Below are 144,179 nucleotides of genomic sequence, written 5' to 3' on the forward strand. Positions count from 1 at the left end.
TTAGGGAGTTTAGATGGTTCCAAAATTTTGCAGCTGCCTTTCTATCTTTTTTATGTACTTCTGCCAGCCACTGAGCTCCCTTCCTTCTAATCTTTTCATTGATCAGAACGGATGCATCCCTTCTACAGCTTAGAAAGGTTGCCCATTTTCTTTCCACATCATCTGTCGGTTCACCCCGCTGCTTAGCCTGTCTGTGTTCCCTGGAGGCTGCCTGACGTTTTGCTATGGCTCTCTTAACTTCCTCATCCCACCAACTTTTGAATTTGTGTCTTCTTTTCCGGGGTGACTTGTCACGCGTCCTAGCAAGCTCTAGCTGAAAGAGTCTAATTAGATTCGTGTATGTCCACACTGTCTTATTATCCTCCGTGATTACTTTCTCAATTTGTTTGGTGGCTATTTCAATTTGCCTTTCTGGATAAAAATTTTCCTGTAGTTGCTCATCTTGTCTCCTTCCCACTTTCACTGCTCTTCCAAAACTTAGCTTGATACATTTGTGATCGCTACCCAGACTTCTGGAGCCACCTTCATCTATGTGCATTTCCCTGAGCTTATCATACATCCTATGTGACATCAGTGCATAATCTATCATCCACTGAAGCCTTCCTACCTCCCATGTTATTTGCCCTTCACACTTCTCGGTACTGTTGCAAAGGATCAAATCAAGCCTTTTACACATATCCATGATCATTTTGCCTGTCGGGTCGGTATACCCATCTATATCTTCTATGTGCGCATTCATGTCTCCTAGTATAATTATCTCGCACTCTCTTCCTAACTCCTGAATGTCCTTTGATATACACTCTACCTTTGCCTGGTTTTCCTCTCTGGCCTTTGCTCCCGTCCACAAGTACACGAAACCAAGGAGTGTCATTTGACCTGCCACTTTCCCTTTTAGCCATAAATGTTCCTTGCACTCCTGCTTGACCCTTTGCCAGTCTGTACTTTTATGAATGAATGCCCCAATACCACCCCCCTTTCTGCTGCCTTCTGTTCTATTACAATACTCCCACGCATAGTCCGGATTGTTCGGAGGTTGTTCCATGTCCCTGAGATGTGTTTCTACAAAACCGTATACCATCGGCCTCTCTTCCCTTAGCTGTTCTTCTATCTCTTCCCACTTCAGCCTGTTCCTACCACCCTGCATGTTAATATACCCTATGTCTGAATTGGCTCGGCACTCGTGGCTACGTCTATTTATGCCCCGGACTCTACCTATCTTAGATATTGGTGCTACTTTGGAATCGTATCTGTCCATACCACCTGTCGAAGAGTCTCCCTGGTTGTTTTCCTCGCTAGCTATCCTGCACCCCGAAGGGCTCGCTTGCCCCCCAAAAAAGCTACTGCGCGTCCTGCAAGCCGCCAACCCACCTCATGACCTAGTCGCCCATCGAAGTGAATTCTGTCTCGTTGAAAACCCCCCCACCTAAGCACCTCTCTGTTTATTTCCACCACCTCAAAGCCTTTCTCTCGACTCATTCGCCATATCTCTTGGTTTGCGTTGACCACCGCTCTTTGCAGGTTGCTATTACGCACCAGTACCTCCGGTATCGTGCATATCACTACCTGCACCTTAGGAGAAGTGCCGCGCATGTCATCGACGCCTCTCGCCAGTGTGGCTGCTAGTCCTGCTGCATCTTCATTTAGGACATCGTTTAAACCGCCTGAAATTATCACGAGGTTTCGTCTATCAGCTGTCGTTTTGAGCTTTGCGCTCGCTTGCTTCATGACTGCTTCCAGCTTGCGTCCTGGGAACGCCCCTACTGCAACCCTCTTGTCACCTCTTACCCTCTCTTTGATGGCTTCTGTGCATCGATTTAAATTTGAGTCCCCGGCGATTATCACATGCTGTGACTTTTCCGCTGGAGCGTTCTGCACCTGGGGGCTACTTGCACCTGTGACGCCGGCTGCTTTGTTCCCTCCCTGCCCCACCACTACCTCGCTGAAGCTGGGCCTTGTGACAGTTGAACCGGCTAAACCTGTTTTTTCCAAGCTTGCTTTCTTTTCCTTCTCCACCGTTCTGGTTGCCGGTTCCCTACTGTTCTCTTGGTAGGTCGCTTCTTTGTTCAGCTTCGCTAGCACTTCCTCGGCGGACTTCAGTCTTTCCCCCATTGCCCTCGTTTTTTCTTGCTCTGTCGCCAACGCAGTCTCGAGTTTGGCGATTCTCATCAGCAGTTCACTCTGGGCAACCATCATTTTCTCCATTTTTTTCCCCTCACCCCGCCGCGGTGGTCTAGTGGCTAAGGTACTCGGCTGCTGACCCGCAGGGCGCGGGTTCGAATCCCGGCTGCGGCGGCTGCATTTCCGATGGAGGCGGAAATGTTGTAGGCCCGTGTGCTCAGATTTGGGTGCACGTTAAAGAACCCCAGGTGGTCTAAATTTCCGGAGCCCTCCACTACGGCGTCTCTCATAATCATATAGTGGTTTTGGGACGGTAAACCTCACATATCAATCAATCAATCAATCCATTTTTTCCTCGACCTCACATTGCCTACACTTGGCGTCAGCCTCTTCTCCATCCGCTTCTACGCTTGGGTCCACTTTCAAACCCACTCCACATCCTGAACACTTTACAGTCTTTTTAACCATGCCTTTCTGACACCAATTATTCCTATACTCGATAATTACTAAACTCGAGCCCTGCACTACAGAAAAAAGAAAGTCCAAGCTCTACTACAAAAATTTGCGTGTTCAATGTACGCGCACCTCCCCAACGGGGTGGCAAAAGAAAAAAAACAAAAAAAATTCAAACACACACACCCGCACTAACTAATAAATACCTGGTGACTGGCCCCCTGGTGACTGGCCAAGGCGGATGAGTTGCAGCGCCGCGTAGGCGCCCGCGTTGCGGGACGCTGGCGTAGAGACCACAACGATGTTCTGAGTTATGTTCGGGCAGACGATATTTTCCAGTGTTTTTTCCGGGGACAGTTTTTCTGCCGTCTTCAGGGCTTGAGCTAGACGAATCAGGCTAACCTTCTTGAGATTCAGGCCTCCTTTCGGTCGGCCTATGACTCGAACATGGCTCCTCGGCAATCAGGGAAGCCTCGATGCGGCAGCAAAACGCCGAACGACGCCATGCGTGGTGGCCATGCGAGGGCCAGCCATTCTTCCACTTTGAGAAGAAGCAGATGCTTGTTGTCGGGGAGAACGCTTATTCTTGCCTAAAGTGGTCTGCCACCCAGGCGTGTTAGAATATTCTTGGGAAATGGCTTCCCCGTTCCCCACCATTACCTCCGGCATGATGCCGTTCCGTCGGCACGTGATTGAAGCAATACTCCGGAGGATTGAAGAAATACTCTGACAGCAATCATTCGAAGACGACAGAGACGCGGCAGCGTTTCTCGCTGACGCAAGTGCTCAGAAAAACACGTCAGTTCACACTGGACGCTCGAAAGAGACCCCCTCTTTGAAAGCACCCAGTGTCCTTGACGGATGCGCAGTAATTACTCTGCAAGGGACGACAACACAGTCATCACTACAGATCTAGTGTGACGTCACGATAACTGCCGTTGCTTCTTCTATTCTGAAACGTCAGTTTTGCCCCACAAGCAATGAGTCTAGATCGTAAGTGTGTGCATACAGCTACACTTTTAAACGTGGAATAAAATATAATATATGCGTTTGTTTTGTCCGACCCTTCGTGTGGAGAGTCCTTGCATACAGAGGAAGCCCGCAACAGGCTTGAGATAGTCTCGAAATTTGGTGACACCACCCCTTTAATACCTGCGGCACAGATTTGAGCCTTATATCCGATAGCAAAAAGCGTATCTTGGGGCCTAAAAAATAGCATGCAAGATCGGTCGCGCGACTCTGATCACCGTGTAAAAGGCGAAGCAAGAGTCACATTGCAAGCAGCGGGCAGCGAACAAACATGGTTCGAAATGCGAATCCACCACAGTTACGCGGTTGCCCAAGTACTTCGTCGCAACCAGCTATGTAGCACCTGACCAGAAAAATGAGCCACAGAGGGATTACAACGACCTAGTTATTCGTAATGTGGGTTGCATGCCATACGATAAGTACCACGCGTGGCCGCAGAGCAAAGTCTGTGCTACGTAGCTTCTTTTTAACAGCGGTAAGTCGTACTCTTGAGCTTCTCCGAAGTGTCGTTTTACATCTCCGAGTACTGAAACTCATACGGAGGCTGATACGCCGTAGTATGTATAATCAAGCCCTTGAAGGCCAACGAAATCGCTTTTTTGAAGACTGAAAAACGAATTTGGCAGCTGCCTGGGGAACCAATGAATAAATATCAACATGGTGAGAACTTTAATAAGAACCTGAAATAGTTCCTAACGAAGCAAAAACCTGTAGGCTACGTGGTTAGCTCTCCTTGTTCTTCAAATACAACGTGCTGTCATCAATGAATGCTGCCACTTTTACAGTACCACTACCTGGTAGCAGGTCAGGTACTAGAGTAATGCGAGGAATACAACCAACCCCTATAGCTTTCATAGAAAACAAGAAGGCGTCTGACTCAGTCGAGACATCAGCAGTAATACCGCCCCTACGGATTCAGGGCAACGATGAACCCTACATAAACATACTGGGACAAATTCACAGTGGATCCACAACCACCATAGTTCTCCATAAAAAAACGATAGAATTTCCAATAAATACGACTGTAAGTCAGAGATACGTGATCTCTCCCATGCTACTGTCCGCGTGTTTACAGAAGGTTTTAAGAGCCTATATTGGGGAGAGTTACGGATAATATTTAATGAAGAGTATCTTAGTAACCTGTGATGTGCTGCTTACAATGCATTGATGAGTAACTCACGGGGCGAGTTGCAGCTCATTATTACTGAGCTGGACACGGAAAGCAGAAGAGTATGTCTGAAACTCAGCATGAACGAAGTTAAAGTAATGTGCAATAGTCTCTGTAGAAAACAACACTTTGTGATAGGTGGAGAGACGCTGGAAGATGTAAACGAATGTGCCTACTTACAACACGTAGTAACCATTGAGCCGAACCATGAGAGTGAAATAACTAGAAAAATAATGATTGATATGTGTGGTTTACCGTCCCAAAACCACCATATGATTATGAGACACGCCGTAGTGGAAGGCACCGGAAATTTAGACCACATGTGGTTCTTTAACGTGCACCCAAATCTGAGCACACGGGCCTACAACATTTCCGCCTCCATCGAAAATGCAGCCACCGCAGCCGGGATTTGATCCCGCGACCTGCGCGTCAGCAGCCGAGTACCTTAGCCACTAGACCACCGTGGCGGGGCTAACTAGAAAAAGAAGAATTGGGTGCATAAGAATAGGTTTGAAGATGACATTCGGCAAGCATTCTCAAATAATGAATGATAATCTCCCACAAACCCTCAAGAGTAAGGTATATAAGATCTGCATCCTGCTGGTACTTACCTACGGAACGGAAGCCCGGAGGCCTATAAAGATGGTTTAGCTTAAATTGAGGTCAACGCGAGCAAGCTATGGAAAGGAAAATGATAGGCGTAAGCATAAAAGACAAAAAGAGAGCTGAGTGGGTCAGGGAACAAACCGGGTTTAAGCATATCATAGCTGAAATTAAAAAAAAATGGCAGTTCCCACGTGCAGTTGGAATCGATGATATGCGAAGCACGAATGAGAAATGTTGGCCCCGCCGCGGTGGTCTAGTGGCTAAGGTACTCGGCTACTGACCCGCAGGTCGCGGGCTCGAATCCCGGTTGCGGCGGCTGCATTTCCGATGGAGCCGGAAATGTTGTAGGCCCGTGTGCTCAGATGTGGGTGGACTTTAAAGAACCCCAGGTGGTCAAAATTTCCGGAGCCCTACACTACGGCGTCTCTCATAATCATATGGTGGTTTTGGGACGTTAAACCTCACGTATCAATCAATGAAAAATGTTGATATGTCAATTTAAAATCAGCACAGCGTTACGAGGTGGAGATAAATGAAGCCGTACATAACTTCCGTGTCTTGATTATCATTTTTGGATGTGTCGTTCACCTTCGTCATCTATTCACATCACGTGATACCAAATTTAGTATATTTGGAGCTAGCGAAACGGCCGCGAGCACGCTATGAGCCTGGTATGTTGCCGTGTTCTTACATGACACGAGTGTCAGGATTATCATGTTTGCACCAGTCATATATTTTGTCTTCCATTGACGTCACGTAACACCAAAATTGGTATATGTGGAGCTAGCAAAATGGCCGCGAGCGCATCGTGAAGAGCCCAATATTATACTACAATGTAGCGTTGACGCGCGCGTGCACTGGGCATAGCGACGCAACGTTAGCAAAACGCGAGCACTCTATTGCTTAACGCCAGGCGCGACCAGCGTCGTTTGGCGCAGCCCGACGGCAACCGGCGCAAAATAAAACATGCTGCATTTCGCGTCGATGCGTTACCCAGACAACACTTCGTCTCCCTCTTTTCGCGACGAAGGGACGCCGTACATGCTGTTACGCGCATGCGTCAAGGCAACGCAGCGCGGCACGCACTTGCGGGTATTTGGCAGGACCGGTGCTTGGCGTGACAACGCCGCCGTGACGTGACAGAATGATCGCCGGCGAGCACGCGCACCGCGTCACGTCGAAATGTATTGGCGTCTTGACTTTGGCATGTAGGGCAGTTCTCACATGACACGCATCTCATGATTATCATTCTTGCACCATTCACATACCTTCGTCATCAATTGGCGTCGCGTAATACCGAGTTTCGTACATGTGAAGCTAGCGAAATGGCCGCGAGCGCAACGTGAGCGTAGCATGTGGTCATGTTGTGACATCACACGCATCCCATCTTTATCATTTTTGTTCCAGTATCGTACCTTGGTCATCTATTTACGGCCCGTAATACCAAATTTGGCATAAGTGAAGCTAGCGAAACGGCCGCCAACGCATCATGAGCGTGGAACGTAGTGATGTTGTTACATGACACACATGTCATGGTTTTTATTTTAGGGTCTCGCTTGTGTTCTCTATGAAATCATGTCATACCATACCAGTTTTGCAACATGCCATGTGAACGATGATGATGATAAAAACATTTTATTACAAAAATTCAAAGAAAACGGGGAGGGTCCCTATTCCAGGACTCCTAAGGTAGCCATGTGAAGAAACCACCGCAAGAGCTGCAGTACCATTAAATGTAGATCATGACATTCATAACACACATGTCATGATTTCCATGTTATGACTAGTCAGATATGCTCTTCATACAGTCATGTTGTGCCATACCAAGTTTGGTAACGATACCATTATCGAAACGGCCAGGAGAGCTAAAAGTCGCAGGCAGTTAGATAGATAGATTGATAGATAGATAGATAGATAGATAGATAGATAGATAGATAGATAGATAGATAGATAGATAGATAGATAGATAGATAGATAGATAGATAGATAGATAGATAGATAGATACATAGATAGATAGATAGATAGATAGATAGATAGATAGATAGATAGATAGATAGATAGATAGATAGATAGATAGATAGATAAATAGATAGATAGATAGATAGATAGATAGATAGATAGATAGATAGATAGATAGATAGATAGATAGATAGATAGATAGATAGATAGATAGATAGATAGATAGATAGATAGATAGATAGATAGATAGATAGATAGATAGATAGATAGATAGATAGATAGATAGATAGATAGATAGATAGATAGATAGATAGATAGATAGATAGATAGATAGATAGATAGATAGATAGATAGATAGATAGATAGATACGCTCAGTCGTTGAAGTTCGCTCAGAAATGCGTCGCCTTTAAAATTCACACTGGCCGGGCACGTAGCGCGTGGTCGGAGCAACCACTGGCCATTAAGGGTAACTCACTGGATTCCCAGAGAAGACAAACGAACTAAAAGGAGACAGGAAGTCAAATTGGCTGATGCGATCAAAAAGTTCGCAGGCAACAGAGAGCACAAGACCGTGTTGATTGGTGAATAATGGGAGAAGCCTTTGCCCTGCAGTGGGCGTAGTCGTGATGATGATGATGATGAAGATGATGATGTTGATGATGACCTGGTAGCGGAAGGCCTCGAAAGTATGCATCGGCCAGTAGAGAGGGCAAGAATGGTTTGAGGCAGAGAACAAAGTGCACAAGGGATAGAGGACAACCGTGGCGAACACCGCCGGCAACTCTGAAGATCATGAAGAAACAACGTGCTGTGTATATTTCTTTATGCGTTTTTGAGAAGCTCAATGGAGTTTCGTGAAAAGCCAAACGCTGCCTGTGCGCTAAATATGTAGCTATGTTCGAGACTATCGATTGCCTTTTCTAGATCAACTCAATCCGAGAATCCCCGAGCTGGTCTCGTCAACGTACACGCAATTTTATCCAGCCTAACAAAGGAGAAGCCATGAATTTCTCTTCCAGGAATTAACCACGCCTGATTCTGTCTTATTAAGGAAGACGCCGGGCTTCTCAAACTCCGAGTAAAGATTGCTGCAAAAGTCTTGTCATCAACGTTGAGGAGCGTCAACTGGGCGAACCGACAATAGAGTGTTTGGAAACAATGTTTAACGATATTGAGTACTTGGCACTCAACTATAAAAGAGCAGTAAGCCGTTGCTAGCAATAGTGTTTAGAAGAAAAATGGTTAACGATTTAGAGTACTTAGGTACTCTACTATGGGAGAACATGAAGCCATAGTGTTTAGAAAAAAATTTTTAACGATTTTGAGGACTTTGTATTCAACTATGGGAGAGCACTGAACCGTCCCGCTAAAAGCCTTCCATAACAACCTGCTTTTAACGTGTGTTTAGGAAAGTTGTTAACCATTCAGATTACGAGGTACTCTACTATGGGAGAGCTGAACGCCGTCCCGAGGGCTGATTGCAGTAACGTCTGACATCCACTGCGGAGCTACTGATGGAGCCAAGTAGGTACGATTACGCCTACCTTAAGTCATCCTAAAAAACCTCATTGTTATATATGGTTACACTTTACAGTTTGACTGCCTATCTAAGATATGTTTACTAGTAACCTGCACAACAAAATATACTGCGGGTAAATATCTTACGTTTTCAATTTATCATTTATACGACTACGGAATAAGGAACAGGCTTTGAATGGCGCTTTTTAAATGTCTGCTATAAAATTTCCTGAAACAAAGTGGAGGATCTACCAAAACTATTACTGACAGCCATAGCGAAGAATGATGAGCTCATCTGTAAATTGTTCAAGGAGGTTTGTTTGACCTTCTTGGGGTTTTGAAGTGAAGCATAAGCATAGAGCTTTATTGAATATTGAGTTACCTTAAAACTGTGTTTTTTTTTAATGAAGGTCCGCGGAGCTACTTCTGGGTGTACGCGATGCCCAACTAAGCAATAGAATGGAGGGAGGGAGAAAATGTTTTTTGAAGCTACGCTCATTCTTTGAACCCCGTAAAAGCCCCTTTCGATTTTTATATGCTTCACTGCATAATTATTTGCAATGCGACAACGCTGACTTATGCTCGCCCTTCTGCATGAGATGACCGCCGCTTTAGTTGCAGTTTTCTACGGCATGTGCATAGCATGCTTTTAAAGATGATAATCCTCAATAAAATACTTGAAAGCGAAATTTCGGTCCGTCTGTCTGTCCATCTATCCGTCCGTCCGTGCTTGCGTCTGTCTGTCTGTCTGTCTGTCTGTCTGTCTGTCTGTCTGTCTGTCTGTCTGTCCGCACTGCACTACAACGTTCTGCACTACAACGTTCTTTTTAGGCAGCATCTGCATGACGTCTTTCACCTTTTTTACCAGCGTTCATCAGCGTCTGAAAAGAGTCCACGGAAGATGCATTCCGCGACTGCCACCATTTTAGCATCAAATTTTGGCAAAATCTTTCATATGTGTACGGCTTTACATCCTATACTTTGGAGGGCTACTAATCCCCGACAAAGAAACTCAACGAAGCCTTCCTAAAAAGCGTTCTCCTGTTACATTTGCGTCGCACATTGTTTGTTCAGAAAAAGTGTTCGACAATTTAGAGTACAATGCACATTACTGTGGAAGCATGAAATATGCATTCTCACATCAGAGTACGCAACGCATCGATTGACGTCAGATATGTTCCCGTTCTGCAATGGTGGGCGTTCAGTCCAGTGAAGAATAAATCCAGACGATTGTGATCCAGTCAAGTGGGAATTTCCTATCATTCATCTGGCAAATACCTGCTCAAGAAGGACGAGCTACCATTGCGAACCGAATGCCGGAGCGGCGCGTATCAATGTATCATTCACACCGTCATTCAACTTCTGCCTAGAATTGGTCAACACCTATCATGGTTCTATCCCCCCCGGAGTTACGGCGCTTAACCGCAAACCCGCATGTTCTGAGATCGAATACCCGCCCTGGCGGCCGCCTTTTTGTCGGAGGCGTAGTTGCTTTATACCCGTGTACGCAGATTTGGGTGCATGGTAAAGAACCCTCGCTGTTCAAAACTTTCACTATGTGGCGTCTCTCATAATCATATTTTGCCTTTGGAAAGTTAAACTCCGAGAATTATTATTATAGTCATAAAGGCCACACCTCGCGATCACGTGAACGCGAGTGGGGCAGCGAATTTTCACCGAATAAATTTTATTTGCTAACACAATCTTCCATATGGTGGCTTTAGGCAACATCTTTTCCCGCGGAGAGCCTTCAAGTGCGCAAGCGTTTCCATGCCAACTCAACAATAAAACTATCCATGCGCACATGCACCCTTTTATCGCGTAGGAATATCATCGCTCTATATGCAAGAGTGATAGAGAAAGCAGAACAGTTCACACTGATGATGTTCTGCCTGGACTCAGCCTTTTAAAATCAATATATTCGCTCAATGACTGCCGTTTCGTTGCGGCATTCATTTCCACTACACTTAAGCAACACTCCTTGCTCGTCATTTTTTCGCCACTTCGAATATCCTTATTTACCCGAATTCTTGTTTTGTTAACCTTTATATGATGTTTTGTTCATAGCTATCAGCACCCATAATGTTGAGTATTTGACAGAGTAAATATTATTGACTAAAGCGTGCCGCAGTCATCTTTTTCATCCAGGTTTGTTTCACTTGCCAGAGGCTAAGTAAAGCTCACTCTGAAATTGTTCGGATGGTGGAAATGTATATGAGTACGAGCTGTTTAACCCTTTTTGAAGTATCGGCTGCTGCATTGGTGCAGTGGTTATGGGACTATATATGTTACTGACCGGAACGGTGTTCCTCGATCCTGTCCGCGGTGGCCGCATTTTCGATGGAGGCAAGAATCCTATAAAGTCCTGTGTATAGTTAGCATTTAGGTGCCCGTCAAGCAACCCCAGGTGGCCGAACTTTCCAGAGCCCTCTACCATGGCGTCCTTCAAAACGATAGCGTTGTTTGGAGACGTTAACCCGCGTTATGATCCTAATATTGTTGGGCCAATCATCTGAACATGGTAATGCGTGATAAAGAAAGTTACTCGCTACCAACAGTGAACACGGGTAAGGAAATTGTACCATTATAGATATACAGCAACAAGTGCATACGCTAGCACGTGCACTCCAAATTTAGTGTAAAAAAACACAACCAAATTGCGTGTTTTAAACGAGCTAGCATAACGCATAGTCCAATATAATTTTATACCCTTATTTTTCACCTCAAACTATTCGTATGTGGCACCACCTAACCAAAGAAAAAAATGGCAGCATATCCACGGAGTGAATGATGAAGAGTGGGGCGAAGCATTCGTCCGTCCATTCGTTCTTGCTTCCGTCCGTCCATGCATCCGTCTGTGTGACCGTCCGTGCGTCCATCCGCCCGTCCGTGCGTGCGCCTGTTCATGCATCCGTCCCTGCGTTCGTCCATGCATCCGCCCCTGCGTCCGTTCATGCGTCCATCCATGTATCTGTCTGTGTGTCCGTTCGTCCATCTATTCAACACTCCAAGTACCACCATCTCGCATCTTTTCATCTTATATTCTCCATATATTCTCCTTATATTCTCCACCACCATCCAGCGGACATTCCAAGGACCAAACGAGAGGTGGCACACGCACACTTTCTTACGGCTGCGCTTCGGGTCTACTTCCCACCTTTAACCACCTCGAGTTTGTAGTATATACTAGTTCACTCTATTCATGGCACTGCGGCTGAACGCTCGCTAAACCTTTCGAAAACCAAGGAGGTTACGCCCAGCGAGTATAACGTAGCAACCTTTTCCTGTCAGATAGTGCTAAATGTACATGCCAATGGCTGCTAATGGGAATTGAGAGACAGGAACATTCGGCTTTTAGTTAACACGCACGCCACCAACTTTTTGTTGTTCAACAAAGCACAGGAGAAATCTCCCCCCGGCACCAACTTTCAGGTCAAAATGTAACACTGGTTACACACTACGACTACGACTACGAGGGACGAACGGGTGCCGCTTTAAGGAGCTTCGCCTCTAAAAGAAAGCAAGTATTCAGCTGCAGGTGGGCTTGGTTCATTCGAGTTCATCAATAATACTTTGAGCAACCATGGTCCCGATCACGTGTGTTTTAATTAGTTGGTGGTGTTATTTATCGAACAACAAAGTGGCACGTTAATTAAGCCACAAAGTGGTGTCACGAAAGCATCGTCCTTGTGACTTCCGCAAACAGAAGCGGCCGCCGTTAAATGAGTTGGAACGAAGAATAATATATTCAGCCAATCGATCCACGTTAACTGAGTAAGGAAGTATTTAAAAAAAAACGTGGAAGACCCATTTACCTTAATGTATAAGATCAATAATAAAACTAAAGCGTAAGTTGGAGACGCCGGTGAGCATTTTACTTCGAGACACCATCCATCACCGTAATGAAGTTCCATAGCGCCGATCAATAATAATTACAAAACTAAGTCATTTCTCAAGTATTTGCTTAAATTTCACTACTTTTTTCGATACCGCAGGTGTGAAGGCAACAACATTGCTTATTATTTTGCAACCGACGCAAGCATCGTGCATAACGCCGAACAGAGACGTGTGTATAATGTGTATATGTACTTTCATGTTCCAATTCACTTAACGTAACAGTTAGTGACACTATAAAATACGTCCAAGAAAAAATAAGTGGACGTAAAGTAAGCGAGATGATGTTTAGAGATCACGAAACACAATAAAAAACAAAAAACAAAAAATGACCGCAGTTTCCCGAGTGGGAACATTTGTTAGCGTGCGGAGCATATATGTTGAACTGCGATAAATGTGGTTTATAATTTGCGACATGCGTGTGTGTTATGAGTGAACACGCACGCACGTATGCTGCGAAAGACGATGTTTATTGATGAGACGTTTTGGGTATTTTGAGCAAGATGGCTTTATGGCCCGTAAAGTAAAGGGTGAGTGGGTCTGGTTGCAGCGGTCGAAGGTCGAAATTCGCAAAGACGTGGTCGATGCACGTCCCGCGAACCGTGGTCGATCTCTTCTCAGCGCGGCCTTGTCCACGGACGAAGTATCTTCGGAATTGCTTGCGGTTCCGCCAATACATTGGCTGACGCTATTGGAAGAAACGTCAGTAAGTGTGTTTGCGGATTCGTTAGTATATATTTTCACCAGCGACATCGGACGTGGAGCGACCGCACAAACCAACCGACGAAGGGCAGCGCTCCCCGACACTCGGTTATTTATAGCGAGCGCCGGAGCAAGTCTGCGCATGCGCGCGTTAGCATACAGCTGGCGCACGTAAAACTAAAGGTCGCGCGGCGCGCGGAGGGGAGAAGCGAGCGCAGCGCGCGCTGTGTTGAGAGGAGGAAGGAATGCACAGATGGCTGGCGGAGGAGGAAGGGAGGCTACGGACGGCGACGGCGCGTGACTAGCCCCTAGTATAACATGCACCGCATGTAAAACTCAAGCGTGTGCAGTTCGCGTTGCACAGTATAATAGCGAGAGCTGGAAGAGCGGCTTTCCTATGGCTCGTTGTAACTCTCTTAGGGCAACTACTGCAAGACAGTTTCAAGTACCCATGAGCTATATAAATAATCATAGCCCCGCCACAGTTGTCTAGAGGCTAAGGCACTTGGCTGCTGACCCGCAGGTCGTGGGATCGAATCTCGGCTGCGGCGGCTGCATTTTCAATGGAGGCGAAAAGGCCATAGGCCCATGTGCTCGTATTTGGGTGCACGTTAAAAAACCACAGGCGGTACAAATTTCCGAAGCCTTCCACTGCGGCGTCTCTCATAATTATATGGTGGCTTTGGGACATCAAACCCAACATATCAGTCATCATTACAAATTATCACAGTTTCGCGAAATATGGAAGCATCCAGGGAAGCCATTACTTGCACTGTCAAACTCTACCATCTTGTAAAATTTTGCAATACCGGCATTTTAAGCCAATCGGAGAGGCTATAGCAGCCCTCAACGCCAATCAAACTTGACCAATGGCGGAATTCGATAACGTGGCAGCATTCGCCAATGTCCAGAATAGGAGGGACACTATGTCATTATTTATCACTCTTTAGAGGAGCGAAGTACCCGCCACAAATCTGTAAAGCATCGTGTACACACTGCTGATGCTGTGATTTATTGCGATGAAGAATTGTGCCAGAGCATCTTATATTGTGTGGGAAGCGCGAAACTACCCGCTCGATACGCAATTTGCGTTTCGTTACGGCGGATAATTCTCTCACACTGTTATATTTCACAGCATGTGCTTCATCTGTATCTATAGTACTGTGGTATACTAACATAGTTTGGTACGTAGACTATACAAAACTATATCGCATACACGCATTACATGCTTGACAAGACGACTGTATAAGGTCTTCTTGCGATGTCTATCACGCACCAGCATGGCTCAATCGTAGAATGCCCGACTGCGGCGCAGAAGGCCCGGGTTAAAATGCCGCTTGATTTTGAATCTTTTTTTTCTAATTGTGCTCGATAGCAGTTGCGGTGGCAGTGGGCGACAACAGCAGCGCTCAAATCGGTGGTTGTGGCGATCTCATAACAGATGATGTCGCCGAAGAAGTTGGTGCGATGACTAGCTGGGCAACTAAGCAAGCACCTGGTTCGACATCTGCAGAGTTTGTCGTGCCGACCGGGCGCACATCTACTGCAAAGATCAAATGAAAGCTTGTTTTGTCATAGCCATATATTTTTTTTTGCAACCCATCCGTACGGAGATCTTCAGGTCACGGTTGCAACATGTGTCCTATAAATCGTGGGGGGAATATTTAGGTCATCTTAAAATGCACGGTCCGCATCATACACTTATTCTATGTACTATCACTTATATTCAAAGCATATTTCTGCAGCTCGAATTGCTTTTGTGAACTTTATAACGCCTCGCTAAAACACGAAACTTTCATGCTGCGAAAATGGTTTTCCAACTTGACCGGAAAACTTTCTATAGTTGGGAATATTACTTCTCAACTGCGCATGAAACAATTTGCACTGGAAATGGCTTTTCATTGGGGAATAATTTTATATGCATGCCAAAAGTACCATTTTTAGCCTGGCATGGGTTTCATTCCAGTTGGAAATGGTATATTTTAGCTGGAAATTAAAAAATTCTCAGCTTGAAGAGTTGTTCCAGCTGAAAACCAACCTCGAAAGCCGATTTACGGTTCGAAATTCGCGTGCCATTTTTATGTGAGAACATATTGCTGAGAACATCACCAATATAAACTTTCACTACACAATTTATGGAAATAACAACCTGTACGCAACGGCGCTACTTTAGTTATTACAGACAATAGTCTTTTAAAGACGATAGTCTTTCATCGAGACCTTCGACGCAAAAAAAAAAAAGTTGTCTGTCTGTCCATTTGTCTGTTTGTCTACTCTTAAAGATACCGGGTACTCTAAACGGCACTAACTGATACCCCCAAATGGCCGACCCCATCCGCAGCGCCCACCAATAATGCTCAACATTTCATACTTGTCAACTAAAAAGCAATTATTGCATATGTCATATAACATAACAACACGTGTATATTCTGTACCTATGAGCTAGGGCTCATGGGTACAGAATGCGTCTTTTACTAGAAAAGGCATACATAATTAATTCTAAGGATCGTAGCGTTTATCACGCTGCGCTGACCATGCAGCTCTTGCATGAAAAGGCAAATGTTTCCAACGCTTTGCTAAGACGACACGATGGCAGCACCTACCCGTCGCCTTGCATTCTACACCTTATCACCTCTGAGACGAGCACGCACGCCCGACGCACGCCCGTCTCAAAGCCGCAAGTTTCGCTTTCCTAGATAACTGCCAGATAGCGCTCATGTCACACGTGTGACGGGACTTGATGCACTCGTTCGCCTCCGCTGCACGCTCGAGGCACTTGAACTGCAGTGCCAGTATATTTGTAGACACTGTACTCTAATGCAGCGCCTCCGAAATACCATTCACAGATTTTCTTGCGCAGAACAGCAAATAAACGTTTTGTTCACTCCCTACAGACGCAAGGCTATCGTCTTTCGACGACATTGGCAGATTAAGATGCAGATACTGGGACAATTTTTTTCTAGAAATTTTAAGTTTTACAGGCTTGCGTCCCTATCTATCGGATGATATCGCCACTGCTCGGCGGGAAAATTCAAGAGCCGCTGTGAGAGGTACCTATTCAGTATAAAAGGGCAAAGGCGCTCTTCCACCTTAGCATCCAACCAGTTCAAATGATTTATTTTCTTATGAAAGTATAAAGAATTATTAGTCACAAATAGATTTACGGAGGTACAATACAAGTGTTTACATATGAAAGTGAACTTAGTGAAGTAGTGTAGGTTAAGCTACGCACAACTAATGTCTATGCGAACAATTCAGATTGCATTTATCTTACCTATAGCATACGCCCCTTCCTAGCTTCACTAACGCGAAACATCGGGAGGGGGGAAGCACGCAATGTTTTGGGAGAGATGTCTGTGATGAGGCACTGTATAGGTGCCAAGCCCGGGACCGAGCATGGAGAGAAGGCTGTTTCCGCTTCACTAACATCATCAGAGAACTTGGTCGGAATGCAGCTTACCCTAAGGCGCTTGTTTGTTTGTTAGTTAGTTTGTTTGTTTGTTTGTTTGTTTGTTTGTTTGTGTGTTTCCTCTCAACTCTGGCACATATACTAACTCTGGGGTATCTCCCTTAAAAAGACCGGTTTCAGTTCCCGAGGGCACGCCGGGAAGATTGTTTCAGTTGAACTAACATAACCTGTTATTAGTTAGGCTAACTGTTATCTTCATTTTTTGGTGGACCGGTGGCAAGAATTTGGATTTCCCCAATTTCCGCGGTGATGTACCGTGACTACATTTCACACTGTGACGACATAAGACACCAACGTGGCAAAGTCTCGTCGTATGAGTATCCGGTGAACTGGTGGGACGCGCGACGCGAAATGAGTCATATACCGGGACTCAAGACACGCCGACAAGCTAAGACATTCAAGTGCTTCGGCACTAAAACACTACATTATGCATATTTTATTGAAGTGCGCGAGCTTGCATAAATTTATTATCTTAAAAATATTGGCATAACTGTCACCCCTCTTAAATAGGCAATCCGGAAATAGATAGCCCAGAAATTGGAGTTGTCTTTAGGAGAAGCTCGCGAGATAGGAATAAAGAGTCTAAATTAGCGAAATATAGGTCACTACTAACGTCTTTGCATTTTTATTCATCGATTGTGTGGTCCCCATATGATTTAAAGATGTACATGCTGAGGTCTATTCAGAGAAAATGAAAACTTGATATTCTTAGATAGCCACTATTTCCCCACGTTTAACCTGCACTTCATGTGAGCAGGCCATTTCTGAAACCTTCGGACAGTAGACATCCTACTTGCCAGAACGTTGTTCTGCTGCGTATGCTTGCCCATAAAAAAACTATCATCGATGCACATATTGTATTCAAAATTTCTTCTTCTCGACCTATAAGGAGAATTCATTGTGCAAGTATTGATTTTTTTTTTCATTGGTGAATTTTCTTGGGTTTCCTTTTTTCTACGTAGCATTGAGATTTCGAATACCCTTTGGGGATCGATGGGAGAGTTAGAGTTATCAAATGACGAACTTTCGGAGCAGTTTCCTGGCCACGTTCACTTATAAACTGTCCCGCCTTATGTTGTTACGTTGCTTTTGCAAAGTCGTTTCTTTCTCTTGTATTCATTGTGGTGCAATACGCGTTCAATTGATCGACAATATGAACGCCCTCACTCCTGCAATATCATGCTATGGAAGATGGCTATACGCAAGTTTGTAAAAAAAGTTACGTGATAAGTGAGTGAGGGAGAACAACTTTATTTGATCCAGTGTAGACGCTGAGGTTGCCACGCGTCACCCGGCTACTCCACGTGGACACGTGATCACTCACGCATTCGCGTAAGATGACTCGAAAGCAATTGCCGTTTATTTTCTCTTAGTCTTATTTTGAGTCGATTATATTGATGCTAACTTTCCCCAACCCCTCAAACATGAAGCTTTCTGTTCGGAACGCGGCTTAGCAGCGACTCCGAAAACGGCCCTCGTAATGAAGCAGCGGTGTAACGTTACTACAACAACATGTGACGTCGCAAAACTTGGTGATTTGTGACGCCTTGGTCACTTCCCGTGTTCGACGTGGCATGGAGGAGTTTCGCTTTAATAAAATACACCTTAGTTTTAATGCCAATAGCGTGTACACTTTACTAGATATGCGAGATATGGGAATGACGTAAACAAACAACACTAACTATCTCATTCACTATTCAAACTTGACCTTAGAAAACACGCAAAAGCTTGGAATGGACGCTGTTCGAAAATGGAAGCAGCTATAAAAAGTGCACACCCACATGCCTTGTGTGTTTGTGCATCTTTAGCAGGTAAGTTGACGACGACAGAGGGGAACATTGAAAGCTGAAAGAAGTTTCTGACGCTGACATTCAAGCACAAAGCTACCAAACGGAGGCTGAGAAAGGATAAAAAACTATTGAAAAAAAATACATCCGAGAGACGTTCGACAGAGCTGCGTGGTTGAAGCGGACGTCATACACCATGCCCTAAGATAAGTGCTATCATGAGCCCACAGGCGTCCGCTTCCATCGTTTACATTCACGTCGAGCGCGAAACTCAAAAGAAACCTCGGACTGCCTTCTTGCTTTTTTTGAATCACGAAAAAAGAGAGACAGAAATAAGCTCCACCTTCCGAAAACATCAGCTTTTTCCTCATTTCCTGCTACTGCATTTTCGCTCTTCACTCCCAGTTTTCAGGGTTTAAGTTTTCAAGTTCCCAAACAATCTCGGCAGTCTCGATGTTCGAGAAAACTTCACTCTTTTCTTTCTGGTTCTGTACCGAAGTTTCTTGTTCACTTTTCAGGTGAGATTGAAGGCTCCTCCGTGTGTGAGAGGTGCAATAGGGCGTGCGCAAGCAGAAGCTCGACGAGCGCGTGTGCCAACCGGGAAATGCATGCTCCTCTTGATGCCAGCATCCCGCTTCAGCGAATTCGTCTCGTTGCATTCCTATTATTTTTTTTTGTTTGAGCCCATTTCTTGATTTGTTCCACAAGCTCACTTCTGGCTTTCAACAAAACTCGAGAGCTCGTGCGAAAGCCATACGCCTATAAAAGCAACGAGCTAATAAACTATACCAGCCGGCAGCGAGGCCCTTTGATCTCACCTTTTTTTTTTTCGTTCCATACTTGAATATTCTCGAGCAACGAGATCGAAAAATTGTTGAACTTACCCACGCTAAACCAACAGGCCGAAAGCACGGGTTTCTTTGTGGTTGCTGGCGTGATTTTCCAGATCGCTGGACGACGGCCTTCCCGAAGCCCCTACAACACAAGCGCTCTTCTCATGTTTCGGCTTGTCCCCCAGGGATTGTGGTTGATACTTTCTTCTGTTGTTGCGGTCGCATCGTCGTCCTGATCACCGCTTTTGCAATCATTTCTGCTACTACTTTTGTTTATTTATTTATTTATTTATTTAATCATTTATTCATTTATTTATTTATTTATTTATTTATTTATTTATTTATTTATTTATTTATTTATTTATTTATTTATTTATTTATTTATTTATTATACCCTCAGGATTCTCACATTACAGATGGGAGGGACATGTTACATGTCAAAAATGGGAAACAACACTTGATAAATATATACAAGAACGAAATTTCAATGATTGGCAGAACAATGCAGAACTACGTTATATATAAACTACACCAACAAAGACTACTACTATTGCTACAACTACTACTGCTACTATTGCTGCTGCTACTACTACTATTACTAGTAGCACTACTACTTCTAGTTTTACTACGACGACTACTACTACTACTACTACTACTGCACCAGCTGCTGCTGATGCTACTACTACAATACTGCTACTGCTGTGGCCCCTCTAATACTACTGTTGTATGACAATTTACTGTTAATGCAGAGACGATTGCCAGTCAGGGTAGCGCCGACCTGACGAAGACGCAAATCTCGTGAGGATGATGATGGGGATTCCCGGAAGAATGGCACACTCCCTAACGGGTGATCGGCTACGAGGTACATGTGTGGCAGTAAAATTTCTCAAACAAAATATAGGATTAATAGAAAGTAGAAAGCGAGAGGATCTCGTGCACAACAACAACCACAACAAATTCGTCATCAACCTCTTCCTCACTACCACGGCCCCCGTGATGGAGGAGGAGCTATCCTGGCCACTGAGGCACGGGTAGGTTAAAGGGGGCTTGAGTCGTCTAACATGCATTGAAGAAGAACGGCTATTTGGGCTAGTTGGTTAGAATCCTTGCCTCGCCCTTCATTTCACGTTTCTTCTAGCACCTACGTGCTCGCGCTGCAGCTCTTATCACCACTGCACCGTGTCATGCACCAGGCTAACATGCTAACATGCACCGTGTCACGACGGCGATGTCTCAGATCGTGGGAGGGGGTCACGGGTTCAACGACGTAGTTGACAGAGGACGCGCGGTTAAATATGTGATAGGGGCCATCATAACGGGAAAGTAACTTCGTTGAAAGCCCAGCGCTGTGTGATAAGACGGACAACCAGACAAGTGAACCAGTCGCAAAATGTTCTGTAGCAATGTCGCTGTCGTGCCGGAACTTTTCGCGACCTTGTGCGGCCCTCGTAAGTGCACGTGCAAGCTGCCTACAGTCCTCTGTGCATTTGTCTACTTCAGACACCGTCGTGCTCTCGGAAGTGTCGGGTTGGTACGGAAGCAATGCATCCACGGGGCCATAGGGTCCTCGTTCGTATATCAGAAAGAACGGCGAAAAGCCAGTGGTAGCTTGTCTGGCGCTATTGTAAGCGTATGTTACGAACGGCAAAACAGTGTCCCAGCTGCTATGATCGGAGGTGACGTACATTATCAACATGTCACCGATAGTACGGTTGAAACTCTCCGTCAAGCCGTTCGTTTGCGGATGTTAAGGCAGCTGACTTGCGGTGAACAAGGTTGTATGCAGTAACGAAAGGGCTTGCATTACTTTGCAAAAGAACACGCACCCTCTGTCACAGTTCCCGTGGTGCTCCGTGCTGGAGAACGAAATTCCGCAAAATGTATACAATGTGACTTCGCATGCTGTATCGGACGAAAGTGCAATGGTCTCGGCGTAGCGCGTCAGATGATTGACTCCTACAACGATACATTGGTTATCCGGGGAGCTGCAGGAAAGTGTGTCATATAGGTCTATACCGTCGCGATCAAAAGGACGAGCCAGGCTCGGCAATGGTTGCCATTCGGCAGAAGGCCGCTGGTGAACTTTTTGTCTCTGACATGCCGTGCAGGCTCGAACGTACTGGCGGATGCAAGCTTACATTCCAGCTCCGTAGAAGCGTTGTCTTAGCAGTGTATGCACACTCAGCACATGGGCATGACCATCAGGAAAAAGCAGCATGACAATGCTCACTTATTTCAGAGCGTATACGTGCCGGGTAATGACGATTAGCCACTTGCGACCGTGAGGTGCACAGTTTCGCCGGTAAAGAACACTGTCGTGCACAGCACTACTACTACTACTACTACTACTACTACTACTACTACTACTACTACTACTACTACTACTACTATTACTACTACTACTACTACTACTATTACTACTACTACTACGCTAGCTTCCGAATGAATCACTGCAACACATCATACTTTTACGTATGAAATCATCGTAAATACACTTTCTGAAGTACAACTTTCCGCAGAGAAGAGAAAAATAGATGTGTGCCCCGCCGTGGTGGTCGAGTGGCTAAGGCGCTCGGCTGCTGATCCGCAGGTCCCGGGATCGAATCCCGGCTGCGGCCGCTGCATTTTCGATAGAGGCAGAAATGTTTTAGGCCCGTGTGCACAGATTTGGGTGCACGTTAAAGAACCCCAGGGGGTTGAACTTTCCGGAGCTTTCCACTACGGCATCTCTCATAATCATATATGGTGGTTTTGTGACGTTAAACTCTAAATACCAAATAGAAAAATAGGTGTATCGCTGATAGATAACTTCCCGACTTATATCTTATAAAATGGCTCCCAGGCTTTTTGCGTGGCCGTATATTTTCTTCTGCCGAGGACTCTTATCTTTTCAAGCCGCGGTTCATACTAATGTGCACTGCCCATCAGATTACGTGACACTTCAGTGCAGCAGATAATTCAAAAAATGTTGCCCACTTCTTGCACAGGTTATCTGTTGGTGTAGAACACTTATTCAATTGCTACCCTCATGATAACCGTATTTGCTTGTAGTGAAAACTGCGGCGAAAAGAGCGCCACCTTTCCAAATTTTGGCAGGTGTGACCGTTGGCGCTCGCTTTTATTCTTACGTCACTATCATCTTAAAGTCTCCTTCATGAATTTTAACAAGTTTCATTTCAAAGATGAAGCATTTGTGTTGGCTACCTAATAATGGCCGTGCCTTCCGGCATTTTAACGAGTGTGAGAATAGGGGGAGAAGGTGGCATTGCACTGGATGTGTTGACGAATTTTTAATTGTTTTATATCAGAATTATATAGGTTCATGTCAATTCGTTTTCGATGGCGTTTTGTCATCGTTTATGCACAACGGGAGGGAACTATATGGTTTATGCTCATGAGCCTCCTTCCGCAAATGACGTGCAGTTTTAGACGTCAACATCAGTGTGCAGACAAATCACGTTTGCTGAGATGACTGGTCATGAGCAAAGAAGCGATTTTTACTTTTCGGGTTAGAAAATTCTAAGATAGTCGGGAGAACTCTAGCCACTCATGACATTGAGTCTGCTTTCGTAAGGTACCGCATCATCGCAGTACAATCATTTTCTAGAGACTAGCGGCTCTATTCGAACCAGCAGCGTGGAAGCTGTGGAAGAATCGGCTATCCCACCGGCCATAGAGCTTCCACGCATGCTAAAAGTGTAATCAGCGAATCTAAGGCCACACTAAGAAATTTTACCGGAGGACGAATGTCGCTGGAAGCACAAAGAATATTGCGCAACTTTCGAGACCACAGACAAGTCCAAACAGTTTGGGCGCCTGCACACTCCCCTCTTCTTTGCCGCGATTGGCAGCTCACACCGTAGCTCGGGGACTCACATTCCGAGTCACTCAGACACCTCCATAAGCTAAAGAGGATATCGCATGGTTGCCTACAAGCAAATCACAAATTATTGCCGATTCGAAAGGGCCCGGTATCTTCCCGCATACCACACACTTAGCAAGCCGCAAGCAGTGGCCTGGCACCTCTTTCGAACAAACACGTGCCTCAACCCGGTGGCCTATCATCCACTATAACCCAGGTCAATACACCGACATGTGCAAATTGATTGATCTATATGCGGGGTTTAACGGCCCAAAACTTCCATATGATTATGAGAGACGCCATAGTGGGGGACTGCGGTAATTTCGTTCGCCTGGGGTTTTCTTTAACGGGCATGTACCCTAATCTGAGTATACGGGGCTACAGCATTTTCGTCATGGAAAATGCAGCCACCACTGCCGGGATTTGATGCCGTGGCTTGCGGGTCAGCGGCCGAGTACTTTAGCCAATAACCACCGTGGCGGGATGACAGGTGCAAATTATGTTAAGAAAGGGCGGACCTACTTCACATCGTGTGGGCCTCTCAAAAGGCGGTCTTACATGGTCACGCAATGGAGCTTTCCAAAAAGTGGTGCGCGCCCCCTGGCTGGCCGCAAAGCATTATGGGAAGCCGCAGCGCCGACGAAGTGTTGGCTCACCTCGTTTCTCGCGGTGCACGGGCGTGCGAATGCATCTTTGCGGGAATATCGCGCTTGATAACACTGCTTCAATCTGCACTCACAGAAGCCTGACAACGCAGAGCAACATTAAGTCAGGAAAATTATTATAGACCCGGGAAAATGCTAACGTACCCGTGAAAGAGCCCACTGAATTGGAAACATTACTCGGCTTTCGCGGCGAGCCCGTTCGCTTCGTTGGTCGTATTTCCATGTAGCGGAAGCTTTTCTCTTTCGTTCTATTTTGAGCATAACCGTACAGCTTTACTATTAGTACTTTATATTAAGCGCTATCACTCGAGATATGCTTCCTCGTGGTAATCTAACTTTGCGCATGATAGTCAATGTCAAAATCCGACCCCTATAGAGAGAGAGAGAGAGAGAGTAAGGAAAGGCCGGGAGGTTAACCAGATATTGGCATCCGGTTCGCTACCCAGCGCTGGGGGCGGGGAAGTAGGGGCAAAAAAGAGGGGTTAGATAGAGAAAAAAAAAACGCACGCGCACTCATAGGAAAACGAAAACACACACAGGAAGGGCGTCCTAGCTACAACCGTTCAGTAAGGCCGGTCGATCGCAAAAAGTGTAGTAGCGCTTTCAGGGCCTTCTTCTGTGAAGTTGCATCCTGTCTATACTGCAGAATTCCCTGCTCCAACAGAGGTTGATCATCTAATTTGTTGAGTTCCTTGTGAAGGCATAGTCCCGACCCCTATAAATGGGTTCGAGCCTCACTATGCTGGCGGATCATAATTCTAATTGCCTGTTTCGAACGTTGTGCGTGAGAAACTTCGCACTTAGGACGCCGAGACTATAGTAAAACCAGCTACCAACACGCCCATAAAGCGGGCATCAAGTGAGTACTGTCCTGTGCGGAGATCACATATATACAGCGCAGTGTCGCACTTCATAAAGCGAGAATATTCTGCACATTTGACTTCGCAGTATTTTTTGTGAAACAGCGTAAGACATGCTGTCTCTGTGCCGTTCCTCTTAAGAACTTAAGAATATACGACCTGATTGCGCAAAAGGTAACAATGGGAAGAAATATATAACAGAATGGGCGTTACTGTGCACAATTTGCTCAATATTCTATTTTACTGCTTGAGATCCCGTGATTCCTTGTTTCATTACAGTTTATGATTGTGCTAATTTAGTAATTTGTCGTTTCGATGCAGATGGCTCTTCAAGCCGCAGAAAACATACAGCCATTCCTGTCACCATTGCCAAAATGGCCATGAGCAGAAAATGGACTCGCCTCAGGGGTATTCAGAAGTGAAAATTCCGCGTAATGGAGCATTGTCATTGTGTCGATAAGCACTCAGTGCCTGGGCACAGTATGTTTAAGCCAGAAAATGCTGATTAGTAAAGCTGTTTAAGGCTGCTAAGTGGTGAGACTGTGACTTCAAAAGCAATGATGGAAGCCTCATTCAGAGTGGGAAATGTATAGAATACCGCAGCAGCGCTGACATCCGTTGGCAACGTTACCTGGCTGCGAGTGTCGCTTCTTGTATCAGTAATGATCAAACTACAACTTGCACTTTCTGCCTTGACACAAAAAACTCCCTTCCCCCCTAAAAAAAAAACGAGGTGCGCTAGGCTACAATAGGGGAAGCCTCAAGTTTTATGGTGAATAACATGAAGCTCTAGCACGAGGGCATGATATTATATATCAATGGCTGCCTGGACATATCGGTATTACCGGAAATCAATTAGCCGATGATGCAGCCCGCTCAGCCCATGAATAAACTAGTGTAGTTTCGATTCCTCTATCAAGGAATGATGCAGCAAGACAACTTTACCTGCTGGCTCGAGATCTCACACGCACGTTCTGGTCGTCTACAAGCTTCCAAAGGTGTCAATTTTATGAACTGGATCCTTCGCTCAAGCTAAAGCTACCATCGCAACTTTCCCGCTCCGATGCGACACTGTTATACCACCTTTGGTTGGGTGTTGCATTTACAAAGGTGTACTCCTTTCGCATTGGTATGGCAGACACTCCTACATGCGACTACTGCGGAGCTGAAGAGACCATCAAACACGTCCTGTACAGCTGCACTTGCTACGACACACAGCGATGCCAGCTCCGGATGGTTTTGAATCGACTTGACCCCGGACCATTTTGTGTGCAGAAGATACTAGGACCTTGGGCATCTGTCTCAGTTGTGCAGAAAGCAACTAAAGCACTGCTACTTTACCTTAAGTCCACAAACCTGAGCGACCGCCTGTAGACTGTGTGTGCTCCCCGAGTGTGCTCGTGATTGTGTGTACCTTTTCATCTTTCTGCAACCTCTTTTCTTCCCTTTATCCCTTCCCCAGTGCAGGGTAGCAAACTGGATGTGCGTCTGGTTAACCTCCCTGCCTTTCCTTGCATATTTATCTCTCTCTCTCTCTCCCACAAGCAGATACGATTGAAGATAAGCAGTGAACAGCAAAATAAACACTAAGTAAGAGTGCAATAAAAAAAAACCTGCAGTGTTTTTTATGGATTCACCCAAGACGACTTCGAGCCGAAAGCCGTCTTTTTTTAGTCAGTAGGTTTATTGATTATTTTTCTACCCATCCGAACTTTTTCTGCACCTAAAGTGACTTTGCGCTGGCTCTATGAGGGTAGACATTCCAAACATTTAGTACCTCACCTGGTTTTTCTCGGTCTCCGTGATTGGTGGGCCAATCACACAGGCAGTGCAAAGCGACGATGTCGTGTGATAACGTGATCATTAAATTATCATGATTACTTTGCACATTATTTGTAAGGTCCAGAACGTTACAGAATGTGTAAGGTGTGTGACCATACACATTCAGTGATCCGTGATGTCACGATGACGTCCTATGGTGACGCGATCACGCGATAATTTTCGCGTCACTCTTGTTGACGCCACCACCACAGGATGCCATAGGCCCCGACGTAGTTTTTTTTTTTAGGCGAGAACTGTAGGTGCCTCATCAAACGTTAAACTTGACCATTTGCATACCGACCGCATCGACGATGACGTAGAGAGATCCGAAAAATCATCACGTGGTGACGACAACATATATGGCGTCAGACATCACCAAAAATTCTGACATTAAAACGTCATGCGACTTCATGTGATCACGTCATCGCGTAATATCCGAGATTGGTCAAGGTGGTCTGATCATGGAGGCAATGAAAACCTCATCATGTGCCACAGTTTTTTGAAGGGTGGTGTGGATGGTGGTAAGCGTGGGCCTCGGCAGGGGGTGCAAAAGGGCACTTACTCTATTTAAGGCACGCCAGCACTTGCCCACGCCCAAGCTACACCAGTGCTCTCCCCCAGCCGCGATGCAAGACGGGTTCGCACTCATGGTATCAACCTGCTGACACCCATGGACTGGCGGGTCAGACTATGCACATCGATTGACAATAAAAACGAGATGGTGTTCACCTTCATGTCCTCTTAGGTGAATGCGCAAGGGACCCTGCGATTCCTTAATGAGGCATCTAACGGTGAGCCTCTATAACTTCGCGTATTACGTGGTATGCTTCAGCGGTAAAACCCCATCCCCTTGATCACAGTGAATGAGAACTCAAATATCTTGACAAAGGTCTAACTTAGGTGCAGCATCACAACACTTCCAAGTCCTGAAGTAGCTTTGAGCAATGAAACGAAACGACCGATATGTCTTTCGCGTCTTATAACACCCATGAACAGAGCAGGCTTGTCCGCCACTTTTCTTCTTCTTCGGTATGTTCTGTAATGATTATGGCTATTTGTGGCGAGCACTACAACCTAGTTGGTGAGCATGAAAGTCGGAGCACTCTGGAGTAGCCGTTTCTTCACAAGAGCAGCTTGCGCCAGCCCAAACCACGCACGACACGCGATGAAAGCAGGCGAAAGCGGGAAAGCGTCGTCTGCTATGCCGACCCGGTGCTCAGCTTTCCCATAATGCTCCAGCCCTCATCTGCTAGGGGAAGGCACGGCAGTGCGATTTCTGGAAAGGTCCATTGGTAATGATGAGCAGTGGGAGACCGTGCACCTCAGCTCAAACACAGAGAAACAGCTTTGGGCAATTCGATGGTCTGATACGCCACTACGGCCCAAGGGCTCCTGGATGACACCTAAGCGTGGGACCCGCACCGCTGAGGCAGCCGGATTCTCAAAATGAAGTTTTTTTAGGGGCGAAGCTCCTTATAGCGGCACCCGTTCGTCCCCCGTAGCCGTTGTAGTAGTGTGTAACAAGCATAACTTTTTTACCTCCATGAAGGTGCCAGTGAGAGATTTCTTCTGTGCGTTGTTGAACAATAAAAAATTCGCAGCGTGCGCGTTAACTAAAAGCCGAATCCTCCTGCATCTCACTTCCCCTTAGCAGCCATTGGCATGTACATTGAGCAATGTATCTGACAAGAAAGGGTTGCTATGTTATACTCGCTGGGTGTAACCTCCTTGGTTTTAAAAAGGTTTAGCGAGCGTTGGGCCGCAGTGCCATGAATACAGTGAACTAATATATACCATGAACTCGAGGTGGTTAAAGGTGGAAAGAAGACACGAAGCGCAAGCCGTAAGAAAGTGTGCGTGTGCCTCCTCTCGTTCAGTCTTTGGAATGTCCGCTGGATGGTGGTGCTTCTATATGAGGAATATATGATGAAAAGATGCGAAATGGTGGTACTTGGAGTGTACTTGGAGTGTTGAATAGGTGGACGAACGGACACATAGACAGATGCATGGACGGATGGACGCATGGACGGATGCAGGAGCGGATGCATTAACGAACGCAGGGACGGACGCACAGATGGACGTGTGGACGGACGAACAGACGCACGCACGGACGTGCGGATAGACGCATGGGCGGCCAAACAGATGCACGCATGGATGGACGGATGCAAGAACGAATGGACGGACGGATGCTTCGCTTCACTATCCATAATTCACTCCGTGGATATGCTGCCATTTTTTTTCTCCTCCTCCTCCTCCTGCATTGAGCAGTGTCACCGTTGGCGTTGTCGATGTAACCTATTTGCAACTTCCAGGTACCGCGGCGCCGCTGAGCGGTGGCGGCTGGAAGCTCTGTTGGGAGGATTAAAGTTTTGAACCTCGTTCAATCGGTAGACGCTGATGCTTGTTTTCACGCGTTTGTGGTCGTTTTTCAACGTTGTGAATAGCTTCGGTATCACCCTAACCCTTTGATTTTCTCAAGTTAAAAGGAGAGTAGAAAGAAAAAGAAAAAAGCCGACTGATTTCACTGCGAGCCTCGATGCTCACAGCCTATACACCTTTTCACAGGAAGGAAAAAAACACCGCTATGATGGGCTGTGCGCGGAAGTACAAAGGCTAAGGGCGCAGCGTTGTCAGTGCATTTTCGAGGGGACGCGCCAATATGCACAGCCCAAGAAGGGCTATGGCGGCGCCCAGGGAGGCGTAATGAAAAGGTGAATATACCGCGAAAGAAAAATTAAGCGTCCCGTTCTAATTAGCGCCCCAAAAGGCCATCAGAGGTTGCGATGGATAAATTTAGCAGGCGAATACCCGAGGGCCGTGAATGTATGCAGCACCCGTTTTCTGCACGAGTACAACAACTTCCAGATTTCCATTTCTCGCGCATAGTTCGTCTGCTCGATACGATACAATTTGCGCATATTGATCTTCCCAATATGCTACCCGGCACCTATTTACTCAATATAGTATGTTAGCACTTCCCTACTTTCTCAAAAACATAAATCCAAGGGCCACCGAAGCGCCAAGAATTGCAGTCCTCGCCAAACGTGTACGTCTCTTTCGGGGCGATCATCTCACCGACTGCCATTGTTGAATGTATAGTTGCCCCACCAATAGGTCGTGAAAGTTGCGAATAGAGCGGGCGAGAACGAAGGAGTGAGAGTGGAGTGTGTCGGTATCACGAGCCAGCGGCACGAGCCACCGGCCCTTTCTACCTCCGCCATGCACGCTAGCCTCTCGGTTGGTGCGTGTGCACATGCATGTAGGGCTGGCACGTGCACTGCGACCTGCTTCGCTTGTTTTAACGGAAATATCGATGTGTCAGTCTATTCGCGACCACTGCATTACACAGAGTGTAGGGCGTAGCGTATGTGAGTGAATGATATGAGTTGTGTCTCGCATGAAAAATGTTTGCGGAAGCCATGTTGACAAGGTGTAAAGAAAGAGTTGGATTCAAGAAAGGTAATGAGGTTGGTAAAAATTATATGGTCTAATAGCTTACACGAAGTGCTTGTTAGAAAAAGAGGGCGATAACTTTTCGGAGAGAGTTTATTACCCGACTTAAATATTGGCACTACCTTCCCAATTTTTCATTGTGTAGGAATCTTAGTAAGTCGTCGACGAGGATTTGTTTCATATTCTGCAGCGTGAAAGTTTTATAAGTGGCTGTGATCTATGATCGATTTCTCCGTACTTTCATGTTGCATGCCCTGCTACCCAACCTCACAGTTATACTTCGCACGTCATAAAAAAAGACGTCTTATCTATATTCGCGTGAAACCTGTCAAAGGAGGTGTGGGTTAAAGGAGAAAGGCGTCTGACCCGAAGGGCTCAGCGACATCATTTCGATGAGATTGCACAACCTCTTCTTCGAAGACGAAGTCCTCTTAGAAGGTCAATGCATAGAAGCTTTTGGTCATCCATCAAAAGGAAGTCGGGGCAAAGCTCTCAGTAGTTCATCGCTCCATATCGTCTCGCCCACAACTTCTTGGGAGGCTTTGTCGTCCGATCCGCGTTTCAACATCAGTCCCGAAAAGATTAGCGCTCGCATTAAGGGTAATTTAAATTATTCGACCATAAAATCAGCCAGGAACTTGCGTGTGCATGTATATGCGAGGGTCGCCCGGACTAGCAAACCCGCCTAGCAAAGCAGGGTTTTGTTTCACGAGTATGGGCTGTTTTATTCCAAAGTGCTAAGCATGCGATACCATTATTGGGTAACGCAGGCCTGTCACCAGAGGGAGTGCCCAGCGCCTACCCTTCCGCCTCCGCAGATTCTGGAGGATGGGGACGTTTCCCCGAAAACAAGTGAAAACAGGCGTTTTTTTTTAATAGTCGAGGTCTTCAGAGAAGGATCGGCGCTTCACTTTTTTTCTCCTCTACTTCCTTTTTTTCTTCACGAAATGTACTTTGCGTCATAATAAAATGTCTTTAAGTGTGCCCCCCCCCCCCTTCGGCCTGGAAAATATTTCTTGCGGTGGGTCAGGGTATCGATATTTGTGACGTGATATTTGCAGAGAACTCTATAGCTGCCCTCCAACTTGCACGGGCGACCAATGCGCCTTATGTGGCTGACTGTCAGACTTTTACTAGGTAACTTTTTCGTTAATCTCTTAGAGGAACATGTTGAAACTTATCGAACTACAGCTTGTGAAGGTACAAGGCCTATCTACCTGGAGTGGAAGCCCAAAATTAGTGTTCAAGGGAAAGCGGGTTTGATGAATATGTCTAGCCGGTCATAGTATAGAAAGTTCGGCAGATCCCACGTACAATGAGAATCGATGTTATGGAAGGTGAATTTGTTGTATTTTTATTGAGTAAAATGCTACAAAATTATGCTAATGATACGTGCAAGTGCTGTGAACGCCAACATTTGTCGAACAGTGGCATATGCTTTAGGTAACCAGTAGGTCGCACTTGCGCAACGATGGCTACAACAACATTACCAATACCACAAGCGGTAAGCTTATATACATGTAGCACTTGAGCTCGCGAGGATGGTAGCCCTGGCTAGTGCTGTGTGAACAACGTCGGTGGATGGTGATTAAGTTACAAGTAGCGTTAATTCAAAGTGAATCCAGTATCATAGGAGTACGTATGTAGTGTATATAAAATTGAATACCCAGCCCTGCAATCACTAGTATTTCACCAACATTACATCCGCATAGGCTCTTTTTCCAAAAAAGTGCCGAGACGTGGCTTGGCTCTTTGCTAGAATGGTTGGTTGCCACGCAGAATGCTTGGGTTCGACTCCTATTGAGACCCCAGAATTCGACCCCAAGATATTATTTGCATTCGTCAGGTCAACACAGCCGATGTCAATTTTTCTTAACGATCTCTCATTTAAACTACCTAAATTTGTTCTCGCGTTTCCTCGATAGACATTAACTGTCAAACGCCTGGGCTGCATTCCCGCATGCCACGGACCATAGTATACGTGTATGTGCCACAAGTGTCTGTAAGGAAAGGTTTGACGTCGTACGCGTCGGGACTTTCTGATCATTCATGTCATGACTGGACAGCCGTCATAGTCGTTCAAATCTCTTGCCCTCCGACACTAATTTTGGTCTATCCCATGTTAAAGAGGTGATCAAGAGAGCATGGGGGCGCGATCAGCGCGTCAGCAGCCGAGTACCCTATAGCCACAGTACACCTCGGCGGTATTATCCAGGAGGAGGAGGTAAAACTTTATTAGGCCAAGGGATTTGGGCACTTACGTCCCAGGGTCCCCGCACGACCCCACTGCGCTATGCGTTCATGAGTTCATGCAGTTCCATGACGTGGGCGGCCCGGTCAGTGGCGATTTTCTGCTTGGCCGGGTCCGTCGAGCACAGCAAGGTCTCCCATTCCTCCCATGTGGTCAGTGGCTCCGGGCCCCGCGGGGGAGGGTCCGCCGGGCATTCCATGAGAATGTGGGTAAGGGTAGCGTGGGGGTGAGTGCATTGAGCACAGGACGGGACGTACGCTCCCGGGTAAATGCGGGAAAGAAAATAGGGGGAGGGAAGGGTGCGGGTCTGAAGGCGACGCCATAATATTTGGTGAAAAGTTTTGAGGGATCGGTGGGGTGGTGGGTATAGCTGGCGTTCGGCGCGATATGACTGGGTCATCTCGTTGAACGAATGCATGCGCTCCCTGGAAGAGCCCGACTCCGATTCCGCCGCCGCCCGGTTGATGAGACCTCGGGCGTGGTCGTTGGCGGCTTCGTTGCCGGGATTTCCAGAGTGCGCAGGCACCCAGATCAGCTCCACATGGCGGGCCGGGTTTTCGGGGGGCGAGCTGAGAATTCTGAAAGCGCTCTCGTGGACTCGTCCTCGCGCGAAATTTAGGATCGCGGTTTTCGACTCGGAAAGGACGTACCGGGCATCAGTGTGTGCGAGGGCAAGCGCGATCGCCGCTTCTTCCGAGGATTCCGGGGTGGATGCAGGAAGAAGGTGGAGAGTTGCAATGGGTTGGAGTGTGCGATCAACGACTGCAACTGCCGCGTCGTCGCCCGTGCAAGCTGCATCCACCGAATTTATTTCGGCGAAAGGGGAGGTAGTGAGGGTCCATGTGTGTGAACCGAAAAATTTCCAGGTGGTAAACTACCGAGACCCCGTATGGGGTAGTCCACGTCAGCCACGTGAACAGGTTCATGTTGAAAGGAATTTTCTTCAACACTCGGAATCTCACCCGATTCCAGCAACGAAAGACGAACAACTGCGGAGGGACGAAATATGCCGCGGTATTTTCGCACGTCTAGTTTACAGCTCGTCGGGTACTGGATGTGGCGTAAGATCGGGTTACAGAAAATGAGACCAAGTTGCAGCTAGCTACGGCATTTAATTGTCATCCAGCTATCTTAACGCCTTCAGCGCACAATTATTGTCTGATTTCCGCAAAAAAAGTATGAAAATGAAGCAATCGTATATTAATCAAAACCTTACTCTATATATGACGCGAGTAGGCGGGGCAGAGTTCAGGAGCATGGCGAAACCACCTTCGTCAAATTGTCTGTCCTAGCCCATCAGTTTCTGCGGTTACGACAGCTATGCACCAAAGCCATGGCCACTACGTGGTAATTGAATGCATACGTCTGTCAAAAATTGTGCGTGTCGCTGTGTCCCGAAGACGTACGCAGCGAGCCATCGGCCAAGCTCCTCTGGCTCCTGAAACTCATCGGACTTATCTTGTCCACAGGACAACTATCGAGCGACTTCTTCATGTGGTCAATGGAGGCCTTGCTGGAGAATGAGGCGTGCCTCTTAGCAGCGACGTCGCTGACAGCGCACTCGATTCCTGCAGGAGGAGGCAGGTCGGAAATCACGAACAGCGACACCACGAGCAAGAGCGCAGTCGTACCGAATGCCACGTCCTCGCGACCCAGCTGCTGCAGCACAAACGTCGAACACGCGCAGCCGGCGCCGACGCTTCCACAGGCCAATGCCCAGCACAAGGCCACACCGCGCACGGCAGTAGGGACTATCTCCATGATGTACGCGATGCTCACTCCGACGGCTACGGCTAGGATGCCGTGCGAGAGCGCGAGTAGCACGGTGGCCACGGAGTAAAAGCTGGCGGTAAAGCTCAGCAGGCAGTGGGTACAGCTGGCGACTGCAGAGGAGACGCTGAGCACTTTGACCAGGGCAAACCGGGTAACCATGATGTACATTGCCATGTAACTGAGCAGCGTACCAACGAGCACGACCACCATAAACCAAACGCTCCTGTCTTCGTTGTCATCGCTTCGCATCATTATCGAGATTACGTCCGTGAAGGCACTAAACATGAGCGAGAATAGAAGGGTGAACATAGTCAACGCTCGCCGCCGGACCGATCTAGCGTCGAGCAGCGGGCGCTCATGGTCGGACGCAGGGGCGCTGTTCCGGTACTTCCAGCGATCCCGCCTTAGTTTGTCCATGAGACAGGCTGTGCCGGACAGGGGAAAGTGGTTAAGCTCAGCTGCGCTCATCATCACTGCTTCGGCTTCTTCCAGATGCCCTTTCGCAATCAGCCAGCGGGGTGATTCTTGCACTATCACGAACGCAGCGAGAAGAAGAAGTGTAGGTGAAAGAAACACAGCTTGTTTCAGTTGCCAGCTGAGTTTCAAAACTCTGATAATCGCAAACCACACGTCCCCTAGCAAGAAGCTTGATGTCGCAGAGAAGATGATGTACAATGGTCTGTGTTCGTGGACGGTGACTTCAAACGAGACGATCACGATACAGGTGGCGCAGGCAAGCACGCTCCCGAACACAAAAAACACTGCCAAGGTGTACATTACGTAGTCGGTGGCCAGGCAGCCGGCTACTGTCGACACAATCGCAGCTGTCGTCATCACTAGAAGAATGGCCATCCTGCCGAGAAGGTCGGCCGCGGGGCCGGACAACAGCAGGAACACGACGGAACCCACTTGTTGCGCCACCATTATAACGGCGAGCAAGGCACGTCGGTCGCAAACTAAGCTCCAGGCAGTAATTAGCGATGTCGAGGCTTGAGCTTTGTCATAGTCCCACTCGTTGCACTTGACTACAGCCAATGTGTCGTTTTCCGAGTACCCTGGGTTCTCGAATACGTAGCAGCGGCTGTGGCGTGCATCAGTTCCAACGGGTATGGCAACATTCTTCCACGCATCCGCCGAGATGTTGGATCCGGCCGGTCTCTTGCACCAGTGGTCCACGTCACTCGAGATGGCGGGAATCAGTACTATTTGCCCGTTGACCAAGAAAATGGCGACGGTGCATAGGATCAACAGCCGCCATTGGAAGACGCCGTCACCGAAGCCTTCTTGACAGTCGAAGCACTCGCTCGTCAAAAGGTCGGAAGCCGCGAGTCGCCTCGGGAAAAAGAGAGCCATGTGCTTCGATGCTGCCAAAGACGAGGCGCATAAGCGCGAGGCGCCTCGAGATAGCTTAATCTTCTTTACAAATTGCGGCGCATGCCACACTGTAACGCGAGACAGTCTAATGAAATGATGATGATGATGATTATGATGATGATGAAACTCTTTGGAATATTGGCACATGCCTACTCAGGGGATCCGCCAAGAGTCGGGAGGATGATACATTTTAAATTTATTATTAAAATTTTGTTGAGCTACAGTAAATTAGAGATGAACTTTTTAATGTAACGCTAATTATGAATGATTGTAATTTAGACAGCACTATTTTGTGTAACCTCCCAGTGAACAATGTTAACTGGACTAGGAAGACAGAATAAAAAATTATTAGTGGTTGATACAACTACCAAATCTGTTCGAGTCACATATAAACTTTTCAACAGCTTTGAAAATATTCCTGTCTGAGTGTCCCAGCGCAGAAGCTCCAAATGGTAATAGAGCGGCCGACGTAATCGGTAGACCACATTGCCGCAATAAAATTTGAATACTTTGTTTTCTGTGTAAGGAAAGACTTCGGCAGCTCAACAAGGAGTGTTCAATAGTTTTGTGTTCGTTGCAGTAGGAGCAAAAAGAGGAGATCGCCAAGCACGCTCTGTGCTAGTAAAAATTTAAATTTGGAATTCTAAAACGCATTTCGGTAATTACAAATTCAGCCCGTCTTACTACGCACCTTTTTCTACTCCAAGGGAAATGTAGGTGCAGAAAGTACGGTGATGAATCGAGACTTGGACAAAGCACAGATAATGCGTAGTTTCTGAACCTTTCCGCAGCGACAAACGTCGTAACTAGAAGGAGAGAGAGAGAACAAAGTGAGATACATGTATAGTCGACGAAAAAGAAGAAAAAAGAAACATTAGTTGGCCATTATTATTGCTCGCTTTTTGATTTACGTACGTTGTTCTGTTGGTTGTCAAAATTCAGTGATCAAAAGTTCTAACAAAGTCATGTCATGTTAGCCGATCCCCTGATTGGGCATGATCCATGCTAGAGGCAAGAAAAACAATGACCAGAATCATCTAAAAGAAAGAAATATCAATTACTAGAAGGTATAAGACTTTGCGCGAAAAATAAGAGGAAAGAAAGTACACTTATAATTTAGACGACTTCAAACTATGAACTGCTTATTTTAGGAATTACGAATGCTTGGAAAACATAACATGTAGAATCAAACAACATCATCATCACGTGATCAAGCTCTATCGCGATATTAAGGTAATTTATTTTGTTGAAGATGAAGTACTGACGCGCAACTAATGTACATGTCTACTGCGCGCTATGTTAAAAACTCGAGGATCTCCCTAAAAGCTATCATCGGATCGCGCCAAAAGTTCTGTCTGAGTATTGAACAGCAGATGCAGCGCTTACCGCACTTTGCCGAAATACTCCAAGAGTCATTAATTTCCATCGTGAAACTTGTGACCGACTATATATAAATGCTTAAAGCAAACGTATCAGATGTCCACAATGAATTCACCACCTGACTAATGACCAGGCTAGCACGGTCTTTCACGGCTACGATGAGAGTGAACAAACACTCTGCCATGATACCTGCTCGATTCGAGCTTACAATGGTTCTGCCATGGTCTTCTGTGGGCATTGTGTTTATAAACAAGAGTTCGTCTACAGTGTCGAATCGGTCATCCTCGGCAAGATACTTTTCGGGTCACGAAGAACACCTGAGGGTATTTCGACGAATACGTGAATGTTACAGCACCATACTCGCAGTGGGCGGCGTGGAGCGGGCTCCATTCCAACAGCGTACGCTGTGACTGTGCTGTGCATTCCTCGCTGGCCTGATGGTGGCTCTCTGAAGAATACTAAAGTTTAACTGCACATTTACTTAACGAACAATTATCGGTACAACCAGAGGCACAGGTACAACTTTTTTCCGGGGGAGGGGGGCGGCACCTTTTACAAATGGTAATTTTTCGCTCTGTACGACATGACGGGAAAAATTTCGGGGATTGGGGCATCGGCCCCATGTGCCACCCCCTGGTTACGCCTCTGGTTACAACCATTTCCACTTCAACTTGGCTCACTGTAATTTGTTGGATGGGGGGCTAGAGCACCGAAAGGCCCCACTGATGGAACCGGATCAGCTCGTTCGCTGGGTATCGCTTGTACACTTATTTGTATCAGAATGAAAACAATGCTTATTTACAAGGCGAACGATAAGTCTGCGTCCTGCATGCAACATAAATCACAAAAATCACTGTCGAGGTCACTAACGACAAGTCATTCACTCTAAAAAATATCGAGTAAACAGGGTGCCTTTTTGTCCCACAATAATAATCGCCATCCGGCATGCTGGCACTTCCTTTCTTAAAAAAAAATGGCAGCGTATCCACGGGGTGAATGATGGAGAGTGGGGTGAAGCATTCGTCCGTTCATTCGTTCTTGCTTTCGTCCCGTCCATGCATCCGTCTGTGTGACCATCCATGCGTCCATCCACCCGTCCGTGCGTGCGTCTGTTCGTGCGTCCGCACGTCCATCCATGCGTCCGTGACTAACGTTCATCCATGCATGCGCCCCTGCGTCCATCTGTCCGTGCAGCCATCCATGCGTACGCCCATGCACCTGTCTGTGTGTCCATTCGTCCATCTAGTCGGCACTACAAGTACCACCATATCGCATCTTTTCATCGTATATTCCGCATATAGAAGCACCGCCATCCAGCGGACATTCCAAGAACTAAACGAGAGGTGGCACACGCACACTTTCATACGGCTTGCGCTTCGTGCCTACTTCCCAGCTTTAACTACCTCGAGTTCATGGTATATACTAGTTCACTGTATTCATGACACTGCGGCCCACGTTCGATAAACCTTTCTAAAGCGAAGGAGGTTACGCCCAGCGAGTATAACGTAGCAGCCCTTTCTTGTCAGATAGTGCTCAATGTACATGCCAATGGCTGCTAATGGGGAATGGGAGACAGGAGAATTCGGCTTTTAGCTAACTCGCACGCTGCGAATTTTTCATTGTTCAACAGCGCACAGGATAAATCTCCCACCAGCACCACCTTGCAGGACAAAGCGTAACACATGTTACGTACTACGACGAGGATTGAACGGGTGCCGCTTTAAGGAGCATCGCCCCTAAAACTCGCCGCTGGCCACTTTCTTATCAACAACCAGTGTAACGCTGATAAGGAGTATGTCGTTCGTGACCTGAAAGTACCGGCCGTGTGGCGACAATGCACGCGTTCCTGGCCTTGCAAGTACCATGGACAGGAACGCAGAATACATGATGATTGTTGCTGTGGGACAAAAAGATACCCATTTTACTTTATCTGTTATTATAGTTGCTTACGTGCGGCACGTGCGGATTTTGCACTATGGTCGTTTACTAGTACGTCGCGAGCAGTACTCGCGCGAGTTGCTGTCTCTCCATGGTGTCACACTGCAATGACACGTCACTAAGTGCCGCTCCCTAGATGTCGAAATCGAAAGCGCTTAAAATATAATCGATGCATTCTTAGGCCCTACGATTGCGCGTTTTTGGGTTCTCGACCCCAGTGTTTTCATTTAGAGCAACAATCTAAAAATATTTCATATTTGTATCAGTACTTTCTGAAATATTCTACCGCTTTTGAGAAAACATGTTTCACATGCGTGTTATGAGTGGATGGAGAAAAAAATGAAGTCTAACTACAGCACAGTCTCTGAATGTTCATAAAATATCAATTTCATAAGGTGAATAAGTAAAGACCTTCTCGGAGGTGATGGTCTAAGCTGTATGATATCTAGAAGACGCACTTTGACTACTATCACTAAAGGTGTCCGGTGGAGGTACTCCGCTGTTAGCAACACTGTAATCATTCAAGAAGATGGCGCCGACGCCGCCAAAAAAGCAACCGGCGTCAATATTTCCGGAGCCTGCTGTAGAGGTAACGATTACTTGACTGCTCACTGATTTGTAGCCTCTTCACGAACATCGCTTCTATATTCTGTATGTCTATTACAATAGTAATATATTTGCAATATTGCAAACAACAGCATGTCGAGTGGCACGTTCCCTGCTCGAAACCGCGAGCTTGTCGATTGTTTACACAGAAAACCTCTATATGCCGGCGATATGTCGCGCATGCTTCGTTCCGCGTTGTGACGATCTTACAGCCACTTCTCGGCAGCGTACTGCATTGTGATTTGTTCAACTGTCGTGCGATATCAGCGTGGCGTTCGGACCTCTTGAAGTGCAGATCGATCGACACGTGAACTGTGTCGTCTGCTTGTGGCATTGGCGAACGTGCGAAGTCGCGCGTTATTTTTTGTCTTTGTCGCTCTTCACGACGGCACTAGGCCTGCTTCTTAGTGTAAACGTTGACCGAGATAGGCGTCCTGTCAAAAGCAGTTTAGTTTATTCCAAGCCTCTGCAAACGTATCTCGCTGACCGCTCTGCTTTCGGAGATCGCTGCATTCCCTCTCCTAAACCATTGTGACAAAACAAAAAGCGAAAAAGAGACAAACACGCTTTCATTCACTCCCATTTGTTTCTGATGTAGTTATAGCCGGCTCTTCAGGATCGTGCTTGTTGAACGCTGTGCTTGTGTAGTTAACTTATATTCAAGTACACCATACCCGCGTCACTAGTAAACTAGCGCGACGTGATCTGGCCTTCACCGCCTGTAGTTACAAAGCAAACAGTGCTGTAGAACCCGCCACGATGGTCTAGTATATTTATGGTGCTCGAGTGCTGACGTGCAGGTCGCGGGATCGAATCCCGGCCGTGGCGGCCGCATTTTTGGTGGAGGCGAAAATGTTCGAGGCCAGTGTACTTAGATTTTGGTTCACGTTGAGCAACCCCGGGTAGTCGAAATCACCAGTGTCCACCACTACAGCGTCTCTCATCATGTGGTGGTGTTGGGACCTTAAACACCAAAATCAATTATTAACAGTGCTCTAGAGCACTGTTAATAATGCCTGCCTACTAATGACAAATGCTGTTACTTCTGGATTAATTTTGGCATATTTTTCAAGTCGTTAAAAAAAAGGGGGCACTTCATGAGTGGTCTAGAGTTAAGAAGTAGTTTGTTTTCCCCTTATTCGAAAAAGCATCGCGCCTGCAGTGCACATTTTGTAAACTTCACCAAACTCGCCGAAGAATCGACTGATGCGATGTGGTTCTCCTGCTATTTGTTGTGGTTCTCCTGCTATTTGTTGTTGTTCTCCTGCTATTTGTTTGTGGTTGTGAAAATCCAGGAAATGTGGTAAACCTAGATTTTCAATGAATATATCTAACTGGCCTTGACAGTTTGTCATGTCCAAGTGCATCATAAAACAAGAACCCCATCACATGCCCTGAAAGTTAATCGAAGTCCATCTATTACTTCATCTCTCATGGAGAAAGCGTTAATCAAAACCAATAGTCACTCCTTGACATTGTTATAGATGTCATACCTTCATTGCATTCTTGATCACTTGTTACAAGTTACTTCGTCTCTCTTTGGTTGCCGTAGTTCAGTAATCGGTGTACATGTTCAAGAGATCTGGGAAAGTATTCATCTTTTACGACCAATTGGTTTTCTACAGCCCATTCAAGCCACAGCCATCGTAGTTATTCACCCGGGGTCTATGTTCTTGAGGATAGGACGAGCGTCTGACTCCTACCCTCATACAATACCACATGTCATTGCCAGGCCGTGCCTATCAGAAACATCAGCACCTCATGTTGACCCCATTCTCATTCCCGAGGTTGACATGGTAAGTGCTTTGTGTCCATTCCGCATGTTTGTCTTATATGGGTTTCAAAGAACTGACCAGAACTCATCAGGTAAATCAAGGATTTACAATATTTGGGGCATTGGCTATGCTCTTACTATCCATATTTACCAAAGGCTTCTCAAAAGCTCATAGTAACTGCTCATGGGAAAGCATACAAGTTGCTTTTGTGAATGCGTAGGCTGCTTTATTTAGAGATACGTTGTAAGCTGTGTGCTGCCACAGGAGCTATAAGTTTCACCCCAGAGTTATTGATCACGTTAGGTGTCTCAGAACTGCCTCCTAAATTTATAATGGAAAATTGAGTTAGTTGGTGCGGGTTCATCATTCGGACTGTGTAGCATTAAAAAAAAGAACAAGGACTGAAGAAGTGCACACGACATGAAATTCAGTTGAGATTGGGTGCACATCGTGAGCAGTTATTCTGTCCTTCTTGTGAGTGCTATACTGTCTTGACCATGGCTCCTATATTATTCGCTTGTAATAATTATAGCACGTAATAAGTGTCGTGATGCTGCTTGTTGTTTGCATCTATGATGTAAATTGCTGAGTAAAAGATCACTGAAAAGACCACTGTGCATTTTGAGGATCACTGCTGCACACGTAGGAAGCCGAAATATAAATTATTCTCGATAAATCATGCATAAACACGGCTTAAAAGCTATGCACAGTGTTCAAGGCAAGTGTAAACTAGCCTGCCAAACTTGTTTGTAAATTGAAGTATAAAAGTAATAAGTTGTTGGGAATCGAGAGTGTGCAAACATGCGCGAAGTAGCTAAATCTGTATGTTCTGCAGGATGGATGTGGCATTGACTGCGATGGTATACCACTTGTCAACTTCCTGTCTTCCCTTCAATGCTTCCATTTTCTTTGTAATTTCTTTGTTTAAATTTAAGCATAGTTAAGTTTAACTTGTATTCTATCAGGCCTGGTTTGCTGTAAACAGCAACAGTATTGAATAAATTTGTGTTACTTTTTTTATTATTCAACTGTGTATGACATTTTTGTGCATTGTGCTTGTCAAATCAAGCCTTCAAATAAAATGGCTCTGGCTATCACATCTGCAGTTCTGAAAATGAAACAGTTCTTGCATTTTGCTTGCATATTCTTTTCAATCAGATAATTTTATTGCACTGTGTGTACTCATTGTTTTACAAATTAGACTATTGGTATTCACAAGTATCACTGGCAGAGACGCACAAATGTATATATATATTCACTATTCGGTCTTCAAATGGATTCATTGTCTTATAACAGAGCATTCTTATTGTGTGCACGACGCTTGGCTGTCTCCTCTTGTGTTGCTTTGCTTTTTAAAAGATTGCAGGTGATCTTAGATTGCTCAGAAGCTACTTGGTAGAAATTCTGTTGAATGTGCACTTTAACCTAGGAGCCAGAGGTCATGGCCACTATTGAAGAAGGTTGCGAAGTTGTCGGAAACCTCTTGGCATCTTGCTTGACCTCAGAAGGGAGGATACGATATACTTTCCCTACTGACAAGGTGAGTGCTTTTGTATGGTGTGAGAATAGTACACCCACGCAACTTTAAGGCATGCATTTCACTTTTAAGTTGAAAAAAAAATAATGGGATACCTAAAATCCACCTTATTAAAGGGCCCTGCAACACTTTTCGACCATGGTCGGAAAACGCTGCCGATCGGTAGTAAAAGCTATCGAGAACACGCGAGCCATGTATAATGCAGCATGCGGCCCCGAGTTCACAATAAATTCTCAAAGTCCGCTAAAAATTGCTTTCCCTTATATCAACAAATGGTAGAACAAGCTCGAAAATCACTCGTCATAGCCGATGTATCAGCCATTGGCTGATTTGAACATGGTGCGCTAGGTCATTATAGGAAGTGCCACCGCACTAGACGAGGACTTGCATAGGGGTACGCGCGTGATTGCACTAAAAAGCCGCGAATTCGAAGAAAAAAAAGCAAAAGTGCTCAAGGTCATGAGGCACGCATGACGTGACGTATTTCCTGCCCCCGTGCTATCCCTTCTTGCTTAGCTTCCAGGGCTTTCGTTCGGGTGAGAGGAGAGAGAATGCAATCACAGCTTGCAACAAATCTTTCTAACTCCGCTCCTGCTAGACCGATCTTAAAAACGTATGCAGCGATGAATTCGTGAGTCACTAAGCTTCTTTAGTGAATCCATTTCATTGCTACTGAAAACGTGTTGCAGGGCCCTTTTATGAGGCATTATATTTACCTATATATGTATGTTATTTAGAAGTCTTTTGGTATAATATTTTTAAAAATGGCAGAACAAAAGTAGCTTGCGGTGTCATCAGTGTGAGATGGTTAAGCCCAGCTTGCCTCATTGCTTCGTTGCTTTTTATCTGCTGTTCGCTATCATTGTGGGAGGTTTGTTTCAAGCTCAGAATGCAACCATCTATTCCTTTCTAGGTCAATTCCCGCCTTCCTTCCTAGAATACCTTCTATTTAGTGATAAGCACTAGGCATAACTTAAATATTGGTAACTCTCGCGCTGGTGCATGGAGGAGACTAGCCAATGCTGTGTCCTACTCAGGCTGCAAGGTATGCGAGCAGTATGGCTTACAAAGTTTATATGGTATTTCCTGCTCATGTTTAGACGAAAGAATGATCACATTTCTCATCGCCAATGACAAGAGCGAACAGAAATGTAACATAGTTTAGTTGTGTAAGCATGCCTCACTGCAGGAGTGAGTTTATGGCCCCTGTAACAGTTTCACTTCGATTACTGCTAGCAAGGAACCAGTGTGTTCGTTCCACAAGAGTGGAACAGACCTACGCCACACTTTCTGATCGCACTTCTGATTCCACAAGGGCTTGTAGCACACTTTTCATTGTTGAAACGGTGCCACTGTGGCTTAGTAAATTGCTCCACTGGCAATAATCATTACTGACATTATCACTAGCATCATGCGACTGAACATTGCCTTTTGCTGCTCATCAAGCGCAGTTGTGTTCATTATTCAATTCTATGTTTTGCTTTCTTGCACCAGTAATATCCATGTCTTTGTGTAACGCAGCTCCAGGACAGATAATATGCTAAGTGCCATAGACAATGTTTTAAAATTTCTGTGAGCTACTTAATAAGCACACATCTAAAAAATGAAATGAGCAATATTTACAACAGGGGAGATCAGGTATTTAATGTTGTATAGTTGTTGCAGAATAAAATGTATTGCACTATATCTGTAGTAAATGTGCTTGCATTAACTATTTTAGGCATTTAATGTGCCGCCTTTAGTTTTAGAAACAATGCTTCATGGTTGTTGCTTTCTTGCTTGTTTTTTTTCCAGTCTGCTAAGCTTTCAGGCTGTAGCTCGTTTCTGCTAAAAGAGTAGTTCGCATTTGTGCTTGTGTGGCCTCTTTTAGGTGATGAGATCAATTATCATGATGAAGAGAAGCTTATAACTCAAACTGCATGAATAGCGAAATTTTCGGTGTGAAGTGAATTCCAATATTGAAGTGTGAGTGCAAATTGAACAGAACATTTTTTTTTTTCAAGTATTCTTGAAAATTTCTCGAGTACAATACTTTTCGAATACTTTGAACCAAATTGCAAAAAGAAGAGTTGGAGAAGATTCTTGAGCACGTTCTTTTGAGCTACCAACATGAAAGGGTTTCCTCTGGCTAGGTCGATGAAGCGATAGTGGGGTGCTGTTTCATAGTCGTCCTATCAAGAATGAGGCAATGCAGAGGCTGTATAGTACTTATGTACACGATTTTGTGCAACCAATGTGTTGCCCAAGTTTCAGGTCCAAAACAGCATTAATTGAGCACCCACCTCGTCACATCTGTCATCTTCGTGTTGGAACCAGCGTTTTCTCGGGTGAACACACTTGCAACTGGAGCAGAGCTCTGAAAGGCAGCTTTGCCGCAATGTAAGAATATGATGGGGTGAAGCATATTGAAACTCTGAAGGGGCCCCAGTTCGTTGAATTACGGCTGCATTTGTCTTCTGCAAGTTGGAATAATAATATTTTGGTGCGAATCAAATCTAACAACAGACTATTTGAAAAACATTTCAAATTTCGAATATTACCACACCCCACTTTTAACATAACAGTGCAAGGGGTGGTAGCGCCGGAGTAACTGGCTTTCAACCGTTCTGTTGTGAGGAAGATTGGCATGCAAATTTAGAAGAATGTCTTTTCTCAATAGATTCATCACTTCAATCAGCATGTCAAGCCAACAGTCGTCGAAGAAAAGTGTGACCTCAGTTGGACCAACACCGATCGGGCTCAGGAGTTTTTCATTGGAGAAGAGGCAAGTCGTGCTGTTTCATGTTGCAATATATCACCTTGCTTGCGTGTGTATGGTAGAGGGACACTTCTCTTGAGTAGATGAGTTCAACATCAGATTTTGCTTTTTATGCTTGTGCAGCGTTCAAGTAAAGTGTTGTAGACAAGACTTTTTTTTTTTTTTTTCATTTCAAGTGCTACCTAATGGTTCAGTGTCCGCTGCAGTGGTTATGGCACTCGGCTGCTGACCCAAAGGTCCCGGGTTAGAATCCAGCTGCAGCGGATGCATTTTGATGAAAGCGAAATGAGAGAGGCCCTTCCACCGTGTGATGTCGGGGCACGTGCTACAAGTGGTGAAAATTTCTAGAGCCCTCCATCTTTACAGCATATTTTATAATCATATAATGTTTAATTTATGTAAAACCCAAATAATATTTGTTATATCTAATTGGTCGGCATAGTAGCACGCATAGCAGCTCTTCAGGCTGTACCCTCTGTTCAATTCCGTGTCACAAGATACAAAAGTTCGTTGTTGACTAACATAATATATAACAATAAGAATGTGTTTATAAAAACACACTTTTTCACTGTTATAAACCCTTATATAACAATGCTCTAAGAAGCACATTGTTATCTATATAAAGTCAAAGGATAGTTCTTTTTAATTTAATGTCTGGAGTTTTTATTTCAAATGAAGCCACCATTATTTTGATCATGCAGATGTAGTTTTCTATACAGGATTTGTCACTATGACGTCATTTATTCCTTTTATGTTTCATTGTATCGTTGGCTTCATGTAGCAAAGGTTTTCGGTTCATGACTGCAGAATTTAAAGGGCTAGAAAATATAGTGGATCTCTTCTGCAAGTTTTTCTACAAGTTTCTCACTTCTATGAGCAGTGAGCATACCAAGATGTGGAGGCTGTGGCAGTTATAATTAATTATATGTAGGATCTTCAGTACGAGTTTTTATGCTTTCAACTCAGGGTGATTACAGCAGAGCCTCTACACCGCAGTTATTAGCATGTTTGAGCAATGTTGACCTAATGTAAGGAAACTAGGGTTAGAACCATATTGTCTGCAGTATGCACATGTGCGAACTTTATTGTACAGAAAAAATATTGCTTGGTACTTGTCATAGCACTATATGAAAGACTGCCTAACTGCAGATGGCAGTGCATAGGTGATTACTGTCTTGTTTCTTTACACATTATGTAAAGGTAAGAATTTTTATTTATTATTTTTATAAGTGGAGCGACTGCGTGGTGATCTTTCTCCTGGTGTATTACGCTTTAGGTGCTGTACTTAAATCCTGAGCAGAGGTTTCATGTACACTGGCCCATCAGGAGGGGCCGATTAAATGTGCACTCGGGCGTTGGAGGTTCCCTGGTGTCGGTGCTGCATCACCTCGAGGCCATCTGGGGCTTGGCCATCCAACAGTACCTAGAGATTCCACTGAAAGACCTGAAGGTGAGATCACTCTGTAGCATAACACATGCTTATTACTCTACTTCTACTGCAAAATATTTTGGTAGTACAATAAAACCTCATTATATCAAGGTAAACAGGATTGTGAAAACTCTAAACTGAAGGGCTCTTCAAACTGATAGAGCATACAAATCAACGGAATCTAGGGAACCGAAAATTACCGATACTAGTCACTAATGCTCGCCTGCTGTGCCTGGTGGATTTTAGTTTCAAAAGTCACATTTTCCGGCAGCACCCAATCTCGATTTTGCCTTATACCGAGGAAAATGACAGCTCTCAGGAGTCACAAAGCAATGCCACATTAAAACAACAATCCAAGCTAGTTAATAATGATACAGTCGTAATTGTAGTTAGTGCATTGTGTCCGTGTGTTTTTGTGCTATTCAACAATGCCTCATAGCACTGTTTTTGATTGGTAGAAGAAGCACACTAGCCTTATGCCAGTGCAAGAACTAACACGTTCCATAGTACACCCTGCAGTCAGCTGAAATATGGGCCTCCAGAGGAAAAGATGGATCACAACAACACAGCAGACACTTGTGAGCACGTCTTGTGCTTCTCACTGTCTTAGTGTGTTGTGATGTGACCATTTACCCATTCTTTCTCGGAGAAGGGGAAAAATTATAAAGGCCGGTCTGACGAAATTTGTGATGTATGCTGGCTGGAAAACGTAACTCGTTAGCTTTTTCAGGCTAGTGCGCAACACAAGCACTCTGCCAGCCGTGCTAGTACACAAGTTACTGGAGCCGCACCTTGTTAGAGGTGTGTGGAAATTGTTAAATTGACTGCCGAACATTGATATGCATTGCACATAGGTAACATTACTATTAAATATGTATTAGATAAAAAAGAATTAGGCAAGTACAAAATTTTATTGGTCATGCTTTAATACATACAAGACTGTCAAGAATTATCATCTCTACTACTCTTTCTCCTGGTCTAGGTACTGTTTTATTTATTTCTTGTATTGCAGTAGCAATTATATTGGCACTCCAGGTGCATTCCTGCTGCCTGTATTAGTGTTGCCATGATAGTCTGCATAAATTCCAAATGGACATCACCCAATGTGTTGTGTATACTATGTGCGACTGAAAGCATTCGACAACAGATCATAATAGCATCTCAAGTGGATAGAAAACACACCGTTAGCAGAAGGGCTATCCAGAGATCTTAGAGGGCGTCTGTGTGAAGCAGGAATTCAGTGCAACAATCTCTCTAATCTCTCGTTACATAGACAGCGGCAAGGGGAGAAAATTTGTTACAAGTGGTATTTGGACGAAAGTGACTGCTCGAGGAAAGCTAAAGCAGTCGAGCTGCTATCATGCCACTACTGCGAGGAAGTCGGAACGCTATGTATTGACTGGAGTATAACTTTATTCAGGTGCAAAAGAGGCAGTGAGCTTTGGCTGTTTCAACTTCTCGCCGGATCCGGACAACCACTGCCCCTATTTGACCAAGCGTTGGATGAGGCCGTGGTCGTTTCTCATGCATTCAACTTAATGTCATAACAGGTGCAGGTACTCCCACATGTGCACCACATTTGGCACTTCACGTGGCTCTTCATCTGCCGGCTCTTTGTCCTCGTTGAGGCCACCAACAGTGTCAGTAGGGTATTTCCGTATCTCTCTCTGGGGCAACAGGGAGAGCAGTAGCAACAGCCAACGCAAACATCTCGAAGTTGCGTTCTACCTCTTGGCCAGCAATTTTAGTAACAGCCTAGTACAGGGAGCTTTCTCTGTGTGCACAGCAACTGTGAAAAGTGGCCGGTTTTACAGTCGGGGCTTTGCGTGTTCACCCGAGTCGCGCAGCCGTAACATTTTCAAAACAAGAGCTTTTCAGCACCCCATTGTCGATGCACCACGAAATGTGACAGCTCCAGTTCACTCCGCAATGAACGGCTGGGTGCACGCGGCCCTCGCTAGCTAATCATTACTAGGCAGCCGTCGGTCATGGCTATGCTTTGTGGCTTGTTTTGTGCCTGCATGAAAATAGTTCGCCAGCGGCATTACTTTGACACCGCATGCGCAAAAGGGTCAGTGCCGCTTGGCAACGCTCCGCTTTGTTCTCAGCGGGTCAGGGTCAGGCTCTTTGTGCGCCTTGAGCAATATGGCTTATTATGCATCTGTTTGGGTCGTGACAAGAAGAAAATTCAAGATAGGCAATTTCATTATATAATGAGGGATTACTGTACTTCGATTTGTCGAGTGCGGTGATGCACACACTGTGTTGTTGTGTTCTCACCACTTAGTTCACACTGAAGTGATCGACGGCACAGTGGTTGCTTAGTCTGCTGTTGCAGTCAGATTTCCTTACGCCAGTATTTTGTTGAGTCACACCTCATGGGATGCTAAAGGGGCTAGCTGCTGGCCTTACTTCGCATAATGTTCCAAGTTGCTGCCTCAATATTCATTGAATCTAGCTTGTGATGAAACTCGTGATGAAACTCTTGTTTTTGTTTCTGTGTGTCTCTGTTTCCACATTTGATCATATCCTCCTGTATCATTCAAGCACTACAGAGCAGTACTGGTCATACCAGATGTGCACGCCAGAGATCACGTTCGAGAGCTGGTGCAACTCCTGCTCTGCAAGCTGGGCTTTGGTGGCTGCTTTGTTGCTTTGGTGAGTTACAGAACTTTCGTGTCCCTTTAGATTTATGTTTGCAGAACCAATTCAATGCTAAACTCTGCCGAATTACCGTATTTGCACGAATATAACGCGAGTTTTTTTCCAAAAATATGCGAGTGAAAAAGGCACCTCGCGTTATATTCGCGTTCGTGACAAAAAGTGGCAAAAATATAACGCGAAAATTTTTCGAGCCTTTCTTTTTTTTCTTTTAAATCTTCGTTCTTGTAAGGCGCGCCGCACATTCCACGAACTTCGTGGTTTTGTCGCCCCATATAGCACATTTTATTCTGACTTGCGCATCCAGTGACAGCGCGTGGCAAGGCACCGTGGCGCCGACGGCCGCCGGACGTCTCGGAGCACCGCCGCTCAGGGCGCCGGCGACGTGCGCGCCACTACGGTAGGCTGCGGCGGTCGCAATCTGCGCTAGCGCTGCTAGCGCCACAGCAGCCCCAGTGGCAACACGTGGATAACAATCATTTCGGAAAAACGTGTGCATCGCCTTCCTACGCCTTGCGGTCGCTCGTTGCTGTGTTCTTTCTTCCGCTTGGCCCGTCATCATGTACAAACGGAATCAATACACTGCCGCGTTCAAAAAACAGGCGATCCTGCTGGCCGAAAATAGGGGAAATTCAAGTGCGGCACGGCATCTCGGAGTGACGGAGTCTACCATTCGAGGTTGGATGAAGTTTCGAGAGCGCATATTCCAAGCCGCACCGACACGCAAGGCGTTCCGTGGGCCTAAGACCGGCCGTTTCCCGGAAATCGAAGTGGACCTGGCGGAATTTGTGCGTCAACGTCGTGGCCAGTTTCTGCCTGTGAACGCCGAACTTGTGCAGATAAAAGCAAGGGAGCTTGCACGTGAGGCCGGCGTGCCCCGTGACACCTTCAAAGCCAGTCGCTCGTGGGTCCAGAAGTTCATGCGTCGGGCGGGATTCTCGCTTCGCCGAAGGACGTCAATTTGCCAGAAACTTCCGGCCGAGTATGAAGAGAAACTCGTTGAGTTTCAGCGTTACGTTATCAAGATGAGGAGAGAGAAAAACTACCCCCTAGGCCAGATCGGTAACGCGGATGAGACCCCGATCTTTTTGGACATACCGGCTGGCTATGTGATCGATCAGCTCGGCACCAAGGAGGTGCGCGTCCGCACAACGGGTAACGAAAAGACCCGGGTGACGGTGATGCTGGCGTGTACGGCGGACGGGCGTAAGCTGCCGCCATTTCTCATATTTAAGAGGAAGACTCTGCCCAAGAATGAGACATTCCCACACCGGATGCACGTCAGGTGCAATGATAAGGGCTGGATGGACAGCACCATGATGACTGAGTGGATCCGTGTTGTGTGGGGAAGACGTCCGGGCGCACTTCTCAACACTCCAGTTATGATTGTGCTGGACGCGTTTAGAGGCCACTTGACCGATGAGGTAAAAGAAGCGCTCGCCAAGGCCAACACTGACCTTGTTGTCATTCCCGGAGGAATGACGTCGCAGCTCCAGCCACTGGATGTCTGTATTAATAAGCCTTTTAAGGACCTCGTACGCCGGGAGTACGAGCAGTGGCTGGAGGCTAGCAATCGCCAACTGACTCCATCGGGTCGCATGAAGCGAGCTTCAGTCAGCGAGGTCGCTCGCTGGATACACAATGCTTGGGAGGCCTTGCCGTCGGCAATAGTGTCACGGGCATTCCTTAAGTGCTGCCTCTCGAACAGTCTGGACGGCACGGACGACGACGCGGTTTTTGTCGACAGTGACAAAGACTCTAGCAGCGATGATGACTGATCAGGCAAGCCAGTGATAATAGCATTTCTAACTGCTGCAAATATAAATAAAGCCTCTTTGATTGCTGTTTACAGTTGCATCACCTCGCGTTATAATCGTACTAAACTTTTTTTTTTTTCGTCGAGACCTATAGTACCCCCCTCGCGTTATATTCGCGGTCGCGTTATATTCGTGCAAATACGGTATTGCCTACAATGATTGGACATTATTTTTGTGGCATTTTTTTATCAGCAAGCCTATGTCAAAAGCTCACCGATAAAGATGTGACATCAAACTTTTTGGTATACTAATGACTTGTAATTGCTCGAGATCAGTGCCTCGTGTCACTACACACTAAAGTGCTAGACGTAACGTCGGCTCCGATGTAAATGCATTAGTCAAAATTACGCTGATACGACATAAATCGAAGATGGTGGAAGCAAAAATATACGCATTACTTAGCCCTAAATTGTCCTCCTTTAGTCCACGAGAACTAGTTATGCAGCTGTTTGTTGTCTGTAACACTTATTGGTTTCTCTTGCCTATCATACTCAAGTGATGTCATCTCAAGTGTTGATTCTGAAGTTTGCCATATCTTGCTGCTCATATTTCGACCGAATAGAACTCCGACTAACAAATGCGACCTGTATATTTAGAAAATGAATCTGGCATTTGGGCGAGGAAATTCGGTAGCTTTGGTGGTGATCATCATATATGAACAGATTGGTGTTGTGATTGCCTACCAATTATCTTAAGTTACCGTTTTCTTTTTATTTCTTGAATGCCTAATTGCAAATAACCATGGATGTCTCCGAGCCAATTTACAAGCACATCTGAAATTTCAAACTCCATCCCATTGTTCCAGTGTTCTGTCGTAATTACGTATTTAGGATTGCTTCACTTCAGGCTGCCTAGGCAGCCATGTTGAATACAGTAGACTCTCAGTAAACAGAAGTCTGTTATACAGAACTACTGCTTAAACGAAACTATTTCCTCTGCAATGCTTGGTTTTGGGCTTGTATTCTGCACCCATGTTCACCTCTGAGTAAACGGAACTCCTGTTAAATGGGACATATTTTCCCAGTCCCTTCAGGTTCCGTTTACTGAGAGTAAACTGTATCTCACAGCCTCAAACCAGCTCTCTTGTGTACTAATTGATGTTCTGATGCAGTGGTTCCTTTAAGTAATCCTTGTCGCAATATAGAGGTGTTGCACAATCAAGCTTTTGGAGCATATTACAGCGAAGCATTGCAATAATTGGAAGTGGTCACTGTCCCATGATATGCGATGTGTTCCCTAAAATTACTTGCACACACAGATATTGTTTCCTATTGCATTAAAACCACCTTAATATCTATCCATTTGAACCAAACTAGTGCCTGAAACATAGTTGCAACAACACCCTGAGTCAGTGGACAAACAGTTTAACACAATCATTGATCACTGTTTTTTGGCTAGTCATATGCTAAGTCTGGGCTATGCAGCAGCAGCTATTGCTCAGTTCTTTTGCAAACATCACTGTTATCTAAGGATGCCAACTGACAACTGCTCAGTTGGTCTTTCTCTGTATAAGTACTACATTAATTTCTTATATCTTTCTGCCAGCATTCATTATGGCTGCAGAAACCGACTATGAGCTACTTTCTTGTAACTGCAGGAGTCTGTCTGTGCAACATTTGGTGCTGGGCTGTGCTATGCTTGTGTCGTGGATGTAGGGGACCAAAAGACCAGTGTTTCCTGCGTTGAAGATGGCATATCTTCACGAACTAGCAGGTGGGTTTTATATATGCCTTCCACAATTTGCACTACTAAGTTCACTTGATGCGGCTATAATTCAAGGCAGCATTCGTCTGCTTATTCCATCTTGAAGATACAGTATGTCTAAAACAACCAACCTGTTCAGTGCAGTCTGCAGTGAATGCACACTGCATTCATAGGAATACCGATAGCGTATTCCACAGTATATTTGCTGCACAAGGCATGCAACCTTATAATGTAGTGTCCTTGACTACACCTAATATACGGTATAACTAGTAGGCCGGTAGATTATGTAACTAAGCAAGGATACCACCTTAATTCACTGTAATGACCACAACTGAATGAAATGAACAGCTTTTTGTCTCTTGTGCTAAATATGCATGTGGCCACCGGTGGTCTCATTTTCATAGAGGAGCTCTATATAAAGATATTCCATTTAGCACTGTACGGCCCTGCATTAAACTCGCGTTCACCTCTACATTCAATATGTAGAAAGCTATGCTGCTTTGTGTCTTTGCAGTGGCCCTTTTTTTTAAACTATATTAACATGCTTATTTGTTCCATCGAAAACATTCATGCCGATGAAACAGCACCGTGTGTCAGGACCTAAAAAGACTGCTCAAAACATGCACTGCTTTCATATATACTCTCTGAACAAATCTTTTTTCACTTCTAGTTATACAGACAAAGCTCAATAATTTTGCCTTTGTTGATTTGGAAATTAGGGTTATCGGGATTTGTTCTTTGGTTCTGGGGAGCGTACGTATTGTTTACTGGCATCAGTGTTGTTAATTTCGTAAAATTTAGCTGCATTTGGATAATTCAGGTGATACGAAGAGCGCATAGACTGTGAAGCGCCAGAAATCTGCAGCGCAGAAGAGTGGGAGTAGCTTTTGCATTCAATTGAAACGACGAGGTGCCATCTGCATTACCATCATAACTGTGTGGTAATGAAAGCAAAGCCAGAATGCTCTACGTCTATTTGCATTGGCCACTGTATTCGCAGCAATCTTTCCGAAAAGCATGGTTGCCACTCGGCGCACGTGAACTGTGGGGGCACTCTGAATTATTTAGTTGATTGTGACTGTGGTCTTGCCCGCGTTGGCCGCAACAAAGAGCAGTTTTGTTTTCACTGCATGTCTTCAGAACTGAGTTAGTTTGCCTTCAGCACTGCAGTCATGCGATATGTAGAATCATGTTGCCATCTACTACATTTTCATCTGCATTAAGTGTGGTGCTTAGTTGTTTTATTTTTACTCTTGTATGCTTAGGCCGCACACATGCCTTCAGAGCAGCATGAAGAAGTGAAAATTTAATGGCTCGTTTTTTTTGTTGTTAGATGCGTTAATAATGAGAACTAACAGACAGTAATGATTTGGTCCAAGCTCGTGGCAAATTATTTCTCGGTCCACTTTTCTTTCTTCACATTTATATTACATTTACTATTGATAACATCCCCCTATACTCTTCTTGGCATTGTGGTCTTTTAGTTCTCATTAGTATTTAGAGCTGCATGGATGCTAAGATCACATTGGTAGTGATCCACACCAGATGTGGTGCAGCGCTCGGTACTGTTGTTTCAACCCTGCATGCATAGGCTGTGCGTGTGCCTTCAGAATGCAACAGTTATGTTTGTGTGATTGCCACTGAATAACAAATTCTTCCTGCACACAACTCCTGCCTCTCAGTGTATTATATCTTTCTGTTTATTATTTTTGTTCTGCTGAAATGTAAGGCTGATAATGGAGTATGGCGGAGCTGACATAACGCACCTGTTCCACTACTTGCTGCGAAAGTCGGGCTTTCCTTACAAGGAGTGCGACCCTTCGAAAGTCACTGATGCCTTGCTCCTGCAGGAGCTGAAGGAAAACATGTGCCATGTTAATCTGGTGAGTTATCGCAAAATCATGTGACATCTCATGTTCTTCAGTCCATCATTATCGACCTTCTGAAAGTCCGCTTCTGAACAGGGAATTCTTGTGTTTCTCCAATCACATCCATCCTGAGTTATCCGAGTCCATGCTATTCCCTCAAGTTTTCTGAGCTTTATATATGTATCAATAAATATACTTATCAACAAAATCTCCTACGTTATCCTTTGTGCACCTTGACTGGTTTCTTCCATTCCCTCAACAGGAATTCTACTAAGGCCTGGCCAAATGTAGGCACTGTTATTCAGGCAACAGCAAGGAATATGTGGGAAAGGGCGGTGCAGTGCCTGCAACTCATATAAGGGAACCAGAGCTGTGGGCAGGATACCAGTTTCAATACGGATCTCAGCTGGGTTAAGTGGGGTGCTCCTGGAAGCACAGTCTCACACTCACGTGACAGTGGAAGCCTAATAATCTTCATCAGCAGCTCGAACAGCTGTGTGGCAGATGCAGGCCACTGCGTAGGACTTGAGCAGCGGCAGCAGTGAGCATCTAATCCACGAGTCGAGCATAAGGTCTCAATTTTCAGTTTGACATACACGGACTATGACTGTGCTTTATGCCTTGGGTGAAGGATCACTATGCTTTTAAATATAGTAGTGGCTGTAGTGTTCCTGCGCTCTGTCTTGACCACGCGAATAGAACTCTTGCTTGTTCCCTGTAAACTTGAGCCCTGGCAAACGAAAGCTCAACAGACTAGCTATACTCGCTGTACCCTGATAGCAGCAAACACAGTCATCGGTTGTCAATGATCTGCTCATCAATTAAACTTGTCAGCTTATACATGCCTAAACATTTCAGCCTTTATCATTGGTGCTAGCATTGGATACAAAATAAACGCATCTGATCAAGTCAAGTACGCAATTTCATCGCAACCCTCTGAAACAATCGCAAAGGTTCCCATGCCCAGGCTTGACCTGAGTGGTAACACATTCAACAACTTTTGTATTTGAAGCACGGTCACATGTGAATAATGAAACAAGTGTGCATAGTTGCTTCTTACCATGCTTTGAGAACATTTTTGCGAGACAATGTACATCTTTTATACTAGTGCCCTTGAGACTACCAGTTAAGAATGTAATTTTTTTTCATGGCTAGGATCCAGGAAACAAATCTGTTTAACGCTTGTTCTATAGGAAAACTTCTGTTGTGCTACATTAAAAATTGCATTCTTTTTTCTGTAGGACATATGTGGAGCGCAGGAGCGGTCTTTCCAGTTGAAGCAACCAGGCAAGCCACTCTTTGAGTACAAAATCAAGGTTTGTGCATTCAGTCATCAGCTTTACAAAAGTGAAAAGTGCCACGTTTTGATGCAAGAAATGGAAACAAAATAAATTGCTTAAGGGGGCAGACTGGTCTTTGGGACCAAAAAGTGACAAAAAAATTCATTTTTTTTTAAATTGACATATTTGGTTTCTGCAAGTATTTTTCTATCTCTCTGCAAATTTTCACACACCAAGAAGTGGTAATTTTTTTGTAATGTTATTCTAACTGTCCAAATTCTTGGTGCTGTTAACATGCAGAACCTGCGAAAAATGGGGAACCGACTTCGGTCTTCTTTATAGTTTGCCGGCACCTCTGTTAGAAGCTCTGCTTCGAATTTATGAGCACCTTTATGAGGATTTCAAAACATGCGTACCATGATTGTTGCTTTTTGATGAAGCTGTGTATCATATGGGCAATGACAACACAAGAGATGTTCTAGGGCAAGCACAAAACACAAGACACTTGGTTACTGCATCTTCATGCACAATACAAATAAAGCAGTGCAATCTCTTTGTTGCGAATAGGGGCCCCCTACAAAGACGATGAGAGAAGAGCTCGCGTGAGCAGTACAATAAGTATAGGTATGCCCAGTTCTTATATCAATCTGGTGGCATGGTGTAACCACTACTTACGCCACTACTACTGTATTCCTTGGGGCTTTTCCGTACCTATGCAGCCAAGCTGCCAAGCATAGGCAGAAAAAGAAAGGAAATATTTCCTTTGTCATTGGGCTTTCCCAACTCTTGCTCTTTTGTTGTGAGCGCGCTCCTTGATTGCCCTTTTCTTGTCAGCGGTCGAACTGCAATAGTGAAGGGTGACTGACGGGTCAATTCATTGAAGACTGCCTTCTCAGCCCGCTTTTTTATTGCGCATGAGCACAGGTCGCTGCTTCCCACCATTGTCCATGCTCGCCCGCTACAGCACTCATGTGGAGGCTGGCCCCTTGCATTTGTAGCTTCCTTTGCAAATACGCAGAATGTTTTCCCTACAGTAAGGTGAATTTGAATCCCGGGAGGTGTGCAGTTGTGGGTGGCCAACAGGAGAAATGGGTGGTTGGCTGGACAGCTGGGTGGCAAAACCATTGCTGCCCACTGTGGGGTAGAGAAACCTGGTTTACTTGCACACGGTTTTTGTGGAAGAATTATTTTTAATTACACGACCGACCGAGAGTAGCCACCATAGAGAAGCAGCGTGTTTTCCTGCAGTGGCAGGAGCAAAAGGGTGCATCACAATGTCCTCCTCCTCTTTAGAGTGGTGGAGAAGGAGAGCAGCTGCCTGATGCATTTCATGTGTGAATGATTCTTATCAAATAAAAGGAAGTTAAGAGAAAAGTGTACCCCGCACAGTATGTCTCTTTCAGAGAAGGACACCTCATTAGTAGTGCACGAGGGAAGAGACAGGGAGGAATAAAAGAAATTGAGAAGAAAGACGAGACAAGTTGGAGGGGATCGCAGACAACGAGCCGACCGATGAGAGTTCCTCCGAGCAAATTTGGCTTGGCGTGCAGGAATCCGGGCACATGCATTGTGCACTATTCAACTACCCACACAGAATAGTTCCGTAGTATTCTGGGCCGTCTGTGCCATGCACTAATGCCTGACATGAGGTTTTTAACACCGCAGCGTTAAAGAGCTCGTTCCACACAAATTTTAGTGTCGGTGTTGGCATCATTTGTTGCAAGCGAAAAATTGGCACTGTCCATGACCAAGAAATGGAGCAAAATGCAAATAATATAACAAAAAAAAATGTTCCGTTCTAGAGAGAATCAAACCCAGGCCTTCAGCATGGCAAGCCGGTGTTGTACCACAGAGCCACGCCATTGCTTGAAGCTACTTGGGGAGAAAAAACACAACTAGAATGTTATGTACTAGTGGGAAGTCTCCTCAATATTGCGTGGCAGAAGCGCTGAAAGGCACAAGGCATGAAGACATTCGAATTACACGAGTGGGCTATTTAAAGGCTCATCTATTACAAAGCGCTCAAACGCACCTAACCATCACCGTCAGCAAAAAAAAAAAAAAAAAAAACAACAATGCGAGCAGCTCTGTAGGTTCTTTGTTGCCTTATGCCTTACGAACGCTTAGTGTGCACTGTGCAACTTTACTTGCAGTACGTTGAGGCATGCACCGAGAACTGAAGCCAGCTGTTGAGAAGGCGATGCACATGATGCCGAATTATGCTATTGCATTCCACTCTTGACAGCAAAACTTGAGTATCCTCCATGTTTTGATTACCGTCTCGTGACAAGTGACAAGCATGCATGTATACCAGTAGAGACACCAGCAGCAAATGAAATGAGCTCTGAGTTACATTGCCAGCGATTGTGATCACTCGAGAGAAGCACATAGCTGACAAGGCTGGTATCTTTCAAGCAATCAGACTTACGAAATGTGTAGGCTTGTGCGAAAAGGGAATTTTAAGTTCGAAGCCAATTCGAAGCGAATAGTAATTTTCATCGAATAATTTTGAATCGCATTCGAATGTTATATATGACATATCAAAAAAAGGGGAATATTTATGATGACTTAACTAACCTGCATAATGTTTCTTTTCAATGGAAATACGGACTGTATACAAATGTCATTTTGTTTTTTGTTTTTGTTTTTCGTTTAAAGGAAGTCAAAACAACCTTGTGTAGTAGTTTCGGTAGGATGCGAGTGATAACCTGTAAGATACCTAACATTTTAAAATTTATTATACTTAGAGCATATAGACCGTCATAACAAGCTTGATAAAATGAAGAATTGATTTGAGGGTAACATGTTCCTATAAAGGGGCCCTGCAACACTTCTTCAAGTAGCCATGGAGCCAGTAGAAATGTTTGTTGCCTCACAAATTTACCACCGCAAAGTTTCTGGAATCAGTTCAGTACGAGCGGAGTTCCAAAAATTTGTCGCACGCTGCAATTGCATTCTCTCTTCTCGTCCCAGCAAGTAGCTGGAATCTAAGCAGGGAGGAATGGCACGGCTAAAGAAAATACGTCGCACTTACCTCGTGACCTTGAGCGCCTTATGTTTTTTTGGTGGCAGCCTCGGTAACGACAAGCGCGCCATGCTCAAATCAGCCAATGGCTGTGATCAGAGCCGTATATTTCTTCTTGGCTGTGACAAGTGATTTTTGAGCTTGTAGTGTCATTTGCCGAGGGAAGAAAGCAATTTTTAGCTTTGAAAATTTATTGTGAATAACAGGCCGCGTGCTGCGATATAATATTTGCCTCTCAGGTTCTCGGTTGCCTCGACTACCAATCGGCAGCGTTTTCTGAACATGCTCAATAAGTGTTGCAGGGCCCCTTTAAATTTTAAAGGGGGCTTTGCGACAAAAAGAATTTTTTTTTGACAGGTGCTTTCACGGCCTAACATTCCTACATTGCAGTGAAGCCATTTTTACAAGCAGTTACATGCAGATTAATATACTGTTGTGGAACGGGCTCTACCCGACGCTTCCCTGCTGACGTGGGTTGCCAGAACGTCAGGGTTACGTCGGTCCCGGTCTCTTGTGGTAGCGTGGTGTAACTTCGGGTAGAGCAAACTAATGCTGACAAGATGAAGATACGAAAAACAAACAGGTTTATGGCACTATTTGCAATTATTTACAGCATGAGGTTAGGAGTTTCACAAATCATGAGCGTGGTGGTTGAGCCGTTACATGGTTCAGAGCCTCATCCAGCACTCTGCGGCGTCATTTTAAGCCCTGTCAGGCTCCTCCTCCTTGATTGGAACACCAATCACACACACAAAACACTGCCCACAGGGTATCGGTCAGTAACACACGGTCTGCCGAATAGTTATTGCACCTCTTGATGAAATGCTCTGAAGAGAGGGGAAATAGGGTTCTCTCCCGGAACAATTTGGCGGTTGGGTTGCTTCTTTCGCCTTTCCCTGGAAGGGCAGCCAAGGAGTAGACACTTGAATCGCAGAGACACGACTTGTGCGGTCAGTCTGCTTTGCCGTCTCGCTAAACAAGCCGGCCCGGAGGAATTGCTTGTAGGGACATTTGCTCACGGACCGTCTTCTAATCCTTTTCTCGCTCCCCGCCGCTGGATCCCAGAAACTGGGATTCCGGGCGTGAAAGCGCTCCCCGGCTACGTTTCTCAGCGACGGCATGGCGCCTACTGACGAGGGTCATAACAATACACCTATTTGTTCATTGCAAATACTTCGAAAATATTTGATAATTTAAATTAGAATATAAACAAATTCGAATACTCAACTATTCGTTCGAATATTCGAAGCATTCGAATATTCGCACAAGCCTAGAAATGTGTACATGCACTTACTGTCCTTGCAGTGGGCAGCAAGATTCGAACCATAATGAACATTTAAATTATTTTTATGCTGCTTAAGGCCGGTGTTTAGGAAGTGTGCCGATTATCCAATGTATACAAGCCAACAGGTCTCGGGGATTTGATAAACAATACTGGAATTGCAACGCGCAAACTGGTTTTGGTGGTTACAGCAAAGACAGTAAATGCACATGTACATTGTATAAGGTGACAGTTCTTAATAGGCACAGAGATGGGACTATGCAGGAAGTTGTTGAAATCTTCTTCATTAATAATTGTGGTGAAAGCTGTGTCAACCCTCCTTCAGTGGCACTATTAAGAAGGGAAATTAGTTTTCTAGATGGTATGAATAGGTTTATTTTTGATTTAATGATATATTGAAGGTTTTTTAAAGTTATGTTGTCATTATTCTTTGCTCTCTTTGTCTACAGTTCTACGGTATTTAGTTTGTTCAGTAAACTTCATTGCTTTTCTTGCTTTTCTGCGAATTGACAAGTTGTCGTATGTGGCGGCAACTGCGTAGTTCATTTAAGTTCACTTTTTTGTATGCCTTCTAATAAACATTTTTTTTGCTAGCAAATGCTATTTTGTTTTTTTTTGTCTGTATTGTTTTCACTGCTTTGAACCATAGTAGAAGAGTTTGGTTTCCCCACTTCGGGGCAATAATCAAAATTGGTAATGCCGTAAAGTCTCAGAACAAAACGTGGCCTCTGGTCGTAACTTTGTTTTCATGCGATTTGAAGCAGCAGTTGTGTTTTTTGTGGTGTGCAATGGGTTTTTCATAGGCTTTTGTGAATATTCCTTAGTGTTTAAAATATTCGAACCAATATTACTGTCCGTTTCGCTAGCTTCACTTATACCAAATTTTGTATTACGGGACGGGAATAGATGACGAAGTTATGATACTGGTGCAAATATGATAAACGTGAGATGTGTGTCATGTATAAACATGGCAAATTTACTTTGGTTTGAATTTAAATTGCTAGAATTTTTGAAACATTAGAAGTGAACAATAAATCTATATCGCCAATAAAGGAGGTTCACGGTAGTACAGAAACGCTACATCATGAAAACATCTAATCAAGGGAAATTCGTACTGCCACAAAGCCATGCTTCAAGGTTAAATGAACATATTGCCCTCACATCAAACAATCATTTTTTAAGTTTAAAACCTTGTTATGTCGCCTTATATGCTTCAAGTACGGTAATATTTAAGCCGTAACATATTTTACACTTGCATTCTACCAAAGGCCAAGTCCTGCTACTATTCAAAGTCGTTTCTGCTTCCTTTGAAAAACAAAAAAAAATTTGTACAGGCCTTGCTTTCAATTAAAAAATATAAATATTATACAGGTTATTAGGCCCAAATATGCCCATTTTTAAAACAATATATGGCATTCTAACTTGATCAGAAATATTTGACCAAAATCACCATTTGCTTGGAATTTGCTAATTTACTTTTTTGCACAACCTTAGTTTTGATGTTGCACATTTGTCGGTCTCACTGGAGCGCAGCTAATTTGATGAAGTTAACATGGTGGCTTCTGCCTCACACCCTTTTGAGGTTTCCATGAAAGGAAGGCTGAAAAAATGGTTATTATGGCAGTGTGATGCACCTGTGCTGTTTTTTTCTTTTTTTCACTTGATATGTGATATATGGCACTATGAAGAATACATTACCAATGTGCCATGAAATAGTGGTTGCCACAGCTCGAGTATAGCAGAATTGATTTTTTTGCGTCATTTAAAATAGTGTTCTTTGTACTCTCGTATTGTTCAATCTTGCGACAGCTCCCAAATGAAAATGAATCCTTCAGCGGCTATACTTTGCATAAGAAATCGAATTTAACTTTATCATTGTTTCGATATCACAAAGTAAATTGCCAATTCCATTGACTTCGTTCTATCGGGGCTTAACTGAATACGCATGTATACATTGGTCATTGAGCGCCTAATTTTCCTTCGCACATTTTAGGTTGGTGACGAATGTCTGGTGGCCCCACTAGCCCTGTTTCGGCCGGACATGCTGGGTGTCACAGGTGCGAAACAGTCCAGAGGACATCCAAGAAATCCGGGCGATCCCCACGACCCTCTAGATGAGCACTTCCTTCTACAGACACAGGTGAAGCTTGGGTATCGAGCAATTAATTTTAATGCTGACTACAGACAATAGAATGGTGGAGTTCTTTCTCAAATGAAGTGTCTCAAAAAAAAAAAAAGACTTGTTCAGTTGTCACATGCATATAAATGAGTTACTCAAGAATGGTGATTGAAACTTACAATTAGAAAGCACTGATTATAAAAAGTGCATTTACTTGGTTATGCATGGTCAAAAGTAGAGCTATAAGCATTCTTACAATATTTTGTCCATGCATTGATGGCCATTCGCCGCTGTTATGTAAATTGGCATGCCACTGCAGATGAAGATGGTTATCACCACAGACGATCTTTGTGTCTATTTGTGATACCGGAGAAATTTCGGTCTGCTGTATTTCCAAAATTCATCGCAATCCCAGCTTGAAGGACTATGACATCATTTTCTATCATGACCTGAACTAAGTGCCTACCACCTGGTGTCGAGAGCAGTCTATCAGAACTCTGAAAGGGGAAAAGGTGCAATGTTGGCTCATCTCGACTCATCTTACCATGAAGCAGTTTGTCTTAAGCAGACTTTCTTTACCTTGTGTGTATGGAAAACTATCCAAATGTTTGTACATGTAATGTGGCCAAGACAGTGGCATACTGCAAATCAGAAAGCTACACGACTTCAGAGGGCATTGCCAATGGCACAGAGGCGTGTGGTAGTGTCTTACTGATAATGGCGGGGTCCACCCAAGTAGCCAACCGCTGAGTTGTCGCTACTGGCAAGGATGGTTTAAACTAGACTTGGGGAGTGTGGACTTGGTTTCTCTTTTGTATGCATACTGCAAATCAGAAAGCTACACGACTTCAGAGGGCATTGCCAATGGCACAGAGGCGTGTGGTAGTGTCTTACTGATAATGGCGGGGTCCACCCAAGTAGCCAACCGCTGAGTTGTCGCTACTGGCAAGGATGGTTTAAACTAGACTTGGGGAGTGTGGACTTGGTTTCTCTTTTGTATAGATTGTTTCTCGAGTAAATCTCTGAAAAGTTGTACAGCGAAAGCTGCTATGAAATCACAACACGGGTCACGTTCGGGGCCGTAGTTGTCTGCCACTGTCGCCCCCAGTCTCATCAACAACTATCGCATGAAATAGAAAAAAAAAAACTCGTAAATAAAAACACACTAAGGACACAATGAGATTCGAGCTCGGTTCCCCTGCGTGCCAGCCCAGTGTTCTGCCATAGAACCACATTGGTGCTTGGAACTCGTTTGCAAACTGGCCTAAGGCAGGCTTGATGTCGGGAAAGGAATCCCGTTAATATGAGCAATAAAGTGTTTTAGAACAGAAAAGGAACAACCAAGCATCATACAATGCAAATTGTGTAATCATTGGGTCATTCAATGCTCCAACCCATTACAAAAGCTTGTTCGTGATCCCCTATTAACTGTGGCGCATGCCCATTTCAGGCATAATTATATATGGTTGTCAGCCACTGCATGAAAAACTTGCATAAAATTTCTTGCAAGTATGTAGGGTATTCCACGCTTCTCTGAAGAATGATAAAGGATAGCATAGTGAATGCCAGCCTACTACACAAAAATTACGATTATTGATGGCATAGTGGGTACCCAGCAAGTGTGCCTCTTGCAGTTACCCAAAGAGCGTTAAGGCTCTGAAAGACCACTCTTCCAGCTTTCGCTCTGACTGTGCACGGCATTCCGGGCAGTTCTTGCCCTCCTTGCCCGTGAGATCTCTTCCATTCTTTAATATGCACTCGAACCTCATTATAACAAACTTGTATCTTACATAAAAATAAGTTCGTTATATCTGCAAATTCATTACAAAGGTTTATTCTTAACACTTAATCTATTGCGAGACTATTTTTTTTACTTCGTTGTACCTATATTTCGTTATATCTGGATTTGTTATATCGAGGTGTGGGTTACTATGTCAACCCACCTCAACTCGCTCCTTCCTACCCCCTTTCGCCGCCACCGTATTATTCTTTCTATTTGCGCACGGCACATCCTCTGTCTCTTTTTTTTTATTATCCGTGCGCCACTGAAGAGTTCATGAATGGTGCGAGTGTAGAGACATTGCAGCTGATAAGCACACAGCAAGCAAAGGTCACGAAACTTCTCGCGCCAACCGACGGTCGCTTTTTGCAAATATATGAAACCTTAAAGTCCACCTACATGCTCAGGATTTTGAGCGGCGTCAACAGGGTTTGTTTTCGCCATGGCTGTCGTGAAGGACCATTCATCACCATCGCGTCGCAGGTTTCTGGAAAACCAGAAAAAAAAAACGCTTGTCGCCCAGAAAAGATTGTGACAATTTCCACAATATGGTCGCACACCAAATTTTCGTTTTTGTTGCAATTTTCTTTCATGCTTGTTATTAGCACACACTTAAAAAAACTCAAGACATAGGCTACCTTTTCTACAGTAGCTTCTCATGTGAACAGTGAGACAGCAGCCGTATTTTGTCATTAATATTCTTATCGACAATTTTTTTTTTACGCTTTGGTGGTAGCTTGCACTATCAATGGCGGCGGCGTGGTCGTCGTTCGAGGTTGTCACGAAGTTGCCAGAGTGTGTCGCAGTGTCGTCGCGCAAGCTTCTGTGCACCCCTCGAGATCACAGCAGATACCACTGCTAATAGGGGCTAATATTGTACTGATTCATCTTGATGGAACATCAAAAATAGACTATTTTAATGGGCTATGATGTGTCTACAGCACTTTCACTACTTCCTGAGCACTGCAAACTGCGATGCTGTTGCTATTAAAACCATTATCACAGCCACTCTGGGGATCGGGCGTGTGCATTATGAGTGTCCTAAATCGAATTACCTGGTACAGGCTAAATTCACGATTGACAAGTTTTGATGCTACACAATATAAAATTGGCTGTCACATTTGGTCAAGATGATTGTCACGTACGGATTGTATTGTTACGTCACTTTGATGTTGAAGAAGGCTCGAGCGGGATTTGGAAATGCTGAACTCTTAGTTGGGCATGTAGTTGTGCCTGGAAAATGAAAGGTCAAGTGATTCAAGCTGTACATTGATGGTGGCAAAAACAGGATTGGCCGTCAAGTAATTTAACCAGCAGTAAAGTGCGTCGGCATTTTGTACCTGTAGTATCGAAGGTTCCAGTGTTAGCATTGATTGCCGAGATAGTTCCAGATAGCTCTTCTGTTTGTGTTCTGCACTCAAGCTTATTAAATCCTAAACTAGTCTGGAAGGTTCCCAGTCATTTGGGAGCAGTTTGCACAAACAGCGGTTATCTGTAAAGGACCGCTTACATAATATACAAATATAAGGCAGTATTGTTCATTGAAGCTGGCAGGCTTTTTGTGTCCATATTTAAGTTTGTTCTTACTGTGTTCTGTTTGTTTCTCTATGGCTACTGTTGCAGAGGCGAGCCGCCCGTGACGTTGCAGAGGGCTCTCAAGCCTTGGACACTGCATCTCAGTTAGATGACAGCCAGCTTGGTCAGGGAGCTCTGGACGAAGACGAAGTGGTGCCACCCGAAGCAGTCACCCTCGCAGCTGCACCCAGGGACAGCGAGCGAGAGCTGCCCTGTGACCAATTACTGGGCATAGACCAGGCCATTGTGCAGTGCGTCGATCGATGTGGTGAGTTGACATGTGCCTTTAGGTTATACAGTCGAACCCTGCTACAACGAAACTGACCGGGCACGCAAAAAATTTTATCGAAGCGAAAATTTTGTTGTAAAATAGAAAAAAAATGTCGCTGATCTGAGCTAGCAAAACAAAGGAACGTTTATTCTCAAAATTTAAAAAGAATGTCTGCTGCTTCCCATTCTTTCTCAGCAGCATCACGACGTGACTCTCACCCATGCGTAGCAAGGCCATGGTGAAAAGCACGCTGAAACAATGCCTAAAACTGCTTTCGTGAATTACCGTATTTACACAATTGTAAGACGACTCGAATGTAAGACGACCCCCCCAAAATCGCATCTCCAAAAAAAAAAAAAAAAAAAAAACCCTACGCGACCTACGCAACCAACAACGATCGATCGCGTAGGTCAGTCACGTAGGCCGCAAGCTTCGCCTCTAGTTCCGGAAAGCGGCCAGACTTCGGCCCGCGAAAGCCACGGCGCTTGGAGTCGCACGAGAAAATTTCCTCGCGCTGAAGCCGCCACTTCCGCACCACACATTCACCGATTCCGAACTTTCGTCCTCATGTCACGGCACTCATGTCAGACAGAAGTGACTCGAGAGAGCCGGTCGTGGACACAAGCGACAGGAGCACGCGGCGACGCGCCCGCTTAGAAAATTGTATCACAAAGAGGAGCTCTTCCGTCAACTACCAATACCCCCCTACAGTGGCTCTTCCATCGATTACCGGTGCTCCCTCAAGAGCCGTGCGCTCGTCATAAAGGCACTCGTAATGCGCGCAGTAGATGCTAAAAAAAGAAAAGCTTTTGTATAAGCACGCGGAAAACTATGCGCTTTGGGTTGAGCGGGAAACTATTCGAGATGACAATACATGGTTCGATTTCGATTCTAAGGTACATGGTTCGATTTCGATTCTAAGACGACCCCCCAACATTGGTTTGTCAAATTTGAAAAAAAGGGTCGTCTTACAATCGTGTAAATACGGTAACCAAACAGTTGCATTAACACGTTAACAGCAGCAGCTGTCCGCCGTCGAGAGTATCCGACAACGCTGAGATGGAAGCAAGGTATCGTGGAGCGGCGACTTTTGCATTATTTTATGCCATTCTTAACATCCATCACTCGCGGCTAGCTGATTTTGTTGATAATGCGGATAAACAGCTGCTCTGATTAGTTACCACACTGGCCAAGCGCGAACACAATGATAAGCGTTGGAATCGGAAAAGGCATCGTGCCACGGTTGCACCCAGCAGCTGTGAGAAGGGAACCATGAACTGAACGACTGAGCTTCAGCTTCGGATCGTCTTCGGCTCAAAAGCAAGCCAGTGGCAAAACAAAAGCAGGGCAGTCTCATTGCCATCATTACCGAGCAATGGTGGCACCCATGCTTGCTGAGCAGCAGCGGCATAGCAACGGTTTCTGGTGGTGCCAATGCGTGTTTTCGACATAGTTGACGCATTTTCAGGCTCTGAAAATGCATAGAAATGTTAAAGATTGGGTTTACTGCATAGCAATAAGTATCTGAGCCTGCAATTGCATTGTAAAATTTCGTTGATGCGGGACGATCGAAGAAAAAGTGTTTGTTGTGGCGACAATATTGCTTATGGGGAGTCGTGAATTTGTTATTGTACCGGAAATTTCGTTGAAGAGGCTTTCGTTGTAGCAGAGTTTGTCTTTAAAATAAATGAAAGAAAAGAGTTGAAGGACTCATTTTTTCTTAGTTTTACACAACCTTAACGAGAACCAACAGACAACCGAACTAAAGAATGTTAGGGCATGTCAATAGTATTAATTGCAATGGAAGTCTGAAAAAATAAAAGTAAACGAAAAGACAGCTTGTCACTGTCGGGGACCGAACCTGCAACTTTTTGATGCATCCGATGCTGCACAAGTTGAGTGTCTCTGTATCCACTTTTACATGTTCATATTCAATAATGGCCCCTTTACTTTGCTTGACTTGACTGTCTGTTTATTCTCATTTAGCTGGTGTCCTTGTAAGTTGCAATATGTAAAGGTATATTTTATGCCCATAACATTTCCTCTGTTCCTGCTGCCAGTGAAGTTCGTTATTGCCTCATGAGTCTGCTTGCTAAATGGTTATTTTCGAGAAAGCAAGAACAAGTGGGGAAAAAGCAATGAAATGGCTCGACCTTGTTCATATTTTTTTTTTTTTCGTCTGACATGGCACGAGAACGGGAGTAGGGGTAAAGAGGAAGGCATGAGTTTAGACGCTTGAAATTTAATAAACATGACGGGTGTGCTTGTTCGTAACATGTTTCACTTGCATAGGTACCGAAGTACAATAGAAGTATTTGTAATTCTTTGTTTTGCTTTTTCAAAGAATAACGGGGTGTGTACTGTTGTGGTGACAATATTGGTAAATCAGCACAATAATTTATACATTTCACTAGACAGCTATACACGACGTGCTTTGATACAGCTCATTTGTGTTTGCTCTTAGGACATGAAAGCATTGTGCCAACGGTAATGGAGCACTACTTTTGGCATTCATACTTGTTGCTGCTAAATTTTTACCCGGTGTTTTAATTTAAGATATGTCACACGAAGATGTTACTGTTTGGGGCTGAGACATCATTTGTTTTATTTTTTTGTGTTAATGAGCTCTTATGCCAAAACTTTCATAGCCACACATGTTGAGATGCTTGTTACATTTCTCTGCGTGTCCTGACATTCAACGATCTTTCAACGGCTCAGCTTGGGAAGCTTGATAATCGAAAACCACGCCTTCTGAAAAAAGTGGCGTTTCTGCTTTGCTTAGGATGTGAGGCAGCTAACTTTTCAAAACTGAATAAATGAAAATTTCAAGCTCTTTCTCTCTCTCTTTCAGACGGGGAGGAGCTCAAGCGCAAAATGTTCAGCTGCGTGCTCGTAGTTGGAGGTGGCTGCATGTTTCCCGGCATCCACACGTGGCTGCAGAATCGCCTCTCCGTCCAGATACCCATCATGTACCGACCTGAGCAGATGGAGATCATCACTAGGCCTAGAGTGAGAAGGCTTTCCAGCTTATCTGTGCTGCACTCATTACAGTGTTTCTGAAATAGGTCATCACAGATCAATGGATAATAATGTAAGATAGTACAGGCTTGGCCCAGTTGGTACACAATTAACGAAGAAACAGTACTAAAAGATAAATGAGGAAATAGGTGGAAAAGAACACGAAAAAGACAGCAATGCCACATCTTCTTCTTAGTTCTCATAGTTGTGCTTTAACGCGGTTTACCTATTAATGTTGTCAATATGACGTCATTGTCATTTTTTTGGAGTATGATGTGAAAGCCCAAGTTTTATGTTAATTTTCCTGTCTTGTGCTAAGCGATTTTTATTCTGAGAAAATCGGGAAGTAACATTCCATTAATTTCTTATTTTGCCTGCATAATGCGACAAGTGCATTTGTGGCAAGTTGTCGTTTATTTTTTTGTCTATTTTCTTTCTCTTACATGTTGGTTTTAAAGTCAACTAGCGTTGCCTTATAGGGCTTCATATAGCATCTTTTAACTGGTAGCACCACCATCTCCCCTATTAGGGAACATTAGAAAAAGCATAGCTAGGCTTCCTTTATGCGAATAACGAAAAAGTAGAGCTGCACAGTTCCTGTCATTCATCTTGCTATGAATAGATTTTCTTAATCCTTTTAGACGTGCCTTTTGAGGAAAAGGCTGTAAGTGCATCAACTGTGCACAACATTGTTCTGAAGCACTCTTAATTTTATTGCAACCAAAAGAATGAAGTAATGAGTTGGCTTATGTGTTTAAGACTAATAATTTATAATGAAAATGTCATAAAGTATCTATATTTGTCCTGAAGTCATTCATGTTTTTTCACAATAAATAGTACCGAATTTTGGGATAGACATATACTACAGCAACTGTTTTTTCGGTTACGTTAATTTCATACAAATAAAAATTCTTTTTATTATGCAGCTTGCAGACAGTTGCTTGTCTAACGGCTCATCGAACGTGGTAGTGCCTTCAGCAAAGCTGTCATATGTTGCACAATACTGCCAAAGGAGGTTCATTAAATGAAGAAACCTTCATCATCCTGAAGGTTAAGTTCACTCAAACATCAGTGTACCTTGCTCTTTTTAAGTCCCTAGCCAACACAACTATTGAAAAAAATATGTTGTCTAGCGAAAAATGCTGGACCATCTTCCCGAAGGCAACCCTGATGGGATGCTAAAGAGCAGTGCTGCCAACGACGTTGACCCAGTTGAAATGGACGTCGACGCGGGTGCCGGAAAAACGGTTTGAAGCGGAACTCTGTGTAGTGTTTACATAAATAAACGATGTCACAATTCGCGAATGCACTCAGCTTCGCTAATTGTGGCAATGTAGGCGACGGCTGCTTTAGGCGTAATCGCATCGGCGGAAGTTTTAGCCGGCAAAGGAACGTCGTCTTCCGACGTGCTCTCTATCGCAGATAAACGAGCCAAAAGAGTGTTACCACTCGTTGTGCACTCGAGTGTTGCGAGCAGTGGAGAAGGTGAAGCGAAAAAGAAGTGACACGTACAGACATGTTTCAACACATACATTAGGTGTGCGTCAGGTTTATTGCGTGTGAACCGACGAGTCGGCAGTAGAGGAGCAAGCGCATGGCAGGCGAGGGAGAGAGTCACGTCATCGCACACTGCGAGGGGAGCATGGCCTCAATTGTACGAAGGGACAGCGCTACACAGGCTAGTCAAAGAGCTGCTTCGCATCTAAAAGAGATGTGCACAATCGTGCTCAAGGCTTATTAAAGGGTTTACTGAATTACTGCAAAGAGCTTTGGGAAATTCATTAGAGGTATGCAATTATGACAACGTGGCTGCCGTATTGCACTGGAACAAATGGCACTAGGACATTGATCATGGATATAACAACAAATGACAGACTCTTGTATTCCTGTTGTTGTGTCTTAATAGTCTTTTTTACATGTCCTATTGCTGTGGTATGCTTTATCGCAGTTCAATAGGACAGACTGCAACCGTCATCACAGTTGCCGCCCTGTATCTGTCAGCCCTTCAAATTCTTTTATAATGTAAGCTCTACTGGCCGAGGCTGAGTGGTCTTGTGTGGCTTATCGAGAGCCATGCTGCGAATGCGAGAGGAGCAGTGAGGTCGCACGGCGCACAGCTGGTGCGCTGGAGCTGCCACCACTACCGCCGCATCCCTCCCCAATCTGCACATTCTAAACGAGTGACGTCATAGCCGCGGTAGACACACTGGCGCCAGCGCACACCCAGCTGTGCGCCTTCGTTGTGCAGTGGCTGTCTGATGCTGTGCCTTAGCCGCTTGATAGTGCCTCTCGTTTTGCGCATATGCACAGAAGTATCAGTGAGGGTATACATTGTTATGCCTGCGAGTCCACATCGAACGTCCATGCCTCTGAAAAAGGCAATCTGTGTCAAGGCCAGCACGCTTGCCCGCCGAACAACTCAACGGCGTCATCAGCCGCGGCGCCTTCCTGTCTGGCGAGTCTTACGCAATGCCTGGCGACGTCACTCGTCCTTGGCTGCAACCACGCGCAGCGGCTCCGCATTCGATGAGAATGACGCGGCCCAGCGGCGACACCATTGGAGGATTCTGACCTCACGACCAGCGGCGCTTCTGGTTGGACATTTGGTTACTCAAAGAATCCACCCGGTGCATATAAAAAAAAAGAGTTGCGGCGCGTCGCGAGTAGTAGACCTATGTGTCAGAAAAGAGAGCTCGGCTCTTCGAGTCTCTAAGCTGTCGGCCCCAGTGCCGAATCGTAACGCCTCTGTATATATGCTGTACATAAACCTTGTTTAACTCACCGTCGTCTCGTCCGCTCGTCTATCAGCTCTGCGCAAAAGCAGTCGGGAGCTGAGAAACCTACGCTACCAAAGGGCTGGTGACCTTCCCGGCGGAGTTCGAAGCAGTGGGACCTTCGAGACCGTGTTGGCGTCGCCGTCTTTCGTAACAGTGGTGTCAGCGGTGAGATGTCGTGGCGCCCTTCGTAACGTCGTCGGAGGCGCGCTTCGTAACAACATATCCCGGGCCATCACCAGTGTGGTATACCCATAGAGAAGGAGAGCGAAATTTCTGCTTAGTGGCACAGAAGAGAGAATAAGCTGCACTCATGGTATTTGAAGTATTGCCTGGCAATAATCGGTTGAGCGCAGGAAGAACGAACAGAAGAAGGCTAAACGTGCTGCCAAGACACCGGAGCAAATGGACGAACGTCTCGAAAAGCGGAATTGCCAAGAGGTAGCTCACGCTACGTATAACCGGGCGCAGCCAAGTTAAGCCAGGGCCAAACATTTTATCTTGTGTAACTGTGCAAGAAAGCAGTCTTTGTGAATTTTTCAATTCATTTCTGAGCTTGCAGCCTGACCCTACTTTTCGTGATTCTATAACTGTGCTACCTTTTCCATAAAATTTTCAAAGAGCACGTCTGCACACCCTGACTGCTCTTTGCTATCTTCGCAGTCACTGTGCTGGATGCCTTTCTCTCCTTCAGCTCGCTGCATTGTTCTCTACCAATTGGGATGTATCAACGTATTGTTCTCCGCGAAATCACGAGAGCCATAGGCTAGCTCTTGCAATCATATCTTTAAGGAAACGTGCATACAAGCTTGATCTCCCTGGTCCAGTTCACAAAAGTTCAACAGGTTTGAATGTGTAGTTTGCGAGGCCAGTTTGGATTCGCAAATCTCATTGGTTGTTAGACTGAGTGCCCCAGCTATCTTTAGCCGGAGTTTAAAAGTGTGTTGACACTTTTTGATGACACGATCAAATGCATGTTGCCTTCAGTGAGTCAGGCTGTTCATTGTGTTCTGATTAATTGCTTAATTAGGCCAATTTAATTAACCACCTTTCAAAACGATTGAGATGAGCAAAAATTACAATGAGGAAGTTGCAGATTGGTGTACAAAATGTCTGGTCAGACAGTTTAAAGTTTATATCTGTTAATTATTAGTGTTCTTCAACTAACTACAAGTGCCTGTAAGCTACATGATCATGATGAATCTGTGCGAGGGAAGCTTATCATTCATATGTGGAACATTAGGGAGCACTAGAATCGCAACATTCATAGGTGTGCAAGTGGGTTTTTCACGTGGTAACGCTTTGCATTTTGTGGACATTTGTGTTTACTTGAGCAACAGTAATAATTGCTTAATTAGTAATTGCTTTAATTCAATGTTTTCAATGTTAAGCATCTCTGTGTACTGTCTTGTCATTTTTAATAGTGGCTGAGTGGTTATGGCTGTACTGCTGAATGCATTATTACATGCATATCATAACATCAGGCCCTGGTAGCAGTGTTAAATGTAAGGGGGAATGCAAAAATACCGACGCACATTTATGTTAGTGCAAATTGAACCGCCCCAAGCATTTGTAACTATCCTACTTTTATCCTGCATGGTTCCACTAGTAAGAAACTATTGTCGAATGAATTAAGAGGTGATCAATCCAATATTCTACATCAAGGTGGTTTGAATAAGTATGTGCAAATTTCAAGAACAATGCATGAGGTTTCTTCATTTTGTTCACTTGAAAATCACTCAACTTGCTGGGCATTTACTGCTTCAGTGCAGTGCACGCTCTAGCAACATCACCGCCAGGCAATGAGTATGAAGGAATGTTATGGCAACGCGTGTACATCCTGACTGTTGTTTTATTTCCAAATTGCAGGACACAGACCCTAGGATCACAACGTGGAAAGGTGCTTCCATAATGAGTTGTCTAGACTCGGCGCAGGAGCTTTGGATTCGGCAGGCCGAGTGGCAGCGGTATGGGGTTCGCCTGCTCCGAGAGAGGGCACCTTTTAACTGGTAGAGCCATCATCTCTGTGGCCTGCGCATGTCACTATGAGCGGGCCATCCTCACAAGAAAAGTTGAGCCACTTTTGGAATCAGTACATGCCAGGGTACAAAAGCATTGCAGTACCATCAGGACTGTTCAATGCTGCTTGATGTGACTCTAATTCTTAATCTGCCAATCACCATTGAACAGCACAAAGAATTGTTCATTCAGTCATTATGGTGTGCAGGAACTGGAATCCGGGGACATGCAAGTGAACCTGGACTCTTCATTATTTTTCATACGTCATGCTTCTTTACGCATACTTTTTACATGATTGGTGATGAGTGTAATGTAAGTCTGCTGTAATATTTATGAACTGTATGTGTAATCATCAGTCTGCTCTCATTGTGATGGTTTCTTTTCATTCTCAATCATTGCAATCTTCAACATTACGACAGGTGATCATTAATGTATAAAGAGAATCATTAAAAAAGTCGTCTTGCTTCTATGTCTGTGTGAACTTATCTGCCTAAATGTAGAACTGCATATGCAGGCATTTAATTTGCTGCTGATGTAAAATTATCTATTTTCTTGACAGCAATAGCTTTGCTCTCCCAGGTTAAAAGTAGCAATGTGTGATTACACAAAATTTTGAATACTTTTTATATAGCACATGCTATTCAATTCGATTCCCACTGAAATTTTACTATTCAAACTTTCTGAAGACGAATATAGTCAACGTCAGATTGTCGGTGGCCCCTTCAGATTTTCAATGTGCTTCATCTCATCACACTTTCATATGGTGCCAAAGCGGCCTTTCTGGCTCTGCTGCAGTCGTAAGTGAATTGACTCAAGAAAATGATAGATGTGGCAGAGGTGCAGGCTCAATTAATGGTTTGGACCTGAAGTTTAGACAGAAGGTCCAAAAAATTGGACACCGAAAATATTTAGTATTCAAAATTTCAGATGTTCTTATGCATCGACGTCTATGAGGCAGATCTGGAGCTCAAGACTCGAGGGGAGCACACACTTGTCTGCCACATCAATTCAGCTTTCACAGTAATTGAAATAAGAGGAGATGTTGAAGAAATAGCATTTCTGTGTTTTTAGTGTAAAGGGTTGTTGGCAACATTTTGGCTGCGAATCATGGCATAAATACAATTCGGCCTCAGCATTGCCTCATTCTTGATTAGACAACTATCGAACACTGCCCCACTAATGCTTCATCAGCCTCGCCAAAAAAAAAAAACATTTTCTTATTACTTTCTCATAAAAGTGTGCTTGGGAACCCTCTCCAACTGCTTTTTTCAGGGATTTCGCTTTGAAGTATTAAAAAGATATTAGAAAAATATTCGACTTTATTCAAACTCTCGTTTCAATATTAAAAATTGCTTCGCACCAAAAATTTTGCTATTTTCTCAGCTCTAGTAAGAACCCCAAAAATGGCTTGTTGCATGAATCTGAACTTCAAGACTAGCCAAGGTCTCATGATCGTGTTTACTTTGTTCACCTCATCTTTCCAGCTCCATGTGATCGAAAAGAAATGAATAAAACACATGAGCACACGAAAGGCGTAAACACAGAGCACACTTTGTCCACTTCTTCACGCGTTATGCTTAAGCAGCACAAAGAATTGTCAAGGCGCACATGCGTGTTATAGCAACACTGGCAAAAGATCTGCAGAGAAATAGTAATCACACAGACAAAAAATTGGGGGACCTTTGAACTTTGCCTTTAAGAATTGAATGCAATAGTATTTCAATCACTTATTGCATACTCTTTGTTGTATGATATTACACAAGAAGTTTGAATTGTGGATTACTATAATGTAATTGATAAAGTTAAAGGTGGCTTGTGTCAGTAAAGCTTTTGCATGTGACTGCATTCTGTCGATTTCTATGTAATGAGTAGCATGCTTTAAACAATGAGTAATTATGTGCGTGAAATGTTTTCAAACTTGCTAAGCACCCTTTAGGCGGTCTCAAGAGTCACGTTCAGTAACATGTGTGCCTTTTCGGTGGCCGGCAGTAAACCACGAGGTAGTGTTAATGAGCACTTGTTCTAACGCCCGACGGCAATGTACCATGCAATAATACTGCGATACTACATGAATTATAAGTCTGTATACAGGATGCGTGTGTTTGTAAAGCGTGAATGTTATATTCACTGCATTTACAAGCAGTGGAAGTTCCTTTCACTGTATTTCCAAGCAGAGACGTGCCTTTGTGGTAGAATACCCACTTGTCATGGGAGCGGCCCAGCTTCGATCCTCATTCGTACCCGGAAATTTTTATTATTTATTTTACTTGCATCTTTCTCAATCTTTCAGTCACAGACAAGATGATTTTTCACTCACAACCAACGACGCCGACTCCATAATTTCTGTGAAGCGAGCTTTTTAGTAGCATCGCGTTAAAATTGGCAGATCCTACACATAGGGGTAATCGATTTTATGCTAGGGATGGATTTTATGCAAGGGCATATCAGGTGGCTTCTATCATAATAATTTTCATTGACTGATGTCAGGTAACTCCAAAAAATTTTGGCAGACCATCAATTCTCAGTTGCACTGAACAATTACTATTCCTAATGAAACAGATGATCTCTTGCCAGACTTCGAGTGCACTAATATTATGAACTCTACCTTTTTATCACTTTTCACCGAGGAATAGAACACTCCTCTTCTAGATTTTGCTACCTTAGTCATGCCAGAGATGTCTGACGGTATCTAAATTTTTTATCTATTCTTGGCCCTGAAAAAATCACTTCAAGACTGCTCAAAAACACCAAAATCATCTTTGCTTCCTTTTCAGCTTTCTGTTTTTCCCAGTTATTGAAGACAAGTAACCTGCCAACAAAGGTCGTCACAGCCAACAAGTCGGGTAGTAGAGAATCATTATTAAACTAGCACGCAATTTTCATAAGAAGCATTCCTTGTAAGCTTTAAAAACATGTCATATTCTCTGACATAGCAGAATTTGTTGACTCTAATAACTTTTTGCATTCTTCACTGCATGGGTTGTGAAAAGGACTATGATGTGAAACTCAATTAGCCCGCGTCGTTCATGATCTAAATTTCAACCTCAATATCAATACACAGACCGATGTAATTTTCTTTGACTTTGCTAAGGCTTTTGACATGGTAGCTCATCAGCTGCTACTGCTAAAACATTCACACCTTGACCGTCATCCTAATGTTCTAAGGTGGATCAAGCAATTTCTGACTAATTTGGGCAAATGAACAGTAACTCTTCTAACCCACTTCAAGTAACATCAGGCATTCCACAAGGCTCTTTGTTAAATCCCCTTCTTTTTTTATAGTATAGTCATGATCTGCCACTTTGTGTTTTAAGTAATATTCGCATATTTGCTCACTAGTATGTTTATTGCACTGTATCTGATACAAATGACCAAATTTTGCTTCAAATTGACCTCAACAATATTCAAAAGTGGTATGATCACTGGCTAACGTTGCTAAATCCTTCTAAGTGCAAGGTTATGTCAATCACACGTCGTTGCTCTCTCTTTATCTCATCTTATGCAATACATGATGAACCCATTGAATCAGTGAAGTCTGCTAAATACCTAGGCATCACTATACCTAGGGACCTTGATTGGTGTTTACATATTAGCAACATCATAGCATCGCTAATAAAAAGCTAGGATTCTTTAAACATAACTTAGTGCATACACATCTTCTGTTAGAACTAAACTCTCCTTTTATCTGGTGCCCACATGAAACTTGCCTCACCAATGCCCTTAAATCCATTCAAAATCGTGCTTCTAAGTTCATTCACTGAGCATATTTTTACTTCATCAGCATATCATCATTAAAAACAGCCTCTCATTTGCCATCTTTTTTGAACAGGCATCACATTTCCAGGTCATCATTATTTCAAAAATTATTTACAGTTCCCTCGCCCTCCAACCGTATACATCTCGCCACCAGCGCGAGTATCACATCACAACGTTCATTCCAAATTGTCACGTTTTTTTTCTTCATGTAGTTGTAAATTGGAACGGCCTTCCCTACGACATCGCTGCTATCACCTGCTCATCTAAGTTCATGTGTGCATTTCTCTCACCATAACAATTTTCTATTTTTTTGTAATCCCATGCTTTGTTTAATATCTCTGTTTGGGATTTTAAAGGAATGAAGAATAAATGAATGAATAGATTAATGAATAAATCCATACCTTTTCAGACTGTGCTAAAAAAACTGTAAACTAATACCGAGGTAACTAAAACCACGGTATCTAACATGACAATAATTAGCAGTGCACTAATTAAAACAATATATTCAGTTCTTTACATGTGAAGGTCATGGTATCATAGTTATACTAATTATCTACATGTTAACTATATCACTTCAACTTTGAATAATTATTACCAAGTTAATTAGAAGATTTCCATTTAAGACCTATTCAATTTTACATTCTTAAGACCTAGGAAATTATGGCATAGTTAAGAGAGAACAGGAGCGCTCTGAAGCCGACCGACCAGACCGAGAGTGAGCTCTTCTGATGACACTAGTCTTGTAGTGCAAGCTGACCAAATGATGGTATATGCAAAGAACCTGCTGCTTAGCGTCCACTGCATGAGATGCTTGACAGTCACATCGGCACCATGACAAGTCACGAGTTCACGCGAGTGAATAAACTTTATTTCGTGATTCGGCATGTTTCTGGTCCGGGCTAGACCGCACAGGAAGATACCAGAAGACTTGTCTTCGTACGGCCTCCCTGGCCTGCTGGACAGCCCATTTTTGGTCTGAGACTTCTGAGCTGAGCAGCACTAGCTGCCACCGCAACCGGAGGGCCTCAGGATAACATGCTGATATGTTCGGACATTTCCAGAATATATGTTTATCAGACGCCCTTTCTGTTATGCATAGTTTGAGTTTATTGTCCGGGTGCAAGTGTGGGTAGCTTCAGTTGCCCCTGTGGAGGTGCACAGGGTTGGGGTAGGAGTTTGTCTGTAGCTGTTGGTATGCATATGCTTGTTGACTGTCTAGACTCGGATGAGGTGCTGGAAAGACGCGCCTTGTTTCTTTGTAGTGTTCTGTGTAGCACGTAAATCGGTTTTTGTGTGGTACGTCGGTGGCACCAGGAATGATCACCGAGTAACCTGGTTGGGTGGCGTGCGGGTCAATTCTCGCGACAACTCGTGAGCCGTCTCGTTCGCACTGAATATATCAGTCTTTATGTGCTCCTGGAACCATATTAGGTATTTACGTTCATCTACTCTTTGTAGTGCAGGCATCGTGCAGGATGTGGAAGTGGTTGGCAAGGTACGATGCAGTGACATAGAATGGTACGGTCTCGAATTCACCTAGACTTGAGAAAGGAACGACAGAAACTGATACGCAAGAAGCCAATCAATGAGCTAGCACTGAGAGGGAAATTACGAGAATTCAGAGTCTCGCTTCAGAACAGGTACTCGGCTCTTAGTGAGGAAACCAACCTTAGCATAGATACAATGAATGATAATCTGGCGAGTATCATTACGGAGTGTGCAGTGGAAGTTGGAGGCAGGGTAGTTAGACAGGACACTGGCAAGCTTTCCCAGGAAACGAAGAATCTCATTAGGAATCGTGAAATCATGAAAGTCTCAAGTACAACAAACAAAATAGAACTGACAGAACTTTCGAAGTTGATTAATAGGCGTAAGGTATCTGACGTAAGAAGGTATAACATGGAGAGAATTGAACATGCTCTGAAAAACGGAGGAAACGTCAAAGCAGTGAAGAGGAAACTGGGATAGGCGAAAATCGGATGTATGCACCAAGGGACAAAGAAGGCAAAATAACTACCAATATGGATAGGATAGTTAAAATAGGGGAGGAGTTTTACAGAGATCTGTACAGTAGCCGGGACAACCACGACTTTAATACTATAAGAACTACCAGTAACCCAGATGACACCCCACCAGTAATGATAGAAGAAGTCAGAAAAGCTTTGCAGAGCATGCAAAGAGGCAAAGCTGCTGGTGAGGATCAGGTAACATCAGATCTACTGAAAGATGGAGGACAGATTGTGTTAGAAAAACTAGCCACCCTGTTTACGAGGTGAGGTGTCTCCTGACGGGAAGAGTACCAGAGTCTTGGAAGAACGCTAACATTATTTTAATACACAAGAAAGGCGATGACAAGGACTTGAAAAATTACAGGCCGATTAGCTTGCTCTCTATAGTATACAAGCTATTTACAAAAGTAATTGCTAACAGAGTAAAGAAAACATTAGAATTCAATCAACCAAAGGAACAAGCAGGATTTAGAACAGGCTACTCAACAATCGACCAGATTCATACTATCAATCAGGTAATAGAGAAATGCTCAGAGTATAACCAACCACTATACATAGCCTTCATAGATTACGAGAAGCCGTTTGATTCAGTAGAAATATCAGCCGTCATGCAGACACTGCGGAATCAGTGCGTAGATGGAGTATATAAAAACATTCTGGAAGAAATCTACAGGGGATCAACTGCTACCATAGTGCTTCATAAAGAAAGTAACAGAATACCAATCAAGAAGGGTGTAAGGCAGGGGGACATAATCTCCCCAATGCTATTTACCGCGTGTTTACAGGAGGTTTTCAGAAGCCTAGAATGGGAACAGTTAGGGATAAGAGTTAATGGAGAATACCTTAGTAACCTGCGCTTCGCCGATGACATTGCATTGCTGAGTAACTCAGGGGACGAATTGCATCTCATGATTACGGAGTTAGACAAGGAGAGCAGAAAGGTGGGTCTTAAAATGAATCTGCAGAAAACGAAAGTAATGTACAACAACCTCGGAAAAGAGCAGCACTTCGAGATAGGCAATAGTGCACTTGAAGTTGTAAAAGACTATGTCTACTTAGGGCAGGTAATAACTGCGGAGCTAAATTACGAAATTGAAGTAACTAGAAGAATAAGAATGGGGTGGAGCACATTTGGCAAGCAATCTCAAATCATAACAGGTAGATTGCCACTATCTCTCAAGAGAAAGGTATATAACAGCTGTATCTTGCCAGTACTTAGCTACGGAGCAGAAACCTGGAGATTTACAAAGAGGGTTCAGCTTAAATTGAGGACGACGCAGCGAGCAATGGAAAGAAAAATGGTAGCTGTAACCTTAAGAGAAAAAAAGAGAGCAGAGTGGATTAGGGAACAAACGGGGTTTAAGGATATTATAGCTGAAATCAAGAAGACGAAATGGACATGGGCCAGCCATGTAGCGCGTAGACAGGATAACCGCTGGTCGTTCAGGGTAACTAACTGGATTCCCAGAGAAGGCAAGTGGGTTAGGGGGAGACAGAAGGTTAGGTGGGCAGATGAGATTAAGAAGTTTGCGGGTATAAATTGGCAGCAGCAAGCACAGGACTGGGTTAACTGGCGGAACATGAGAGAGGCCTTTGTCCTGCAGTGGACGGAGTCAGGCTGATGATGATGATGACTCTTTGTAGTTCTTGGCTATTAACGAAGATTATCAGGGCTTGTTGTGAGCCAGAATTTTGTTTTGAAGGGGGAGGGGGCGCGAAATCTCAGAATCAACGAGCTTGCAAACCCGAGTGCGCACGTCAATCAATTTGATTGACAGGTCAAGCTGGCGGTAAAGGTCGGGTTCACCCACCGCTGGTATTGACGAGGAACAGTGCTCATGTGCACGCCGCAAGGCTAGCGAGCGCCGCAATCCATATATGAGCTTAATCGCACGGACTATGCACAAACGCACGAAGAACAAAACATTATATAACAAATGATTCCTCCTGGCATTTGCGGCGAGAAATGTTACTATTTAATTGTTTTTGGAGGCATTGTTTCTACCGATTAGTTCCTGCAAAAAAATCTTCGGATGTGTAAAGTAATTCATTGATGATTGATATGTGGGGTTTAACGTCCCAAAACTATCATATGATTACAAGAGACGCCGTAGTGGAGGGCTCCGGAAATTTCTATCACTTGGAGTTCTTTAAAGGGCACCCAAATCTGAGCACACCGGCGTACAGCATTTTCACTTCCATCGAAAATGCTACCGCTGCAGCCTGGATTCAGTAGCCGAATACCTTAGCCACTAGACCACCTCGGCGGGGCCGTAATGTAAGTCACTCCATTTCCTTATCTGTAATAATCGATAAAAGCAAAATGAGCTGTACGAGAATGCTGCACGTGCGCCCTCGTTGCCTTCGAGAGTGTAAATTTCCATGCTGCACGTCGAACGAAAGAACTTGTCCGAAAGAAGACGTTCGTTGCAAAATTGATACTGCGACACCCACGCGGGCGTTGCTGCACTGTTAGTGCGTTTGCTGAGTGGCAGCGCTGGCGTATTCGCACACGTTGTTCCGTATATATTAAACCTTCTCAAATGCCGCACATTAAAGCCCCTATACTTCGTAAAAGTACCACCATCTGCTCTCCCCTTCACCGCGTCCTCTGCGGCGCGTTGCTTTTTTTTTTTCACTTGCGACAGTGGCGCCCCCTGTAACGCGCCATGAGCTACCTCTGTCGGGGAGAGGAGGAAGCGGCGTAGATCAAAAGCACGCTGTATTTTTTCTTTGTAAAAGTACCGCGATCTGCTCTCCCCCTCGCCGCCTCCTCTCCGGCGAGTTGCTTTTCTTCTTTCGCTTGCAACAGTGGCGCGCCCTGTAACGCGCCACGAGCTTGCTCTGGCGGAGAGAGGAGGAAGCGGCGCAGATCGAAAGAACGCTGTACTTTTCCGAAGGTACAGAGGCTTTACCGCGCATGTGCTTGCGACGCCACGCTCGTTTTTGTGGCCGCTTTACGCAACGCTGCTTTTTCGTTCTCCGCACTGACTTCCTGCCATGACTGGATGGGGTGAACTTGGCGTTCGGTGCCAACTGGGGCGCCCAATTAAGGAGCACGTCGCCCTCCTGCATAGCGCCCCAGAAATCTCAATTAAATATCGCGGTGACGGCAACTTTGACACTTATACAGGAGAGCCCCGCTGTAACGTTCCTCACCGTTGCGTTTTCCAGGCTGTTCCATCGTTTCCCACCGGTGCCGACATATAGCCCCCACAGGAACCCGCTGTTCCGTCACAACTGCGTGACCATTCCCTTACGATACGTCGCGAAGTGCTCTCCGAGCCGGCCGAGCAATCACGAAAAAGGGCGTCCATGTTTACATTTTACGCAGCCTAACCAGGCTTCCCGTAAGCTAAGCCCGATGGCTGACGCAAGCGACATACACAATGTTGCCATGAACAAAAATTTGCCTTCGAGATTCGTATAACAAAAATAAGGTGTAGGGCGTCACTGGTTCTAAACTTGTTTTTAGCGCTCGCTAAAGGTCATATTAAAAATTTTGTAATATCTCATTCAACTCAAGGATGATGTGCATCCATATGCCCGCCCCAAAAAATGTAGAAAGGCAGCTGTCGTCATTGTAATAATAATAATAATAATAATAATAATAATAATAATAATAATAATAATAATAATAGTTTTAGTAGTAGTAGTAGAAAGGGGCCAATCTTTGCTAGTATTATTACATGGCCTAGAGAGACGGCGCGCAGCTTTGATTGATTGACATGTGGGGTTTAACATTCCAAAACCACCATTTGATTATGAGAGATGCCGTAGTGGAGGGCTCCGGAAATTTCGACCACCTGGGGTTCTTTAACGTGCACCTAAATCTAATCAGCTTCGCGTAGCCACGCACGCTCTCTTTTCGCAGGGAGAGGGTGTGACGCCGCGTCGTAAAGCCATGCGCTGACACGCTGCAACGCGTACATGCAGTCAGACCTTTAGTCAGGGTCGGGCTCGACGCTGAGTGCCTCGCACGGAGCAGACGTGTTTTTTTCCCCGTCCCCAGTCCTTTGATTTTGGCAGTTTTTGCTCACTCCCGTGGGCGTATTTATTTCATGTCTAAACCTTAAATAGCACTTTCGAGTGCAGCCCTTTTTAGGGCTCTAAGGTTTAGCATGTGATCTCTCAATGCCCCCTTTTTTCTTCTTTTTTTTATTATTGTTTACTTTAATTTCAATGGCACCACCCTGGATGGTCCCTCAATCCCATCGCTAATGGCGGACGGCCTGCCTGAGGGCTTCCCATCAGGTTATGCTCTCGACTTGGCAGAAAGAGCCAAGGCCTGCGACCTACTGCTCAAAACCGCGGCACAGGTTTTGCACACAGGAACGGCCGGCCGATCAAGCCCGCCGCGACCCTCACCTACCTCCAGCGCACGTACCAGGGCAGGGAGACTCAAGGCAGCCACAAGCCTGCTGTCCAAACCTCCGCAGCAGACCGCGAGCAACGCTGGTCCTAGGCTCCGCGCACGAAGGACGAAAAACTTCCCACCGAAAAAGCGCGCAGTCACAAGAAGGCAGACAGCAGCCGCCGCCATTTTAGGGACGCCCGCCATCCTGCAGAACCGGTCTCCGTGCCAGGAGACAGGAATTCAAGCCAGCAGCAGTAATGAGGTTGGCTACCCAGAAAAGACAGAATGTGAGCTGTCTCCCTCCCCTCAAAAGAGCGACGCAGCCAGCAGTGGTTCTTCCCCCATCACTGAAACGTCGTCCCCCACCTCTTCCTCGTCGTGGTCACACAACACGCCGGCCTCCTCTCCCAGCACCTCTGTAGAAGAGAGCAGCCCGGAACACAAGGAGCAGGGCTCCTCCTCCCCTTTGGTGACTGACGACACAGGGACACCTGGAAAGGCAGCCCTCTCTACCCCACAAGCCGAGGGAGAAAAACAAGTTTTCCTCTCGGTCCCGAGTACACCTCTTTCCAGACCGCCTAATCAGCTACGCCGGGAGGTAAACAAATCCAGCGCATCTCGAGAAACGCAGCCGCGCCCCCTTGATCGCAACAGCGGTGTGCTGGGGGCGCCCGAGGAGCCATTTCCCTCACTGCCATCCACAGGGGCTCCAAACGGCACCAAACTCTGCGAACCACAGGTTCCTACTACCAACACACGGCAGAAGAACCAGGGGGTACAAAAACCTGCGGTTTCAACCCAAAAATGTACCCCACCCACTCAGCTACCTGCGAGACCTGGGTCTACTTCCCAGCTGGAGACCGTCCTCTACAGGCCAACCGCCAGGAAAACCTCCTTTCGGTCTGCGACACAAGAGGCAATCTCCGCACAACTAGCGGCAGTTGAGGGGGCCCACCGCGTGCGAATTAACTTCGGCCGCAATGTTATCGCTGTCGACGTTGCCGCGGGAGCACCGCTCGCGCCCCTCCTCGCAGTTTCCGACATCTGCGAGATTCCCGTGCGTGCCAGGCAGGCGTCAACCAACACCTGCAGTGGAATAATCCACAATGTCGACCCAGCACTCACTGAGGAGGAACTACGCGACAACATCGCATCGCAGCTCCCTGTACTGCAATGCACGCGATCCGGACGCAATGTCGTGATCATGTTCTCTGGACGGAAACCTCCACAGGACATCGAACTTTACAAACAACGACGCCCGGTTCGTGCTCGCCGCCCTCGTCCTGTGCAGTGCGAACGGTGCGGTCGCTACGGCCACACGGACATCACCTGCACAGCACACGAACGTTGTGTGCGTTGTGGCGGGCCACATCCGCGTGCCGATTGCACCGCGCAGCGCCCGCGTTGCATATTCTGTGGCGCCACCCATCTGGCCACAGAACCCCGCTGTCCTCGCTGGCAACAAGAGCGTCAGCTACTAGAGGTCCGCGCGCAATCGGCCCGCCCCATGACACGCCGCGAGGCCTTTGCAGTTGTTCGCAAGAACAACCCCATGGCACACAAATCTGCCACTCGAGAAGGGTTTTCATATGCGGCGGCCGCTGGTGGCTCTACTGCTGATGCATCAACGAACACCACCACCGCTCCAGAGAACTCCTCGGCGATCTCGGTGCTCGCGGCCGCAGTTCGTGCCGCGTTGGACTTCCTCCCTCGCGACTGTCCGGTTCGCCCGCTCTGCATAGCAGCGCTGGCTACGCAACAAGCTCTGACACAGCATGGCGAGTAAAAACTGTGCACGGCGGCCGCGCATCCTTCAGTGGAACTGTCGTTCTTTGCGCCGCCGTCACAGTGAGCTCGCTGAATACTTGCTGCTCAACGAGTACGACATCGTCGCACTACAGGAGGCTTATGTACGCGGAAGCGAATGTAGACTCACTGGTTACTCGAGCTACCACTGTACAGCGAGGTGTCAAGTGCGCGATTGCGACTTAGATGTGTGCTGCGACCCCACACATCCTCCCGCCCGCTCTTACGCCTCCATCTACGTGCGCAATGGACTCTCACATTGCACTGTTGATGTTTCCGACACCTTGTGCAGTGAGGTTGAATGTGTGGCGGTTAAAGTGCGCCTCGGGCAGTGCGACACGGCAGTGGCGTGTGTTTATGTCCATCCTGTCCACAGGTGGGACACGACATTTGTGACCCGTTTGGTGCGACGCCTACAAGGTGACTGTGTGATCTGTGGAGACTTCAACTCGCACCATACGGCTTGGGGGAGTGACCACATAGACTGCAGAGGCAGAGACCTGTTGGATGCCATTGCTGCGACAGGCCTGCTTATTATAAATACGGGCTGTCCGACTTTCGTCCGTCGTGGCGTAAAAAGCAGTGCCATAGACCTCTCACTTGTGAGTGACCATTGCCGGTACGAATGGAAGAGGGAGGCAGACACGTGGGGCTCAGATCATTACCCCCTCCACCTAGAGCCACTTGATCGGCGCCGCGCGGGCACGCGCACATACACTGTCACTGACTGGCCACGTTTTCGGCAACTTTCGGCTGCCTCCCCACCTTCCGGTGTCGCCTACTTCTCGCACGTCGCCCGCTGCGTCGAAGCGGCCTCGCGCAAGTGCACAGTGCCAGTGGGAACACCAGCTCCGGACATAAAACTTCTTAATTTACGCGCGGCTCGCCGGAGGCTCCAGCGCCGTGCGACTAAAACTGACCGCAAGGAGCACTGGACACTGTATAATCGCCTTGACGCCGTGTGTCGCCGACACGCACGGCAAAGACGCGACCGCTCCTGGGGCAGTCTATGCGTCACGCTGGACGACCCGCGACGCTCCGCGCGTGCGTGGAGGATATTCAGTGCCGTCCTCTGCCCCGTTGAGTTACGTTTCCCAGCTCTCGCCATTGCTGTTGCACATTGTATCACTTACCAGCAACTGGCCGAGCTACTGGCTGACACCCTCCGCCTCAGCGCTCCTGAAAGCTTGCCCGAGGTTCCCCAACTCCCGCTGCACCATCGCCGAGAGTGGTACAAACCTCGCCGCTTTTTCCTCACCACCAGCATGCGCAATCAAGTACGTGCTTTATGCACTGAGGATTTCACTCTCGGGGAGTTGCGCCTGGCTTTGGCGTCGCGCAAACGGCGCTCAGCGCCAGGCGCTGACGGCGTGACATACCAGATGCTTCGCAACATCGATCAGTCCCAGCTCCCAGTGCTCTTGGCCGCCTACAACGACGTGTGGCGCACGGGGATAGTGCCGCAAGAGTGGCGCGAAGCCATCGTCATCCCCGTGCTCAAGAAGGGCAAACCCGCCTCGGAGCCAGCGTCCTATCGCCCTGTTTCCCTTACCTCCGCAGCGGGCAAGCTCTTCGAGGCCATGGCACTGAGGAGACTTGAATGGATTGCCGAGGCACTGGATGTTTTCTCGCCTTCGCAGTGTGGCTTCCGCCGTTCGCGTGCTACTGCCGACGCCCTTGCGGACGTCATCGCAACGCTAGAGGAGGCACAGCACAAAGGAGAGGCCGGGTACCTCATCCTGTTAGACATCAAGGCGGCATTCGACTCCCTGCCACACCCCACCATCTTGAACGCGGTGCGCGATCTTGGAGTGACCGGTCTCCTCTTCACGTACATCGCTTCCTTCCTCGGCGGCAGAACCATGCGTGTGCGCGTCGGTGGAGTCCTTAGTGAGCCGCGTCCCGTGAGTGTCGGTGTTCCGCAGGGCAGTGTACTCAGCCCCTTCTTGTTCAATCTCGCCCTGGCTGACATCGACGATTACATCCCCCGTGCTCTTCCCTGTGATGTGCGCGTGGCGGTCTACGCGGACGACATTGCGGTGTTCGCGACGGGACCTGTGCCCAGTGGGCGGTGTATTCGCACCAGTGTCCAAACCGTCCTGGATTCTATTGACGCGTTCATCACGGGCAGGGGGATGACGCTTTCACCGGCGAAGACGGAGGCGATGCTGCTGCACCCCAGTTATGGCGCCCAGCGCCACACACCGAAGTTCACTCTCCAAACGATCCCCATCCCTTGGAAGAGGCGAGTGACCTACCTCGGAGTGCAGCTGGACCAACGCCTCAACTGGTCACCAGCGGTCAGCGACCAGCTTCGAAACGCGCGAAGGGTCGCCTCCGCCGCTCGAGCGCTCCTTGCTCGCGGCAATGGATGCACACCGTCCCTAGCTCTCCGCATCTACAACGGAATGGCTGCGGCGCGCATTTTGTACGGCCTTCCTCTCGCAGCGCTTACGCGTTCCAACTGGGAGACACTGGACGCAGCGCATCGTATCGCGATTCGCCAGTTTTTCAGCTTGCCCAGATCATCTCAAATCGGCCCAACACTTGCTGAGGCGGGAGACATGCCACTGTCACTCCGGGCCGATCTTCGAGCGCTAAATCACATAGAGCGTATGAAACGCTCGCGCCACGGACAGCAGCTGGTATTCTGGCTCTCCTCACTTCCGCACTCACGGATGGGGCAATGCGCTGCGGCATTCTACGCCCTCATCCCGAGCTCACCGGATGTGAATGACTATAGTGCCCTGCCCTGCCACCATCGCCCTCTCAAGATTCGGACACAGTTACCGGGAGTGGCAAGCAAGCGGACGACGCCAGTGTGTGCACTTCGGCACGAAACTGCTGCCACTTTTGACGAACTCGCGGGACGACTCCTCGTCTTTACTGACGGTTCAGTGCTGAACGATGGGTGTGCCGCGGCTGCGTGTGTGGTGCCTTCGCTGGAGCTTCACAATCAGTGCCGCCTCGCCTGCGAGGCATCGTCGACGATAGCCGAACTCGCCGCGCTTGACCTCGCCGCCGATGCCCTCATTCAACTGAGAGTTCCGTCGGCTGCCGTTCTCTCGGACTCACGTGCTGCTCTCCAACTACTCGCGCAGGACGCCCGCAGACCTCCGGTTGCCACGCGCATCGCGCGAAAGCTCGAAGCAGTGCAGGACCTAGGATGTGATCTTGTGCTGCAATGGATACCAGCGCACGTTGGAATATCCGGCAACGAAGTGGCCGACGAGCTGGCCAAAGAAGCACACTCTCCGGGAACCCCTGTGACTACAGCGGTGAGCACATTCGACGTAGCAAGGCTTCGCACACGGTGCTCTGTCACCGCTCGCCACCCGGACCCACGAGTTGCGGCAGGGCAGCCACCACGCCCACTCCCGAAAACAGGATTTTCGAGAGAGGAGCGTGCCCTCCTTCTCCGCCTGCGCATCGGCTGCTACCACACGGCGGAACGGGTTCACAGACAGTCGGGACGTGGAGACCCAAACTGCCGTCATTGCCCACAGCCCGAAACACTCCATCACATTATCTTCCAGTGTGAGGAGTATTCGGACGCGCGCAGATCACTATTCGATGCTTACAGCAAACTGGGACTCTGCACCAGCACTGTTGATGTGATTCTTTTTCCCCGTGCGCACGCATGCCTGGTGAAGCGCGCGCAAGCTGCCCTCATCACCTTCCTGAGGACTTCTGCGCTATTTGAGCGCTTGTGAACTGAAAGAACATTAGTGCCTCCCCATCGATGTCCACTGGACTCGTATTAGTGAGTGCTACGGTTTTCCGTACAGTGTTTTCCGTACAGAGATTGCGCGCTTCGGCGAGTGCTTCACGCGCTTTGTACGACGCGCCAATCAAACCGTTGTCCTCCTCTCGATGACGATACCTCTCCGGCCCTTGGGAGCCTTCCTAGTCAGCTGTGCATGGCGCGTGGGGGCTTGTGAGTCCGTTGCGAAAGCAGAACGAATGACCCTCGCCTTTCTTTTTTTTTCTCTCTTTTCCAATCTTTCCCTCCCTATATCTTTTATTCCCCATATCCCATTCCTGTGCTGACCTGTTGAGGTGTCCTTGTAAGGAGAGACAGTTACGGGTCGGCACCTTTCTTTTCTTTTCTTCTGTTATAACCACTTATATATATATAGTCAGGGTCAGCTCTTACATATATGAGCGAGCTTACAGCTTCGCTGCACAGTGGTTTTCACTGCGTGGACCACGCAATTGATTTTTTCTTCAGGGTAGTTAAAAGATGATAAGTGAGTTACTCAATCACTCTTCTCAAATTGAGCTGCACAATTATCATTGTGCAGTCGCATCTAAACTTGAACAATATTGAAAATTTCGCCATGGTAATGATTCCTCAATGAAAGGACATCACTAGCGCGTGGTCCCTACAGACCGTGCGCACGTGCTTCAGAAGAAGATAGCTCTTGGAGGATGGCTGCAGCCCCAAGCAAACAGCTCGCTTCCGTTCACCGCTCTGACTCCGGTTCAAAGATGCCGTGGCTATGTGAGACGCAGCTTCCGTTCGGCGATGGTATGTTCCAGCTGACGATCGTATTGAGCGCAACCATCGCCATGGCGAACTACTTGCTCCACGGCCAAATATTCCTCCTTACGGCTGGTGTCATGGACCACTGGTGCAGACGGCCCGATTCCTTCGCGAACCTCAGCGTCGACGAGTGGAAGCAGTTGGCCATTCCAGTGGACAAGAACGGCGAGTACAGCCACTGCACGATTCGCGATCCGCCAGACGGAGGCGCCGAAGCGCGCGTCGTGCGCTGCTCGTCCTGGGAGTACGACTACACCCAATACGGGAACAACATCGTCAGCGCCTGGGACTTGGTGTGCGACCGGCTCTGGCTCGTCGACTTTGCGAGGTTCGTGTACTCGGCTGCTTGCGTGATCCCGTTAGCCGCATATGCTTCGTTCGCGGACAGCGTTGGCCGCCGGATGGTGCTCTTCATCACCATTCCCGTGGTCCTCATATCGGCCCTTGCCAGTGCCATGCCGAATGATTTGCAGTTTTTCATGATTGTGCGTGCCGTCGTCTCCGCCTCGACAAGTCTTCTGGTGCCACCTTCGATTACTTTGTTAGCCGATGTATCGACGATTGACAAGTTTCCGGCATACATTGTGGCGGTCTGTTTGCTCTCATTTATTCCAATGCCTGTTACGATGCTCGCCGCTCATCTGGGCAAGACAGGGTGGGTCGCCGTGCAGTTCATACTGATGATGCCAACGTGTCTGCTGATGCTGCTCTACTACTTTGTCGTCGAATCTCCCATCTGGCTTTTGGCGACCGGTCGTGTGAAGGAAGCCGAGCGGGTAGCTTTGCGTGCAGCGAAAACGAACAATGTTTCGGTCGAGGTTTGTCGTGTGCTCATGGCGCGTCAAATAGCAGACCTCCGGACACGTGGTTTGCACACAGTTGAAAGCAGTGGTCTCTGCAGTGGCAGACTGAGGGCGCGCACAGTCTTGATGTGTTGCATGGCGACGGCACTGTGCTTTGGCTTCGACACGTTCGTCACGAATGATGGCCTTCCGACGGGAGATGTTCCGGCGTGCCTAGGCTTTGCTCTGTCAGTCGTTGCGTGTGTCGCCACCATACCGTTTGTCAAGCACTTTGGTTTAAAAAACGCCGTGGTCGGATCGGCGTTGGGTTTCGCTGTGACGCTGACCGCTCTCGCTGGCACGACGTACGGCGGATGGCAAATGCTGAACGAATATTTGGTAGTCCCAATGAGGGCAGCGGGCAGCGTGTGTTTCACGTTCTTCTTGATTATGATTATCAAGTCCGTTCCCTTTTCGACGCGCTGCAGAGAAGCTGCTGCGATGGTTGCCTCTTCTCGATTCGGAGACACACTGGGACAGTTGATCCCACGTTTATTCACCAAGCAGAACACCGCTATGTGGCTCGCCATTTCGGGCGCTTTGATGTCGCTCTTTGTAATCGGTGCCGAACTTTTCCCCTGGGACTTTGATTACTGGATGCGACAACGCGAAAGCAGCTCCCACCGCCCATCGTGCGAAGGTTCCAAGCGTGCCATGCGTGAAACACTAGTGCGTCTGCCGAAAGAACCTGTGCAGCACCGGCCAATCAAGGCGAAAGACAGAGGGGCGCCAAGACTTTCTACAACGCAATGAAGTAGCGAGCGACCTGCCGTGTAATATGTGGACGCAACGGCAATATTTTCTTACATTGGTGTGATAGTTGAATGGTATCCCTGTGTGTGCTTTAATTTCAGTTTATATGAGCTCTTTGGCTCGGTTTCTTTACGATAGAAAAGTTTAATGTCGCTCGACTCGAAATAAACAATTATAAAAATCCATCAACAAATGACTGTTGATATCCTTGTTTGAGCTTTTTATTCAATCATATATGTGTGTGAATGAGCGCACGCTGTAATTTTTGTGCATTTTGGCGTCCTGCTTGTGAATTTAGTCACCACTGATGAGAAGCAGATTCTTGTCTCGCAGTTTTAATCACCCAAATCCGACCGTTCTGAGACTGACGTTCTTTTAGAGGCAAAGGTCTGAAGGCGTGAGTCTGTACATCCTCCGATGTTGCACGTAGCATCCACTGTGACAAATATCCGTTCTAGATTGGGTATGTGCCACAGGGGATGCGAGATGGGAGATGGCGGTACTTGGAGTGTTCACTAGATGGACGCGCGGACGGACGAACAGGCAGACTAGAAGATGGACGGACAGATGGATAGACGGACAGACGTATGAACGGGCGGACAGACAGATGGATGAACGGACGCACGGACAGACAGATGGACACATGGATGGTCGCGTGTACGGACGGAATCAAGAACGAATGGATGGATGGAAGCATGGACGGGCTCACGGATGCTTTGCCCCACTCATCATCATTCACTACGTGAATATGCTGTAATTTTTTTTCAATTGAATTCAGGACATTTTGTAGCTTGTTGCTAGCAAACCATTTTCAATTAACCTTTGCGCCAATTAATGAGCTTATTCAAATGTAAGTGTACGATCAGCATCACTCAACAGCGTCTTTTTTTGCGCCAAGAAACATTAAGGTACAGACAACTAACTGGAACGTCTGATCACATGCTGATGGAAATATGAGCATGAGTTACTGTGACCCGTCCAAGCATGGTTTCCGGGATCCGAGAATAGGATTTGTATTTTTAAACTGCGTGCAAATTTAACGAAAATCTACAGGCTTGCTCGGAACTCGCAGCAAAGTCGCAGGGAAAGCTGAAAGAGTGGCCTTTCTGGAGCGCATCCCACTCAAGTCAAGTCAAGATCCTTGACGATGTGGCGCACACCTACACTGGGGGATTGGTGAAGAACCGGATAGTTTTCATTAATTACTTTCTTAATAACAGGTTAAGAATAATACAGGTACATATGCAAGGTACCCACTACCCTTAAATCGTATTTTTCCTGTGGTTAGGAAGCACGTACAATCATAGGCGTGCGCAGGGTTCCCTTACAAGGAGGCCAATAGAGAGGGGGCGCTGCTACCCCTCCCTATTTCAATATATGGGACTGACGCCCACTGCTCAGATCACCACCGTTTCCGCTTGATTCTAATCCGGCTTCATTCCACAAGCTAAAATAATTGGTGAAGCGGTAAGGTGGCAGTTTCGCTGTTTCGTCAGTGTCCGCACCATGTGGCGGGTTGATTTTCGTCTTATTTGAACACAAAAGTGTTTTATGCCGGGGTCCACCAAGACTTCAGTGACGCATTTCCGTCACGGAGATGATGTCAAAAATTGCACATAATCGGAAGAGAACTGAAAATTATGTTAACGAGTTTAAACCCTAACCTCTTAGTCCGCTACAGCAGATATGTCGGGCACTCTATCCACAGTGCCAGCAATGGTCACATTTTTTTCGTTAATGCATGAAATCAATACCAATAATTGTTTTGAACTACGCACAGCACAATTCGTCATGTTAGAATTACCTCATCGTACACAACACCTGCATTGTTACAAGCAGTATGAGGCAAGCACACACAAGCGTCCTGAAGGAGAAGCCACTCCTGAAGGGGGTCGAAAGTCTACTCTGTACGCTTTAAAAGTACGCATCTTATGTCTAAATCTGTCATCTCACAACGTTCTTGGTAAAGTGCAGTAATACATCATGACCGCGGCATCAGCTATTACTGCCTTCAATATGTCGTTTTTTAGCGTTTGTTCTATTGAGCACGTTTCCAATAGGAAAAGTGAATTTTTGCCAGCTCCTACCCCCAGGTGGCGACTTTACCCCAACCGTCTCAGGGAGCCTTCATGTGCGCGCGTCTCCTTGTTTTAGGGTGTTAATGATGATAATAAAAACATTTTATTATGAAAAATCATTGAAAACGGGGAGGGTCCCTATTGCAGGACACTTATGGTAACCTCTGCGACAGCCCAGGCCCTAAGAACGAGGGCCCGGCAGACCTGGTGTCTTTGACTCGCCACTTGCCACCCCCCCCCGCCGCTAAAACCCAATGTTGCCAGTCCCGATTTCCATGGCAACAAGCGCCATTTTGGTTCTCGCGGCCAGGCGTTCCTGCACCGCCGCACTGCCCCAGCTGCATGTTGGCACGAGTGTGCAAGCTGCGGTATGAGCTGCGTTTAAATACACCGTAGACCTATAGCTTCCACTACACCATCTCTCACGCTAAGTGCACCTAAAAGAACTTTGGAGTGTAAATGCCAGGGTGCTGCGTGCCGTAATGCAAAACCATGGCAACTGAAGACTGTCGCACTTCCCTACTTGCTCTAGTCGACGGAAACGCTGGATTACACAAGTGAAGCGAGATTGCTTGGAGTCGACCATATACTTCTCCCCGTGCTTTTGAGGTGGGTACCCTTTGTATCGCGAGTGGATTGAGTATACCGCTGCATATTTCGTGATATTATTGATTTATTCATGTGATGAAAAGCAGTTTGAACAAAGTAAACACGACAACTTGCACAGTGAAAAAAAAATGGCAGCATATCCACGGAGTGAATGATGGAGAGTGGGGCGAAACATTCGTCCGTCAATTCGTTCTTGCTTCCGTCCGTCCATGCGTCCGTCTGTGTGACCGTCCATGCGTCCATCCACCCATCCGTGCGTGCGTCTGTTCGTGCGTCCGTCCCTGCGTTCGTCCATGCATCCGCCCCTGCGTTCGTTCATGCGTCCATCCATGCATCTGTCTGTGTGTCCGTTAGTCCATCTAGTCAACACTCCAAGTACCACCATCTCGCATCTTTTCATCATATATTCCCCATATAGAAGCACCGCCATCCAGCGGACATTCCAAGGACTAAATGAGAGGTGGCACACGCACACTTTCTTACGGCTTGCGCTTCGGCTCTACTTCCCACCTTTAACCACCTCGAGTTCATGGCATATACTAGTTCACTGTATTCATGGCACTGCGGCCCAACGCTCGCCAAACCTTTCTAAAACCAAGGAGGTTACGCCCAGCGTGTATAACGTAGCAACCTTTTCCTGTCAGATAGTGCTCAATGTACATGCCAACGACTGCTAATGGGAAATGAGAGACAGGAGAATTCGGCTTTTACTTTCGTACGGCTTGCGCTTCGTATCTACTTCCCACCTTTAACCACCGCGAGTTCACGGTATATACTCGTTAATTGTATTCATGGCACTGCGGCTCGACGCTCGCTAAACCTTTCTAAAACTAAGGAGGTTACACCCAGCGAGTATAACGTAGCAACCCTTTCTTGTCAGATAGTGCTCAATGTACATGCCAATGGCTGCTAATGATGATCGCAGCGTGTGCGTTAACTAAAAGCCGAATACTCCTGTCTCTCATTCCCCTTTAGCAGCCATTGGCATGTACATTGAGCATTATTTATTATTGTTCAACAACGCACAGAATAAATCTCTCACCGACACAACCTTGGAGGTCAAAATGTTATACTTGTTACATACTACAACGACTACGAGGTATGAACGGGTGCCGCTGTAAGGAGCTTCGCCCCAAAAATGGATCAGGCTTCGTCCGGCTACACCGGGTTATGCGAGCGAAAGCTGGTTAACTTGAGTATACTTGCTTATCCTCGTAGTTGAAACGCGGCTCACCAATCGAATGATATGACTAGTCGAATGTGTTGTCCTGCATGCATGCACGATCGGCGTTTCATCGGTTTCCGAAGCCGTCACCGCATTCTTCGCGGGAAATGCCAGGCCCGTAAACCACCAACCACCAACTCGCGTCCGCATCTCCCTTTGCTGGCAAATGTCCGCGCTCCTGCACTTTCACTTTGGTCGCTGAGGAAGGGCATTTGGAGAGGTAGACAGACGATCCTATGAACGCGTTTCCTGTAGAACCTTGTAGCCTTGCACAGTTGCAACACAACCAAATTTTGTGTGACTTGCCATGGGGTATTTGTTTTTCCCTTCAATGACACGCGGAACCGCACCAAAATTCACTCAACAATGAAAAAAAGGGTTTTGCTTTAAAAATATAGAATGCGACAGATTTACTCTTCGTGTCCGTCCGTCCTTCTGTGTGTCTGTCTGTCCCGAATGGTGCAGTATATGTGCACTAACAAAGTCAGTTCTTGGCCCATAACTCAAATTTGCCCTATGGGAGACTGGCGCTGCATCGTTATTTTTGTCGTCCTTCTGTTTCATAACCAGCCACAAAGATGATTTCATATCGTGAACTCAGTTTTTATTTAGTGCTTGTAGAGAAAATATGTGTGGACTCTGTATATGGTCGGCGCAGTGTATGACATTTCACCTTATTGCTTTATAGTAGGCCCACTGCATGGACACAAGCTTTCAGCAAAGAAGGCAGGACGGTTTCAAGAAACTAAGGCCAGATGCTGTTTGGATGCTGTTTTCAATAAAATCTGACCTGAAAAAATTTGGTTTGTCCCTTGTTACTGCCTTTGCTTTTCTTCTATATATCCTAATATACAGGCTTGTGGGGTTAGGGGGAGGGTTGGTGTAATATGATTGAGGGCCTATGTATACTTTTTCTTGCAATGCTTACAGCTTGTAAGGTTTTTAGGCATTCGATTCTACAGATTCGCTCGCAGGAACTAAACTTGCTACAGAAAATTATAAAACGGTCGAAATCAATATTTAGGGTATGAGAAACGTGATAGCGGAGTTATGCGGTAAGAGGACATCGCCGCAGGCCACCCGGTTGTTTGATCTGCCTTTCCTGTCGTCATGGGTACCGTCATATAATACAGCACGGTCTCGAGCCTTGCAGTAGAAGTCCTTTGTGCTGTTTGCAGTGATAAGGTGAATTGGCTTCAGGAATGCCGCGCATACACTGAACTCCGTTCACGGTGACATCGAGGTTCTCCCCCTCGCAAATATAGGCTCCCTAAATATGCTCACTCCGCCAATGCGGTGGGTCTACCAGATGGGAGAAACTAACTGTTTTAAAGGTATTTTATACAAACTCGAGTCCTGAACACGTTTTTCATGTTCTACAAAACGGCGGCTAACTTCAGAAAACAATGCCTCAAATTCAGAACTTGCTATATATATATATATATAAACCACCCCCTTCTCGTTGAAAACCACACTGCCTTCAATGCAAATGAGCGACCGTTGAAAACCAACATGGAGGACCTTCAAGTATGGCGACCGTTTTAGCCAGGTATGCCTAGAATGATCGAAGCTCTCACCACCCTAAAACTCGGAGACACGGGCACATGAAGGTTTCCTATCCAGTGGTAAGGTCCCTAGTTTCATCTAAGGACCTTATCCAGTGGTGGTTGCCTCGATGCACGCACCCCCGCTCAGGGTGCTGCCACCTTTTATACTGTTTTCTCCGCCATTGTCGTGACTGAACGTCTTTGCCCAGCTGTAAGGCTTGGTGCCACTTTTTTTCGGCCAGGTGTGCCTAGATGTCGCGTTTTTCAGTGCAACAACCATTCGCGTTAAGCTGGTAAGCTACTTCCCGCCACCGGGACACCGGTATATACAGCGGGAGCCATAATGGCGGCCACCACTGCAGACGAAGCAGATGTTTTCACTCTGAGCGGACGAGCGAGCATCGAGACTTGTTTTTTTTTCCTTCCTATATACCGGACGGTTACTGACCTTTTCAGCGTATCAAAGCGCAGCGCTACACCGAATGACGATAGTTATAGCGCGAGAACAAAACGACGACACAGAGACAAGAAGGACACGAAAGACACGCTATAACTATCGTCATGCCATACCAACTAGCCCAAGCTGCCACACTTCTAAGCTACACCGAAACTCCCTGCGTGTCATTGACGACGTGGCCGTACCACCGTTATCGTTCCGCCTTGTTTAGGTCACGTGCAGCGCTCAGCATACTGGAGAAGGAATTTCTGAACAAGTATTGACGCTTCTACTCTCTCGCAGTGTTGAAATTGCCAGAAGTATCGTCAATGTTGTGTGCGATGAAGCGGGGGTTCTGTTGTCGAATTTTGCCAACGAGCGACGACACTTTACACAAGGCACTACAGTTGCCTACTTCGACGAGATCATTGACATCCGCGAGTGCTCTGTTGTGTAACAGGACGAGCCGCAAGCCACGCCAGTCCTACCACCTATTGACCTAAGCACGGATTTATCACCAGCGCAGAGACAGCGTCTAATAGATATTCTTCCCCTGTTCAAAGATTGTTTTTCATCGACCTCGAGGGTCAATCAAACGCCACTGACGAAGCACCGGATAGTAATGGAGGAGACAGCAAGGCCAATACGACAGAACCCATACCGCGTAGCACCGAAAGAGCATAAAGCAATCCAAGAACAAGTGTAGAACATGCTCGATGATGACGTCATCTAGCCGTCAACAAGCCCTTGGGCATTGCTTGTATTGCTGGTTAAAAAGAAAGACGGCAGCTTGCGATTTTGTGTCGACTAGCACAAGCTGAACCATGTGACAAAGAAAGACGTGTACCCATTACGGAGCATCGATGATTCACTCGACATGCTGAGGTATGCACACTACTTCTCGTCAATGGACCACAAATGTGGGTAATGGCAAATTGAGGTTGACGAGCGAGATAGAGAAAAAAACGGCTTTTGTAACGCCTGACGGGCTTTATGAATTTAAAGTCTTGCCCTTCGTATTGTGCTCAGCCTCCGCAACATTTCAGAGATTAATGAATACTGTTCTGTCAGACCATGTGTCGCAGACTTGTCTGGTCTATCTGGACGACATCATTGTTTTTTTTTTCAGAAACATTTGAGGAACAACTGAGCAGGCTGCTATCGGTATTCAGGGCAATAAGGTCTGCCGGCCTGACACTATATATATAACCTAAACCCCTACACAACAATTACTGACACCACCTTTATAGGTCGTCACCTCCACGTGGTAGCGTGATCGCGCGCACGGGCTTCAGAAGAAGAAGATAGCGCTTGGAAGATGGCCACAGCCCCCGGCAAACAACCAACTCCCGCTCGCAGCTTGCAGTACGGCTCAAAGTCGCCGTGGCTGTGTGAGACGCAGCTTCCGTTCGGTGATGGTTTGTTTCAGCTGATGAACGTATTGAGCGCATCCATCGTCCTCGGGAACTACTTGCTCCACAGCGAGATATTCCTTCTTACGGCTGGAGTCATGGACCACTGGTGCAGACGGCCCGATTCCTTCGCGAACCTCAGCGTCGACGAATGGAAGCAGTTGGCCATACCAGTGGACAAGAACGGCGAGTACAGCCACTGCACGATTCGCGACCCGCCACACGGAGGCGCAGAAGCGCGCATCGTGCGCTGCTCGTCCTGGGAGTACGACTACACCCAATACGGGAACAACATCGTCAGCGCCTGGGACTTGGTGTGCGACCGGCTCTGGCTCGTGGACTTTGCCAGGCTCGTGTACGCGGCTGCTAGCGTGATCCCGATGGCCGCAGCTACTTTGTATGCGGACAGCATCGGTCGCCGGACGGCCCTCTTCATCACCATTCCTGTGGTCCTTATATCGGGTGTTGCCAGTGCTATGCCGGACGACTTGCAGTTTTTCATGATCGTGCGTGCCATCGTCTCCGCGTCAACGAGCGCACTGGTGCCCCCTGTGATTACCTTGATTGCCGATGTCTGCACGATGGACAAGTTTCCCACATACACTGTCGCAATCTCGTTGCTCTCTTCTGTCATAATGCCTGTCACGATGTTTGCCGCACAGCTTGCCAGGACAGGGTGGGTTGCCGTGCAGTTCATACTGATGATACCAACGTGTCTGCTCGTGGTTCTTTACTACACTGTCACCGAATCTCCCATTTGGCTTTTGGCGACCGGTAATGGGAAGGAAGCCGAGCGTGTCGCTTTGCGTGCAGCGAATATGAACAAAGTTTCGGCCGAGGTTTGCCGCGAGCTCATGGTGCGCCAAATAGTAGACCTCCGGGCAAATGGTTGGCAAACAGCAGAAAGCAGCAGTCTCTGCAGCAGGTCACTGAGGACACGCACAGTCTTGATGTGTTGCATGTGGACGGCGCTGTGCTTTGGCTACGACACGTTCGTCACTAAGGGTGGAATTCCAACAGGAGACGTTGCAGCGAGCCTCAGTTTCGCCTTGTCGGCCGTTGCATGTGTCGCCACCATACCGTTCGTCAAGCACTTCGGTTTAAGAAACGCTGTGGTCGGATCTGCGTTGGGTTTCGCTGCGACGCTGATCTCTCTCGCTGGCACAACATACGGGGGAATGAAAATACTGAGCGAGTATGTGGTAATCCCAATGAGGTCAGCGGGCAGCGTGTGCTTCACGTTCTTCACTATTATGAGTCTCAAATCGCTTCCTGTTGTGACGCGCTGCCGTGGAGCTGCCGCTATGGTTGCCTCTTCCCGATTCGGGGACACACTGGGCCAGTTTACTCCGCTTTTAATCGGCGACCAGAGCGTTGTTATGCGGTTGGCTATTTCGGGCGCTTTGATGTCGCTCTTCGTAATCGCCGCCGAACTTTTTCCCTGGGACTTTGATTGCTGGGTGCGACAACGCGAAAACAGCTGCCACCGCCCATCGTGTGAAGGTGCTAAGCGTGCCATGCGGGAAACACTAGTGCCTCTTCCGAAGGAACCCGTGAAGCACCGGCCGAACAGGACGAATGACGTATAGTGGCGTTGGGACGTTCTGCAAGTCAAGGCACTGGAGATCATTCTTTTCTCCCAGCAGTGTAATATATTTAGCGTTTTTATTGTTGTGGGCTGCAACCCCTGCTTGTATGAACGAATTTGATTTCATTTCGTTTTGGAAGTTTCAACTGGTCTCCCGTGGGGAAGCATTTTTAAGAAATATATAAGTAAATGGTTCTTGATATCGAATAACCTGTGATCTGTGCTTTTGTGCCTTCAAGATTCACGGCATTGTCTCTAAAAGAAGAAGTGTCCCTGAAATCCAAACGAAACATTTAGCACAGGAATGCTAATGACATAGCGCCCGATATAGCTAATTATGTAAATACCAGTGTTTAGTTCAAAACGTTACAAGGTCATAGATTGCTCATTCATTCATTCATTCATTCATTCATTCATTCAAAAAACTTTGTGTCCTGAAGCCCGGTCTTTTCAGACCGAGGCGGGCCGCGTCCACGTCGGTACCGTCAGGCCGAGCCTTGTGGCGTCATCATGAACCTTCTGGACTGCCCGTAGTTGGTCTTGATAAAACACGCTTCGCACCATGGTCTGCCAGAAAAGTCATTGTTCTTTGGGGTCAGCGAGAGTCGCGGGACAGCCCGCCAGCATGTGTCAATCCCAATGATGCCATAGCACGCGTCACACTTGTCTTGAATTTCACTCTCAGGGAGAATGTTTTGTAGAAAATACGGAATGGGGTAAGTTCCGGTTTGCAGTAAACGTAGCGTGAATGCCTGAGCCCTGTTCAATTTTACGCGTGGCAGTGGGAATTGCCTACGCCCCAAGTAATAATATTTTGTGATGTCATTGTAAGTGATTAAATTATCTTTATAGCCCCCGGAATGGTAGAGCTGTGGGCATCGGATCGGGTCTGAGGCCACTCTTTTAACAACGACGCTACGTGGCAAGATCCTTCGCAAGATTGTTCTAGTCTCGCCTTCAAGCTTGCCCGTGCTATACCTGCTGGGGTGTTCTTGGCTTAGGATTGAGTGGTTTTAACTCTGCTGTCTTAGAGTCCGATTCTCTAGTTTATCTGTTTCTGAGTCTAACCATATCTCTATAGTGCTCATGTCGACTACTTCTACCGGCCAGGCACGATCCGTCTGGTCAGCGTCCCTGCCATCTAATGAATTGCCGCTAGACTCCTTTTTCCGCAGTGATATCGACAGCATTCCCGTGGCACTGGTACCTACAAATGGAGGCTTCATCAGACTTACAAACCCTCGGGCGGTCCAAAAGGAACTTAAAACAACTTCAAACCATTTCCAGACCATCACAGATGTGCGCCTATTTGGGCGAGGAGGTATCGTGTGTAGGTCGCCGGACCAGACCTGCGTGGAAAATCTTCTCAACTGCACCTAGTTTGCTGCTACCCCGGTGAGTGCTTTCATTCCACCTCACCTTGCATGTACCAAAGGCCTTGTACGGGGAGTCGACTCCAAGCTGAGTCCAGCTGAGACCCTAGACAGGCTCTCTGGAGCAGGCGTAATTTCTATTTACCGGTGTAATCGCCTAGTCAACGAAGAGAGGGTACCAACCGAATCTGTCATCGCGACATTTGTGGGCACAAAATGCCCGTCAGAAATAAAATTATGGCCATTGATATTTCAAGTAGAGCCCCTCGCTTCTCGTCCGATTCAGTGCAAAAACTGCCGGAGATTCGGCCAGAGTGCGGGAGGATGTAAATCTAAAGTTCGTTGTAGCACCTGCGGAGAGGGCCATCCTTCAAGCAAGTGTAATGCAACAGCGGAAAAGTGTTGTCTCTGTGGGGGGAATAACTGCACCAACAACTCTGACTGTTCCGCTCGTTCCCAGGAGGTTCAAATCCTAGAAGTTATTGACCGCCGCCGCTGTTCTCGAAGGGAAGCCATTGGCATAGTTAGAGACAAGTTTTTGGATACTCTGGCATTGCAGCACGCTACACTTCCAGTATAAATTTAAATCTATCGCAGGCTATTGAAACTGCTGGGGAAAAGGCAGTAAGGCAATGAATAAAATCATATCTAACCTTTCCGACTGTTTGGTACGAATTCTTTCAAGTCAGATTGGGCAAATAGTACAGACTAGTACAGAACCTGCAGTGTCGGACATTACCAGCGATGCCACTCAGCTATGCAATGTAGTATTGGACGAACTTTCTGCATTTGCAGGCAAGGCTAAGCTGTCAGAAACACAGGTGCACTTGGACCGACATACGCCTCAGCCGAGCACAAGTTCTGCTACAAATATGGAACTTGATATACGAACTAATAAACGTACCAGATCCCCTATCTTCACCGATCTCAAGTTCAAATCTAAACGAAATGAATCAGCTATTTCGCGTGAAGATGCTAAATAGGGCGCGACATGCGCCTCTGCGGTGCGCCCAACACCATAGGTCAGTTGAGGGTACTACAGTGGAACTGCCGTTATATATTCTCAGCCCCAACCGACTTACATTACTTTTGCAATAATTTTAATCTTGATAATAATATTCTCCAAGATATTTGGCTTACAACAGATAAAAATTTCCATCTTGCAGGTTTTCGTTCTTTTCGTTTAGATTGTCCATCACGTGGTGGTGGTTTAATGATTCTTGTATCAAGTAAATTATGCCATAGGACGAAAATTTCTTTCAGAATGTTAGACTCGAATTGTGAAATATTAGCATTAGACTTTTGTCTCCACTGATACCACCCTTTTTCAATTATAAATTGTTACTTCCCCTCCGGTGTGCAAAGTACTCGTTATCTTGACAGTGTTTTGGTATCACGTAGAAAGGAAATTGTACTCACTGGAGACTTTAATTCACATCATTTGTCTTGGGGCATAAGGACGGATTCTTGTGGTAGGTGACTGTTAGAATGGACTTTTGATCACAACCTCTCGTGTCTGTATAAAGGTCATGTAACATTTGTCCGAGGTCAGACTTGCTCAGTATTGGATTTAACGTTTTGCTTCAATGAAATCAAGGTTTTGTCAGCAACTAACGGCGACCATCTTCCTGTAGTTTTTGACATTACTTGTCCAGCAATAACTTTACATCACCCAAAACGCACATACATCAACCAAAGCAAATTTTAAGCCTGCCTCCGTTCTGCCATTTCCAAGCTTGGAAATGCCAGTACTAAGGAGATTGCATCTACGATTGGTTCAATGCTGGAGGGATCTAGAAAAAATTCCGAATTTTCTATTCCGTCGAATAAACGATCCTCCTCTCGTTGGTGGAACGATGAGTGTACGCGCGATTATAGAAGACAAAAAGCCGCTTGGAAAAACTTCATAATCAGAGCCCAACAATCTGGAAGGACTATCAATTCCTTGCTGGCGTATTTAAGCGTACAGTGAACCGCGCGAAAGAAGAATACGACAGTAGAAATTTTGATTATCTTTCTAAATAAAAAATAAGCGTGCTCTGTTCGCTTATCTTCGGACAAGAAAAGTACTGCCAGCAGCTTTAACGTTGCAGCCATGTGTCTTGACGCCGCAAGAAATCAACACCTCTCTAGAAGACATGGCGCAACGTTTAGAACACCGCTTCACTGCTAATCTTTCGGCTATTCGGTCCATTCTGGTAAACTTGCATGAATTTCCAGAAGTTTCTTTAGCTGAATTGAGTCAGACAGTATTATGCTTACCGAGAATAGCTCCCGGACCAGATGTAATTACGAACTCTATGTTAAAATGTTTACTCCAGGAATCGCCTAATCTTTTGCTAGAACTAGTGAATTATTCGTTAGGGAACGCATGGATACCTCCAGAATGGAAACTTGCCAAAACTGTATTGTTGCTAAAAAATAAAAATGAAGCATACATGTTGGATGACATAAAGCCGATCACACTCACATCAAACTTAGTGAAATTGGTTCAGAGAATCATCAATACGCGAATTAATGAACTTATTACCGTGAGGTCAATTCTAAGCCCCTGTAAAATTGGTTTCAAGGCTGGTTGTTCATTGTGGAATGCCCACGTTGATTTAGAAAGTCGGCTTCAATTAGCTAGGCTACATAAAAATATGCAGCTTTAGTTACCTTATACATCGCTAAAGCATATGATACCGTGGAGCACTGTATTTTGATAGATCGATTAGAATACCTTGATTTTCCATCATACATAGTAGCGTGGGTTCACAATTTTCTTGCAGACAGGAAATTTTATTGTTTTAAAGATGGGTTTTCATCATCTACTCATACCCAAACGAGGGGAGTACCGCAAGGCTCAGTGCTTTCCCCGGTGCCATTTAATTTACTAATGAGCACCATTCCACGTAAAAAGGATATAACAACTTATGTTTATGCAGATGATATCGCATTTTTTGCAATGGAGATAACATTCAGAACTTATATGAAGGGCTGCAGACTTACCTTATTATATTGGAGAGCTGGCTCGATGGCAACTGCTTTCTACTTAATCCGAGCAAATTTCCCCTCCTTGTTTTCCCGCTGCAATACCCAATGAACATCTCTCTGTCTTACCATCATGAAAATATACCAGGGGTGGAATATGTTAAATACCTTGGAGTAATTTATCACACATCGCTTAACTGGCGACCTTATATCGAATATATGGCCGGAAAAGATGTGTGGGCCATTGGCATATTACGTAAGCTAAGCAACTACCGCATAGGTATAGGTATGAGAAGAGACACATTGGTAATGATATATCGCATGTACGTTCATTCCATTTTGGAATTTGGTTGTGTACTTTTCTTTAGAGTTCCAGCTTGCAAGTTGCGGCCTCTAATTCTTCTGGAAAGAGAAGCTTTGCGCTTATGCCTTGGCCTTCCCAAAACAGTTGCTAACAATGTGTTGTATCTCGAATCGAGCGTTCCTCCACTTTAATTCTTGTAGAATTCGCCTTCTGACTGTTCAGACATTTTTAAGAATTTATGAATCACCATTACGACATTCCGAAACAACCTTCATTTCCACCCCGGAATCATTTTTTGGTGCTAGATGGCCGCGATTTCACACACCACAAATTATATTTGTGCAAAATTTACTGGAGCCTCTAAACGTACGTATATGCGACATCATGCCGAGTCCTGATAATTCAGCCCCGGTGGAAATTCAATTTGACGACATTTTTCCTAATATTGCCAAATTACTTCCCCATAATATTTTGGATGGTTTACTACAATATCACTTGAGCAGTATTACAACGAACATTATTATTGCTACAGACGCATCACAATATAAGGAAAGTCAGGGGTTGGTATTTTCCGCGCAATTTTAGATTGGATTTATTCCCTTCGACTACCCGATTTCATACCCATTTTTGTGGCTGAGTTTCTAGCAGTAGTGCTCACCTTACGCAAGTTAGATACAGCAATTACGTCAGCTGTCATAATAACAGATTCCCTATCTCTCTGTGCGGCACGTTTTGTTGGTGCTCATAATCAAGTAACAAAGGCGTTCCGTGCACTATTACCTGCGCATTTGAGAAAAGTACGATTAGTTTGGGTGCCTGGACATAAAGGATTGTTTCTAAATGAAATAGCCTATTCCTTAGCTACGTCGTCAATGAGCGTACCGATTCTACCGCACTGTCCATCATCCGCTTATGTGACTGCTGCTCGATTCCGCAGCCGTACGCTTATGGAAGTCCTTAGACGTACAGCACTAAACAACTCTACAGCTTATCGCCATTTATTTTATCCCTGGCGAAGAGACTTTTGCCGCACTCGCAAACAAGAAGTAGCTATCACAAGGCTGCGTTGCCGGGTACCAAATCTAAATTTCTATAAACACAGGTCTGCTCAGGCACCTCCGCCACTGTGCGCGTTCTGTGATGAACTGGAAACAATAGATCATTTCGTTTTGACCTCCAGGCGGTTTAACACATTACAAAAAACCCTTTTAGAAATACCTTTACGTGATATTGGTATGGACTTATCTGTGCCTGTCATTTTGTCCTTTGGAGCTTCCATTTCTGGTTTCTCTAATGCGACAGTATGCGCGGCCGTCCGGGACGATATTGATGAAGCTAATAGGTTGACTAATTACCAGTTCCATTATCCTAACATGTCCACATAACTATATACGTATGAAATCAGATTATTGCTCTATTCTAAGAATAAATTCGTTTATGTAAATATTTGTATGCATTACATTAAGCACCACACTTTCCTAGGCTATCGGTAATCTTTCTGTTATACCCCCATTATTCCAAATCTGAACAGTAATCTTGAGAACCACTCGATTCTTGGCCAATCCCCCATAGTGGGTATGCGCCACTATCAATAGGTGAACAACAACAACAACAACAACAACAACAACAACAACAACAACAACAACAACAACAACAACAACAACAACAACAACAACAACAACAACAACAACAACAACAACAACAACAACAACAACAACAACAACGAGTCCTCTTCAAAGGATTTTAGAGTAGAGCAGAGTAGATCCTTGAATCTGTGGCACACACCCACGCTGGGGGCTTGGCCAAGAACCTGATAGCATAGTTGGTGTGGCCTGTTGTGTGCGGCCGATCTGGTATGTGCCACAGAAATGGGGTAAATCTCGCTGCTAGCTAGTCATCGACTATAGATGAAGCAATTAAGACTAGCCCAGCAAACACGTATATGCCACAGAACTTTGTGGGGCATGTGAGAAAGCCATCATGGTCATAAAGAATTAAGTGCCAAAGAAAGTAGGTAATACCCATATATACTCATATATACTCATCATCCCATATATACCATATATACGCATACCCATATATACTCATCCAAATACCCATATATACTCATCATCGGTCCACTAAAAAATAAGACGGCGACAGCTACCCTAATATTATTCAACATGAGTGTGCCACAGAAATTCGCGCGACTTTCAGGAAACAATCAACATCGTAATCGAGCACGTGCCACAAAAAATTGAGTACTCACCCCTGGTCCACTGAAAGGGAAGAAGACAACAGTTAGCCCAACACTATAGGAAAAGGGGGAAAGAAAACGACGGCGGCGAGAAGACGACGAAGAGACGGAAGGCCTACGCCATACGACGACCTGCCCGTATGTATCTATAAGAGGACTGCGACTGTGTAAAAGGTGGGAACGCTTGGTTTCGGCGCGAATTTCTTTCTCCGGGGTTGGATTATCTGTCTCGTGTGTGTGACTGCCTGTGGTTCAACTGAAACTTCTCTGCACTGAGAATAAGTGTAGAAACAATTTAGCATCACTCAGCTAAAGCCTAGCAACAACCTAGAGGGGTAATCTGCAAATATCCTTCACAACGTAAGGCCAAACACTCTGTTGGTTTCTGGTGGGTTGTGCGGTGTGAAAGATGCTCCCAAAACTCGCTGCTCGCAACTATACACTGAAACTTTGCGGGGCATACTTTCAAAAGTGCTTCGCCATGCCTCTCAGATTTATCTTGTGGACCGTCCCTTCAGTTATCAGGCGCATGTCCGTAAAATCAAGCTTCGTGAAATACTGGCGGTAGGCGGTAAACTGAGAGCCAAGTGAGATGGACTGTAATCGGCACGTTCTGTTCTTTCTCCGCTAGGCAGAACACTCAGAGTGCGTCACACTGGGTTTCGAACGTCCGTCTAACGTTTCTCTGGGAATTCCCTCTCGTCGCTGCCCAGGCCGCTCTGTCTTCACCGCGTACTGCGGTCGAAATTCGAGACAGCGTGCTGAGGTCGCCGTCAAGATAGTGAGTCGACCAGCTCCACGCGCGCTGTCGACACTTCGGGCGTGACGGCAGAGCCACCTTCTCAGCTAGCTTTCGGTATACGCTGCACTGTACTGACGGATACGATTGCGGCGGTGACGTGTTTAGAGATGTTGGGAACCATGCTCGGAAGGCTAGATTCCTTTTTAACAGCGAATGTATACAAGTTAGCCGTGATTTGTGTCACCTATCATAAAACGGGTATGTTTCGCGGCGTATCAGAAAACTATGATAATCGTAAACAGATATGTGGTAGAGACATTGGGTAACTTCCACTAGTCACCACTGATCTGCTAAAAATGAATAAGGAAAAAAGTTAGCGCAGCAACTGGCTGAAAAGCGACAGTGGCGAGCCACAGACCCCGAGCCGTTACGCTGCCTAGTGCTTGGGGGTTTGCAGCTCTGTCAAGCTGTCGATTTCTGACAGCTTTTACTGCTCGCTTTCAGCGTAATGTAGACGATGTGCAAGATGCGAATAAAACAAAACAAACAAAACAAACTAGGGAACGAAAAAGGCAGCGGCTGCTGCAAGAACGGCCAACGAAGCAATAGAATGCCTACGCCAACGATCACGTGCTCGTACATCCATGAGAGGCGCGAATGCGTTGTTCAAGCGCGACGTTGTGTCTCTGGAGTTTGAATGTCCATGTCGTGTCTGTGACGATGTGTGGTTTAACTCGAACCTGTGTGTGCTAAGAATCGGCATAGAAACAACGTAACAACACATAGCTAAGGTCCAGCAAGAAGCAACCTGTAGCAAGAACATGAAACACGTAGTTAAAGCTCATAAACAAGCTTGAAGCAATCACATTAGTCATCAGAAATAACTGCCTACTTTATATTTAGGTATACCTCATTAAAGAACCCCACTTGATCAGCGTTAACATGCAGTGCCTCGATGCCTTATAAGAGCGCAAATTCTAATAAAAGGTGCCTCGCGGCTTCGAAAAAAACTTTGTGAATGAATCTCCGAATAAAATAATCTGTTATATTTATACGTCATATTTAGCTTTTAGGTCAAAAGATATTGGCATACTGAGAAGACGAAAATGATAAAGCTACGTCAGCGGCGAAAATAGTTATTTCATAATTATTATTCCGAGAAATTCAAATTTTACTAGATATCCTTGCAGTTAGTTTCCTCGAACACGAAGTACCTTAAGTGGAGTAAAGACCACTGTTACCTCTAAAACTAATGGCAGCTAAACGCTGCATAACTAAAACACAACTTTTTTTACCACTGCGTGTTAATGTTTGTGTAGGGAGTTATTTTTGTGCTGTTCAGCAATTGGTTTCAGTTTACATCGGGTGCACAGCTCACGTCAGAGCCACGGCTTTATTGTTTATTTCATGCAGCACATGCGACAACAAACCCGACGGAAACCGGAGCAACGACCTTTTACAGATGCAGTCTTTGGTTTGACCGACTATCCTCTATGCTGAGGACAACCTCAAATGGTCGTTTGCAGCGTTAAAGGGTCACGGAAAACTGGTTTGTCTTGGCAGCGTTAAGGGCCTCTCGTCGCAAACTAGAAGCTAAACATAGCCGGGCCTGGGAAGTATAAGAGGTGGGGGTTCCTTGTATCAAAAAAAAAAAAAAATCGGTGAATTTCACGTATTTTGGCAATTGATGTTATGTGAAAATTGCGGGGGAAGGTGAGTGTGTTGTTATTTTTAAACATTTTTTTGTGTACTGCAAGCACTTATGCCGTCTATCTGCGTATCTATCTAGCCGCCTACGTCTGGGTGCTCTTATGATCACTCTGTTGACTTGGGGTACGAAATGTGAGGCCCAAGGGACGGCTTTTTGCTCTCCCGTAGTAGGGCATTAAGTGCTGTAAAACGTTAAAAACTTTTCTATACACACCAAGAGGGTAGCCCAGTTTGACGAATATGACGCACTGGTCATGACATGAATAATGCCACCATCTCGTCGCGTACGTCGTCAAACATTTCGCAAAAAACAGTGACACATACGTGGGGGCGGGTATGTGCCACATGGTATGCAGGTATGCTCCACAGGTCATAGACATTTTGATATCTACCCAGGAACGACGAGAACACACTTGGGTAACCTTAAAGCTTGAGTTCCAAAAAAAAAAAAAAACTTTCACAGGCAGCGTTCATCGGACGAATTTCAAGAATAAATGTCAGTGTCCCAGCAGGAATCGAATCTAGCATTCTGCGTGCCAATCAAGTATTTTATAGCAGAACTACGCCAGGTCTCAGAAATACTTTGCAAATAGGTCCTAATGTTCGTGAAACATTCATTATGGGGACAGTACTGGCTATCAAATTTTATAACCATCATATGTACATTCATGATACCGCCATCATGTCGGGTTAACGTAAATCGTAGTTAGGTGACATTTGCTGAGGTTGGTTTGTGTCGCAATGTTGAAGGCTGTCATCCTCGTGGGCCCTAGCGCCAACAGCAGCGCTTCATATCCGCTTACCGCTTCTGGTGTTGCTAACATCCATGTTGCTGTTGGCATGGTTACGCAACTGCAAACTGGTAATATAAAACATATACGGCTGCCACGCCGCAGTCTGCTATGGCTTTGACATGACAAGCAGCATCGCTGCTGCTACAGCTAACGAACTCGCGAAGGCAAAAAAATGCGTGGTGCACACGTGGACACCCATGTTGAAACATTTTTTTTTTTCATATCCACAGTCACAACAAATAGGCCAATCTTTATTACAAGAAATACTGAGGCCTCCCGGTGCCTCGCCGGAAATACGCTGTTGTGCACTTGTAAAATTGTTAAAGATACCACGTGTTAGCGTATCTTCGTTTAAGGCTACCAGGCGTTCTGTATCGTAAGCCAAAAACTTGATAGAGCGCGAACAACCCCTTCGACGAGGCCCCATGCCAGGGAGAGGGACATTCTAAGAAGTGTTCGGTTCCATCCGCCTGCAATCTTGCCTCGTGTTTGATGGTGCCCGCTTAGCCCAACATCTAGAACGGATAGCGAGGGTGAGAGAAGATAGCAGTCCTCACCCTTATTCGAGCTTGGCAGTGCGAAGTTGCTTTCGGCCATTCGAGGAAGATACTCTGAAGAAGACACGTACCAAAAGTGAGTGCTTTTGTTCTGAAGCTGAAGCTTAGCGTAATTTGATGCGAACTACCAAAGCTCGGTATTTACGGTGATGGATCTAAGCTCTAACTAAACTAGATTTAAGCCTATAGTTACTCTACTAAACGCGTGCGGTCGCCGGTTCATTACTGGTGCTGATACGCTAAGCTACAGAAAGAAATTTCTCGTTATTGTTTTCAAAATATGAAGTCTGTGGTTTCAGTGACCATCGATATAGAAACGTTTGCTGTACATGTGTCACACAACCCAAATTCGCTTTTCCGAAAAAATTTCAAGCTATTGCTTTTACGCCCGAGTCGTATTGTCAATAAAAATCACAATTTCTTTTATGCAGTCACTTTGTTTCACTGGCCCCATCTGCCACCTCTTGCGTAATTCAGAAAAAATGTCACCTAAGCGCTATCGTGAATAAGAAGTTTTATATTTTTTACTTAGTTGCTGCGCTGTTTCATTGGCCTCATCCTACTGCATCTTCTCTGATCATAAAAAAATCAAGTTGTTGTGTTAATGAGATGTACATACTGGCCGTGTAATCTACGCGTGTATCAAGGCAAATTTTTGACACTTGTCATCGAATTTCTAATTTAAGTCGCATGATGAACTTCTACAAACATCCTTATGGCACGAAGGTTGGAACAGCATGGTGATTGGAGCGTCTATCTTAAAAGCTGATTTGTGAGTGGTTCTTAGTATTAAACTAAAGGGAGCATGGTAGCGATGTCTATAGGTGTTTTATAATAATTAAGCATACCAACTGAACAGTTTTGTAATGCGAACTCAGTATAAACTACTTAAGAGTGATGAAGTTAGCATGCGTGTTCTGGTCTCGAGGAATATACTACTAATAGGTGACTAACGCAGTTATAGTACAACACAAGAGGCAAAAGAGCTTGTCGTTCTCACCTAAACGCGAGTGAATAATTTGTTAACACTTGACGGGGATGCCAGGGATAATTCAATTGATAGAGATATGGTCTCGCCATCACAGCTAGCATATTTCTATGGCCTAAATAAACGAATGTTCAAAAGGACTGCTTACCAGTGTCATTTAAAAGTACAATATGTGTACATGTAGCCTGCACATTTAGAAGACAGCTGTCACATATGTTGTACAATATTGTACAGCAACTAATTTCCTTAAAACTGCTAGGAAGTGCGCAACAAGTGGCTGGGTGGAGGATGAGCAATCCTTGGAACATGGTTGTTGCTAATGCCAACGTCTCGACAGGTGGAATTCCCTTTTTCTAGGCCGCAGCTCAGAAGGCGAGGCCGCTTGTCGATGCGTTCGCCCCATTCGATGTTCCAAAATTTTTTCATTGCTTCAAGATTACACATTTTTCTGAAATTCGCCCTTATTTGGACAGGCAATAGCTCACACAATTCAAAAAATAAAGAAAGGCTGTTAAATAAACAAATGCTAATTTAGATTCTGTTAGTTAAGGCTATGAAGAAAAGTAGAGTTGCGCAAGAGTAGATATAGTTCAACTGATTTTTTTAGGTTTGTTCATTATACTCTAATGCATTTAATAATAATGGTATTCTATTTCTTATATTAATAATTATTTATTTGGTAGTACAACGAGTGCCCGTGATGAAGGAAACACCGTATTGGCAAGGTCGACGGCGAGTCAGCTTAAGCGGTGAGATTAGGAAGATGAGACTGGGAGATTAGCAAATTTGGCAGCTTGCTCAGTTTCCGCAGGGCCGATATGGTTGCTCAAATAGCAAGACGTTTGTCAGCCGCTACACTTCATTAGGAAGGTGGTGATGATGATAGTGACATAACGATGAAATATATTAGGTGTTTCACTTGTCTTCTCATGTACCGATGTATGCCTCAGTCTTAATACAATCCTCATTACCTTAAACCATTTGATTTAAACCAAGTTCTTGTGCGTTAGTTTACTTGACGAAAATGATGGAGCTTGCGCGACAAAGCCATAAGATTCGCAAGCCAGCTTAAAATATTTTTCAGAAGTTCATGGTGATAGGGGTGATTTGAATATCTACGCTTCTTCTTTGTCTTTGCAGGTGTATCAGAAGCAGCATGCGACAGTACTGCGTATTCGTTCTCGCTGTACTTGCCAGTGGTGAGTATTGAATTATCATAGCGCGATTGCTGCTTGTATATCTTAGAGGTATCATCAACTCAACGCATATGCATGTCGATACTCGTGGCAGCTTGAACTGGATCTTGAGACCCTCCATCTTCATTGTTTAAAATAATGTAGTACTCTACACGAAAGCAAAAATGTTGCCATTATAATGTTTCGAATGTTGCTTATTTCTTGCGTTGTAGTATAAAATGCTGAAGCAAAGTGTATCCCGCTTGAGGAACGAAGCCAAATCATGTCTGTTTACCTTTTGTACGAAGTTCAAAGTTCAGTATTAAACATGTAAATTATCTGACACAGACTAATTGGAGCTTTGCAAAAGGTGGGTGTTCAAATAGCATGCTCTCAGCATGACCAGAACTATGTACATGAGAGGAAGCATTGGAACTTTGGCAGGCTGTAGGGTTTTTGCTGTAGAGTTACAGGGAATCTCGTGGATGTACCTTGGCCATATCTGTTCTTTCCATTGTCTTTTTTTTTCTTTTTGCAGCTTCAGCGAGCACTGTGCAAGATTCCAACAACTACATGGACTTAGTCCTTGAACAACATATGCCGCACCTTGTAATGGGAAACCATGACCTCTATCCCGGGGCTCGAATTCCAGACTTCAGCTTCAAGGTTCGTTAAATGGCGGATTGAATTCAGCCCCCTTAAGTTGATAAAAAATTGCTCCACGACAGTGAACCACAATGTAGTAACATCTTATAACCGATGTGAACGCACCGGATGAAGTAGATTGAATTCTTGTCGTAGTCGTCAGCCACAAGTTATTAGCACTACCCGTGGGACACGGTACAAGCTGATATGGTCGAGTACCGTGAGCATGATGACCTCAAGCGAGTGGCGTGGCACTAAAGGAGTGGCTTGATTTATGGCAGGCACACATGATTGTCCATGCATACCGCTTGCTCTGAATGATGTTTTGTCTATGAGATAGTTGTGGTGGCTTGGTTTGTTGCATGCAACTGTACACACGTGGTGAAAAAGGTGACAGGAATGATGTACGGGCTTTGCATAAAGTAAAAAAAAACTAAATGGAAGCATTACTTCACTTTACGTTAGCGAATTATTTTTCATTCCAAGATTCATGTCGTATTTATTCTGCAAATAAAATTTGGAGCTATCCACAAAGAAAATTACCTGCAAGATTTTTTTGTTGACTTTTCTGCCCGCACGCAAAATGTCATTACGGCTCACGTTTTGCTGTAGAATAAATGTTAGTGTGTTTGGGTAACTTTATTCCAGAATGCTCACCAACCCCGCTGGATTCAATGTTGTTTCTTATGAGAGCAGTATAATTTTCGTCCGCGTAAATAATTAAGTACTTCACGCTGTAGTCATCTTTGAAGTCTCATTACACAAATATGAGCAAGTGAAGTGCATTAAAAAAAAACTGACTTTCATATTTGCGTTTTTTGCTACGATTGTTCAGATAGTAAAAAAAAACTTTGTGCTTATTGTGTTCGAGAATTCATGTATGGCACCTAAGAAACCTGCGTGGTGAGCCTTTACAGCTATAGCTGCCGGAGTTTCAAGAAATTGTCTTCGTAACGAACAAATCAGCTTACAATGAACAGACCCCACCCCCCCTCCCACCGCTTTAGAATCAACACTTCTTAGCACACTCGTTATTTTGCAGGACCCATATACCCCCCCCCCCCCCCCCCTGTTCGATAATGCCTCAATATAACTATTCGATTATTTGGTTCTTGAAGCGTTGGCAGAGCGCTGCCAGATTGCATAATTAGTTACTAGCTACAATGCTGATCTCTTGTATCATGATTACTCGTACGGAGGGTTCTGGAGGAGGAGCTCTCACCAAAGAGATAAAGTGCCTAAGGCGGTATTTTTATTCATGCTTGCACTGCGCAGATTCTCAAGACAAGGATCACTAACCGAGACTTGAAGGCTAACATAACCGACGGCTTCATCCACGGGTTCGACAATGGCGTCCACCGTTTGGGCAACTGCGAACAGCCTATTCTGCTCAACGGAAACACCACCGTCAACTGCGTGCTCAATATGACTGGAATTGGGGCAACACTCACTGCGACGGTGTGTATAATACTATTGAAAGTTTTCCTAGCATTTAAGATTCAGTAGAGCACTTGACCTTACAGCCTAGTAATGTATAGCAGTCGGGAAAAAGAGCGAGCAGGAAAAAGTGTGCTTAGAGAAGCGTTAATTCAGACTGTTAATGCATATAACAAAATGTGCATACAACAGAGAACTGTCTGACTGATAGAAAGAATGTTGTATGCTTGAGTGGCAAAAGTAACATGTTCGCATGACCACGATGTTTAAGGACACATTTGGTACCTTCGATTATAGGCAACTTCAGAGGCATCTGTGAGGAATGCTCTTACGACATGCTTGCCCCAATACAGTTCTATTGTAAACAAAATATATCACTTCGCCAATCAACTAGATGTAAATTTATAGTTTCTTTAACCTTAATTCACTAGGAATAACACATGTCATTTCTTCATGCATTTAAATACGTCAAAGAATCTATGAAATGTGGTCAACTTGGGGTATAACACTTCGGTACTCTGTCGGGCATTTAGTACCTTTTTATCAACCTACTGAACAAGGGAAACGTACATTTTGCTTCAGAACTGAAAGTGGGGTGAGTTCATGTGGGGGGACATAATTCTGTGGCAGCACCCGAGCTCTGTATTTGTCCTCTGACACCGCCAAAACATTATACTAGTCTATTTCTTGTCATTCTGTAGTTGTCTCTACAAGCAATAAGTGAAGTCCAGTTTGAACCACGTCACTCCACTGACATTTCGTGTACTTTTTGTTTCATCTGCTTTCTTTCCTTGCCGTTCTAGACCAAGGGAGACAGTTTGGTGGGCACGATCAAGACCATTTGGGTCAACGTTACGCTGAAGAAGGAGACCGTGCTTAGGGTAGCTGTTACCGCACAGCACCCGAAGCCAGCATCACTGATGACTTTCTTCATGGAACGGCTCAAACTGAAGACCAAGTACGACGAGTACCTGAGTCTGAATGACGATCGCGAAGATCAGTTCGAAGAGCTCATCGAGGAGAAGGTCAGAGACGTGCTCATTTCTGCAATCTACAACCAGTACAAGGCTGTGTTCGAGGTAGCTGTCCACATGGCAACGCCAGCATTCCCACGCGCCTGAATCAGAGGAGTCGTATGTTTTCATTCTGTTCCACACACTATATGCCGCAGCCATTACGGATTTTCTTGATCAAAGGTCCAAACTTATGAATACTACGGAGAAATAAATGTTGCACTATTGTTGCCACCACCAATGCTTCTTACAAATTAAAGCGTCGATGTTAAAATCTGGATAGGTTTCCGAATAGCCTCAATAATACTCATGTGCTGCTTATATTCTGGCTATAATTTCACTGTCGAATGCCCGCGTATTGCCTTCGCAAGGCCAATAAGGGAGGAATATTCGTCAGCGGTTATTTCGACACATGCGCGGTGCGTCAGCCTGCTTTGTTTGATACGATGAAGCTCATTTGTGGGTCTTCAAACGCTAAGTAATGTCAGCGGAAACTTTTCTTTATCGAAGTGCCGCTTGTTGTTCAATCAAATGATATACTACCTTTCAGTATTATGTCTTTTAAGGTCAATATTGGGCACGTCTGTTTAAGCATTGTTTCTTGTTAGAGAACTGAAATGGAAATAAAAATGTGATCAAAAAGCAGGTTTTCGATGGGTTCTACCACTGGTTCAGCATTGTCTCAATGTACCAATGCTACATCTCTTGTAGCACGACAATAAAATTGTGTACACGTTATGATGCCTCACCACTGCATTCTTGCAATAAACTGTTCTCTGTCCAGGTTTAAAAACTGCTGTCAGATTCAAACCGACAGAGTACATACACTTTGTTTTATATCAGACATCGTTGGGCATGGTGGCAGGAAGTTCAAGGGCCTGCAGTGATGGAATAATAAACGAGACGCTGGTGTACGTGCAAACGAGCCTCGTGGTGAAAGTTAGACTCAGATCAGACATTCACAACGTCTTTCCTAACAGTTACTATGGATGTTACAAAGCTGCAACGTGCCGCTCCATGCCGCGGTGGTCTAGTGGCTAAAGTACTCGGCTGCTGACCCGCCGGTCGCGAGATCGAATTCCGGCTGTGGGGGCTGCATTTTCGATGGAGGTGAAAATGATGTAGGCCCGTGTGCTCAAATTTGGGCGCACGGTAAAGATCCCGAGGCAGTTAAAATTTCCGGAGTCCTCCACAACGGCGTCTCTCATAATCATATGGTGGTTTTGGGCCGTTAAAGCCCACATATCAATCATCAACGTGTCGCTAAGAGAGGACTGATTGAAAATAAACGAAGCTTGTTTTTGTAGCAGCTGCTATAGGAAAAGAAACCGGATGCCATTTAAACACTCTAGTTCCTCATTTGCGCTGTAATCAGACTCGTGCTGCCAAAGGAAATCAACGCCCCCTGTTTCTGCAGCTGCTTATCTCAGCTGCACAGCATCCATGAGTCCGTCTAGCCCTTGCACTTAGATAACCATGCGCATTCTAAGGCAGTTGTTGCACTGCTTGAAATCGCCGACGAATGAAATAAATCTTATTTGTACTTTTCGTCGTCGACAGTTGCACGCCAGGGGCCACAGCGCATACACACATGAACCATCATTACTCGCAGCAACAACTTAAAATTATTACAGGCTAATCTGGCCCACGTGATGCTACAAAATCATTGATAGAATACATGACGCAACAAAATTTCAATTGCGCATTCGTGTGTGACCCGCACATCCGTGCAGGTACTGTTCAAGGCATACCACAAAACATAACAGAGTTCCTCGCACCAGAAAATCCTCGCGTCATGCTTCTAGTGCGCAACACTAATTCTGACTTATTCCCATTACACGTAACATATTTGGTTGTTGCAGTAAAGTGTGAAAGCTGTGACCAAACATTAATACAGATAGCTGTGTATTCCCAGGCGCAAAGACCTATTGATCCAGTTCTGGATGAGCTGCAATGTGTAATTTTATTAGTCCCAGGCTTTAGTGACATTATAGCCGGTGATTTGAATTCTAAGCATAGAATGTGGGGGCCGGCTATAGGGGATGTTCGCGAATCTCAGGTAGTCCAGTTCGTGACAGCGAATGACTTAATCATATTGAGTAACCCCACCTCCCCACCAACTTTCACAACTCCTTTTGCAGAGTCATGGATATATTCAACTATGGTTTCACATGACCTCATTTGTGATGCTTACTGCTGGTAGGTGCCCTCTCAGACCACAACTACATTGAGTTCTCGTTCACGCAAGCACTACCAGCGGTGCTAAAGGATCAACTAATCTAGGAAGAGTGAAAATTCTTAACAAATTAAAGGATGATACTTGGTTCACAAAGATACTAGGCTGCAACACTGGGTCACCTAAAGCCTTATACGTGGTTATAGACAAGTTGAATGCTTTAGGCCAACGTTACTCACGACACACAACATCGCGTAGCAAATTAGGTAATGGTTGGTGGACACCAGAATTGACTATCGAACGTAAGCGTGTTCGGGCTATGCGACGACGGTATTAGCGAATAGCCTACACCCTCCTTCGAGACTTGTACCGCAAATTGTACGTTGACGCATTCTACACCTACAATGATAAAATCAGGAAAGCTAAATCATTATCTGAAAAAGACAATAGTCACTTTCTTACTAAGAAATGTTCATATGGTGATATTTTCAAAAGAGATTTTCAAAAACACCACCAAGTAGCTTTTCTTCCTCCTCTAGATTTGCATTTCCGATGAAGGCGGAAATGTTGTAGGCCTGTGTGCTCAGATTTGGGTGCACGTTAAAGAACCCCAGGTGGTCGAAGTTTCCGAAGCCCTCCACTACGGCGTCTCTCATAATCATATGGTGGTTTTGGGACGTTAAACGCCCCATAACTATCAATCATCTTCTAGATTTGCCTATTGGTACCCGCATAACTTCTCTAATGGAATCCGCCCAGCTCCTACTCGATACATTGGTAGCAGTGGGCAGCTGTTCTCAAGACAACACGCACTACACTATCATGCGTGATATTGTGGCTATAGTCCCTACCCGTGGTACACTTCTGACCCTCCCTTTACAATATCTGATATTGAGTGTGTATGAAACAGGGCAATTCGCACTCTGCTCCTGAACACGACGAATTAACCTATACCCGTTCATTAAAGGGTTATTTGAGTATCATTCGCAATTTTTCTATTTTATATTCAATACCGCCTTTAGAATCGGACACTTTCCGCAACCTTGGAGAAGAGGAAAAGTAATATTCGTACCGAAGCTAGGTCGGCCGCTCAATTCACCTAAGGCATATAGACCAATAGTAATGAGCTCTGTCTTTAGTAAAGTATTTGAAAGACTCCTGAATGCTTATTAATCATCTTCACAATAATGAGCACGCTTTTACGCATGGTGAAAGTGCTACTTTAGCACTGTACACGCTCCAAAGCAAATTAGCTGCGTACAAGGGATTAAAACTTCCTACCATACTCACATCTCTTTATTTTGTAGGAGCATATATGAATGCCTTTGGCATCCTGCAGCGTTAAACTTTCTGCGCAAGCACAGGTGTCCACAAAACTTCTACTGTCTACTAAATCCTTCTTATCGAACCGCACTGTATATTTTTCAACCAACTTCGCACAAGAGACCGCTCACACAACCATTGGCAGCCCGCAGGGATCCCCTATCAGCCCGCTACCGTGGAACATATATTAATACACAGCTTACTCAATCTTGCCCCGCCGGGGTGGTCTAGTGGCTAAGGTACTCGGCTGCTGACCCGTAGGTCGCGGCACCGAATCCTGGCTGTGGCGGCTGCATTTCCGATGGAGGCGGGAATGTTGTAGGCCCGTGTGCTCAGATTTGGGTGCACGTTAAAGAACCCCAAGTGGTCGAAATTTTCGGAGCCCTCCACTACGGCGTCTCTCAAATTCATATGGTGGTTTTGGGACGTTAAACCCCACATATCAATCAATCAATCATCAAGCTTACTCAATCTTCCCGTGCCACGTGGCGTACACATGCAGGCGTATGCGGACGATACCGTCAGTGTCATCACAGATACGTCCAGACTCCGCTTACAAGCAAAGGCTGAGCATGTCCCGGCTTTAGTATTCAGATGGGCAAGAGAACAAAAAGTTGAAGTAAGCGCTGAGAAGTCCTTCTTGTTCATTAACAATGGACACATGGGTACATCAAAACGTTTATTTGATGTTCTGCGCAAGAAAATCGGTAAATGATTTCTAGAAGCGCTGCATCAGAGTGCCCCGAGCATGCAGCGGAGGCGAACGAGCGCATCGACACGTCACACGTGAGACATGAGCTATATCACATCACATCATCACATCACTTTAATACCTTGAAGACCCCCATGTAGGGGGTACTACATAAGGGGTGGGTTACAGGTAAATGTACACAGGTTTTCAAATGGAAATGTGCGCGGTGACCTTCTCTTTAAATGTTGATGGACACGTGATGGCTGGAACGTCACAGGGAAGGCCATTCCAGTCCACTGCTACTCGGGGGAAAAAAGAGGCAGAAAAAGTAGTAGTGCGAGCATGTGGACGGGCAATTTGAAACGCGTGGGCACTGCGGTGAGATATGTGCGTCGGTGGGACGATGTAGGGTGCTTGATTAAGAGGGCTGTGAAAGAACTTGTGTAGCAAACAAAGGCTGGTAATGCGGCGGCGCACTGAAAGATTCGAAAGACCAGTTTCACGTTATCCTCGAAAACGAAGCGCGCGGCGTGCGCGCCCGTCTTGGAGGCGTTAAAGGGGCTCTCCCACGCTTGAAAACATCGGTGCCGACTGCATAACTAGTAAATGAATGATTGATTGATATGTGGGGTTTAACGTCCCAAAACCACCACATGATTATGAGAGACGCCGCAGTGGAGGGCTCCGGAAATTTTGACCACCTGGGGTTCTTTAACGTGCACCCAAATCTGAGCACACGGGCCTACAGCGATTCCGCCTCCATCGTAAATGCAGCCGCCGCAGCCGGGATTCGATCCCGCGACTTGCGGGTCAGCAGCCGAGTATATACCTTAGCCAGTAGACCACCGTGGAGGGGCGTGCATAACTCGTAGTGGCGCTCGCCAGAACTACTGTGAGCGGAAATGACGCCGGAAGGTTGCCGCCATATGATTGGATAAATGTAACGTTAAATGTGAGCACGGCATTGAATAAAAATAGGGTCTACCATTGGATTTGTTTTTTCACTAGCATGATTTTTCACTCAAAGCGACAGAGAATAAAGCTCTCCGACTCTTCCAGCTTGAAAACTGCAAAGCTGGTCAAAGAATGCGCCGAACGCCATGTGCTGGAGGAAACGCGGCGGCAATGCTCCAGGCGCCGTTATTTTAAGAAGCTAAAGGGAAAAAAAATTGCAGATCTCACGTACAGCGGGAATCGATCATATTCGAAGCACGAATGATAAATGTTGATATGCCACTTGAAAATCAGCACAACGTTATGAGGTGGAGCTAAATGATGTCGTAGATGACTTTCTTGCCATTATTATGATGTTTGGATGTCTTGTTTACCTTCGTCATCTATTCACGTCACGTGACACCAAACTTAGTATATCTGGAGCTAGCGAAACGGCCGCGAGCACGCTATGAGCGTGGTAGGTTATCATGTCCTTACATGACGCGCGTGTTAGGATTATCACGTTTGCACCAGACATATTTTGCCATCCATTGATGTCACGTAATACCAAATTTCGTATATGTAGGGCTAGCAAAACGGCCGCGAGCGCAGCAGGAACAGCCCAGTATACTCTAAAGTAGCATTGACGCGCGCGCATACTGGGCACAGCGACGCTACGTTAGCAAAACGCGAGCACTTTATATAGTCTGACGCCAGGCGTGACCAGCGTCCATCGGCGCGGCGCGACGGCAACCGGCACGAAATGAGGCATGCTGCATTTCGCACCGATGTGTTACCCAGACAACACTGCGTCTCCCTGTTTTCGTGACGGAGGGACGCCGGACGCGCTGAAACGCGCATGCGTTAAAGCAATGCAGAGCGGGGCGCGCCTGCTAGTATATGGCAGGACCGGCGCCTGGCATGGCAACGCCGGCGTGATGCGACGAAATGAACGCCGGCGAGCATGCGCACCGAGTCCCGCCGCATTGTATTGGCACCTTGGCTGGGGCATGTAGTCATGTTCTCACAAGACACGCATCTCATAGTTATCATGTTTGCACCAGTCCCATAAGTTGGTCATCCATTGGCGTCACGTAATACCAAATTTGCCATATGTGACGCTAGCGAAACGGCCGCGAGCGCATCATGAGCGCGGCATGTAGTCATGTTGTTGCATGACACGCATGTCATGATTTTCATGTTAGAGTCTGTCGCTTGTGTTCGCCATGAAATCATGTCCTACCATACCAGTTTGGCAACATGCCATGTGAACTAAACCACCGCAAGAGCTGCAGGATCATGAGATGTAAATCATGATATTCATGGCATAGACGTCATGATTTGCATGCCATAACTAGTCAAATATGTTCTCCATACCGCCATGTTATGCCATACCAAGTTTCGTATCGATACCACTATCGAAACGGCCAGGAGAGCTAAGAGTCGAAGGCAGCTAGACAGACAGACAGACAGACAGACAGACAGACAGACAGACAGACAGACAGACAGACAGACAGACAGACAGACAGACAGACAGATAGATAGATAGATAGATAGATAGATAGACAGACAGACAGACAGATAGATAGATAGATAGATAGATAGATAGATAGATAGATAGATAGATAGATAGATAGATAGATAGATAGATAGATAGATAGATAGATACGCTTAAAGTCGCCGAAGTTTGCTAAGAAATACTTCGCATTTGAAATGTAAGAGCGTTGATATATATACGTCATTACAAAAAGAAAGATCAGTAAAGCTACAAACCATTATAGAAGCGTGCGCGAGCTGGCCCGTTTCGCACGTTTCGTTCGCTCTTCAAGCACCACAATGCTTGTTACCATCGAAACGGCGTCCTTAATACGCTGGACGTAACAGGCCATATGTCAAGCGAGCTTCCTGTACGGTAGGGCTTTCAGTTCATTTCATTGGGCAGCCTTCTTACGTCAGAGGTCGAGGGAAACACAGTGAGGTAAGCCCGCGAAAATCGAGTTGAAGGTAGGGGGGGGGGTTAGTCTTAGAAGAAGGAAAAGAAGAGAAAAGTGAGCCCCGTAACTGTCTTCATCAGGGTGCGACACCTCAACACTAGCTCACAAGGGATGGGGCTGAGGAGGGATTAAAAGTATAGGAATAAAGGTGTAGAGAGAGAAAGAGAGATGCGCTAATTTAGCGAGCAAGGACATATCGAGGGGATAGAAGAGACAGGAAAGATGGAAACATTTTCACAGGAGTCCGAGGACGGCGCACCACTTGCGAGAGCTCTTGTCGGCGTCAGGAGATGGCGTAGAGCAAGTCCAGTAGGTCAGAGCTACCCTGACGTCGGAGATCACGAGGGCACAACCAGTCGGCACGGAATCCAGCGAGCGAGTCCCGAGTAGAGGGTAAGCATTCATTTCATTGTATTTTGATATATCTACGCTGAATAGCTTTGCACTGCGTGGCCCTATCGCTGCCGTTCTTGCGGCACTTATCTCTTAAGCCGCCAGTGTACGCAACCAGCTAGAAAAACATGTAGAACTATGAAGTCGTGGAAAGTGTTAGAGGGCCCCTTTAAGGTATAGAACGCAAGGCAACCGTAGGTGCCGCCACCGTGTCGTCTTAGCAAAGCGTTGGAGACACTTGTCTTTTCGTGCAAGCGTTCCATCGTCAGCGCAGCGTGATAAGCGCTACGGCCCTCAGAATTACTTATGTATGCCTTTTCTAGTATAAAGGCACACATACAGAATACGGACGTGTTGTCATGGTGTCTCAAATATGCGCAATAATCGAGTTTTAATTGACAATCGCACAAGCATGAACGCCAAAACTTAAAGGGGTCATGAAATGGTCGCTTTACAACGACAATGCGGCTCCAACGGCAGCCACATGCGCTAACTGTATCATCAGCCCGAGTGGACCTGCATAGAAACTTTTCCTATCGAGAAACGCGGAACTCTGTGGCATATCGAGCACGCGCAAGAGGCGCTCATCGGCGTCTGCCATACGCGATCCGCGTCCCACAAGGACGCTGCTTAATATGACGTCAGAGTTCAAGTTAGCGCTGATTGCGTATGACAAAGATGCTGATGAGCGTCCCAGTTGCACGTACTTGCAAGTACCGAAAAGTTCCGCGTTCATCGATAGGCAAAAAACTACTTATGATGACGTCACCTAGTTAGAGTGCGTGTGGACGCCGGTGGCTTCGCATTGTCGCTTTAGAGCTAGGGAGCCTACATGAACGGCCGTTTTAGGAGCGAAGCTCCTTAATGCGTGGGCTGTGCGTCCCCTGTATGTAGCCACCTCTCGTTCAGTTCTTGCAGTGTTCACTAGATGGCGGTACTTGTAGCTGACGGCATTAAGTATTACGCTAGCCACCGCCCGATCTAAAGGGTACAGCCATATCCATCCGTCCATCCGTCCGTTCATCCATCCATCCATCCATCCATCCATCCATCCATCCATCCATCCATCCATCCATCCATCCATCCATCCATCCATCCGTCCGTCCGTCCGTACGTCCATCCATCCATCCATCCGTCCGTCCGTCCGTCCATCCGTCCAAAAGATGCAAGATGTTATAAACTAGACGGCGGTACGTGTAGTTGATTATGAAAGATGCGAGGTGTTATAAAATAGGAATGATGCCACATATGGCGCGTGTCATCGTTCGATATAGTGCGGCGACGTACGCTAGGGGGAGCGTTGCAATAAAATCGAGTGGGCAAAATGTACGGAGGATTCATGGTTTACCAGGTTTACCTCCGGAGCTTCGCCCACTCATCATCATTCACTTCGTGGATGTGGCGGCATTTTTTAGGGTGATGTCAGCCTTTGACCCACTACATGCCGCCAACGCACCGCCGCCCGCCAAAACGCAATGTTGCCAGACAGCAACGCCGCGCTGTCGCCCCATCTTGGTGCCCGCACTGCGTCTACGCCCGGTTGCGTTTAGTTCTCAATAATACGGCGTCGAACGTTGCGGTAGCGTGTTAAACGCTGCCGGTGAAGCCTTAGAATGCCTGGATGCTGCGTACCGCTCTGCACTAACCACAACAGAAAGGGGGTGCGAATGTTCCGCTTCCCAGCGAGCCCTGGCCGACGACAACTATGGCTGGCTCAAGTGAAGCGAGACGGCTGGGAGCCCACCAGTGCGTCTCGTATTTGCTGTGTGAGTACTGCGTATTTCGTTCACTGTTTTTTCCTGCGGCACACGTGTATGTGTTTCGCGGTGTTCGCGAATGAGTAGATAACCGAAGTTGTCGTTGCTGCGTCCACGCATTGCGAGTAGGAAGCCCACAAACGGGACGCGTCCGCGCGTTCGTACGGAGACGCGCTCGCTAGTCTGAGCTGTTGCCACGCTTGCGTTCGTGTCAGCGTAACCTCAGTATTATGTCGCAAGTGTTTGTGTGTGGGCTGCCAATTTCTTCGTGCGCTCACTTTGAGAACTGGGTCGCTTACACGACCCTGAGAACCGCCGCTGTCAAAAGCCCAGGTGTTGTGTGTTGTTACAAGGGCTGGGCACCGACGCCGTACGTAGGTATACATGCTCGGTCGCCTCCCTACAATAATGCTGAATAGTCCAGCTGAATTAAATTCTAGCTGTTTGTCGCAAATGAATCTGCAGTCAGATGCCAGATGAGTGGTCGACACGATGTTGACGTGCCGATAGAACGTTGTAGGTCGGCTCCTTTTTGTTGCGCCGTACTTCGCGTAGCTGGAGAGAGCGGCGGCTGGCTCCAAAATGGCGGCGCACAGAAAACTATGCTGAATTTGGTGGAAGCTGGCAACAGCGTGGCCCGTTGCCCGCTGGTTTTGGCTGAGTTTCTTGAAGGCACTTATTAAGATGTCTCCACCCTAAAAATGGCCGTTCATGTAGGCTCCCTATTTAGAGCGAGCTTTTCACGACCCCTTTAAGCAACATTGCTGGGCGCTGCGGCTGGGGTCTACTGTTTGGGGTATTGTTTTGTGCCGTTTGAAGTACTGTTAAGGACGCACAAACAGACAAACGTACAGACAGACAGAGACAGACAGACAGACAGACAGACAGACAGACAGACAGACAGACAGACAGACAGACAGACCAAAATTTTCGTGTCGAAGGTCCCCAAGAAAGACTATCGTCTTTGAAAGATAATAGTACTCGGCGTTGTGAAACAGTTTAGGAACGGACGATGAGTCAAGTACAGCCAAGTAATTTACCTATGTAGGAGGAGGAATAAACTTTATTATAAGAAACCAGCAGTTTTAGGTGGCTGGGCCTAAGCCTCCCATGAGGGGACGTCAAGGGTTGGTCTCGACGCTGCCTCACGGGCGTGCTGGGTCATCAGGTTTGGTCGTAAAGAGAGGGGCTCCGCAGAGCCTCATGGAGCCTCGACGAAAGGGTCGTGGCGTTAGTGTGTCTGTACTGTGCCGGGCACTCCCACAGCATGTGCGGAAGCGTAGCCGGGTGAGTGCCGCAGCACCGGCAGTGGGAGGTTGTGTACACGTCCGGGAGTATGAGGTGAAAGCGGGCAGGTGAGGGATACGTGTTTGTTTGAAGTACACGCAAAGTGGTGGCCTGTGCCCGTTTGAGCTTGGGGTGAGGTGGGGAAAAGGCTTGGCGTCTGAGGTAAAAGTTCGCCCCAACCTTGACCAGGTCACCCACTCCCTTGCGCGAGGCCTTGTCAACCGTGCTGGAGCTACTAGAGACGAGATGGACACCAGGGCCAACCTCACTACCTACCTATGTACGATGCTTTTTTTTTAGTTAGCCTGGCATTGCAGTATAATAAATACCACGAACGGCTTGAATTATCATGATTAAAATACGTGTCCTAAACGATCAGCGCTTCGTTGTTATGCAGAATAAGCTATTCAGTAATAAGGAGAAGCGTGCAAAAGCTGTGAGTCCAGAGTTCAACCGCACGTACACTATCGCAGGAGTATAAACATTTGATCCTACTAAAATTGGTTCCCGTCGCTCTGTGTGCATAAAGATGATCAAGTGACATGTGTGCGGTGATAGTGGAAAGGGCAATGCACGTGCTGTTTTCCATTCTTCATGGCATACAACAGAGTGACTGAGGTGGCCTGTAACGAAGCAGCAAGCAGGATGCGGTGTTATCTGATACCGAGGGTGCACTTACTGGGAATGGCTGCGGAGCATCTGTGCCGTCGTAGAACGGCAGACACAACAAGACATGTCATCTCGTCGAGTCGCGACTCAGAAGGACTCCAAAAGCGGACAATCAGTTGCCATGTGGTCACTTCATTTTTTCTCCCCAACTACCCATATCTGCTGGGTCAAAACACGATAGCCCTGTTAGACGGGGCTATCGTATAGAAGTAGAAGTTTTCGGTTACGCCTATTTGCAGCCTTGTACTTGAAGATTACGCGACCAGGAGGAGGAGGCTTAGATTACAGGAATGAAAGCAAGATAGAGACCAACTCGCTTTTGCGGACGCTGCAAAGTGAGTGAAGTTTGTGACGCCAGTTGAAGCAAGGACTGGGAAGCGAATAGGAGTACAAGGTGAGCTCATCACTGCTCGTACTCTTGCACACCATGTCTCACTGCTTATATTTCATGTGCAGTGATGATTTGTTGCTGTTGTGGAATCTGTAGATCTCACAAGTACAAGGTAATTTCATAGCATGTCAGATCCGACCGTATATACATTTTAAAGATTCGGTTGTCATTCATATTTCAATGTGTTCAGGATTTGTTGCTTAATATAAATTACTAAAGTTACTCTTACATAAGTTAAATTTTGTTGCTTTATGTGCCCGCAACCTGAAAAATATGGGGCGAGCGTGCGATGGATTAATTTTTATCCACTGCAGTTCTACAACATACTTTCAAATCAAAGTGCAAGGGTGGTTTTGCACTTCAACTCCATCTAAGTGTATTCGGCGTTGCTGAGAAAAAAACTTACGCTGTCACACTAAGCATTTTAACACTACAACCACTGAGCTATCCCGGTGAGTACAGTTATTATCATAAAGCCAAACAGGTTACCCGTAATGGACAAAAAAAAACGTCGAGAAAATACCAAGCTTTCCGAGTAAAAAAGGGGGCTGTTGAGGGCTACAAAAAAATTACGAACACTTGGACGATTTCCAGATGCTTAGGGTGTTATTTACAGCTTTTCGTGGATATTTAGAAACTTGCGATAGCTGGTTGTCGATGCCAATCTGGTGCCTTTCATATTGCACTAGTAACTCTCATGCTCACATGCTCACAGCAGTACGTACCATCAGCCATTCAACCCCACACGCAATATTACTTAATGATTGATATGTGGGGTTTAACGTCCCAAAACCACTTCATGATTATGAGAGACGCCGTAGTGGAGGGCTCCGGAAATTTCGACCACCTGGGGTTCTTTAACGTGCACCAAAATCTGAGCACACGGGCCTACAACATTTCCGCCTCCATCGGAAATGCAGCCGCCGCAGCCGGGATTCGAACCCGCGCCATGTTGGTCAGCAGCCGAGTACCTTAGCCACTAGACCACCGCGGCGCGGCACGCAATATTACTTAGCCGCTTGCAATAATGACTGCTATCTCCAGCGTGCGATCGTATGGATGACAGGCAGTTGTTAGTCAAAATAAATCACGACAAAATACCTACCCCACGAGTTGTCGCAGCATGTGAAGAGGAATGCATGCGAAAGCTTTGTTGCGATTATTATTTGCAGCGTGCGATCGCAAAGAGTTTTGGAATAACTTTATTTACAATCAGGGCAAATATTTATGGCTATTTTGTGCCAAATTGCCTGTATTGCGACCCCGTCTGGTGACGAAAAGTTCAGGTTGGCTCCATCGCTTTTTTTCTGGCTATGCTAACTTATGACATCGCGCATTAAAGAGACATAATTTTTTTATTGTTTGGAGATAAAATACATTAGGTTTCTGTTGTTTCAGTCATTGAGAGCGTGCATTCTCAACCCACCAGCAGGCTAGTGCGCATCGATTTATACCATTTACGCAATGCACGGCGTACCTGCGAATGTGCAATGTCGAAGTCGCGTCTAGACGCTGCTCCTTCTGACCGCCATGTGTGCTGGTGTTACGAGCAATTATCTACGAGAAATTTTGATGCACATAGTGTGTTATCGCTTACACTAGATAAAAACCTAAATACATAACGCGATGAGGCCAGCGTGTTCATTTTCAGCTAAATTTTACTATCTTAGGCTAGACTTGTAATATGTAAATTCTATTGACCAAATTCAATGTTCTAATAAAGAAAAAAATTGCATTGCTTTTATAATTCTACTGACTTGATGGCTGGAATGTTCTAATATTACTTGGCAACTGGCACGAACACTTATCTTTTTGACATAAACTCTATGCACACGCAATAAATTCATTATGTTTTGTTCATTTAATTGCAACTTAATTGTGGCTTGAAGACTGAGAAGCGTGGAAAAAATTGTACTCAAAATTTTAAGGCCTTGACAATTCAAAATGTCAATTATTGATTAATACTGATCACTCCATGCATTTTACCACTTCTGTTTTGTTAGGCTACAAGTTGGACGATAGTAATAAATGTCATGCTTGCTTTGGCCACTTTTGGCTTGAGTTCTGACTTGTTTTCAAGTCCACCCAACTGCAAACTTGACTCGGTACCATGCTACGAACGATCGCTGCTAATGTATGCGTGCTATACATATCTCTTTTGTCCCCTTCTCAAACCTAGCACGGGGCAGCAAATAAAAGTTTGGTTCTAGTATATAGTAGCTCCCTGCCTTTCATCTTTCTCCCAACAGACTCTCTGAGGGGAAGCTCGGAATCATGCAGAAGTATTGTGTTATCGCCTTCACTCTCACTGTGCTCAGCCGTGGTAAGTACATGACGTCATTAACATTGCAGTACTTTTGCCAGGCATTATTTGCAACTTAATTGTGGCACTTATACGTGTCACTCGTTAGGTGTTGGACGTGTTATCGTTTGTTTATCATGCCTTCGCCCTTTGTGACTCGGTCACCAGACAGTGTTGGTCACCCTTGACGGCCACCATTGTAAATAAATCACTTTAGTTAGGACACCCTGGAGTCATTCCGCTCATGTGGCGTCCTAATCTTTATTAATTGGACTAGTATATGAGTGCTTGTAATGCGAATGGCGCCTGTCGTATGTTCGCTAGCTCTTGCACAACATCTTCAAAACTCCGGTGTTAGAATGGTTTAATCAAAATTTTAACTGATAACGTCGCTGGACGACGTGTGTTTTTTCTTGAGTGTGACAAACTGAATAATATTGTATAAAGAAGAGTGGCTTAAGCGTACGTGAGAGGTGCGGCGACTGGTGGTGGTTCACGGGCGAGAAAAGTAGCTTGTGCGATCTGGTCTTGGATGAAGCCGCAAATGAAGTCGCAATAAACCCTTTGATAAGGGGTTTTTTGACAGAGAGCACAGCAGAACGAAAAGAGGTAAGCAGCATCCGGCCAAGCGCATCAATTACGAGCTCACGCTGATGGCGATGCCGCTGAGGCGCAAAGCATTGTCACCGAGGCCATTTTTTGTCACTACAATCACATTTAATTTTATAAGGTGATTAGGTGTTGCCTCACAATTTTGGCAATCTCAGCAAACACCTAGGACTAGCCTACTTCAGTGCAACAGCGTTCTTTCACTGAAGCGATTACAACAGTTGTTGACCGACGGAGCCGTAAGGTTAAAACATTGCTGCAGTGACATTCCGTGTTTCAATATAGTTATTCTCTTGACCTTCACCTCATCATTATATCATCTTATCAACTGATTACTTATTTATTTATTGACTTGAAGATGTCCTTCAGGTCAAATAGCATGAAGATAGGAGAGATTAAAGCTACTTGTGCATCATTAAGGACTAGACGCAGCATGAAATATCCACACATATTAATGAAGGTCTGTCTAAACCGATCCACAGCGCACAGACATGCAGACTTGTACATTTCATAGACAAAAAAACTTCATTTATCATACAATATTAGGAAGCACTGTCGCGATTGAATTGTTTTATATTATCGGAGTTTCTAAAATGAAAGAGTATACTTCTTGGGTGCTCGACGAGCAGCAGCTGCATTATGGTGCGCACCGTTCTTCCAACGTGGCGCTTGATTTGTTTGTTTTCATATTTACAGCATCAGCAGGGACGATTGCAGAGGCAAATGCATACATGGACACAGTGCTCGATCACTACCTGCCAACCCTCGTTAGGAGCACACCTGTTCTCTACCCCTTCGTTGGTATTCCAGACTTCCATTTCAAGGTTGGTTATGGCCTACAGGAATCGTTCCTTTATATTGAAATTCGTGTATGAACTGGAGTAAACTATTACGTATCGTGATGAATGAGTTTTTATTTTTCCCTGTCTCCTTCTGCCTCTGTTAATGACTGACCTATCTGAGGCATTAAAAGAAAGCTATTTCTGTGTGGGAAACAACCTTGTCAAGGACGCCAGCTTCCAGACTGACTCTTTCCCATTCACATACAGCTCCCTTCAGCCAAAGTATCTTCAAGTTTACTTTAATCATGACGAAACATGAATTCGGCATGATACTGTTGTCATGTTGCTAATATAAAGAGAGATGTCATGCTTTGTCATTAATATCATCATCATCAGCCTGACTACGTCCACTGCAGGACAAAGGCCTCTCCCATGTTCCGCCAGTTAACCCGGTCCTGTGCTTGTTGCTGCCAATTTACACCCGCAAACTTCTTAATCTCATCTGCCCACCTAACCATCTGTCTCCCCCCAACCCGCTTGCCTTCTCTGGGAATCTAGTTAGTTACCCTTAACGACCAGCGGTTATCCTGTCTAGGCGCTACATGCCCGGCCCATGTTCATTTCTTCTTCTTGATTTCATCTATGATGTCCTTAACCCCTGTTTGTTCCCTAATCCACTCTGCTCTCTTCTTGTCTTTTAAGGTTACACCTACCATTTTTCTTTCCATTGCTCGTTGCATCGTCCTCAATTTAAGCTGAACCCTCTTTGCAAGTCTCCAGGTTTCTGCTCCGTACCTAAGTACCGGCAAGATACAGCTGTTATATACCTTCCTCTTGAGGAATAGTGGCAATCTACCTGTCATAATTTGAGAGTGCTTGCCAAATGTGCTCCACCCCATTCTTATTCTTCTAGTTACTTCAATCGCGTGGTTCGGCTCCGCGGTTATTACCTGCCCTAAGTAGACATAGTCTTTTACAACTTGAAGTGCACTATTACCTATCTAAGCGCGGCTCTTTTCTAAGGTTGTTGTACATTACTTTCGTTTTCTGTAGATTCATTTTAAGACCCACCTTTCTGCTGTCCTTGTCTAACTCCGTAATCATGAGTTGTATTCTCATGCTATATTAGAGAGGACGTAATTGTAAGAAACGAATAATACTGAGACACTACACATATGAAGCCATCACCAGACACCACTGCATATTGAATTTGTATTTCAATTCACAAATAGATACATAAATAATGATAAAAGTGGTGTTGAGTGAAATTTTCTAAAACGTGCCAGAAATGTATAATCAAAAAGAGGGTGAAGGTTTGCGAATCGTTTTATGAGCATTTCGCTTTGCTCTCTTTCTTTTTTAACCTGTCACGCTTCCATGCTCTACACACAAGGTTTTGAAATTTATCACTGTGGAGCTTGCGGAGCAAATCATCTACAACACAGCTCCGAACAAACCTCACTCAAGCAGACTGCGTACTCTACACTGCGTGCTGACACGAGGCTAACTTGTGATTTTCCTTCCGGTGTTTGCTTTGTTCGGTGACGAGCCTTACGACAAAGCGCAGCTATGTTTTTTGCAACTTGATGTGACTTCTTGCCGCCTGCCAGAATACCGGCTCCGCAAGTTTCGGTAACTGATTACCTGCTTGCTCACGCATTTATTGGCTGCCTTTTATTCCAGATTCTGAAGACTGGAATCACGAACCGTGACCTGAAAGTTAATATTACTGAAGGAGGGATCCACGGCTTCGACAATGGTGTCCACCGCCTGGGCAACTGTGAGAACCCAATTCTGGTTGACGGAAACACCACTGTCAACTGCGTGCTCAACATGACGGGCATCGGCGCAACACTGACTGCCACGGTGTGTATTATTGATTAAGTCTCCACGTTAGTAATAAGTTCTGCCGCATACGCTCTGCATTTTAGAAATGAAGCCTACAGTATAACTAAATGGGAGCTTGCTGCACGACCGATGCAACGCTTATATTATGTTAATTGTGTGCTTTTCATCAATGCCAGCTACCTTTTAAATGAAGACATGAGCCTATTGGTCTCTCGATTATCTGTAAGCTTCGCTTGGTTCGTAGCTTCAGAACACCCCGACGTTTTGTTATTTTTATTTATTATACCCCAGGCTGCGCGTTGAGTTGTGCACCTCAGGACTTTAAATAGTTTCACATCCATCCATCCATCCATCCATCCATCCATCCATCCATCCATCCATCCATCCATCCATCCATCCATCCATCCATCCATCCGTCCATCCGTCCGTCCGTCCGTCCGTCCGTCCGTCCATCCGTCCTTCCATACATACATACATACATACATACATACATACATACATACATACATACATACATACATACATACATACATACATACATACATACATACATACATACGTACGTACATACATACATACATACATACATACATACATACATACATACATACATACATACATACATACATACATACATACATACACACATACATTCGTCCATCCGTCCGTCCAAGCGTCCACCCGTCCATCCATACATCCATCCGTACATCAATCCGTCCGTCCGTCCATCCATCCATCCATCCATCCATCCATCCATCCATCCATCCATTCATCCATGGTACAAACATTCATTTATGAAGGTATGGTCAAAAGTTACAGATATCATACGGATATATCGTAGTAACTGTTAGATAGTGACAGAGCTTAGTTACACATAAAATATTAACAGAGTTCAGCCCAAACGGCTAAGGGCTGAAATGAGTGAATAATTAACGCAAGGAGAAAAATGAATATGAAGAACCGACGGCATTTTTGTGTATAATATTAATTTCTTGGCGATTGTTAATGCAAAATGAATTGCGTGGTGGCGCCTGAATCAATATAGAATGTGAGCACAAGTGTGGCTGTTGATTTATATTAAAAAAAAAAAGAGGGCGTAGGCGAGATAAGTTTGTGCGGTGTAATAGTGGTGGAATGCCAAGGGTTGCTTTCATGATAACAACACTCGCAGTTTTTTTTGTAGTTGTTCAGATTGAACCGGGCTGAGTGGTTTTGTATTTTTCAAGTAATTGTATGTGGTTTTCGTATCCAGTATCTATGATATATCACTGGCCTTAAATCAATGATATGTTGTTTGAAATACTGTTTGCAGACATGATGATAAAAGCTTAATTGGAGCAGATAGTGTGACAGAGCAGTTCTGCCTATCCTTCTAATGAAGAGAAAGAAAGCTCCCAGATGTTGGAAGAGCTCCCAACAATCTAGCCGGCAATGTTCTTAGGCCATCTTTCTTGTCCTATTAACTCAGAAAGTTTGTAATACGACAAATAAAACTGGGAGGCTACAGATACACGGGATAATGTATTGAAAAGGTACGGACGTGATCTTCAAACGTGCAGATACCGGTCCTCGCAAGACTGAGAAAAATCTCGCGCTTTCCCCCATGAATATAAAAACTCAATATTCTTCTCACGCATTCGTAAACATTGGGATCTTTAAGCTAGGCGTCGCGCTTGAGCAATACTCACTCACACAAGGTCGAAGAAAACGCCATATTTTTGGTACTTCGTTCTGTGTTATGTAGATGGGCATTGGTTCTTGTCTGTTTTGCTTTTATCTGTCGGGTGAGCACATCTCTACTTATTGTGTAAAAGCAAGAACATTAGTACGTAAAGCGGTGCTCTACGAACATTGACTGCAGTATGTAATGGTACCTAATCGTTCCCTTATCTTTCTCTCAGACCAAGGGAGATACCCTCGTGGGCACGATCAAGACCATCTGGGTGAACGTAACCCTCAAGAGAGAGACCGTGCTAAAGGTGGCCGTGACTGCGCTGACGCCAAGGCCGCCGTCCTTGCAGACTTTCTTTATGGAGAAACTCAAGCTGAGCACTAAGTACGACAAACATCTGAGCCTAAATGAAGACAGAGAGGATGAGTTCGAAGATATCATTGAGGAAAAGGTCAAGGACTTCCTCATCTCCGCAGTGTACAACCCTTATAAAACACTGTTCGACAGAGCAGTCCAACAGGCCCACCAGGCTTTCCCGCGTGCCTGAACACTGTAGGTTATGAAATTTACATACGTACAAGCGAGAAACTCTCTTAATGTACCTCATACCTGTTGTCGTTACCTGTTCGTTTTCTGGACTGCGCTGGTTGGCTGCTCAGGACCTCAATAAAGTATTTTGTCTGTGTGCAAAAAAATCCCGAATGTTCATTTTGGCTTAGTTGTTTTGCTGTACGCAAGCTGAAAGAACGGGGCTGCTATGCAATAGTGGCACAAAGACTGAAGATGCGGTAGAGTGGGTGGCCTACCCAATGCCACCTAAAAAATAATTGACCTATCCATCCTCCTCACCCTCACATACGTCCTCTTAACTTTCATTTCTTTTTCATATACTATATTCTACAAGGCGATATGCTATGCAACTGCTCGGCGCATAGTATATAGTCTGCGTGTTCTGTGTAGATTGTGGCTGGCCGTCACATTTACCCATGCGTTTTCGTTCCGTATAGGGACGGCTAACACCACCACCTGTCAACACTATGGCAACGAAGAAACAATTCGGCGTTATGAGTGACTGTCCGCAATACGCCACACATAGGCAATGTATGTACATGAGGATCGCTTTCGCAGTGCTAGGGATCATCACCGAGATGACCCATGAATGCTGGCATCCCGAGAACAAGGCATGCGAGAAAAAGGGTCAACAACGATAACGTAATGCTGAAGGTGAAACCAGGACTCAAGGTGGGCGACCACCAGGTTCGAGTAACCAGCGAGTTGGCCCTCGTCGTGATGCCTGGAGGGCGATGCCGTGCCTGCGCTGTCATGTCACAGGTCACGTGCGCCGAGACTGCAGGGAGTCTCGGTGTTCGAAGTGCCGGCGTTATCGACACCCGGACACGACTTGCGTCCGTACCTACACGTCGGCGAGCGCTCTTCTAAAGACGGACGAGCACGAACTTATGGACGTCGCCGAGGCGGAAAAAACTGCCAGGGGAAACGACAAGACAAAAAAGCAGGAGGGGCCACTGGATACGTCGGCGCCTAATGAGGTTACGCCCCGAAACGCGACGCTCTGGCGGGCCAACAAATTGTAGCTGTCTCATGCGGGATCAGGTTCAAACAGCAAGCAACACAGGTTCCGCCCCTGGCTTCAGGAGGTGACGCTACTAAAGGTGACACAGCAGCGCTGAAAGCAGTGGCGGGTGACACGGATGGATTAACCGGGACGAAGGGAACAGCGACGAATAATCAACCAGCGACCATGATTAGCGACATTTAAAAGTACAATGAGCCACACGCCGACCAATTACGCCGCGGCGTCGAAACGCTCCCACCCCCGACCAGCAACGACGATGCTCAGGAGATGGTGTCTGGCGTCGAGGAACCACCTGCAAAGACGGCTCAAGTACGGTGGTCCTCCTTTCGGTCGCGCCCGAACGCTCTGTCCGACAAGAGCGACGGCAACGTCAAGCAAGTCAGGCAAGTTCGAGCTGCGGAGTCAGACGTTAGCGCTGGTGAAGGAGCCGTCTAGCCACGTGCTAGACACGAGAGGTAGGACCACTGCTGCTGGACTCTTCCTTTCGGCAAAATGACGCCTGTCTATTCGTTAAACGCTGCAACCATAAACATTCGAGGATTGGCAGTAAAGAGAAAGCAAAGTCAGGTTTACCAACTTTTGACGAAGCGCCAGATAGACGTCATGGCAGTTCAGGAAACGAAAGTAGATGGCGAAGAAGAGACCAGCAGCATGGGTCAACGTTTCTCGTCTACGGAGTTTTTTGTGAGTGCCACAGTGGGAACATCGGCTGGCTGCATGCTGTTTGTTAGGAAGTTGCGGGAATTTCAGGTGCTCACCCATTTTTGGTGTGCGGCTAGCCGGTGTGGTGCGCTTGATTTTTCACTGAACAACGCCCTATGGCGCATTTATGCGCCCAACAAGGTTGAAGAAGGAGCTATATTTTGTCTGGGCCTAGAAGACCAACTCGCTGTAGAAAAGCATTTGATAATTTTTGGCGCTTTTTAACTGCGTTATCAGAGCGCAAGACCAGACCAGCACTGAAGTTTTTAAGGATAAAGCATACGAGCATTCTGACGAGCATTGTTGAAAAAAAGTGGCCCTGGATCTGCATGTTATATTGCAAATGCCGTCGAAAGACGATAGTCTTGTGTCTGGAGAGAAAGAACAAAAACATTTCTTTGTTCTGCGCAAGAAAATTGGTGAATGGTATTCTGGAGGCGCTGTGTTAGAGTGCCTGGAGCGTGCAGCGGAGGCGAACGAGTGCATCGAGGCACGTTAGACACGAGCGCCATCTGGCTGTTATTTTCGAAAATGAAGGAAGGCGTGCACGCCTGCGGAGAAAGATGCGTGCCATTCTCGGAGGTGATAAGGTGTGGAACGCAAAGCGACGGGCAGGTGCCACCAGCGTGTCGTTTTAAGAAAGCATTGGTAAAACTTGCCTTTTTGAGCACCGCGTTGCACTGTCAGCGCAGCGTGTTTAACGCTATAGTCCTTAGATTTACTTGTGTGTGCCTTCTCTAGTACAAAGGCACACATACAAAACATTGACGTGTTGTTATAGTACCTCAGATATGCGCAATGATTGATTTTTATTTGACAATCGCAGAAGCATGAACGCTGGGTCTTGAGCAATATTGGTTGGCGCTGCGGATGGGGTCGGCCATTTGAGGTATCGTCAAGGGTGGACAAAAAGATAAATTTACAGACAGACAGACAGACAGACAGACCAAAAGTTTTTCGTCGAAGGTATTCAAAAAAGACTATCGTCTTTAAATGTTGGATTTTGAGGATATCGCGGAAAGTGTCCAATGCTCGAGTGCAGTAAAGTGCACGCGCTTCGAGGGCCTTAGTCATGTAAGACTGAAACACATTCATGTGTCTATGGACATCTTGCCGGAATGTTGCAGTTATGTAGTAGTGCCCATTTCTTTTTCATACCGCTGGTTGAGCCCATTGCTTTATTTAAAGTTCAAAACAGCACAACACCATTCCTTGGAGGGAGAGATAAAGATGCAAGGAAAGGCAGGGAGGTTAACCAGACGCACATCCGGTTTGCTACCCTGCACTGGGGAAGGGATGAAGGGGAGAAAAGAGGTTGCAGAGAGATGAGAAGGTACACACAATCACGAGCACACTCGGGGAGCACACACAGTCTACAGGCGGTCGCTCAGGTTTGCTGACTTTAAGTAAAGTAGCAGTGCTTTAGTCGCTTTCTGCGCAACTGAGGCAGATGCCCAAGGTCCTAGTATCTTCTGCACACAAAATGGTCCGGGGTCAAGTCGATTCAACACCATCCGGAGCTGGCATTGCTGTGTGTCGTAGCAAGCGCAGCTGCACAGGACGTGTCCGATGGTCTCTTCACCTCCGCAGTAGTCGCATGTAGGAGTGTCTGCCATACCAATGCGAAAGGAGTACACCTTTGTAAATGCAACACCCAACCAAAGGCGGCATAACAGTGTCGCATCAGAGCGGGAAAGTTGTGATGGTAGCTTTAGCTTGAGCAAAGGATCCAGTTCATAAAATTGGCCATTCCTTGGAATCTCTGAAAAATAAATGAGCTGCTGTAGGACAAAACTTTCATCAGGTAAGTATTGGAGAAGTTGGCAAGTTAGACTCTAGCAAAAACCTGGACATTACGCAGCAAAGGGAACTCTACAAACAAACAATAAAGTTAAAAGTAACTAACAGGCTAACGAGTTTACCGTACGATGAGAAAAAAGAAAAAGCGTAATTATTAAAAACACTGCTGATAAGCTCCGAAGCACGCATGTGGAGCCCCAAGAAAATGGATAAAAAACGTTAGAAAAGTGAAAAAAAAATAGAGCAATTGTACGAACAGCGTTATCGTGGTGCACTTGTGAGGGCAAGGGTGGATCACTCCGCTGTGGGGGAAATGCCCTCAAAACGCGCGCTATGCTTAGAGAAAGCACAAGCCGAGAGGAACCACATTCATGAAATTGAATGGGCAGGGACATTATCAACCGAGACAAACAGTATCGAAACGGCGTTCACTGGACACTATAGGTTATTGTTCGCTTTGCGTGACGTAGATTTTGCGAAATTCGAGCACGTGTTTCTGCCATTTATATCCCGCATCGATGATCAACGGAAAGGGCACTTGGAGCAGGTAATAACGCAAGCCGACATGGAGGAAGCAATAGAAAAGTTACACCCTGGAAAATCGCATGGTTCTGATGGGCTCACTCCTGATTTTTATAAAACGTTTAAGCACGAAGTAAGTCCTATACTAACCGTTCCATTGAATGCATTGCCTGCGTCATATCAGTCGTCCCATACTGTAGTAATAAAACTGAGGACGCTGAAAAACTGAGATATGTCACAGCACTCCAACTGATAGCTCTGACAAACGTAGAAGGCAAAATATGTATGAAAGTATTAGCTCGAAGACTCCAGATTGTGATCCAGGACATTATCGGGCCTCATCAAACTTGTGGTATTAAAGGGCGATCAATTGTTAACAACATTCCCAAAGAACACATCATTTTTTAGTGGTGTGATTATCCACTTGAGCGGGTTGCAATCCTATTTATCGAACTAGCCCCGTCGTGGTGGTCTAAGGTACTCTGCTGCTGACCCGCAGGTCGCGCAATCGAATACCGGCTTCGGTGGCTGTATTTTCGATGGAGGCGAAAAGGCGGTAGGCCTGTGTGCTCAGATTTCGGTGCGCGTTGAAGAACCCCAGGTGATCCAATTTTCCGGAGCCCTCCACTGCGGCGTCTCTCATAATCATATGGTGATTTTGGGACGTTAAACCCCCACGTATCAATCAATCAATCAATCAATCAATTAATCAATCAATCAATTATAGAGCGATCTAGAAAAGGCTTTCCACAGTGCATACTATATAATTTTGTTTTCCATTTTAAATTATGTCAATCTTGGTTCGGTTACTTGCGAGGGTGTGGCTTTGGCGTACAGAAACTGTACTACGAGATTGATTGTAAATAAGAAACTTGAGCTTCCCATTAGCGCGCAGCATTCGGTTCACCACAGTTGCCCCCTCAGCCCCCTATTGTTTTGCATTTATATGAAAACACTGTGTATGAAAATATTCTGACACAATAGCGTCCTTGGTTTCAACTTACAAGCAATGGAAGTGAGACTGCTTGCTTGTGCTCATGATATCGCTATCTTCACGCGGGATCAGCGCAGTATCACACAGTCTTTCGAAAGTGTGCGCGGTTCCAGCCAAGTTGGCGGGAGTGGCGTGAACTGGGGCAAGTGCCTTGGGCTCTGGCACGGATCCTGGCCCGCGAAACCTGACCACTTTGCTAACATGCTTTGCGTGACGAGCACTTGGGCTTCCCCCTCGACTGTTATCGCGACATCGATCAATATAGGAAAGGACAGGTTAGGATACACAAGAGAAGGCGGAGAAGTGGAAATGAGGTGCCGTTTCGACCTTTGCCAGAGCCACGATTGGTAACCTGGTTTTCGACATCAGGCTGTGATATGCTGTGCAGGTCATTTATTAGTCATGGACAAATGTTTAGAAGCTTCACAAAATATTTGCGACAGATGTTTGGGCTTCTGAGTGGGAACGATGCAGTCGTATGAACTTGTTTCAACGGATGAAAGACGGGGGTCTCGAACTGGACCACCTCTTCTCACACCAAGTAGTTAACGTGTTTTTGTTTTTTTTTAGAGATGCGACAAAACCGTTTTTACGCACACTATATGTAAACTATGACTGAGTAGAGCACTCCCTGAATATGTCATTTCAACCGAATATCGTGTGGGAGGGATAGGGTTTTTTTTTTTTATAAGAAATTGTAGCCAGCTTAAGATTTCTCGCTGTACGTTTTTCACGAGAATGTCTTACTACTGTTAGACAAGAAGAACTTTATTTTGCATTATGCAATATTGTTCTTCAAGTGCCAATGCACCGATATTTCTTCAGAGAACGGCCATGTAGCGACGTTTTCAAGAAGGTAGAAAAGATGCGAGTAACACTGGATGCCAAAACTTTTTTTTTAACTGTAGAGTGGAACAATGCCAGTTGAAACATTTTTAAAAACGAAGGGGTGCTTTTTGCTTTGGGGGACACATTAGTTTATTAGTAAGCTACCAGAAACTATAGATCTTGTTTTTGTTTGACATTGTAGGCAGGAGGTTGATTTTTGGGATGTTTTGCAGAGATCAATGAAAAAAGAATTCCCACTGGACCCTCGTGGCATCAGATTTCTAAATGAAGGAAACGAAGACGGGATTCCTTTCGATGCAGTTATGCTTATAGGCCTTCACTGCAAATGTAGAGGCAGGTTGCCATTTGAATAAGGATGCACGGCTTGCTCGGGTCTATTTCAGAGAATGCAGTCATTGGTTTTTTGATATTTATAAAGTGACTCTGGAGCCACCCGAATGGCTCCCATGACTAGAGCCGCTGGTGAACTTGCGCGAATTTTAGCCTAACGAAACTAGCACCATCCTGGTTGTATATTCAGTCACCATGTAAATATTGTATAATGTATTCTTTCTACCCAGTTAATAAACTAAAAAAAGCGGCGTGGCTCTGCGGTAGGTTACAGAACTGGCACGTACAAGACCCGGGTTTGTTGAATTCCTATGTGTCATTATTTTTTTTGTAAATAGGCTCTTTTACTATTTAACGCGATATTGGTTGCAGACACCGGCGGTGGTGGCGGAAAACTACGGTACACGCGACTCTTGTTGTCATCTCATAAAAGCCTTCGCTGTGAAAAAAAAAAAGGCAGTTCAAACAACGTGACATTGTTGAGGCTTACCGAAGCAGGAGATGAGTGTGTGAGCTGCCCATATTAGGTGTTAAAAGAAAATGAAGAAGTTTTTCTTTGGGCGCATTGATACTCAATGATCTGGTTTTAAATTTCTGTTTAAGACTCTAATCTGCGCAATCTCTTGAGAAATCAAGTGTGCATGTGTACACAGAGTTTCCCATATATCCACTAGAGGAAGTTGTGGCGCTAGTGTTTATGGAAGCTGAAACGCATGGCGCTTCAGCGAGCATGGAAATTATGGGTAGTACAAGAATTTGCCTAGTATTCGATCTTTACGTTCTTTTTCACTTCGTGTGGCTTGGAGCTGCTGTGTCACGAAACAACAATCGGCAAATATTCAGCGGTTGTGCTTCATCACCTTAATCTTTTAGGTTTACCATTTCAAATAGGGTCACAAAGTTCCAAAGGGTTCGTTCTTTCCTTCGAAACGAAACCGAAACACAACAATAAACGAAGCCACGAGGTCGATTCGCCACCCGCAAGTACGAATACTAGGCAAGTCCGTGTACTACCCATCGTTTCCATAGTCGTCGAATAAGCGCAGCGCCAGAGTACCATCTAGGTAATCTTAGGAAGCGCAATGCATGTGTATGAGCTCGACGCGCGGCTATATCATGATTTTCGTTTCAAAGAACGTCAGCTGCAAGTTAGCGTGAGTCCTTTTGTATTATTGAGAACTAACCGACAATGATGCTAAGGATAGCACAGGGGCTGTTATTAACAGTAATTGCAATCTAAATGTGAGGAATGAAAAGTGGAGGAAAAGATAACTTGCCGCTGGCAGGGACTGAATCTGAGACCTTCAAATAACGCGCCTGATGCTCTATCAACAGAGCTATAGCTGCGATTATCTTCCCGTCTACTTTGTGGGTTATATATGCGGATTTTAAACGTGGAAGTGTAAGTCAGCGCCCCCGGTAGCCATTACGGCC

The 144,179-nt window shown here is 45.7% G+C and overlaps 5 protein-coding genes across 7 annotated transcripts; 4 read left to right on the plus strand and 1 right to left on the minus strand.

The window, feature by feature from the left end:
• Nucleotides 1-33,259: 33,259 nt before the first annotated feature.
• Nucleotides 33,260-35,576, minus strand: LOC119167056 (solute carrier family 22 member 7). Its single transcript, XM_037418473.2, has one exon. It carries the CDS (start codon nt 35,574-35,576, stop codon nt 33,819-33,821), a length of 1,758 nt encoding a protein of 585 aa, XP_037274370.2. The 3' UTR covers nt 33,260-33,818.
• A 3,833-nt stretch (nt 35,577-39,409) lies between these two features.
• Nucleotides 39,410-78,485, plus strand: Arp8 (Actin-related protein 8). Of its 2 annotated transcripts, XR_012894250.1 has the most exons (14): nt 39,410-39,504; nt 41,147-41,317; nt 42,726-42,836; nt 45,493-45,597; nt 46,868-47,041; nt 49,568-49,678; nt 53,096-53,211; nt 54,932-55,085; nt 56,312-56,386; nt 62,651-62,797; nt 66,180-66,399; nt 69,254-69,411; nt 74,064-74,265; nt 76,988-78,485. XR_012894250.1 is itself a non-coding variant. In XM_037412502.2 (13 exons), the coding sequence occupies exons 1-13, from the start codon at nt 39,445-39,447 to the stop codon at nt 74,205-74,207; spliced, it is 1,746 nt and encodes a 581-aa protein (XP_037268399.2). In that variant the 5' UTR covers nt 39,410-39,444; the 3' UTR covers nt 74,208-74,682. The 2 variants fall into 2 exon arrangements, 1 of the variants encoding a protein (XP_037268399.2); XM_037412502.2 differs by lacking the exon at nt 76,988-78,485 and having other exon boundaries at nt 74,064-74,682.
• A 20,921-nt stretch (nt 78,486-99,406) lies between these two features.
• Nucleotides 99,407-101,178, plus strand: LOC119167074 (solute carrier family 22 member 7). The gene has a single exon (XM_037418496.2). It carries the CDS (start codon nt 99,496-99,498, stop codon nt 101,176-101,178), a length of 1,683 nt encoding a protein of 560 aa, XP_037274393.2. The 5' UTR covers nt 99,407-99,495.
• A 10,628-nt stretch (nt 101,179-111,806) lies between these two features.
• On the plus strand, nt 111,807-117,862 carry LOC119159677 (salivary anticoagulant protein P23). Its single transcript, XM_037412503.2, has 5 exons — nt 111,807-111,942; nt 113,995-114,053; nt 114,568-114,695; nt 115,950-116,132; nt 116,915-117,862. The coding sequence occupies exons 2-5, from the start codon at nt 114,011-114,013 to the stop codon at nt 117,230-117,232; spliced, it is 672 nt and encodes a 223-aa protein (XP_037268400.1). The 5' UTR covers nt 111,807-111,942; nt 113,995-114,010; the 3' UTR covers nt 117,233-117,862.
• Nucleotides 117,863-128,601: 10,739 nt separating this feature from the next.
• Nucleotides 128,602-136,646, plus strand: LOC119159678 (salivary anticoagulant protein P23). Of its 2 annotated transcripts, none has more exons than XM_037412504.2 (5): nt 128,602-128,741; nt 130,988-131,061; nt 132,346-132,473; nt 134,115-134,297; nt 136,181-136,646. In XM_037412504.2, the coding sequence occupies exons 2-5, from the start codon at nt 131,013-131,015 to the stop codon at nt 136,496-136,498; spliced, it is 678 nt and encodes a 225-aa protein (XP_037268401.2). In that variant the 5' UTR covers nt 128,602-128,741; nt 130,988-131,012; the 3' UTR covers nt 136,499-136,646. The 2 variants fall into 2 exon arrangements, with proteins under 2 accessions (XP_037268401.2, XP_037268402.2); XM_037412505.2 differs by having other exon boundaries at nt 128,728-128,850.
• The last annotated feature ends 7,533 nt before the right edge of the window (nt 136,647-144,179 follow it).

This window comes from Rhipicephalus microplus, chromosome 1 (genome assembly GCF_043290135.1).
Source record: "Rhipicephalus microplus isolate Deutch F79 chromosome 1, USDA_Rmic, whole genome shotgun sequence".
NCBI lineage: Eukaryota > Metazoa > Arthropoda > Arachnida > Ixodida > Ixodidae > Rhipicephalus > Rhipicephalus microplus.

Excerpts from the sequence above, each read along its gene's own strand:
- LOC119159677 (XM_037412503.2), top strand. The coding sequence starts at position 114,011 with ATGCGACAGTACTGCGTATTCGTTCTCGCTGTACTTGCCAGTG. Across the intron at positions 114,054-114,567 it reads TCTCGCTGTACTTGCCAGTG|CTTCAGCGAGCACTGTGCAA; the intron begins GTGAGTATTGAA and ends TTCTTTTTGCAG. Across the intron at positions 116,133-116,914 it reads GGGCAACACTCACTGCGACG|ACCAAGGGAGACAGTTTGGT; the intron begins GTGTGTATAATA and ends TTGCCGTTCTAG.
- LOC119167056 (XM_037418473.2), bottom strand. The coding sequence starts at position 35,576 with ATGGCTCTCTTTTTCCCGAGGCGACTCGCGGCTTCCGACCTTTTGACG.
- LOC119167074 (XM_037418496.2), top strand. The coding sequence starts at position 99,496 with ATGGCCACAGCCCCCGGCAAACAACCAACTCCCGCTCGCAGCTTGCAG.
- LOC119159678 (XM_037412504.2), top strand. The coding sequence starts at position 131,013 with ATGCAGAAGTATTGTGTTATCGCCTTCACTCTCACTGTGCTCAGCCGT. Across the intron at positions 131,062-132,345 it reads TCTCACTGTGCTCAGCCGTG|CATCAGCAGGGACGATTGCA; the intron begins GTAAGTACATGA and ends TCATATTTACAG. Across the intron at positions 134,298-136,180 it reads GCGCAACACTGACTGCCACG|ACCAAGGGAGATACCCTCGT; the intron begins GTGTGTATTATT and ends TCTTTCTCTCAG.
- Arp8 (XM_037412502.2), top strand. The coding sequence starts at position 39,445 with ATGGCGCCGACGCCGCCAAAAAAGCAACCGGCGTCAATATTTCCGGAG. Across the intron at positions 45,598-46,867 it reads AGTTTTTCATTGGAGAAGAG|GTGCTGTACTTAAATCCTGA; the intron begins GCAAGTCGTGCT and ends ATTACGCTTTAG. Across the intron at positions 49,679-53,095 it reads GTGGCTGCTTTGTTGCTTTG|GAGTCTGTCTGTGCAACATT; the intron begins GTGAGTTACAGA and ends TTGTAACTGCAG.